This window comes from Danio aesculapii, chromosome 15, assembly GCF_903798145.1.
Source record: "Danio aesculapii chromosome 15, fDanAes4.1, whole genome shotgun sequence".
Lineage (NCBI taxonomy): Eukaryota > Metazoa > Chordata > Actinopteri > Cypriniformes > Danionidae > Danio > Danio aesculapii.
The window spans coordinates 20,364,338-20,508,516 of record NC_079449.1 but is presented as its reverse complement, the minus strand read 5'-3'; the positions used below and the strand labels follow the sequence as shown (position 1 = coordinate 20,508,516).

Here is a 144,179-nt window from a genome sequence, read left to right as displayed (position 1 = left end):
AAACCCAATCACAACACCAGGAGCAACCACAGCTGCTCAGCCCACACCAACTAAAGCTAAAGACCCTGATGCTGAAGTGTGCAGCGGCAGACCCTTTGATGCCTTCATGCAGCTCAAAAATGGCTCTATATATGCATTCAGAGGTAAAGCAGAGACAAGCAAAACAAATATATATAATATTAATTTATACCTCAGGCTTATTTTTAATAATAATCTTGTCCCAGTTTGTCAATCAAAGCATTTTTTTGGCTTTTGAAGTTTGAGTTCTGAAAATACAAAATGTCTGGTAACACTTTACAGTACAAGACACATATATAACATGTACTGTATATGCTAACGTGAAACAACAACACTGAAAAAAACGATGTTTGCTGTTTGTTCAAACAACCTATTTAAAGTGAGCTGAAACAACACAATTGTTGTTGTTTTTTTATTTCTTAATTGTTTTTTGTTTATAATAATTTCACCGCCATGGACCACGCCACACTTTGAGCTAGACTTTATTGTAGGGATGAAGGGGACGGTCAGAAAACAGTGGAATGAAGGGGAAGGGAAGTAAGAGGATAAACAGTGAACAGGTAAGTAGGTTGATGGGGCATCCTACGATGATGCTCAGAGTGGGGGTACCGTATCTGTAATACTTTGGTAGAGTGATTGGACCTAGGAGTGAAGAGAGGGTTATAGGATTGTGAATGGGAAGCGAGGATATAGAGGGAGGGAGGGGGGATTCGAAAGAACAAGAAAAACAGTGCTAGAGGGCTGGTCTGACTTAAATAAGTTTTAGGAAGTAGGTGATTGGTTAAGGAGACACAGTGAGGCGTGGTTCTGCCGCCAAACCTTTACTAACAAGTTAACTCCATTAAATAAATTAAAAAAATAAAATGTTCAATCCACTTAAACTGAAAATTCAACTCTGTGCTTGTTAACATTAGTCAATGCACTGTGAGTTAACATGAACTAACAATGAACAACTGTATTTTTATTAGCTAATATTACCGAAGATGAATAAATATTGTAATAAACATGTTTGTCATTGTTTGTTAATGTTAGTAAATGCATTAACTAACTAACTTCAATACACCGCAATACAGACGTGAACAATACAGTATCGCTTCAGTAATAATCATAACCAGTTATTATGTACTGACATCATTCATCACATATGCGTTATATGGCGGTAGCCTACTATGGCGAGAGAGTAATTAAAATGCTCCAACTACTAAAAAAACAGGTGACTGTGCACAATTAACTGCTTGTGAGTTTGCTGAACAGTCTTTCACTGACAGGGAAGTGGGTACATCAGAACCCAGCTCTCTCTCTCACTACTATGGCCCCTTTGACGTGCTGGCGTTTTGGCTGTTACAACAATAAGGTTACTTGTGATTGAGTGCGTGACCAATCATAGGCGTTTAAGAACTCTCTCAACAATGCTCAAAAAGCTAGCGGGATCATATTAACATTGGTTTATTTGCTATAAATGCTCATGTGGTTCTGTGCATGTATTTGAGTTTAGTTTGATACATTCAAAAAGAGTGTTTTCTTTGAGCAGGTAAAATTAAAGGTACAGTATATACCTTTTATAAATTAAGGTATACTGTAAGTAAGACTGGTTGTTTTAAAGGACAAAATTGTATAACAAAAAATAAGTAAATATAAATATATTTATACATTATAAATTTTAATACAAGAGTTATTGTGTTGCTAAGTAAAATATCAAATTGTGTATGTAAAGCATCGTCAATGCACCGTGATGCACCGAGATATCAAATTGAACTGAATTGATGGCATGATAATAACCCGAACCGTGAAACAAGTGTCGGTTCACACCCCTATTAACTAACATATGTGTCACGTATTGGAAAGTGTTACCAGATATTTTCAAAGTGTCTCTTTTTTTGGACTTATTTAGGACTCTTTTAATGAAAATAAAACCTTAAAATCAATACAAACTGAAATTGAAATTGTACTGACTCAATATTTGTTCTTATATTTATGTTGTTTACACACTTTTTTGCTCATTTAAAATGATATTTATTTATGTCGCCAGGAGAATATTTTTTTGAGCTAGATGAGAAATCCGTATTACCGGGTTACCCAAAGCTCATCGAAGACATCTGGGGAATAAAAGGTCCAATCGATGCTGCTTTCACTCGCATAAACTGCCAAGGAAAAACATATATCTTCAAGGTATGGATGACTTCAGATTTATATCTATAATGCAGACAAATTACAATCTTTATACATTAATTAATGAAGTGTCATCAAAAATATCAGAAATGGAAAACCTATAGTGTTATATTTAATTTTATTGTTGGGAATTATTTAATTTGCTTCACTTCAAGATTGTAAATGATTACATATAATATTATATTTAGCATTTCTGTGTGGCGTTTGCATGTTCTCCCCATGTTTGCGTGGGTTTCCTCCGGGTGCTCCGGGTGCTCCGGTTTCCCCTACAAGTCCAAAGACATGTGGTGCAGGTGAATTGGCTAGGCTAAATTGTCCGTAGTCTATGTGTGTAAATAAGTGGGGTTTATTCATAAACTAATTTCGAGAGGATCACATGCTTATGATTTATCACAGCCGGTCACGTATTAAGCTAATCAGTATGATCCAATCATATGAGCCATAAGCTACTATAAATAACCACAGTTTTCAGTCCACTTTATCTTCGTTTGGAAGAAACCACCCTTCCTCCTCATTCTCCTCCTTCACTATAGATCGGGCGGCACGGAGGCCCAGTGGTTAGCACTGTTAGCCCCACAGCAAGAACACTGCCAGCCCTGGTCCTGCCAGGTCGGTAGGTGTTTCTGTGAGGAGTTCGTATATTCTCCCTGTGTCCGCGTGGGTTTTACCCGGGTTCTCCGGTTTCCTCCCACCATCCAAATATATACATCATGCATAACAATCAAGCATTTGTCTAGCCCCCTTTTTTCCTCACGTGTACCCTTAGTTTCTGCAGACGGGGAGTTCTGAGATCCACCGAGCTCAGGCTCCCCTCTCGCTTTGCAAACGGGATGAAGCCCCGGGCTCGAGGATCCCTTGAGCTCGGAGCTCTCTCCCGGGACAGCATGCCAAACAAAGCTTTTGATGAATCATCAGCTAAGTGTGAACTCTTGAAGTGTATATGGATGTTTCCCAGTGATGGGTTGCAGCTGGAGGGGCATCCGTTGCGTAAAACATATGCTGGATAAGTTGGCGGTTTGTTCCACTGTGGTGACCCCAGATAAATAAAGGCACTAAGCCGAAAAGAAAATGAATGAATGAATAATATTATATCATCCTCAGGGTAATAAATACTGGAGATTTGATGATGGTGTATTAGATGAAGACTTCCCACGAGACATATCTGTGGGATTTGAGAAGATACCGGATCATCTGGACGCTGCCTTTGCCACTCCTGCACACAGCCATCATGGCAAAGAGAAGGTTTATTTTTTTAAGGGTCAGTACTGACTTTCAAGAATGAATTGAATTAAAATGTGCATTGGTGAATTTTACTTATCAAACCGTACATTCCTGCTTTATAGGAGATCAGTATTACCATTACGAGTTCAAGCACCAGCCATCCCATGAGGAATGCATTCAGATGTCACTGAGATCTCCCTCGATGCTCTTCAGAAGATACACCGATATATACTACGACCGATGGGTTGAGCATTTCAACCAGCTTTTTGGTGGAGGTAAATTTCTGACCCTGGGCCACAAAACCAGTCATAAGTGTCCCTTTTTTAGATTTTGATTTATATGTCATCTGAAATCAAAATAAATAAGCTTTGCATTGTTGTATCTATGTTTTTTAGGACAATATTTGGCTAGGATATAACTATTTGAAAATCTGGAATCTGGGGTTAAAAAATATTGAGTAAATTGCCTTTAATTGATCAAAAAAGTTTTGATATATTTATGAAATAAATATATCAAGGAAAGTTACAAAATGTCTTCATGGAACATGATCTTTACTTAATATTCAATGATTTTTGGCATCAAAAAAAATTATTACTTTGACCCATAAAGGGTATTCCAGTGCAACATATGCCTTAAGATAAGATACGGTTTTGTGGTCAGGGGTCACATTTTAGCATGCTATCAATATTATAAGCCTGGGAAGTGGTTCTATTATGCTTCCTTTAGTGTGTAATTTTGCTGTTTAAGCATGTAAAATATCTGTAAAGTTACAAGATAGGGCTGTATTACATAATTGAAGAATAATGAGGTCTGAATTCTGAATCAGGAGAAAAAATATTCAACATTGGCAGATATGAAATGTGCAATTCTGACTTTTCTATTCACAATTAACAGGGGAAAATGTCTGGGACCACATCAAATTGTCCTTCAGTCACAAAATGGCATTTTTCAACCTAATATAGTTTTTAAATAATTCATCACCCCCACCCCCACTTAAAAAAAAAACACTCCAAAAAGTTAATGATATAAATATCACTTTAGTCAGAAAGGGTAGTTGACAAATAGGCAGTAAAATGTTTTTGTAAAACATTGTTTTTGAAGAAAAAAAGTATATACAGTTGAAGTCAGAATTATTAGCCCCCTTGAATATTTAGCCCCTGTTTACTGTTTATTTTTTTCCCCAATTTCTGTTTAACGGAAGATTCTTTCAACACATTTCTAAACAAATAAAAGTTTTAATAACTCAATAACTGATTTCTTTTATCTTTGCCATGATGACAGTAAATAATATTTGACTAAATATTTAAGATTCAAGACACTTCTATACAGCTTAAAGTGACATTTAAAGGATTAACTAGGTTAATTAGGTTAAGTAGGCAGGTTAGGGTAAATAGGCAAGTTATTGTATAACGATGGTTTGTTCTGTAGACTATCGAAAAAAATATATAGCTTATAGGGGCTAATAATTTTGACCTTAAAATGTTTTTAAAAAAAATTAAAACTGCCTTTATTCAAGCAAAAATAAAACAAATCGACTTTCTCCAGAAGAAAAAATATTATCAGACATACTGTGAAAATTTTCTTGCTCTGTTAAACATCATTTGGGAAACATTTATTTCCCAGTGATGGGTTGCAGCTGGAAAGGCATCCGCTGAGTAAAAAACATATGCTGGATAAGTTGGCGGTTCATTCCGCTGTTGCGACCCCTGATAAATAAGGGAATAAGCCAAAGGAAAATGAATGATTGAATGAATGAATTGTGCTTGAGAAAGACTTGCCATTGGAGAGTTTTGAGATTTGGCTCACTGCATTTTAAATTATGAATGTACTAATTATATTAATTTTTTGCCACGTGTGACAATAGTTTTGATGGAGTCCAAACTCAAATAATTACATAAGATGTATTTGAAGTCGCTAATACCACACAGAAATGCTAATGAGTGGTGTGTTTGAACACCCTTGCTCTTTTTGACTGATTAATTCACACATGGTTTGTAAACATATATTACTTCCATTCCTCCAGCCCGGAGTCATCACGGCCATCACTTCATCAACAGAGACTGGATTGGCATCAAATCTCCAGTAGATGCTGTGCTAGTCGGCAGACTCTACATCACTCCGAGATGGCAAAACAGAAGGCGCCAGGACAGAAATCGGCAGGACTGGGACCAGCAGCAGGGTCAGCAATACGGGCAGCAGTGGGACCAGCGTTATGGGCAGCAGTGGGGCTCCAGGCGCAGACAGAACAGGTCACCCTACTGGGAGAGCATGGCTGAAAGGGGCATCAGCATTGGGCAGGAGTTCAGTCAGAGGCAGGACAGGTGGCGAGACCAAGACAGACGCAGAGACTATTATGACAGACAAAGTGACTACGATTATGACTACAGATACAAACCTACTGAAGACATCGTCTACAACATACTGCGCAGGAGTCAGCCTTTACAGAGTGTCTATTTCTTCAAAGGAGGTAATGAAAATAAATGAAAATATTATATTATATTATATTATATTATATTATATTATATTATATTATATTATATTATCATATATTATATTATATTATATTATACTATATTATTTTATATTATATTATATTATATTATATTATATTACATTATATTACGTTATACATTATATTATATTATATTATATTATATTATATTATATTATATTATATTATATTATATTATATTATATTATATTATATTATATTACATTATACTATATTATTTTATATTATATTATATTATATTATATTACGTTACATTATATTATATTACATTATATTACGTTATACATTATATTATATTATATTATATTATATTATATTATATTATATTATATTATATTATTTTATATTATATTATATTATATTATATTATATTATATTATATTATTTTATATTATATTATATTATATTATATTATATTATATTACATTATACTATATTATATTATATTATATTATATTACTTTATATTATATTATTATATTATATTATATTACATTATACTATATTATTTTATATTATATTATATTATATTATATTATATTATCATATATTATTTTATATTATATTATATTATATTACGTTACATTATATTATATTACATTATATTACGTTATACATTATATTATATTATATTATATTATATTATATTATATTATATTATATTATATTATATTATATTATATTACATTATATTATATTACATTATATTATATTACATTATATTATATTATATTATATTATATTATATTATATTATATTATATTATATTATATTATATTATATTATATTATATTATATTATATTATTTTATATTATATTATATTATTATATTATATTATATTACATTATACTATATTATTTTATATTATATTATATTATATTATATTATATTATCATATATTATTTTATATTATATTATATTATATTATATTATATTATATTATATTATATTATATTATATTATATTATATTATTTTATATTATATTATATTATATTATATTATATTATATTATATTATATTATATTATATTATATTATTTTATATTATATTATATTATTATATTATATTATATTACATTATACTATATTATTTTATATTATATTATATTATATTATATTATATTATATTATATTATATTATTTTATATTATATTATATTATATTATATTATATTACGTTACATTATATTATATTACATTATATTACGTTATACATTATATTATATTATATTATATTATATTATATTATATTATATTATATTATATTATATTATATTATATTATATTATATTACATTATACTATATTATTTTATATTATATTATATTATATTACGTTACATTATATTATATTACATTATATTACGTTATACATTATATTATATTATATTATATTATATTATATTATATTATATTATATTATATTATATTATATTATATTATATTATATATTATATTATATTACATTATACTATATTATTTTATATTATATTATATTATATTATATTATATTACGTTACATTATATTATATTACATTATATTACGTTATACATTATATTATATTATATTATATTATATTATATTATATTATTTTATATTATATTATTATATTATATTATATTACATTATACTATATTATATTACATTATACTATATTATTTTATATTATATTATATTATGTTACATTATATTATATTACATTATATATTATATTATTTTATATTATATTATATTATGTTATCAGTAAAATAGTCACAAATTATTAATGGAATTATTTAATCAAAATGAATCTGATATTTAATTTTGTTTAATGACTGACTGCATGATTTTAAATGTATATTACAATATAATATGTTAGTCTACACTGTAGTTGTGCATTTATATAATATTTGGTGTTAAAATTGTATTATATTCTTTCAAGTAAGAACTGAAAATGATCATTTATTTCAGATATCATTTTTATTCTACTCTATTTAATTATATTCAGATGACATTTTCTTTTTTTTTTTGTACAGATAAGTATTACAGAGTGAATCTCCAAACGAAGCGTGTTGACTATGCCAACCCTCCATACCCAAGACCTATCGGAAAATACTGGCTTGGCTGCAAAGACACGCCCGGAGCAGAAAAACGATGAGTCCATCTATAAAACACTGCCATTTAATAATATTTATCATACAAAAAAATAACCTCCTTTATAGAATATCTGTGCTGGTTTTGACACTAATAGAAAGACACTGTTCATAATGTTTTACAGGCCGTAGTAACTAATCTGAGTTATATTCTTACTCATGCTCAGTTGACATCATGTATATTTTATTCAAAGTATAACAGCTTAAATGAACTAATACATGGATTTGATCATATTAGAATTGGACTAATATGAAAATAAAAGAACATTTGTATTCCTCAATAAACAATGCCTTCGAAAGTCCTCTTGAGTTTACAGTATTAACAGAAATTGCTTTTGGTTTTTGGCTTTTATCTTCATCGACACAGTTAAAGAAGTTTCTTGTGGTTTTTACTGCCAACAACCAATGTCATGAACATTTCCAGTCAGTGTTTTGACACACGTTATCTGTTTATTGTGGTTTCATGCTATATTCTTAGTCTACTGCCAATAGCAGGCAGTTTTATAAGGCAAAGTTTATCTACATAACCTCATATTACATGTTCAGAGTCATGCTGCCAAGAACAACTGCTCTCTAGGGATGCATGTAAAGACTGATCCTCATTTATCATGCATAGAGAGGCCAAAAACCAAAACATGCCATTGCACAGGAACATATACAGCCTTAAGACAAAAGACACAGGAAGTACCTGTCAGATTATTCCAAGCCAGATGTATTTAAATATATATATATATATATATATTATTATGGAAATTATTTCATGCATAATTGCTGTGGGGTTCTTATCATGGCTCAGTATTGATTTACACCACTGTAAAATGCATTAAAAACAGTGATAATGTGAAATATGATTTACTGCAATTGGAATTTTAATTTGAATGCATTTTAAAATGTAAATTGTACCTCTGATGGCAAAGAAAACATCTGTATCATTACTCATGTTTTCAGTGTGACAGGATCCTTTAGAAATCATTCTGACATGCTGATTGGGTGCACAGAAAAACTATTTCTTAATATCATTACTGTTGAAAACATCTGAGCTGCTTAAAATGTTCACTGAAAGGTTCTTTGGGGAACCAAAAATGTTTCCAAAAATGACTCTTTTATAATATTTATGTTTTAATAAGCAGATTTAAAGTGTTAATTTAATAAGTTAAAGTAAAAAAAATAAATCTTACTATCCTCAACGCTCTGGTTATCGGTGTATGAAAACATCAGTAATATCTGGTACATGAGAGAAAAATCTCAATAACATATTGAAAAAAAATCTTTTCTTTCTTTTTTAAATAGCTGTTTCAATTTAATGGACATGACATGAAAGAGCAAAACGTCTTATTTTTAAGCAGTCATGTTTACTTATATAGTTTAAACATACAGTACAAATCAAAGGGAAATAATGCCCTTTTAAGAGTGTGTTCACAGATTTCTCTCTTTATAGGCACAATATTACTCGTTTACCTACAGATGGCAGAAACTTGTCTCTGAAACTTGTAGTAGATCTTGATTTGTGCATCTTTTTTGCCTTTACACAATTTAGTTCTCAAATTATAAAATGTCATCACATGCATGCACACAGAGTGATTGCATTTAACAAAAAGCACTGTTTAGGAGAAGTTCTGTTGCTAAATATACAGTAGAATCAGAATTATGAGGCCCCCCTGAATTATTAGCCCGCTTAACAGAAATAAGTTTCATTCATTCATTTTCTTTTCGGCTTGGACCCTTTATTAATCTGGGGTCGCCACAGTTGAATAAACCGCCAACTTATCCAGCATATGTTTTACACAGCGGATGCCCTTCCAGTTGCAACCCATCGCTGGGAAATATCCATACACACTCATTCAATTTAGCCAACCCAATTCACCTGTACCGCATGTCTTTGGATTTGTAGGGGAAACCAGAGCACCTGGAGGAAACCCACACAAACACTGTGAGAACATGCAAACACAGAAAAGCCACCTGACCCAGCTGAGGCTCAAACCAGCGACCTTCTTGCTGTAAGGCGAACGTGCTACCCACTGCGCCACCATGCAGCCCCGAAAATAAGTTTTTCATAACATAACAATTTTAACAACTAATTTGTAGTAACTGATTTATTTTATCTTTGCCATGACAGTACATAATATTTGACTAGATATTTGTAAGATACTAGTATTTAGCTTGAAGTGCAATTTAAAGGCTTAACTAGGTTAATTAGGCAGGTTAGGGTAATTAGGCAAGTTATTGTATAACGATGGTTTGTTCCGTAAACAATAAAAAAAATAGAGCTTGAAGGGGCTAATAATTTGGACCTTAAAATGTTTTTTAAAAATTACAAACTTCTCCAGAAGAAAAACTATTATAGGAAATACTGTGAAAATTTCTTTCCTCTGTTAAACATCATTTAGGAAACATTTGAAAAAGAAAAGAAAATTCACAGGAGGGGAAATAATTTTGACTTCAACTCTATATTATAAACCCAGGACTAAAAGTATTATTCTCATTATTAGTTTGAAATCTATCGAACCAAAACAACTAAATTGTGAACACACGCTTAAAACCATAAAATTTAGCAGTGTTATCAATGCTTTAAATAAACATTCTCATAATTGGGCTCATTTTCTGCTTGGTCCATAACTGTGTCATTAATAATAATCTCTGAAGAGGTGGAGACCGTGTCAGGCAGAGCCACAGTCTCATAAGTATGCTCAGTCTGTATGCCAGTCTCCTCACTGTCCTGTTCCACCTCTAAACTATGAAGCGGATCACTCTCAGGAACGCTTTTTAAAATGGAGGACAGTGGCCTCTTGGGGGCACTGTTCTCCTGAGGAGAGTCTGTTGCCCCAACTGTGCACGGAGAGCTGAGAGAGCTGTGCTTTTTACGACTAGGCTTCCTCATGACCACTTCTGATCGGCCTGACTCGTTCGCTTGCTCCCACGCGCTGGCTCGGGCTCCTAGTTTCCTCCGTGGAGGCTTAACAATCGCTTGGGCCTTCCCTTTAGCAGCTTCGTCTTTTTGCCTCTGGAGGCTTCCTAGTCTGCGCAGCATGGCCTGAACTGGCCCTTCTGAAGGAGGCTCTTGCTTGACCATTTTGGAGGTCTTACCTACAGTAACGTATACTGTTGTTAACTTCTCTGAATCTGCGTCCTGGCCCCCATCAGATGATTGGATGTTCTTTTTGGGGTTAGAAAGAGTGCGTCGTCTTCCACCAGGTACAGCGAGGTGAGTTCTCTGCAGGCCCGAAATATATCTTTCCGAATCATTTTGTGGTATTTCAGAGGAAGCTGTTTGCTCAGCAGAGATGTTTTCCTCATCGTTGTTTTCTTCTTTCTCTGTTTCTGTTTCGTTATTCTGGTTTCCCTGTCCTCCTTGCAGTGCGGAGATCATCAGGACGCCCCAGGGTTTGGGTTTTCGAGCAGTCCCTTGCAGATCTTGGGTTGAACTGCGACGCTCTTTTGGGCTGAACTTTGTACCCTCTGCGAATGAAACCGAAGGACGTTTGGATTTGGCGATGCTGGAGGTACGAGGGATGCCAAAAGCTTGTGACATGTCCTCGCTGCTGAAGGTTGACGGGTCAGGGAAGAAGTTACACTTGGAGTTAAGCTCCTGAAGCTCTCCGCCGGCCTCAGTAAGAACATCTGTGACAGGAGGATGTTGAAACATGAATCATTGTGTTAGAATGTAGTACTGGACTGAAGCAGTTTCAATTTACTAGAAATTCATCTAGCTGCTTTGACACAATCTACATTGTAAAAGTTCTATATAAATAGATTAAATGAATTGAATACTGCTCTTCTCTGCTACCTGACAAAAGTCTTGTTGTCTATCCAAATTTTAGAAATAACAAATAATAACTTGACTTCTAGTTGATCGTTTCGTATCAGAAGTGGCTAATATAAAGGCAAAGTCCTCTAGATTACGGTTATTTTACCAAAATAAAATCTGCTCATGCTTTGATTTTTAATTAGGACAGTAAGGTCTGACTTTGTTTAAACAAAAATCTTGTCACTTAACAGAAATAATGTACAGTATAGAATATAAATTCATGGTGCAGTGGAAAACGTTCCATTAGTATTGTGCATGACTCCCATGAGCTTGGGCGACTGCATCCACACATCTCTGCAATGACTCAAATAACTTATTAATAAAGTCATCTGGAATGGCAATGAAAGCGTTCTTGCAGGACTCCCAGAGTTCATTAAGATTCTTTGGATTTATCTTTAATGCCTCCTTCATCTTACCCCAGACATGCTCAATAATGTTTATACTTGGTGAATGGGCTGGCCAATCCTGGAGCACCTTGACCTTCTTTGCTTTCAGGAACTTTGATGTGGAGGTTGAAGTATGAGAAGGAGCGCTATCCTGCTAAAGAATTTGCCCTCTCCTGTGGTTTGTAATGTAATGGGCTGCACAAATGTCTTGATACCTCAGGCTGTTGATGTTGCCATCCACTCTGCAGATATCTCACAAGCCCCCCATACTGAATGTAACCCCAAACCATGATTTTTCGTACACCAAACTTGACTGATTTCTATGAAAATCTGGGGTCCATGCGGGTTCCAATAGGTCTTCTGCAGTATTTGTAATGATTGGGATGTAGTTTAGATGATTCATCAGAAAAATCTCCCTTCTGCCACTTTTCCAAATGACCAACTAGAAGTCAAGTTGTTATTTGTTGCTCTTACAACTGGGATCGACGACAAGACTTTTGTCAGGTAGCGTATATGGCCACATTATGTGTGCTTCAAAAACTATGCCTTAGTTCTACATATTTGTATGAATTATATAAAGCCCATTAGACATTAATGTCAACATTTTTTTCATTAAATACAAAGTAATGCCTATGTAAAAAAATGTTATCATAAAAATTTTCTTTCCAAGTCCCCTAGAGTTAAACAGTTTTACCATTTTACCATAAGAGTTTTACCATTTTAAAATCCTTTCAGTCGATTTCCGGGTCTGGTAGGAGCACTTTTATCTTAGCTTAGCATAAATGTAACTAGACAGTAGTATCTTGTTTAAAAAATTCCAAGAAAAGTTTTGATCATTTTCCTATTTAAAGCTTGTTACATTGTGTACTAAAACCAACAGAAAATGAAAAGTTGCTCTTGTCATATACTCGTCGTATAAAGAATCAAGATACTTTGCTGCCATACCATGACTGCAGCAGGCACAATGGTATTTTACAGTGCTGGTAACTAGTTACCTAGCTAGGGGCTATTTCAGATGGTTCATAATATCATTGCATAAAAATCAACTGTTTAACTCTAGGTGACTTGACTCTGGACTATTTCCCCCATTTAAATACAGCCATTATAGCTCATGATTATTCCTAAAAAGGACACCCAATGCAAAACTCTTTCTGCAGCCATAAAAGAATAAAAATAGTGACAGTGAAATTAAAAATACTGAGTTAAACTGCTTTACCTTCCCTGGGTGGTTCACAGTAAACAGCTTCTCCATCCTCATCAGTTTCGAATGAATCTGTTACCCAGCCGGATGATGGCTGCTCGATGAAGCTGTGGTTAAATGTGAGCTCAGGATCATGATGCGAGACTGAAAACACACCGGAGAACATTTAAAGTCCACTTTATGTTCACCAAAACATAATCCCACTTAGATATACTTTATTTCTCAGCGACAACTACATTTTAGTAGAAACACGTTAACTTACCAGTAACCCTGGGCAAACCAGATGACCAAAGAGTGATGCAAGGCATTGCTGAACCCATGTTGGCCAACACAGTATAAACATGGTGCTTCATACGGACTGCAGGACTGCCATCCCCAACCGTGACCCTGAAGGACAGAATTGGAATCATAGTGGGTACATTTACATGGACATGAATATTCTAATTAGTAACCTTATTCAGAATAAGACAATATTATGATTGAGGTGTTTCCATGAGTTGCTTTTAGAATATTACTTTCATTTTCCAATTTTAGTACATTTAGAGCCAGATTTTCTAACGCAAATTTTATGGGAAGGCACTATTTAGATGAATCACGCAATGGAATTTGCTACCAAGTTTGCGCTCCTCAAATTGGGTATTAGCATCACGATTTAATGGCTAAAAAAGTGCTCTAAAATTAATTGACCCTGTTTAGTAAATCTGGCCTTTAGCGTTATAACACATAGACCGTAGACCAGAGATGCCCAAACTAGGACCTGAAGGCCAAAGTTGGCCCATGGTAACCGTTGATTTGGCCTGACAACCAATAAGAGAATTTATCCAGCATATGTTTTACACAGCGGATGCCTTTCCAGCTGCAACCCAGAACTTGGAAACATCCATTCGCACCACCCGCATTTCTTTGGACTGTGGAGGAAACCAGAGCACCTGGAGAAAGCCCACGCAAACACAGGGAGAACATGCAAACTCCACACAGAAATGCCAACTGACCCAGCTGGCACTCAAACCAGTGACCTTCTTGCTGTGAGGCAACAGTGCTAACCACTGAGCCACCATGTCACCCATTAAAGTATTTTTTCTATATATTTTAAATATTATTAAATTAGGAAGTTAGCATGGCAACTTTAATGCAATACAGTTTGGTATATTTAGCTTCAGCCCACCACCCTCAATCAAGTTTTATCTTTGGCCCTTCATAATAAAAAGTTTGGGCACCCCTGCTATAGACAATAGACAAGGGGTCACCAAACTTATTCCTGGAGGGCCGGTGTCCTGCAGATTTTAGCTCCAACTCTAATCAAACACACCTGAACAAGCTAATCAAGATCTTACTAGGTATACTTGAAACATCCAGGCAGGTGTGTTGATGCAAGCTGGAGCTAAACCCTGCAGGGACATCGGCCCTCCAGGACCGAGATTGGTGACCTCTACCATAGACTATAGTACATTATGACACTTCATTACATCCCCCCACAACACCATCAAGCTTTCCCTGCAGAATTACACATCAACAAAGTTCTTCTTCAGTGCCATATACAGTTTTGGGTGCTTCATTTTAAATATTATGAAGTTATCATGTGCAGTAAATTATTTGTCATGCTATACATGCAAACACAACTGATACAAATTCTTGCTCAAAGCTTTAGACTTTTGTTTGATGTCAAAGTGTCCACTCCAGTGTCTGAATTCTGTTGCAAAATGTGGGGCAAAGTCTGACAAGATGGTAATAGTGTGAATAAAGTCCACGTCAACTCCATATTTCAGTATGTTGATGTATTTCATATATGGAATATTGAGTTGGGGGCTTTCCTTTAGCACAAATAATTCCCTCAAACCAACTAACAGTCCGAGGGGCATCGTTAAGAAAATTGTGGTTGAAACCCTCAAACTGATGTCCGCAGAGAAGGACCGCCAATCCAAATGTAGAAGCAAATGCTCAGACTTTGATTAACAATATATGTCGTGAATAAACTTGCACAGATTGCTCACTTAAAGAATATCAATGTGCGCTAGCAAAATAAAAACTGTGTTTACTTCGAGTATGACTTGAATAGCTGGATTAAGGTAATCAAAAATCAGTTTAAATGATGAATTCTTGATCAGAGTATTGTCTTAATTGTGTTCCTATCAGAATGTTGTTGTACTGTAGATGCAAATATACTGATTGTTGCATGATATAAGATTACAAATAACATATTCATACCTATCCTTTCCTTTGACTGGCCTCCCACAACAGCAGCAGCAGAACAACAAGGCGAGTATTAATATGCAGAGAGGAATCAAAAGCCCTGCTAAAAGACCTGCTCTGCTACCTAGTAGAAAAACACACAAAGAAGGGATGAAGGGGGATGTGGATACCAGCTGTGAAAACCAAATATTGTGTTTGTACATACTGTTTGGACAAGCCCCTGTGGCTGGATGGCAGGCTTGATTTCCACAATCACATGTGGAGGAGCAGTTGATGCCATAAAGGTTAAGAGGACATGTGCTGTTACAGCTACAACAGAGATTGACAAGTGAGAGACGCTCATTTGAATCTTACAACAAGTTGAAAACATCCTATAAATACCATTGTACCCTCACCTCTCACCCTGAAAGCCAGGAAGACAAATGCAACTTCCTGTCACATGGTCGCAGTGGCCGTGATTGCAAGTTTTACAGAGGAAGCGACAGCCATCTCCGTATCTACCATCTGTGCAGGGTTTGTCACATCTGCGGAGAGAAAGAAGAAGACCAAAATCGTTAGTCAACTGAAAGATCACATTGTTCAAAATAAATTAGATTGGATTCTGCACATAAAGAAAAGTGACTATGTATCGTAGCCACAAATATTTGACATGCTCAACTAATGTTTAAACTGAACTGCAATGTAGATAACAATGTTGGTTCTGTTTGTTTCAAAATCTCTTGTTTTGATACTGTTTCGTTGTTCAATCCCAAATAACTGGGTACATTTCATTTATAAACTAATAGCCAGCTGATGAGAGTCATTTAGTAATGAATGAGACTTAAAAGAACCAGCTCAAGAGAGTCATTTGTTTGTGAACCTGACTACACAGTTCACCATGCATGATTGATTCACCAAAAAAGATGGATCATTAGAAACATTTTGTTGTGACTCAGACTAGACTGCTTGGCTGATTCACTAAAAGGAACTGGTTCAATAGAGTCATTTGTTCTTGAATCAAACTGCACTAGTTTTTTTTAATTCACAAAAAAAGGAGCTTATAAGAGCCACTTGGTTGTAAATCAGACCAAACTGGACTATTAATTCCTTAAAAAGAATCAGCACATACGAGTCACTTGTTCATGAATTATACATGTTTTTAATCTCACGAAAATGGTTTAAAGGTGTCACCGAGTCATGAATCAGACAACACAGGTCCATTGATTCACTAAATAGAACAGGCTGATCACAGTTAATGGTTCCTGAATACACTTGTCACACATTAAATATTTGATTCATTGAAAAAAGACAGCATATAGGAGCGACTTAGTGATGAATCAGACCATATTACTTAAGCTGCAGTCACACTGCACTTTCCTCCCTATAGACGTACATTCATAAGCACGTGAATGCGTCAGACCGGAAACACAAGCTTGTGCAATAAGTTTCGCAGTTCGCTGCTTTGCAAAGTTCAAGCTTGATAAACTCTGACCTGCGAAATCGCATCACTTGACTGCGTGAGACCAATCAAAGACCAAACATGACCTCTCTGGACAGAAATTTAAAACATGGACCAATCGCTGGCTTTTTTTAATGTCTAATCATCTTGTTTAATCCCACCCCTTTTTGCAGCACTTGTATGACAGAATTTTGCATGCACAAACTCTAGTGTGATTTTCACTAAAAAGTATTCAAGAGTTCACACTTAGATATTGCTTAATATTATTAACAGATTTGGCATGCTGTCCTGACGGAGAACCCTGAGCTCAGAGATAACTGAGCCCAGGGCTCCCACGTGGTCAATGGGCATGTAAGGGGATACGAGATCAGGTAGTTCTCGAGAGCTCCCCATGATAAAGGAGAATAAGGGGTGCATTAGATAAGGGAGTTAGGCGAGACGGGCTATTTATTGTGAGTTTGGAATAATCTTTATTAATGATTGCAGATGGCAGACCAGCAGCGATCAATCATATCTTGTGCTCCTCTCGAAATTAGTTTGTGAAACTTCATTTAGCTCATTTGTTTGTGAATCAGACTACACTGGTCAAACTTTTTATTTTAATCACTAAAAACACACAGCTTATAAGAGTCATTTGGTCATCAACCAGTATGTTAGACAACAGAATGTTTTCTTTAAGAGCTGAACTCCAGTAAATGTACCTTGGTCCAGTCCAGCCAGGATTACATTGCAAACATGCTCCAGTTTCCGGATCACATGGGTCCATGTTTCGACAATACGGACAAACTTCTTGGCAGCGATGGCCATAATAACCCGCAGGACAGCGTTGATCACAGCGAGTGCCATTCCATCCTGGTTCACAGGCATCACACAGGCCATCCAACTTAGAGCAAGGCCTGCCTCCTTCACAATGTCCACAGCTGCACTCACACATACATAAGAGGACACAGAAATTATCAACGAACATTGTACTGAATAATGAAAGCTTTAAATAATGAATAAATGCTCAAATGTACATAATGACATGAATTTATAATGTCCTGCTATATCTGAACAAATATACAGTTCAAAAGTTTGGGGTGAGATTACCCAGACTCATTCTTCAGTGTCAAACAATTCTTTAAAAATCTGTTATGCTGATTTGGCAATACATGATAAATGTTGAAAACTTGAACCTTTGATGCTTTTTTCATGAATCATTGAAAATGGACAAATCCAATGTTGGTTTTATTTTTATTTTTTTTACTGAATTTCAAACTGCTGAGTTTGGCCCTATTTGACCCACTGTTGGGTTAAAACAAACAGCTTTTGTGTTTATGTGTGTGTTTTTTTATTGAAATCTTTGGTAAAATTATATATATATACTGTAACTTTAGATATACTTAATGTGTCCTTGATAAATACTAAAGTACTAGTTGTAAAAAAATTTTCATTCATTCATTTCATTTTTGACTTAGTTCCTAAATTAATCTGGGGTCGCCACAGCAGAATGAACCGCCAACTTATCCAGCATATGTTTTACACAGCAGATGACCTTCCAGCCGCAACCCAGCACGGGGAAACACCATACATTCATTCATTCACACACATACACTATAGCCAATTTAGCTGTAAGGCGATTACGCTACTCACTACGCCACCGTGATGGCCAAAAGTACTAATTTCTTTAACAATAAAAATGTATTGAAAACACTTGTTCAGCTTAATATTTCTGTAAAAATACATTAAGCTACACCATTTACATCTTTTAAAATGGCTTTACTGGTTTTTGATACATTTCATGCATCCTAGCTGAATAAAAGTATTTATTTTTTTCACAGAAAAAAAGTATAAATAATATTAAAAACAACTTTGATTCTTTATTTTTTATAAACTAATACATTTTGTTTCATCTTTTTGTTATTGTTATTTCATAATGAAAATTTAAATCTGTTTGGTTCCTTCCAAAGGGACTCTATATCGAGATCCTCAGGGAAGGATTTGAAAAAAGTATGGTATATGTCAGATGTAATCTGATGGGCTTTCTTTAACACCTGGATTTCAAAGAAATAGGATAACCCTGGCACTTTTACCCCTAATACTTTACTGCAGGTAAACCTTAGACAGTGAGTTCTTCTGTTTTACTTTTAAAGAAGCAAACCAACAAATCAATAAAAAGGTTCAAATGGATTCTATATAGGCCTTATAAAATGCCACTATCTGAGTCCTATCAATATTAAACTTTGCTCATTTTCACAGACAATAAAGTCTTTGTTGGCCTGTCCTACATAGTCTTTCAGTATTTTCATTAAAATTTTTCTTATTATCAATACTAGTACCTTTCGACTAATACGATCTGGTGGTTCTCAACCACAGTACCTAGAACTACTTTCTGCTTCCACTGCAGATCAATGCACATCTCCCTTGTTTTCTCTGTGTTCAGACGTTGACCAGCCTCTCGACACCAATTTGTAAAATACTCAACAACATGTCTCTGTTCCCCCTCCTCGCCAGACACAAACTTACAATAACGGTGTCCCTCGCAAACTTAAGAATGTACCAACTACGACACTCATATGTGTATAGGATGTAAAGTAGAGGAGAAAGAACACAACTTTGTTTTGTTATATTAGACTTTTCTTTAAATCGCTTTTAATAAAGACATACTTGATGAATTAAAGTATAAATTAAATGATTAAATAAATAAAAAGTGACCCCAAATGTTTGATTATACAAATTAATAGAATAGCTCTCCCATAATCTGCTCTTCTGATGTTTTAATCCAGATGTGACCAACTGTGCTCCTGGAGATCTACCGTCCTGCAGACTTCAGTTGCAACCCATATAAAACACACCTGCCTTTAATTATTGGGTGCTGTTCTGATTAATTGGTTCAGGTGTGTTTGATCAGGGTTGGAGCTGAACTCAGCAGGAAGGTAGATCTCCAGGAGCAGGGTTGAGCATCCCAGTTTTAATCCTACCTCTCCCCTCACCTGTTCTTACAGCCTCTGCCATATTTTCCACTGTCACAAAGCTCATTGCAGAAAGGCTCTTTGTAACCTGGGTAGCACAAACAGCTGCCAGTTTGCACATCACAGTCAGCATAGTTAAGATTGCAAATGCAGCGGCGGTCACAGGACAGGCCCCACCAGCCATGCAGGCACTGGCATGTCCCAGTGCGCTGCTGACAAGGGGACACATAGCAGTTGCATGGCAGGCTGCACTTTTGGCCCCAATAGCCCTCAATGCAAATGCAGCGGCCTGTGGCTTGGTCACAGGTGGAGGTAGCGAGGTGGCACTGACAGGCTTTGGAGCAAGTGGACGTCCACCAGCCCTCCTCACAGGTGCAGTTTCCATAGACAGGGTCACATTTGCCATGGCGGCCACATTTACAGCTGTTCTGGCACAAGCTGCCCCAGCGGTTGGGCAGGCATGAGCATACACCAGTGACTGGATCACAGAGACCATGAGGGTGGCAGGGACAGAACTCACGACAGTCTGGCCCCCAAAACTCAGGAGGACAAGCTGTGGAAAAAGCATATTCAGATTTGTTACAATAATGCAATGCTATTGGATTGCCAGCAATGCCAACATATAAACTTTTGTCAAACAATTAATCACACTTGAAAATAAAGTTTGTATTTACATAATATATGTGTTGAATTTTCGGGTTCTGCATTTTATTTGTGAAAATAATCTGTAAAGTTACTAATAAACAGTCATTTAAAAAAACTGTAAAATGCATACAGGCTAGTTACATTGGCCATTGTGCTTTTGTTTAAACCTGGCAACCCTGAGGCTGATTCTGATGCTTTTTTTCTATTTATTTAATTTTTTTATTAACAATGCTTGAACAATAACAGTAAGGCATTAACACTTTTAAAAATTACACAAAAGACTGAGATAACAATCAATTTACGTTCACAGTCTTTCCATCCTCATTAACAAAACAACATATATATATATATATATATATATATATATATATATATATATATATATATATATATATATATAGATAGATAGATAGATATATAGATAGATAGATAGATAGATAGATAGATAGATAGATAGATAGATAGATAGATAGATAAAAGATGAATATAAATTTCTTGCTTTTTGGCTTTTCATCTCTCTTATTGTCTTCAAATAGTTTACATTCCTCTTTAAACACGACTAACCTTGGAGGAATTTTGAAAAATTTGCATTTATAAATATGAAATTTTAATAATAACAACAAATTATTAATTATATAAAATACATTTTTATCCTGAAGTATTATGCCAAACTTGATAATTTCCCATGAGAAGATGAAGATAAGTCTTACAGATATTTTCTGTTTCAGATTCTGATGCTTGACGGTTGGAACTATTTTTTGTTTGGCGGAGGAAGAACGGACAAGGAGTAACTGACAATATGTGCCAAATGTAAGTAATTCTGTGATATATTTATGCCTAACGTTATATAAAGTAATATCAGACTTGTACAATTCCTGCTTTTTTCGTGTAATATTTTTTTATCTTTAAATTGTAAAACGCCGTTCTACAACCAGAAACTGAGGTGATGTTAACGTTACTCACGAGTTTTGCACTGGTAACCGTAAAATCCAGCTTTACATCGACAGAGTCCAGGGTAAACACACACTTCATCCTGAAGACAGCCTCTTTCTCCCTCACAGAGAGCTGAGAAAACAAAAAAAGAAGGATAATCCGGATCTATACGCTACAGAAAACTGTAAGTTAACATTACCCGAAACGACTATTTCTCAAAACTGCTAACATCAGCAGGCCCACAGGAAATAATACTATGACCTTGATTCATTAATGAAACAACACATCAGGATATTTTGTATTAAATGTACAGATGATAGCATGAATACTCACGGACAGTGCATTCATCACCGCTCTGGCCCCATCCAGAACAACATATTGCAGAAGAATCCCTGAGTCATAAAATAGAGCAGATTAATCTTTTGATTAAAACATAAATAAGTTTATTTAGAGGTTACAGAGAAAAAAAAATAGGTGTAAAACATCAGAAACTCTCAGGTAAGACAAAATACCAAGGACATCTCTTTAATAACTGAACTCGTTGAAAAGCAATTTAAGAATCTTTCTTCTCAGACAAAAAAAAGAAGAGATTTCAACAAAGAAAGTCTATGAGTTCAATATCATAAAAACATTTCACATCAAGTTCCCTTAAAAATATCTTGACGTTGGGATCCACATTTGTTTTTATGGGTCTATACCTTTATTGAATGTCATACAAGCGACATATTTGCTTTTATCTTTTTCTTTAAGAATTTGAAGATACTTCAACATAACAGCAGTACCTGACACTGAGGCAGACGTTCTTCCCGGTCGGAGAGAGTCTCTGAGCTGAGCACTGGACACACATGAGCATCAGTCCAAATGAGGTCAGAAAGGTGTCCATTCCCTCCGGACTGACCAAAACCTGTGCCACCTTCTCCCACCACAGCACCAGTACAGGTTAGTTCTGTATTAGTGAAACAGAAATGATCCAGTCGAGTTTCTTTAGCAAAATGGGCTCTCTGAATCCCTTTGTTTCCTCTACAAGTTTCCTGAGGAAGAAAAGCCAGCTTCCTCTAATTCAACAAGCCACTGGTTGTTTAAAGACAAAATCAAGGCTCAAAGTTTTGAGGGAGGAGTTGGGTGCTTAATGGTCAGAGTGCATGCCAACAGTATTACAGTACAACAGTAAAATAATGTTATAGATCCCTTTTTTCAGAACATCAAAAAATCACAAACACACAAATGTCACAGCATCTCAGAATTTTATTTAAGGTTGATATAGTTTTTTTTAACAGTGATTTTTACAAAAATAAAATACACAACCAAAAGGTCAGTACAGGCCTCATTTACTCATACCTCATAACTTTAATTTCCAAAAGTACAAGGATAAATGCATGAGTCACAGACACCAAAGGAATATGGAATTTAACTACAGGCCATAACTGGTATCCATTATCTCTGATTTCCTTCCTAGGAAACACAGACTTCCTTTCAATCAGGGAACACCTTAAGACTCATACTGAGTAGATTCATGCTTCTTTTTTTAATAAAGCAGCAATGCTACACACCATATCCCATCAGTTAAATTGCTGAAATGGGCAAAATGCCAACTTATTAAAGGGATAGTTCACCAAAAATGAACATAAAAATAGAAAGTAAAAAAAAAACATGTGAAATCTGACTGTCAACACACTAAGTTTGACTCAAGGTGGTAGTTTTCTACATGTTTTTATGTGTGATTATGCTGAGGCAGCAATATTTTTGGAAGGCAATACAATGTCTGAATTTTTCAATCACAATATTCTTAATGAATAAACATTACATCTCATGTTTATGTACATATATCCCAACGTATCATTGTGTCACATAAATATATTTAAAAATATATTTTATTGGCTGTCCTGTGTTATAAAGCACTGAAATGGCCAATATGTGTGTGTTGACAATACAATTTCACACTCTTTGTTTGAAGTCGGCATGAAACAGAAGTTAAGATTTTTTGATATTTTGTGATGTACATCCAATTGAAACGGTCCTGAGATTTGACAAAATGGAGGGTCATGCATGATTTCATCCTTTAGGAACCGATTGGATCTTTTGTATTGTATTGAATCATTGGAAGATGGGTGTTGCTAACGAAATAAAAGAAAATTAACGAATGAACGAAAGCAGGGCTGAAACAAGACATGCCCTAATAGCCCCACCCTAAAGAAATTCCATGTGACCAGAAGTGAACAAAACTCATCTCGTGGGGTGAGGGAAGGATAAAGTATTTGATTAAAGATTATCAGGGCAAATTATTCATTCATTATACACTCATTATTCATTCCCTTATCTATCAGGGGTCGCCACAGCAGAATGAACCACCAACTATTCTGACATATGTTTTATGCAGCAGATGCCTTTTCAGCCGCAACCCAATACTGGGAAACACCCATACACTCTCTCAGTCATATACACACTTATACAGTAGTGGCAATTTTTTTTACCAAATTCAACTAAAGGGCATGTCTTTGGACTTGTGGGGGGAAAATGCAAATTCCACAAAGAAATCCCAACTGGCCCAGCCGGGACTTGAACCAGCAATCTTCTTGCTGTAAGGTGACAGTGCAAACCACTGAGCCACTGTGCCGCATAGAGCAAATTCATTTTTACTAAATAATGAAGTGCACAGATGTGTCATTTATAACAAGCACTTCTATATACAAATGAAAATTTCATGCCGACTTTAAAGACCTTTGGTCCTGATTGGCATCTACCCATCCAGATCTAAACAGGGTAAGTAAATGGTCACAGAATTTTCATTTATGGGTAAACTATTCCTTCAACAGATCAGACAATAAGCATTTAATTTAACATCTAAGTACTACATCTTTTGTCATTTTGTAATGCATTGTTTTGGGGGTTTTTAACATCAGGTTCACATAATCCAAGAAATGTAATCAGAAATGACATTGCTAAAAATGAACAAAACCACATGTTGAGGCAAATATTAAAATATATTTATATTTAAAACCATGCTTAAATTCTTAAAATACATACAAAATGAATGATTTTTAGGGACAGTCAACATTCTATAGGAAAATAGACTTGAATACAAAATACTCTAATGCCCTCTAGTGACGTACATAAAAGGGTCAGTGTGATTATCTCAGATAATAATGGCAATACAATGTCAGTATCTTTGGTTAAAATTCATATTAAATATACTCTCTATAAAAATAGCTGATAGCTGCTCTGTTCTCTGTTGCTTCCATGCACACATATATAACATAATGCCAGGTGTATTATGATTATCAAAAACACTGCACTTGCATTTTTTTAAGTGCACCAGTCATTTATGCATCACCAAATGAAATTACAAGAATAAAGATTGTTTTCAAACCCTCACACCATCCCTACCAAAATAATCTCCCACTAAACAGCTTTTTACAGGTAGCCACATCCCATGCTCATGCCACAGCTTGAGCTAGAAACACATTTAGGTCAGTAAATCGTCATTGAAAGTGCTGCAAAACCATTGCTTTTGAAAGTGCCACTCTTTGGAAAACCAACCAGATATCTTTCTTACAGTTGTCTTTGCATATTACTGGGATAGGAGAATGAGGATTTGCACACATTTACATGTATTATCCAAAGTGAGGGCACACTTCACCTTTCATAAGGTTTGGGGTCAATAAGATTTTTTTTAAAATGCATGTATACATAAAATGAATCAATAGTGACATTTATAATGTTACAAAATGGTCTACTGTATATAAATGCTGTTTTTAAACGTTATAATCATCACATTTTAAAATCATCAAAAATCATTGAATCTTATAGATAATGTTTAACATATTTCCACACAAATATTAAACATAATTACTGTTTCTTAAGCATGAACTCGCGATTTTAAAATGTTTTCTGAAGGATAACTAAAGACTGAAGAAATGTTCAGATTCAGCTTTTCCTCAGTTTTAAAAAAAAGAAATTGTATTATATTAAAATAGAAAACAGTTATATATTAAATTGTTACATTTTCACATAATTACTATTTTTTACTGCATTAATGCCCAAATAAATGCAGCCACACTAAACATTAATGACTTTTATGAAAGACATTAAAAAAATCTTACCAACCCCAAACTTTTGATGTGTGTTAAAGGCTGATTTATACTTCTATACTTTTATACGTCAAGCACACGCCTATGCTTCGGCGCAACCTCTCAAAAAATGTGGCAGGCTCTGTGACTGGTCGGCTTGGTAGCGCTGACGAGTGTGGGCGGGACCGAGAGCTGTGCGAACCTGTTGGAGCGAGTGTTTACAAGTGTCAAGTCCTGTGAAGTAGCTCCAGATGAAAAGTTTTGTTTTGTGTTTACCTCATAATTAAAGCTGTTGCACATCCTCCGGTTCCCGCCTCAAAATGAGTGAGTTTGAGCTACTTGTACATGAAGGTAGCGTTCAGAAAAAACAAAACATCAGCGAAGAAACTCAACACAGGAACTTTTTATGTTAAAAGAACATAAAAACCTCACAAGCTAGCATTTCAGAAGAGTTATTGCAGAGCAACACAAACAGCGCGCAAAAATATAATTGCAGAACTACGCGCAAGCCATGCGCTGTGAGTCATGCCAATCACTTGACGCAGAAGTATAAACCAGGCTTTATGTGTGACCATCAGCCACGACTCTAACTATTGGTTAAATTAACAAAAGTGCCCACATTTTTTATACTATGAATAAAAATGGCAATACGCATCAAAATACCATTTTCATAACCAAATACATAGCAATTGTTTTTCTCAATACAATCGTCAATCCATTCCTTTGTCTGAAGCCTAAAAGAACATATTTGAAACTTCTCTTTCGCAGATGATGAGTAATAGATGGATGCTCCTCAAGAGGAGCTGAGGGTTTCTGTCTCCTCCTCGACTCCCTGCTCATCCGGATCAATGATTTCCCATGTGGAGCTGGATGCCGGAAGGCTGGATGACGGGGAAACGGAGTTCCTGGTGAGACTGGACCGCGTGAGGAAACCAAATCTAAAGGTTTGAGTGAGAGGAGATAAGAGAGCTCTAAATCACTGAGATAAAACTGACACAACAGGAGATTTCAGAGCTATTTTTGAAATCGTTCAGTAGCTAGCTGGCATGCTAGCTTACTAAGGTTGCTAAGCCGAAGAGTGAAATGTGATTAAGAGATTAGGGTTTTCCTAAGAACATGTAGTATGAATGCTGCTAAAAGCCTGAAGATACAGCTGATATGTCTGAGTATATCACATGTGATGCACAAACAAGAGAGTTTTAAAAAAATGCATGACCTCTCAATGAGTATATTGTTCATTATGCATAGCTAGAATTCACCGGCTTTCATACTTGATGTCCCATGCTTTACAATGTGCATTTAAAGGTTCACTAAGCAATATTTGAAAAAGACACACTTGAAGCCAGTCAGCAGTAAGGGGCGTGTCTCGTAATGGTAGCAGGGATATCAAAAAAGGGCAAGGTCCTTTTTGGTAATAGGCGTGTTTGTTTTAGTGCTTTTAAATATCAACAGTGTTTGTCAAAACTCACTTAGTGCACCTTTAATATGCATGTTTAGCAAGCCCAACCTGCCCTTCAAGCCACACTGCAAAAGTGTCTGTCAGATAACCTAAAATATTGTGAACCAAAAATATAAATGCCTAAAAGTCAGGTAACATAAAAATATGAATGTGTGAGTAATCCAGTTCTCACTGAATGTAGGTAATTTATTTTGGTGCATTTAAACAATACAGATTTATTAAGCAGATATATTTATTAAACTAATATTTTAGTCACCATCTTTAGAAATAGAAAGGTACAGGGTGTCCGCTGGGTCTTAAAACATATTAAAATGTCTTAAATTTCAAAAACTACATTTTAGGCCTTAAAAGGTTTTAAATTCTGAACTATCGGGTTGTAGGTCTTAAATAATTTTAAATAGGTCTTAATTTTGCTTTGTCCAAGTAAAACTACTCAGTTGGGCCGACAACCATCCAATCACCAATACATCTCAATAAAACCTTATTTCTTATATTTAGGTTTTTTATTGCAGAGATAGAATTCACAACAGCTGTTAGACATTTTAACAGCAAATTCTACAAATTAGATTCCTAATCAGGAAAGAAAACTAAAAAAAATTACACGATTCCTCAACCCTCTTTCTAAAATTAGTTTAGAAAAGTCTAAAATTTTATTCTTAATGGTCTTAAAAGGGTCTTAAAAGTCTTAAATTTGATTTGCTGAATCCTGCAGAAACCCTGAAGATAATACATTTAAATTCATGCTAATAATTGCAAAAAAATGACTAAATTTCAAATGACTAAACTACTAAATTTCAGCACTGTGTGTATGATATATATATATATATATATATATATATATATATATATATATATATATATATATATATATATATATATATATATATATATATCATACACACAGTTGAAGTCAAAATTCAAAGCGGGGCTAATAATTCTGACTTCAACTGTATATATTTATTCATTCATTCATTTTCTTTTCGGCTTAGTCCCTTTATTAATCTGGGGTCATCACAGCGGAATGAACCACCAACTTATCCAGCACGTTTTTACGCAGCCCTTCCAGCCATAACCCATCTCTGGGAAACATCCACACACTTTGGACAGTTTAGCCTACCCAATTCACCTGTACTGCATATCTTTGGACTGTGGGGGAACCCACGCGAACGCAGGGAGAACATGCAAACACTCCACACAGAGACGCCAACTGACCCAGCCGAGGCTCGAACCAGCGACCTTCTTGCTGTGAGGCGACAGCACTACCTACGGCGCCACTGCGTTGCCCAAGTGTGTGTGTGTGTGTGTGTGTGTGTGTGTGTGTGTGTGTGTGTGTGTGTGTGTGTGTGTGTGTGTGTGTGTGTGTGTGTGTGTGTGTGTGTGTGTGTGTGTGTGTGTGTGTGTGTGTGTGTGTGTGTGTGTGTGTGTGTGTGTGTGTGTGTGTGTGTGTGTGTATATATATATATATATATATATATATAGACGTATATTGTAGGGGTGTCAAAATTAATTGTTTCTACGGTGCACCGCGATGCGGACACGGAAAATTCGGTATCGGTTCAGTAATAGATCATAACCGGTTATTACCTACTGCATCATTTATATCATACGCGCTATATTACGGTAGCTTACTATGGCGAGGGAGGCAATCGCGAGTAATCAAAATGCTCAAACGCAGAAACTCTGCACAATTCACTGCGTGTGAGTTTGCTGGTCTTTCACTGACACGGTTACAGCAGAAGCCCTATTTCACTGCTGTGGAGAAATGAAAGTAAACTCCATTTCTGCCTCTCTTTCTCTCTCTGTATCTCACTCATTGCGGACATTTGACCTGCAGGCGTGAGGTAACTTTTCCTCTCCTCTCGGTTGTTACAGCAATACTTCTGGACACGAGTGCTAGTCTGCAGAGCGAGTTTTTTCCTGCACGTCTGTCATGGATCAGCTGTGATCGCCGCAGCCGTTTATCAGTGTCACTCATCGATGAACAGCGCCAGAGTGTTAGAGCCAACCGCAGCCCTTTCTGTCGATTGCGTGACCAATCATAGGGGTGCAAGAACTCGTTTGACAAAGCTCAGAAAGTAAGCGGGATATTTACGTTTGTTTATTTGCTATAAATGCTCACGTCGATCTGTACATGTACTTTAGTTTTTAAAGATACAGTTCATATATCTGACAAAAAGTTCATAAAGTTCATATATAAGGACAAAACTGTATTACAAATAATATTTAAATATATTTCTAAATTTTAATACAAGAATGGTTGTGCTGTGAAGTAAAATCATATTGTGTATGGAAAGCATCATCAATGCACTGTGATGCACCGAGATATCGAATTGAACCAAATCGATGGCATAATAATCATAACCGAACTGAACCGTGAGACCAGTATTCTTTGCATAACATGCAGCACTAAATGCATTAAAAAGTAAATTGCAGAATAATTATTATATTATAAAACATTAATCAAATAACATTATGAACAACCACAAGTGCATATGAAGCATAAATTTTACTATTACTAAAATTGACTACTTAAACTTAACAGCATAAAAGTCAATAGTAAACAACACCATTAGACTTCATTTATGCTGTTGCTCAAAAACAAATCTGAAACTATAAAAACAAACTAAATCTTTACCTTCAAAGGGTTTCTGCAGGTTTCAGCAAGCTAAATTTAAGACATTTTTAAGACCATTATGAATTAAATTTTAGACTCATACAGGGCTAAACGCTAGGGAGTTTTTCAACTAGCCCAGTAGGAAAAGATGTTTATTTGCCCTATCAAACATTTTTTGATTAATTTAATAAATGTTTATAATATTTTAGTTAATTCTGAGCAAAATATTTTAAATGTTGTGTCAAAACAAGCAAGCTCTATTTGTACACATACACTTTTTTCTGTAGTAGTAGTTGTGCATACAAATAAATGTATGCACAACAATCTGTCCAGGTCAGCTTCCTCAGTAGTAAATACATGGAGAACTTTTAAACAAATGTTATTGTAGGGCAAATAATTAAACCATAGTGGTAAATAGAGTTAAATATTACATTCTTAAATAAAAGGTTGAGATAGATTGTTGGTTATTGGATGGGTGTATGCCAGATTGGGTAGCTATACATGATAAAGGAAAATTAAGACCTGTTTAAAAAGGATTCACAATATTTCAGTAGATTTGGGACTTTTTAAGGCCTAATATTTAGTTTTTGAGATCTAAGACTTTTTAAGAACCCAGAGACACCATGATTCATAATGTATTTATCTGCAGTAGACTGAAGGCTAATCCCATAAACCTAATTCTGCTGAGACCAGTTTTCGGTGACCTAGGTTAGCATTTAAGTACAGAAATGAGTTCTTGAAGTATGTCTATAAGGTTTTAGCATGAATGCATCACTCACAGGTTTCTGATACGTGACTCTTGCGGTCTGCTGTCAGTGCTGTCTGTATCAATGTCTTCATTTCCACTCCTCTCAAACAAAGGCCCGTCTGTCTCATCTCTGCATGACGGTGAAAGAAACACAGTCAAACACAATGGTAATCATGTTGACATTTATTACCAGAATGTTTGTGTCGCATACTTACGTGCTACATTCGCTAACAGGTATGCCGAGCATTTTAGACTTGATGACGGTTCTCTGCTTTTTTATAGCTGAGCGCACAGCATCGAGTAAAAACCCTGGACATCTCTCATCATTCAGGATTTCCCTGAGGAAACACAGATAAGCGTGTGTTCAGATTGTGATATTGTTTGCAATAATTGGACTGTTCAATGAATAAATGTAGTACAGTAGCACATGTGCGATTACAGTTTTACATGTGTATGAGCCTGTTTACACACAATGAGATTTACTGAGATATACTTTTACTCCAAATTCACTTCTTAACACAGGGTTCCCACGCTTTCATGAACAGCAGATTCAAGGACTTTCAAGCTATTTTTAAAGCACCATTTTAAATCAAGCACCTTTATACAGTGCATGCGGAAAGTATTCATAGTGCTTAATTTTTTCCACATTTTTTTGTTACAACCTTATTCCAAAATGGATTAAATCCATTAATTTCCTAAAAATTCTACACACAATGGCCCTTAATGACAATGTGAAATTTTTTTTTAGAAATTGTTGCAAATTTATCAAAAATAAAAAACCTGAAAAATCTTTGTTGATGCAAATTGGCAGCAATTACAGCAATTACTCAAGTCTTTTTAAATATGATGCCACAAGCTTGGCACACCTGTCTTTGGGAATTTTTGCCCATTCCTCTTTGCAGTACCTCTCAAGCCCTATCAGGTTGGATGGGAAGCAACGGTGTACAGTCATTTTCAGATCTCTCCAGAGATGTTCAATAGGATTTAGGTCTGGGCTCTGGCTGGGGCACTCAAGGACATTCACTGAGTTGTTGTGAAGCCACTCCATTGATATTTTGGCAGTGTGCTTTGGGTCATGCTCTGGGTTCCAAACATCTTCCACTTACGGATGATGCAGGCCCCTAAGGCTGTGCGATTTGAGGAAAATATCTAATTGCAATTTTTTTTGGTCGCTCGCTAACTTTCAGTATGAATGAAAAAGTAATTATTATTATCATATAATTATTATTATATATCATATGATATCATATATGATTATGTGAATGCTTATACAATGTATTTTTAAGATGGAAATTTGGAAAGATAATACTTCTAAATATTCAGGGGTTTTTATCATCACTGTTATTGTTATCGCACCAAATACCAGAAAAGAATTTGATAGGGTTTTATGTGATGTAGTCCATATCTGCCATTCCTATTGCTGAACTATGTGAAACAGATGTCTCACCTTTGGTAATATGCAAGCTCCTCTTTCACCAGAAAGAGATTGGCCTTCAGCTCATTCCTCTCAAAAAGCATGTCTCGTACTTCCTGCTTAGTAAAACACGGCCGGTTTGGATCCTTCAAGTCAATGATCATCTTATCTGTAAGGTCAATGGCTGAACTGCTCTGAAGGAGGCAAAGGTGGAGAAATATGAGTACGTGATTCAAGCACCATAAATGTCTAACTGAGCTGTTATAATAAAATTATGCAAGATAAAAACAAAAGACACAATTTGCACGTTCTTATTATTAATCCTTTAATTAATCACAAAATGTGTAGTACGCACAGTGCAGCCTAAACAAGAGGTGTGATTTCATAAGAAACATTTAGCATTTATCATTAATAATATTTTGATATATAAATTAATATATTTAAATGTAAAATAATTCTGACCACAGTTATGTACACAACTGTTTAGTGCTTTAAAAATCCTCTTAGTCTGCAAACTTAACCTTTTTCAGTTGAGCTAAAACGTTTATTTGATTTTTGAATTGAAGTCTTATCTATTAAGGATAACAATGAAAGTTAAGTGTTAATTAAGATCAATTTAAAAAGAAAATATTTATAAATAATTCTACAGATCTAGTAAAGTGCATTAAATCCTTTTAATTTGGACTTATACACAGGCATATAATATAAAAAATATAATAATTTTAACTTATTCTTTTCTATTTATTTTTCTCTATTCTTCTCTTTTTTTTATTTCTGAATCTGAACCATCTCTGTTAATTAAGAAGCTAGTAAACAGGGTCAGAAATTAACACATGTAGCAAAAAATTCAAGATTAGAGATCAAAAAATACCTCAAAATCATAAAAATAATATCACAATTAAAGACAAATTAAAGTTAAATCTACAAAGAATGAAAGGTTCAATTTGTGATATTACATTTAGACATATGCAAGTTACATCAGATATTATTTTGATTTATTTTAACTGCTTAAATTGAAGTATTTGACTGTAGTATAGACAAAACTTATACAATTAGTAAGGTAGTTATAAAAACTGCCCTCACAATGTTTACAAAAAAAGCCCCAAGAAATCACATCCAATATTGCCCCTAATAAAAAATAATAATTTCTGACCCTGCTAGAAATGCGAAAAAGATTCTGACATGGATTTAATGTCAAAATGCAATCAAGCATCAAAAGCCTGTAAGCTGAAGGGAGTTGTGCACAAACATGTCCGTTCCACTGCTGTGAGGGCAAGCATGACCTATATATGCCTCATCCAACCAACCAAAGCGGAAATTAGTGTGCAACATAATAATACTTCAACCCCTCAAAGGGAACGTAGAAGCTTCAGTGAGATTAAACCTTTAGGAAACAGACATACACACGTTCCCTCGTATAAACTAAAAGCAGCTTATTATTAAAAATTGTGACTAACCGTTTCAGCAACAGTATGTACACTGGATCTTTCCAGTTGTGAGTTCAGACGCTGTATCTCTTTCTGTTTTTCGCACAGGTCGGCCTCCATGTCAGCTTTTCTCTCCACTGCGCTCTTCATCTGTGTATGTATGATGTTCTGCTTGTGTCTGAGCTCTGCGTTTATCTTCATTAGTCGCTCCTGCTGCTCCTGGAGCTGAACAACAAAATGCAGACACACTTCTTCTCACTGAATATCATTTACGAATGCTAACAATCCAAAAAAAAAGTTCACTTGTTAGTTTATAGATCTTCTGTTAATTTTCGATGCGACTTTTATCTGTGTGGCACCAGTCTGGCCAGTTTCATACCCAAGGCAAAGCAAACACAACATAATAGGGGAAACTCTGAACTGTAGTGTATGTGACCACACGTATGTGCCTCTAATGCAATTCACCAGCAAATAATTGGCAGCCACAACTGCTGTCGTGCCGCTTGTTTATTTTGTGTCAGTTGCTGCGACACACTGTTGACATTGTGTCCTAAATTCAACATGAAAAACCTTGATGTGGTAAAAAGCTAAAGTAGGTTTGATGAAGAGAAAAGGTCTGTTTCACTGTAGGGGAAAATCCTTGTTACTATTGTTGTATTGTTTGCATTTTGAAAAGAAATCTCAAATAGATTTTTGAGTATTGTATCTTTAAGGCCTTGACACACATGCAAATTAGAAGAACAAACTGGGGTGACATCTTTTTGAACAAAATCAGCCCAAATTTGTTTTGAGTTTGATACAGTCTGCTAAATGTCTTTAATTTGTATTTATATGAAAGTCTCCCACATTTCTTCAGTTTAGTCTGTCCATGTGGAAAAGACTAAACATGGGAGAGCTGAGTTGTAGTACAAATTGTTGAGATGCACTGATATAGAAACTTTGGTCAAAATCGATAAATAATTCATTCATTCATTCATTTTAGCTCAGTGCCCCCATCAATCTGGGGTCACCACAGCGGAATGAACCACCAACTTATCCAGCATATGTTTTACGCAGCGGATGCCCTTCCAGCTGCAACCCAACACTGGGAAACATCCATACACACTCGTTCACAGACATACACTACAACCAATTTATCTTACTCAATTCACCTGTACTGCATGCTGTACTGAACAGAACATGCAAACTCCACACAGAAATGCCAACTGACCAAGCCAGGGCTCAAACCAGCAACCTTCTTGCTGTGAGGCGATTGTGCTACCCACTGTGCCACCATTGATAAATGATAATTCTACAATTTTCAAGCAAATAACAAATCATTAATCGTCATTAATCGTCCACTTAAGAGATTTGTTCAAAATGCTGATTCATTCAGTGACGAAACAAATTATGCTTTTGTAGGAGACTCATTTAATTTTTCTTACATTTTTCATAGACAGCAGCAAAGCTTTTTTTCTGAACCATTAGTATATAACATACTATTTTATTTAGTTGTCAACTCTGAATTATGTAAGCAAACTGGCAACCTTTACTGTAAACAAACATATTGCACTTTTTATGAACTGTAGCTGTACCATGAGTATTATGAGCAGTGATTCCTGTAGGACTTTTTCCAGCTGTGGCGGCAGACCTTTTACACAGATCTACCAACTACCTATTCTGTTATTTCAATGACAAATGTCGTGAGCGCAGTATTACAAGTCAAGGTCACATTTATGTAATACGAGTATGCGAATCTCTTTGCTTGCGCGCCGATCTCCAATGTTTGTGCACAAAACTTCTTACCTCAAATATACGGTGCTCAAGTGCAGATTTTCTTGTGCGCTCTCAAAAAACCATGAAGTGCAATTTAATGCGTTTATGTAACAAGTATGTCTCTAACATTTATTAGATTTGCTAAGAATATTTATGAATGTCTCCAATAGACCTACAGAGCAGCATTAATGTGTCCTGAAGTAAAGTGAAACGGCTATAAACTCCAGCAAGATAAAGTCATTGTATGCAGAGCCATAGACTTTTATCTATAAAGTATAATTATGGAAACTGTGTTCATTGAAACTGAAAGCTACGCTGTGTTTGTTAGTCAGTCAGAATGTCACCTTAAAGGGTTAAACAAATAACGCACAGCACTACTGCGATTACAGAATAGTTTGCGCTTTTATAATTCACTTACCTTTTATTGCATTTTGGTGTGATTATAACCCGCCATTAAAAAAACAACAACGACTGAATGTTTTAAATGAGAAGCTGTTAATGTAGCCGTCGTAAGATGAATTTTGGTGTGGTGCCTCGCCATGGAAGAATGAATGTTGCGGAAACCATGATGAGGCATTCAGTGGTTTTTTTGGCACTTTTGGCAGATTTTTTCTAATTTTATCTAATAAACGAATACAAATAATCATCTGAGTTCTGTCATTTTATTATAACACTTCTAACCCAAAGAGCCATAGTTCAAACCCTGGTGAGAGTGATTGATAATTTGCAGGTTCATTTGAGCAGCTCAGTTTATTTACCGCTTCCACCTCCTTGGACATGCTGGAAATCTCCTGAACCTTCGCTCTTAACTCATCACGCTGCTTATCCACTACTTCCTTCAGCTTGAGCATCACCTCTCGCTCCTGCCGCTGTGTGCGGTCTAGAAAAAAGAAATGTATGGTCACATTTTAAAACAATGCATAGAGCAGTGATGTTCTAGAAATGGGGAGGCCAAATTTTTCTAATGAATGGCCAAAAGCCATCTTTGATTGAGGCTAGTGAGCTGAAGGTAAAAATAGTTGCCATGGGTAATTTCTTAATTTATTTAATAATATTTAAAAAATAACTAAAAAACACTGATTTATATTAACTAATACAGTATAATTCTTTAACATATAATAATGAACGTATTACTGTAAATCTCATTTATCTCTTTTATAACAGAATGGAGTTACACTAGTTTTTGCCTTGATTTGCTCACAGATGTCTTCTGCATAGTCCTCTATCTGTCGAGTGACATTGTTTACATTTTTAAAAATCTGATTCATTTACAACATTTCATTGTAACACTTCATTTCAGTTAGCTTTTTTTTGTAGCTCACTAATAAAAAAAAAGGTTACGTCAAATTTGTAATGACCCCCAACCCTCATTCGCCCCAACCCTCTAACATCTTTCTCAATCTCTGTTGGCACCAATAGCCTAGTGGTTAAGTGCGCCGACATATAGTACCATGGTGCTCACGGTGACCCAAGTTCGATTCCAGGCTCGAGGTCCTTTGCTGACCCCTCTCTCTGCTGCCAACTATTTTCTGTCAATTTTTTGCACTATTCTATCCATTAAAGGTTAAAACCCCCTAAAAAATAAATAAATGCATTTCCCTAACATTACCTGCTTCAGGATTTTGTCAGCTTCTATGGGCGAAGCATTCCTGACTGCTGACTTAACAGTAATAAATGAGGGAAAATAACCACACCCTTGAAGGAGATTAACTGAATGTTATTCAGCCCAAACTGAAAATATGAGCTCATCTGCTCTAAGAAACATCTAAAATAAGGAGCGAGACAACAACCCAATTGGGGAATCCCCTGACTTTGCTTTGTACAAGCACCAACACTGTGGACTTTATACTGTACACAACAATTATAATAAATTAAATTGGTGCTATAAGGAAAGGCAATGGGCCTTTAACAATTATAAACCAATACAAGACTTTGGATAATAATTACCCTTACAAATAACAGATTATAACAGTTTTAATAACAGATTTTATAACATTTTACAGAAAAAATGTCTGATTTAAAACAATTATATTTCTGAATTCTAGATCCTATTGTGAATGGTTCATATATGATTGGTTCATTGCTAAAACCTCAGAATGTAACCAAAATGTCATAACTAGATCTTTAAAGGAAAACATCAGACTTTTTTGGTCTCTGGGATGTGCGTAACAATACCAAAGAAATGTCTATTGTTACTTTGGTTTCGTTATGACTATAATATATGAGTATAATTTATGAAACATTTCGTTTGCATTCCAGAAAGTGTACTTAATCTATTATTACAATGTAAATGATCATTTAAATGATCTTAATTAAATTAGATTTTAATTTGACAGTACTATTTGTATATATTCTTTAACGCTTATGTGCTTCTCATGTCATTTTACCTTCTTTTGAGTGAGTGCATTGTATGCGAGTCAGAAGCTCTTGGTTTTCTTCTTTTAGCTGATGCACCTGGGACTGTAACACTTCTAGGTTGTTCTTCAGTTTCTTCTCCGTCAGATGCCAGTCCTGAAGAAAGACAAAGCAAAACGTTGCAAAAAAGAATAAAAATCCTTTCAAACCACAAACACGTGAAGTGAGACTCACCAGATGTCAGCCTGACATTAGTTTCAAAAGCCCAACAATTTACCAGATCACTTGAGAACACAATGGTTTGTAAATCTATTTATGCATAATTGATGCAGGACAGTCCCTGCGCATTACATAAACAACCCCAAGCAGACAAATTATTATTAGAGAGGATGTACAGTATTTTCATTTTATTTTTACGAATGAGGTGTCCAATAGAGTGCTGCAGCTGTGACATCAAAACATAACTAATTTACTTCTGGTTTCTTCAAGATTTTCCTAAGTGTTATTTAAATAGGGGGTTTTCATTTTACAAGCTCTGTGAAAAGCACAACTTACCACTACTTGGATGTTTCGTTGTACGAAATAAACTACTGACAATATACACTTACTGGCCACTTCATTAGGTACACCTTACTAGTGCCGGGTTGGACCCCCTTTTGCCTTTCAGAACTGCCTTAATCCTTCGTGGCATAGATTCAATAAGGTACTGGAAATATTCCTCATTTTGTAGTACCAAAAAGAGAGATTTTGGTCTATATTGACTTGATAGCATCATACAGTTGCTGCAGATTTGTCGGCTGCACATCTATGATGCGAATCTCCCATTCCACTACATCCCAGACATTCTCTATAAGATTGAGCTCTGGTGACTGTGGAGGCCATTTGAGTACAGTGAAATATTGTCATGTTCAAGAAACCAGTCTGAAATGATTCACACTTTATGACATGGCACGTTATTTGCTGGAAGTAGCCATCAGAAAATGGGTACACTGTGGTCATAAAGGGATGGACATAGTCAGCAACAATACTCAGGTAGGCTGTGGCGTTGACACAATGCTCAATTGGTACTAATGGGCCCAAAGTGTGCCAAGAAAATATCCCTCACACCATTACACCACCACTACCAGCCTGAATCATTGATACAAGGCAGGATGAATCCATGCTTTCATGTTGTTGAAGCCAAATTCTGACCCTACCATCCGAATGTCGCAACAGAAATCGAGACTCATCAGACCAGGCAACGTTTTTCCAATCTTCTATTGTCCAATTTTGGTGAGCCTGTGCCAATTGTAGCCTCAGTTTCCTGTTCTTAGCTGACTTGAGTGGCACCTGGTGTCATCTTTTGCTGCTGTTGCCCATCTGCCTCAAGTTTGGATGTGTTGTGCATTCAGAGATGCTCTTCTGCATACCTCAGTTGTAACGAGTGGTTATTTGAGTTACTGTTGTCTTTCCATCAACTGGAACCAGTCTGGTCATTCTCCTCTGACCTCTGGCATCATCAAGGCATTTGCACCCACAGAATTGCCGCTCACTGGATATTTTCTACAGATATTACTACAGATGGTTGTGCGTGAAAATCCTAGTAGATCAGTAGTTTCTAAAAATACTCAGACCAGCCCGTCAGGCACCAAAAACCATGCCACATTCAGACACCTAAATCACTTTTCTTCCCCATTCTGATGCTCGATCTGAACTGCAGCAGATCGTCTTGACCATGTCTACATGTTTAAATCCATTAAGTTGCTGCCATGTGATTGGCTAATTAGAAATTTGTGTTAACGAGCAGTTGGACAGGCATACCTAATAAAGTAGCCGGCGAGTGTATTTGCATATTTAAAAATATTTATATTCGTTTATTTAATAAAGTTTTTTTAGAGAGTTATCAAAAAATATATATCCCTAATGTTTAAACAATTTGTTCACATTGTGTGTAATATCCTACCTTTTTATTAATAATTTCATGCCTAGATTTATGATGATCAACTGCATTGTAATAACATGAGCGTAATAGAAATAATAAAACCAAACATGTTTGTCTTGAGAGCATCAGAGACACGTGCTGTAAAGGATCCGCAGTTCATTTGTATTTAAAGGCACATGAAAACAGCATGTTTACTATCACTCAAAAATGCGCATCTGCAGGACCTGTGGAGTAGTTTGAGCTAAACTTCAGACAGTTTACATTCATTCATTCTCTTTTCGGCTTAGTCCCTTTATTAATCAGGGGTCGCCACAACGGAATGAACCGCCAACTTATCCAGCATATGTTTTTTGCTGTGAGGCGAACGTGCTACCCACTGCACCACCGTGCACCACCATCTTTTATGTCTTTTCATTTTACTTTGCTTCAAATCAAAGTTTGTAATTTGATTCAACTTGTAGGTATTTGTTTTCATTCACTTATATTAATTATTAATACTTTATTAGAAATACCAGTAAAAGTATCTGCCCTGATGGGAAAAAAAGTGGGCAGGTACTAATGTATTGTAATAATATTAATGGATAACATTTTATTTTTAATCGTCATCCTGTTACACGTTCCATGTACTTACTAGTCATTACTAGGGGCGGACTTAGTAATTTGGGGGCCCTAAGCAATTCCAGGTATGGGGCCCTAGCACTGAAATTCAAAACACTCTCTTTCTCTACAGATTTTCTTTTCTCTCAGTAGATTTGTTGTAAATAAATGGCATGTTTAAATATATATTTTAAGTGAAACCTTTATCTTCCTAATGTAAAATTAAATACAATAAATTCACAAATATAAAACAAGTTTACCTGCTTACCTGGCTTATTGGTTAGGTCCAACTTGGTCGTTACAAACAATTATTTAAGCATAATTACATAGATCTAACCCTTACCATATAGTAAGATCGTGTAATTAATCAATATAACTCAGTAGTTAAATGAACAGTTACACTGTAAGAAGGACATCTTAAAATAAAGTGTAACCAAATAATGTTATTATTATTAAATATTACGAGGACACGAAGTAAAAGATAACAGGCATACATATGAAAAGGAAGGAGATATAATTTTGATATATTGGCTACAACATTCACATAATGGATCGGCGAACAAATCGTTTTAATGAACGGATTAACTGTCAAAACGAAATCATTAAACCCCATCACTTATTTGATGAGGGGCAGGGCAGGCCGGAAGTGACCTCTATTGGCATTTTCTGTAATGATCGAAATGTAATTCGAGTCAAAAAAGCACTCATCCGAAAGTGGCTATATTAATAGACTGTTTTAACAGAGTCTCGCTAGTCTTGTTACACGAACAGTGTTGACATGTCGACCATGTTGTGTGTTCTTCTCACCCGACTCTCTGCGCTGTTGCTGGTCTCTTCGCATTCCTTCACATGCCGTTTCTTCTGCTGCTGTAACTGTAAAGTCTCGAACGCTTTTAATAATTCCTCTTCTTTACATTTATGAGACTGGTTTCTCGCTGCAAAACTCTCCAGGAGCTCCAGCACTTTCACTATGTGAGACACCAGACCTTCCACACTCGACTTGCCATAGCTGTCGATCAGCTTCTCCACTTCTGCTCCCACCACTTTCGCGATTTCATACACATCATCCACCGTCATAGAGGAAAATGTCCTGTTGAAACACGAATGTGTCTTCTTCACTATATCGTTTTGGTTTTCTTCGACGGCTATCACGCAAGTCTCCATAGTGCACTTGAGCTGAACTTGAATTCAAACAGCGAGAATAGACAATTATCAGTCTGATCTAAACATCCTTCTAGTTGCGATTCAGCCCGAACGTTGTGTCGTTTCACTTTTAAACGCTTGCATATTCGCTCCGGGTTGTTTTATAAATACATCTTTTGTTGATACGCTCCAATAAGCACGACTGAGTTATAAAACCCGACATATCTCTTTGCGTTGGGAAAACTTGCATGTCATAACTTGATGATCCACGCACGCGTCACGAACATGCGGGCGAATTATGGCCGTGCTTGTTTGCATTGTGATCTTTTATTGAAAGTAGCTGAATAGATCTTAACTGAGATGGTTGTCCCTCCTTCTTTTCTGACCAATGCAACTAGAGAGCTATAACGCAGCATATATGGCAAGCCATTTTAATATTAAAAGTACTCAAGATAGTTTAAACTTTACATATAAATATTTGTTAGATACTTGTACTTCTAATAGCAATAAGTCTCTATTCCTGGTCAACTAGTTTATCTATAGTGGGCTGCCTGCTCTAAGTAGCATCTATCCCAGTTGTAACACTTATTTGGTACTACTGCTTTTAATGTAATTTCTACCGAAAAAAAAACCCATCTTAAACCAGCCTAGGCTGGTTGGCTGGTTTTAGAGGGGTTTGGGCCATTTCCAGGCTGGTCTTAGCTGGTCAGGCTGGAAAAATGACCAGCTGGTCAAGCTGGTTTTAGCTGGTCATTTTCCAGCCTGACCAGCTAAGACCAGGCTGGTTGGCCAAAACCCCTCTAAAACCAGGCTGGTCGACCAGCTAAAACCAGCCTAGGCTGGTTTAAGCTGTTTTTTCAGCAGGGATAAACAGATTATTATTAGTTATTAAAGAAAACAAATACACCATATGGCATACTGTAATAAATAGCTACTAGTATCTATTAAGTAACCACACAGTAAACTGATAATTTTTTAGTTTTGGTAAATAACTCAGTATTTATGCAACTCTACAGTAATATAATTGCTTTAAAGCTTGCCTGTGCATATTTTTGAGATCATGCAAATGGAAGCACATCACTATTAAGTGTATCAAACGAAGCTGTATAAGTGCTAGATAACTGCAATAAATAAATATTTAGGTTTTTTTTTCGTCATTGGCAACATTGCATTGCCACAAACACACAGAAGAACAATGGCAGGTTCAAATTAGCTTAAAGGGGTGGTCCACTACGATATATGTTAAACTTTAGTTTATGTGTAATGTAGATTTGTGAACATAACATCTCTGATTGTAATATGCTCAAAGTTCAGTGCAAAGGGAGACATTGGCTTTTACAGAGTTAGCTTGGCAAAGCCTACAGCAAACAAATTTGGGGACTACAAAAAATACATCCGGGTTAATGAGATCATAAACCCTGCAGGTTACGCACATTCACCAAGCGCAGCATTGTGGTGTGGCCAGAGGCGCTGTAATCTTACAGCAGAGAAAGTTAAAATTCCATCCAAACATTGCTATTTCCACAGAGCTTGTCCTGTTTCTGTATTTGGGTTTCCAAAGGGCATGACACTCAGAGAGAAGTGCTTACAATTTAATTTTAATTATGTTCCAGAGAATAATCAAAAAATATATAGCTAGCATTTGACTAAGGAGAACTTCCAGAATCTCTCCCAGTTCAGTGCTGGATTCGGCTAAAAACTCCTCCAATCAACGAAGCTGTGGATTGTGAGCCAAGACCTGTAAGTGTTTTTATTTGTTAAAATAGATCAAGTACATGCACCGTTTCTAGCGTTAATGGTATGTTGTAGCGAGGACGTAAACAATGGGAAATGCTGTTTTGCACCACTAACAATTTAGCTACAAATTCATATTCATCAGTCAAACCCCTGTAAACACCCACAATCTTCAGTAGCGCGTGTAGTGTCTCATTATGCGGATGTTTTCCTTGCATTCTACCTCTCAAATAACAAACTCACGAAAGATATGAGAACGTTTTATATTACTTGCACATGCTTATTCCGAATACATGTGAAAGACAGTTGTCAGATTTTAGAGATCAGACGTGAGGTTCATCTGTGTGCTGTTCATTTTGTCTGATTCAGCTACTGTTTACACAGCGCCAAAGCATGGGCTTGTAGGGGCGTGACGTGGTAACGAGAGTCGATTCGCGAATCACAGCACATTATGTTAGCTGACCAATTAAAACTTCTTGAGGGCAGGCCTTTCAGGAACTAGGAAATATGTCAGTCACTTTCATGTTACCCGAGTAGCTGTATATAAAATCAAAGATGTATGAAAAAAAATTGAATTTTTTTAAACCAGAGAGGGATGAGCACACATTGCTTTGCATCTTATAGACACAACCAAGCCTTAAAATACACTTTGGACCACCCCATTAAATTCAGTTTTTTCCACCAAACCTGATGAGTCAAAGTACTGTCATTTAATCAGTTAATATTATGTTTAACATTTAAATGTTAAAGCAACTTGCCATATCATATTGAGGGCTGAGCTGTTCAGTGTACTGTAACATATGCATGCAGATTGGATTCCTCTGAAAGCATAGTGTCCTTGCTCTTTAGATAATAAAGCTACTGTTAATTTAGTAAACAAAGCAATAATTCACTCTACAAAACAAACCGGATTGAGATCGAGATTAAATTCTTATAAAAGTGGTAATCTTTATTTAAACCCAAACTAGTGTACATAACAGATGCACAACATAGCTACAGGGAAGAGACAAATTATTCCGGATTCATAAAAAACACACAATGTACTACAAACAACTCCGAAAAAGGGTACAGATATTTTTAGACGAAAAATTCATTCATCTCACATCAACAGACAAAGCACAACAATGTGCTTTCAGACTTGTGCATAATCAAGTCAAATGACAAGCAATTATGATAAAGCAAAAAATAAAAAAAACAGATGACATGCTTTGAGTTTCCAAGCATTTACATTACTGCTAACAGTATAGAGGGACAAAACACAACAAAAGCATTGCTTTAGCCTGTGGGTGCTTTTACTTTAAATAGTCTCTGTTTGTACTTATGCATACATATCCTCACGGTCAGCATTGTAGATTTCGCCCTCTTGCAGAGAAGCAAAATTGAGGAAGTGAGACGGTCTGTGAACTTCATGGTAGAACTCTTTCGGATTGGCCAACTGCAGGTCATACTTCATGTTGGGGTCATGGCGAACACCTAGAACAAGGAAAGAGAATTTAGCAAAAGTTCATTGCTGTATCTGCAATTTACAAATGTGTAAATCACTTCAATATGTATCAAATATAAATCTATGCTCACCCATGAAGTTGTAGTTCCAGGAGACTTGGCCAGGCACCATGAAGAAGCCAAGAAAACGGTCAGACAAAAGCATCTGAACCCTTTCATAGTGAGAAGGCAAGTAACCTTTGGGGTTATTACCCTTATCTGTGTTTTGTCGACCCCACTCATATCCACTGGGAGTCAGCTTGTAGGCTGTCAGTGTGCAGGAACCTGGGGTGAAGCTAGACAAGCAAAACCATTAGGATTAAGTCTCACATGCAATACATTGTATGCAATACAGTACATTATAATTGGGAAATTAGGAACGCAGCCACAGTGTGTTAATGTGTTTAATCTATACCTGCAAGTGATAATGATAGTCTTCTCGCCATCCCAGGATGGGTTGTCAGCCATGACCTTTGCATGGGTGGTGACATCCTGAGGAGAAAGCTGGGGCGATTCATTAGGCTGTGTATGGATCCATCCAAGAGGCTCCATTTCCTATGAAAGATAAGGACAGCATTTGAAGGGTTTGACAAGGCTGGGAGGACACAGACAGCTGATAACACCAAATTAGATGTGCAAATACACCAAATGCGCATGTGTAAATTCCTGACCTTCAAGTACTCATGTTGTGGCAGTTGGTTGGGCAGGTGAACGGTCTGATGTGTACCCCACTGTGGCACCATCACAATACAGCGGATCTCCTTCACCTGAGGGTTATCTGGAGGGCTGGTTCCATACAGATAACCTGCAATCTACAGGGGGGAAAATATACAAGCAAAAATAGGTCAAGTAAGAAACCGGATAACACAATATAGGTTTTATTTTAAAATCAAAATGTTGTATTGTGTTCAACAAGTCATAACAGGAATAAAGTTCTTGTAAATTAACAATGCAATTCAAATCAATCTCACTAAATTCTTATAAAAACTTTGTGTGCAGATTATTACGTTGAAATAGATGTGTTTCAATATTACACAAATTATATAACAACATTGTTACTCTCATAAATTGCCATAATTTGACTTAAGCAAAGTGAAAATTCTCTTAAGATTTCTATCGACAGGTTAGCATGACCACGCTAAAATTAAAGCAAAAATATCTAAGACGAAACATTTTAATAAGACTGTCAGTCTAACCTGAGCACGCAAATCTGAGATGCAGATGAACTTCTTCAAAACATTCTTGGGCAGGATGTAAGTGTAGCCTGTTTCTTTGATGTCATCCGATGACACATAGATGTGGTTGGTACGCAAGTGCAAGTTTGCAGCAGAGATCGCCCTGTGAGATGAAGAAAACTGTTTAACAATGGACTTTAGCTGTGCTTTATTGACTTAAAAGACAAGAAACATTTCCGCACCTAACTCTCCATTCAGTTTTGGAAGAGAAGGTCTGCGTCTCGTAGTTGCTGGTGGTGGAGGTGATGATCTCATCTCCGTGTTTGTTGACTGTGCGAGTCTGAGTGGCCGTAAGCTGAGACTGTTCCTTGGTCTGCTTCTCGATCTCAGCGATCTGCTGTCTCTGCTGAGATGGAGCAGAGATTTCCATTCCCAGGATGATGTCCCTGATTTCAGACTGAGTCAAAGATGCCACATTCACGCTGTGGAGAAGATCGAAAATTTACAATCTTAAACATTCCAAAGCAGATATACATTTTTGTATGTACTTGAAAATCTGTATTTCTTACTTGTTCTTCTTGCCATAATCAGCCAGGATGAGATCTTTGAGCTGCACCTCCACTTTGATCCACTCCTCATCTGTCAGAGTGGGCCAGATGTGGTGGGGCTCGGTGATGGTGGTCTTGTCAGGCTTCAGGATAACTTTGGCACGGTCATTGTTGACATGAAGTGCTCTCAGGATCAAAATCAAACGAGAGAACGCCTAGGCAACAAAAACAGATTTTGGTTTAAGATATCATAGAATTAGTGTAAACCTTAGAAGCAACAAATTTTGCTTCGAAGCTTATATTTATTAAATAGCTTAAATTTATTAAGTTTATAGAATAAAAGCTGGATTTACAGTGTAAGAGGAGATGGTCTTGAGCCAGTCGTCATACAGATTGAACAGGACCATCTGAGGCTCTGTTGCCTTCAAAATTAGGTCTCCAAACTTCTCCACTTTCAAACAGGCCTGGAAGGGGAGCTGGAGCTCAGAGCCTTTGATTACAATGTTGGGGAAGTCAAGCAAATGCACCTGGAGAAAACAGATTGTTGTTAACCTAAGAGTTAACAGAGCTCCAGCACTCATTTTGGTAGCTAAAGGTGAAGTGCCTTACCTCAAGAGGATCCAACATGCCCTTCCTGGTCACAATAATCTGTTTGGGCTGCTCTTCAACAGGTAGCGATCGGATCAGGGCAGCCACTTCTTCAGCAGTCTTCCACTTAGCCAACTACAAAGGCAGAACCAGTGACCAGTAAAATAAGTGTCACTGACAACACGAAAAGAAAAACAACAACTGTGGAAACAAAATAAGAGTGATAAACGGACCTGTCCAAGACGCTTTTGTCCAGCCCACACAGAAGTGTGAATGATCTTCAGGAAAAGCTGTCCAGTTCTGGGGTTGAAGATGAAAATGGCTCCATTGATTGGTTTGGTGGTCAAGTTACCTTCAAAGGTCTGAAACAGGATACAATTTTGACATTTTACTACATAATCCAAGGACAAAACAATACAAGCCACAAGGAACATCTTCAAAATGTTGACTTGCCTTGTGAATGGTGACTCTGTACACATTGGTGTCATCTACAAACCAGATGATCTGGTTAGAGAAGAGCTCTCCATAGTTCTGGGAAGACAGGTAAGGCTCAGTGGGCTCTGAAGAATAGAGTTGCAGACCCTTGCGGATTCGCTCTCTCAGCACATACAGAGCCGGATTGGCCTTCATTATCTTTGCCATTGCCTGCTGGATTAGGGGCTTGGCTCCGGGGAACCAGTTTCCATAGGCACTGCAGAAAATAATATAAATACTTGAACATCAGTTTTTGGAAACACAAAGGTTGTTCTTGACTGTGACAAATCACATGATCTAAAAATCTGACCTGTGAAGATTGTATGCCAGATCAATGGCAATAAGAACTCCAGTGGGTGATGGGTAAATACTCATGTTGTCAGTGGTGTAGTCCAAGAACTTGGCCCTGGCATATCTCTCAATATCATGAGAGTCATAGTCACCCCATCTGAGTTGGATGTCAATCCAGAATTTCTGTGTGGTGGTGCTGTCCATTACATCCCTGTAGAAAAAAATGCAAGAATCTTAAACGACATCAAGATGTCATTTTCATGTGGGTATTATGGGCTGGCACTATGCATGACATAAATCCACTTGATATAAAAGTTAACATCCATGAAGCTGAGACGTACTTGGAATCTGCTAGAAGTGATGGGCGTGAGACGTTCCACTTGTAGGAGGCAAACAACAGAATGTCAGCACAGGAGGAATTCATCTTGTAAGACTTCCTGGGATGGATTGTCTCTTTTTGGACAGTCTCAATCTCCAAAGCATCCAGTTCTTGGTCAAACACCTACACATGGCAAACAGAAGTTTGTTGATGGCATTCACCAGAACAACTCTGATTGAGTCAATTGTCACCAGTTCAGTGTGTATATAAAAAATAAAAATAAAACATTCACAATCGTACACAGACTGTACAGCTGTATAATATAACTCGGAGTCATGTTTATTGCATACTAATGTAATTAATTTAAATGGTGTATGCGCTTACCTGACAGAGATCCATGACAATGCTCTCATGGATTTTCTGCCACAAGTGAGCTCTGAAGATCTGGATCAGAGAGATCTTGAGGGTTGGGATTTTACCATGCATGAAGATTCCAGTAAGGTCCAACTGCACTTGAAAACCCACATACACCTACAAGAACATCAAGAGAATGCGTGAGTCTAAAATTGAAAAAAAATAACTTTGATTGCTTAGTGTAAATGTAAAGGTTTTTCCAAAAGACATACGTTGGCTCTGTTGATTGTGGGAGACCACCACAAGGTGAACCGTCGATTAGGAATCTGGTTCAGACCAGATCTCTGAGCATTAGTGAGCTTCTTCCATTTCATAGACTCTTCAAAACCACTGGCCTTCTCCCTACAAACGATTGAAATGTTGAGTTAAATCAACCTTAACATTTTTGGAAAAAAAGAAACAATTGAATAAAATGCTTACCAGAAGAGACCCTCCCAGGTAGGGAAATAGGTACCCTTGAACAGTGTGTGCTCAAGAATGCCTTCAACTCCTCCAAGTGCCTGGATCATGTCTGTTCGGTAATTGTTCAAATTCCAGAGTTTTCCATCGTGCCTTTGGTGAGTCCACCAGAATGGATTTTGCTTCAGCACCTGAAACATTCAAAAATATTTAAAATGAATACTACCAAACTGAATGTAACTGAAGTGCCACTGCGTTTACCATGCAATTCACTTTTACCACAAGGAAAGATTTTACCTGGTACTGCTTGAAGTCTGTTCTGACTCTCCAGCCCTTATCATAAGCAAGTGTATGTCTGTCCTTCTGGAAGAGGGTGTTGATACGTGGAATACCTCTGTCCCAGGAGTCCTCCAGATCTTCCAGTGTCAAACGTCTGAGTAGCATCAGAGTTATATAATTATGCCAAGAACAGCACCATCATCTAGATTAAGGTTTGGTTTAGAGGATAGTACCTGTTCTGAGCAATGGCCTCCTGTCGCTTGAGGGCATATTCAGCCCAAACTCTTTGAGAATCAATGAACTCACTCTCCCATGGTTGGATGTAGCGGTACAGATTAGGAATAAGCTGATCCTCTTCGTGACTCATACCAGAGCGGAAATGAGTTATGCCCACATCGGTCTGTTTGGACCACCTGAGCACACACAGAACTATACATCAATTTCCTGAATCTGTGGTTGCAAATTTCCTTAATGGTTCTGAACCTTTTTTGAGTCAGCGGTCCACCTATCCATTATCTAGATTCCTTAGCACCCATCACCAAAAAAAAAAAAAAGCATCTCACTGATTGCAAAATAACCAATTTGATTTGGCCAGTTTAAATATGATTAACATCAGTGTCCCAGAAAGAAATTCAACAGTTACAAATTCAAGCATGAATTAGGTACCTTATGACAAGCAGCAAACAACAAACATTCTTATGAATTTCAAGAGAAAAAGTTGGAGTCCGTTTAGTGATATCATCTTGTTTGGATGCTGCACTAACATTTGCAGCCATCATCAGAAAGCCTAAAGACGACTGATGTAAACAGTCATTGCTGTGAAAATGATACTCCACCTTATCTAATCGCTCCACACGCAAAGCATCAACCAATGTTCTCTGAATGCATACCTGGGGCGGTACCATAGCCATTGTGAAATGCTTCTGTAACTCATCAAGAAAACAGCAATAAAAACCTCAAAGGACTCACCTAAGGTCAGACTGCGGGATCAGCACGTGTCCCATGGAAAGCATTCCCAAGCCACCCAACTCCTTAGGGGTATAAAACACCACAGGAGGGAAACGGCTGGGCATTTTGGAGTTCAGCCCAATCTTGATACGGGTTTGGATCTTATTCTCACACTTTACCAACAGGTCCAGAAGCTCTTGAGTGTTGACCACAGCTTCACGAAAGTAGGTCATCAGACCAATCAGAGCAGTGTTCCACTTGTTCACGATCTGAGAAAAGCAAAATTATCTAAAACTGTGTGCAAAATGAGGATATACAAGTTGCTATCCATTTAAAAACTCAAATTAAAGGTTCACCTTGGTGAAAGTGGTGGACCCAGAAGCCATCAAAATTTGTCGCACTCTGTTGTGGAACCTTTGCATGGACTCATCATCTACACGCAGGAAACACTGTGCTGTCCTTTCTTTTGTTACCTACAAATGAAGCCAAAATTAACCACTATCCTCTCAGAAGGACTAAAAGCCCTGGTAATATTTAACCAAAAATGTTTTTCATTCTTCTTTTAAGGGGAAAAAGTATGAAAAGGCTGAGTGATGGTATACTGGTTTTTGCAGTAGTATTGGTTGTAAATGTCAACAGAGAAGACAATACTACTAATTTGTCATTTTGCTTACCTCATTCTGCAAATTCCAAACACCATCTTTGTGTGTGAACTCCTCATAACTAGTGCGACACTTCGGGAGTATGCGACACTCAAAGCCACACATGTTAAAGAGCAGATTGGGGTTGTCCTTGCTGTACACAGACACAAAACTGTTCTCCCATTGAATTGTGGTCACCGAGCGAGGGAGACGGTTCTTGATGTCCCAGAACACAGCACGACCCCTGTGTGAAAAAGACAATCAATCATAGCACATACATCAGCCTGCGATTTATTAAGGGGCTTAGAAGGACAAAATTCTATGGGACTTACAAGTTGACATCATGTTTCATCAGTCTCATCCTAGCATCTCGAGGCCAACATTTCTTATTGTTGTACCCCACAATGTTCTCATTGTTGGGGTCTGGGTGCTCAGTCAGGTACCTCTGGATCAAATCTCTGGCCTCATCAGCAGAGAACCTACATAAAGCAAAACCAGAAGATTAGAACATATAACTTCAAGAATTAAACTGCACAAAGGAAGATAGGAAATTTCAATTATCTGCACTACTAACCTGAAGAAGATATGAATGCGGTCTATATATCTGCAGTACAGACGGATGGGATGGGCGCTCTCAGTGGCTGTATCCTGGAAGCTAAGGAAATCATTGGGCATCTGAGGAGGTCCAGCCATCTCACTGGCTCTGTGCAGACCCAGCACCAGCAGGTCCATCACAAGTCCATAGTACTGCACAATGAAAGAGGCAAACTGCAGGCCACGAATGATACCGTACGAGTTTGTATGGTTCATGTCCTGTAAAAAGAAACAGACATCTAAATATCAAGCTATGCAATGAAAATAAACTTCTCAAAAGTATAAAGAAAAAGGGGATTTGAGAAATGAACTAATATGTGCAAATAACAGACCTTATAGTTAATGACAACGTTGTTTTTAGCTGTCATGTAATCAGCAATGTTGTGATCAACAATGAGACGCAGAAGCCTGTTCAGCAGCGTCAGATCAATCTTCTCATACATCTTCTCGTAGCGAGACTCAAGCATGACATTACATTCACCCTCTGCAGTCTCCCATACATCTTGCAGGTTGTTGATTCCTGCAACCAGAAATATAAATGCAAAACAGTGAAATTAAAGACAAAATTAGGACTCGGATAATTACAGGCATCAGGCAATAAGTTTTTCTCTTTGGCCCAATTTTTATTTTTTTTTAATTGCTGCATACTAAAAGAACAACTATAAATAGGTCAATCTAGAAACAGTAAATTCCTTCTTCACCTTGGCACCATTTGTACACCAGCAGTGGTGGTGGCTCTGTGTCAGCTGGTTTGATCCAAGGTGGGAAAAGCCTACGTTTGTCTGCCTCGTACCACAGGTACTGATCCAGGTATGCGTCAGTGATCTTTTCCAAAGGTTCAACATCATAAACCGGCACCAAGTGACTGTAAAGGTCCATGAACTCGATGCCAACCTGAAGAAAATAACTACTTTAGTTGAAAGCTAGGACCAGTAACAGGCCACGAGGAATTCAGTGGTTTTATAAAGTCTGCTGAAATTGTGCTTGTGTGCTGACCTCTTTGAAGGCTCTCTGAGTGAGGAGGTGACGTTTGATTCTGGACAGAGCCTCATGAGGGTTGTCATAGGCCTGCTCAATCAGACCCAACTCCTCACGCTGTGACTGGTTCAGCCTAGACTTCACACTGGAATAAAAAACACAAAGAAAAGTCAGAAGAGAAGCAATCATCTAAAACCCAATAGATTCACTCAGATTTGTTTTATGCAACTGGCTTGACCTGTAAGCTTCCTTGAGTCTCTCCAAAGCCAGAATGAGTAGCTTGGTGTCATGCTTGTAGGAGAGAGGAGGGAAGGGAATTGGAGAGAACCGTCGACTCTCCAGCCAGTGCACTGTGGTGGTGTAAATGGCCACGGCCTCCTCAGCTGTGATGTAAGGCCCATCCTACAAGACAAATTATTAATTATTCCATGTTCCTTTATGGGAACAGCAAACTGTTTAAAGTTTTCAAGAACCTCCCAAAAAAATGTACCTTCAGGTAATTGTGCTGTCTCTCCTGCTCTGCTTTTAGGTAGAGTCGAGTGAGTCGTCCCAAGTTTTTCTTGCACACAGTCTTATCCACAGTAGCTCCTCTTCTGATTCTCTCACGGTTGTAGTGAGCTGTGTTGGTCCACCAGTCAGCTTTGGCCTTCACGTAACGGAGAATCATGTTCTCGATGGGAGTTGGAAGCCCAGGAACCTGGAAAATTAAGTAACATTTCCTGAATGATAAACTTTTAAATCTGAAAAAATATTTATAAGCAACAAAAATCAACAAAATTGTACCTTCCAAGGGATGTTGGCCTTCCAGCACCTCCATGACTCACTAAGGTGCTGCAAGATGGTTCTGGCCTTGTTTTGCTTGATACCCTCAGGCATCATATCCAGAATGTCATGCATCACAGCAGCTCTCAGCTCCAGATCAAAGTGAGATTCCACACGCTGTTTGGTCACAGTCTTGGCAACACCCTTAGAGTGTCGACCTAAACAGCAATACACATCAAATTAGTCCTTGAACACCACCTTACAGCATCCTTTGTAAATACAAAGCATATTTTACCCTCAAACTGCCTGGCCAGAAGATTGCCGAGCCACCGCTCCAAAAGAGGGGTGATGCCCCTCATGAAGAACAGCCAGACTCTCCATCCTGGTGCCCAGAACCCACAGCCTGGACCTTTTCCAACAGGGCCCTAAATGATAGGTCACTTAGTTGCAAGGCATAGCATCAATCCGAACAAAGTCACAGAGGACAGAAACAATGTTTTTTTAACTCCATTGAGTGTTACTCACTGTGTTGAAGCGATAGTAGATGAGATGCTTCAGGTCTTTGCACATTCTGATCTGCCTCATGAGCTTGTACTTGTAGCGGTACATGCCAGTCAGTTGACCCACATGGGCAAAGATGTACTGCAAACCATCAGCAAGCTACAGGAAGGCAGACAAGTTTAATAGTGGTCACAAAGCTAACAATAAGCTTCACAGGCTGCATAAAAGTTGTATTTGTTATACCTGGAAAGCATCAACATTTCCAAGCCTGTACTGTACATGACTGTCCACCACGAGCTTGCTCAAGCGCAGAACCTCACGGCACAAGTGAAACGCATTTCCGAATCTAGACTTCTTACGTTCCTTTGTTGTGAGGGTTTTTACAGGCTTCAAGTTGAAGTTGTAGTCCAAGTGCAGGTAGTTCAGGTTCTTTCTGTGAATCAGCAAGTTCAGCATGTTATAGCCCTGCCGGCACACCTGCAGTCCGACTTCTACCCAGTCCAGCTTTGTTGACTGGAAGAATTTGGTGGCCTTGAAAGAGCGGAACAGGTATCTAAAGAAGGGAAAGAAAAATACAACCATTGTTTTATGCATGACAATGCACCCTAATTATTACACCTTGGTGCAAGCTCTGGAAAAGCAGCCTCACCTCTTTTTCTGTGCCTTAGGTGGTCTGTGTTTTAGAGCGTTCAACACATAGTACTTCAGAAGCTTCTGGTAAGACACACGCACCTTCACAGGTTGGCCTGCAGGACAGTGCTCACGATACCTAGTTGCAGAAGAGAGAGCCTATTTATAAAGTTGTAGTCTTTTTGCAGAGTTTCCTAATTCTCAGATAGTATGCAATTCCAGAACAATCATCACAGAACACATTTTTAAAACACTTTAAATGTTTTTAAAAGAAAATGGTGTGATCCTGCAAAAGATCTGAGACATAAGCACACAAAGTCTATGCTTAAACAAAAATATGTTTTGTGAACGGTCTTCTGCAGCATATATTTTAAAAACCAACCAGTTTTTGACCAGAGGAACATCAATGGCTCGTCTGGTTCTTCCAGAGCGGAGATTGAATGGACGAGGTGCCCACAACAATGCAATTCCATTGGCAGTGTTGTCAGTGTAAAGAGGCGTCTCCTTCAGGAATGGCTCCACATATTCAGGAAGTTCAAACTCTTCATCATCATCTGGCAGAGGCTCTTGGCTCTATAGAGAAAACACAACCTTGCAATAATTGTGGATAAAATGCACAGAAGTTTATTTAAACTATTTAATTAATTTCTGACCTTGACTGAGTGCCTATGAGAGATGGGGTTGATTAGAGGGTCGAAGTAGAAGGCAGGCAGATCAGGATCTTCAGTCTTGATGAACACCACATTTGGTGTGTGGTACCTGTATAGACCACCACAAAACATCAGTTCAGTTCAAAACATTAATTTCAAGAGTTTTTGTGAACGATTAAACTGAAGGCAAGATAATGTTTCATACCAGGTAAGGTGCACATGATGTGGCAGATTGTTGTACAAGTAAGGGAATGCAATTTTGTATTCTGTCCTGATTGGCTGTCTGATGATGATCTTGTTGATGTCATTGAACTCATTCCAGTCTTCGTCCCTGAAATGAAAGTCAAGTTAGATCCCTGGAAAACATAAGCAATAGCCAATTATACCAGTTAGGACACAGTACGTACTGGAGGTTAATGTCTCTGACAAGTGGCTCAAATTTAGGTCCTCCTGGAATGGCCATGTTCAAAGCTTTAGAGGTGAAGAAAGCTTTCAAGTCAAACAAGTAAAAGTAATTGTCATCCACCAAGTCTGTCAGCAGCTGATTAGCCAACCGATACAGAGTGGACATCATTGGCAAAGTGAATTGCCAACGTCTGTATGTGGTCCCATTCACGTATCTGTGGAAGGAAAAAAAAAGACAAACCATAAGCAAATGAAGCAAGTAAACATATTTTTTAAATTGTCCCCAACACTCACTTGGTGGTGTCTTTCAGTGGTTGATGCTCATAGAGCCAGTCTGTGACAGAAGAGTCCTCATCAGGGTCCAGCTCCATCTGGATCGCCTCCAGAGGCTCCACATCCAGGATGTTATCTGCATAATCCAAAGGAGGCTCTTCATCATCAAATGGTGGGAAACGCATGCGCTTGAAGTGCCGCCTGTCTCTCTTCTCACGACGCATCATGATCCACATTGTGCTTGTGTAAAGAGAAAGAGTTTCAACATTATTAAACAATAAAAAAACGGAAATAACAATATTGCTACAGCTGCTCCCAAAAAGGGCACCATAAATCTTTCAATCAAAATGTTGATGGTTTCCTTCTCAAATATGACAAGCAAAATAATACATAAAATTAATGTATTTAATTTCCTTAAATTATTTTGTCTTACTTCAGGTAACAGTAATGGAAAGATGTTTTATTTAATTTATTAATTAAATTATAGTACTTATATCACTTCTAAAATTACACTCACAATTTACCACACAACCACGCAGCTCCCCAAGAAAATACTACAAATTAGAATTTTAAATGGCCTTGGCCAACATTTTCCCCCCACAAGTGACATCATCACAGAGCCGCTTACCCCCACTGAGATATGTACACTGGCTCAATAACCCAAGGGATTTCATTCACGAAGGATATAGCGCCTGTGATGTGGTAGAGCACAGGAACATCTCTGATCTGCTCCCAGGGCATTGGCATGTTCTCCAGCAGTTTGAGCACTGCATGGGGCATATACTTCAGGGCCCTGCAGATTAAAAGCAACAATTAATTACATAAAAAAAAAACTTTGATAATCATATAAAAACCAGTTACCACTGTAATAAAGCAAATGTTCTTACCCAAGGTAGACTCTCTTGTCATGACGAAATTTCCTGTTCGTCATGTCACCATGATCCCTGATGATTTTGCGCACATGCTCAGGTGGCATGTCCTCTTTCTGAGCATCCACAAAGCCAAATTTCCTCTTCTCAGAGTAGCGTTTGGCCTGCAGCTGCTGCCATTTCCGAGCTACAACAAAGAGATTCCATGTAAAATAAGTAAACAAACTTTGAGTACAAATTGCATGCTGTTTCAAACTTCGTGAACGCACCTTTCTCTTGCAGTTTCTCCTCAGTCATATAATCTGGCACTGGAGCAACAGCAGGAGGAGGTGGAGGAACACCTGGAGGCATTGGTCCAGGAAGACCTCTGTAGGGGAAAGGAGCTGCCATGGCAGCGACTACTGCAAGCAGAAACAATAATTCATAAAATATATGAAATATATATAGGTTAGACTACAAAACATGAGTAACGTACAGAAAACAGACAAAAACATACTGTTTCTATACAAGTCCTTACAAGCCTACAACAACAACAAAACCTATATTAAAATTCAGTAGAGATCTGCAAGCATAACCTAACAAAATGCTAATTTAATCGTTTTAAAAGAAACAGAAATGTGTAAGTACGATAAACTATCTTTAAAGTACATAATCACATCAACGAACTTATGTTACCCCACTAACGCTAACTCGGCTATCGCGCCTGAACTGTTTTCTTACCATGGAGAATTATTCTAGAGACTATTTATTTAAAGAAGACAACCGCCAGGTAGACTTTTACACATTCTGCACCTCAAGTAACAATATTTAAGATTTGTGTGTATGTATGCAGTATGATTCGTTTCTTTGGCCTCCATAACGCATTAGTTAGCATGTTAGCTTAGCTTACCGAATATTATACAAGTAAATCGTTTCCGCAAACAAACAGTGGCAAATCTTAGGTGATACTTTAAAAAATTGCAAACAAAGCATGCACGGGTTTAGACTTAAAGAATGAAATAACTTACAGTTAAAAGAAGTTTCTCGCCAGTGACTGTAGTTGTGTGGTGGTTTTGAGCTCAGCGGAATGGCGTACTATGCACGTTGTGCGTAGAGTCTTTCCATTCTCCAATGCGCTTACGTATCTGAACTATTCTAGCTCAACGGAAATGATGACAATCTACGACTTCGAACGTAAGAAAATGCGTAAGTCCCAACTTCCGGATATGACACCGGATTTGAAAAGTCTCGTCCTTTTTTTTTTTTTTTATTAACATTAGTAACAGGGGATACATAAAACATTAATTTGCACTAATATTGTGTGACCAGAATGCAAATGATACATATTCATTGTAAAGCTAGTTACACAAATGTTACAAACGATAAGAAAATGAAAGAAAGGATAAGAAAGAAAAAATCAATGCATAAAAGAAAAACAAATATTTAAAGGAAAAAAAATATGTATACACATCAAAAGAAATAAAATAAATACCTCAAACCATAATAAATTATTAGGAGTGTTACATGGGCATACCAAAAGGGATCTGATTACTTAAAAGTTATGATTATAATGATAATATTCTGTTTTTCAGCAGTTCACTTGTTTTGGCAGTTTTCTTATTTAATGATGGCAGACAGATTCATAATAAAGTTTCAAGTCAAACAAAATGTTCTAAAATTAGGCAAACACTGAATAACTACATTTGTGAAAATGGAAAAGACCACAAGTTAAAAATTTCAACACACTGCCCATTTCCTTACAACCTGACTCCCAAATCAAAAACAATAAATTAATTGTCTTAAAATCAAAAAGGTTTTGTAAGCTGAGAAAACAATCCAAGATATTTCTGTCCAAAAATTTTCTACAAAATTGCATTTTTAAAAATAAATGCGCTATTATTCCAGATTAGAATTACAGAATGTGCATGGTATTAAATTTAAATAGTAAAGAATTACAGAGATAGTAATTATGAAGGATTTTAAAATAAAGTTCTTTCATCTTATTAGGTACTAGAAACTTATTGATACCAGGCCAAATTTTATGGATAGAACCGGGTAATTTAATTTCCACTTATAAAATGCTTTAGTGTACAAGCTAGACTTATTAACAAAATTTATTCTAAAAATGATTACATTTAATATTAGTAATTTCCACACCTCCAATAATTAATTTAGGCATTTCACATTTTAAGTCTGTATAAGCATAAGTTCTAGTCAAATGTAATAGTTTTTGTAGAAAAAGATTGTATAACCCAATCATATACTCTGGGCAAAATGTACTTTCATAAATTGCAGAAAACTCAGAGTAAAGTCATTCATTCATTTTCTTTTCGGCTTAGTCCCTTTATTAATCTGGGGTCGCCACAGCAGAATGAACCGCCAACTTATCCAGCATATGTTTTATACAGCGGATGCATTTCCAGCCGCAACCCATCACTGGGAAACCCTTACACACTTATTTGCACACATACATACACTATGGACAATTTAGCCTACGCAATTCACCTGTACTGCATGTCATTGGACTGTGGGGGAAACTGAAGCACCCTGAGGAAACCCACGCGAATGCAGGGAGAACATGCAAATTCCTCACAGAAACGCCAACTGACCCAGCCGAGGCTCGAACCAGAGACCTTCTTGCTGTAAAGCGACAACACTAGCTATTGCGCCACTGCGTTGCACCAAAGAATAAATGTTACTGTCCTTTTTAATAAATCTAAAATAAAAACTATTCCTCTGTCCACCCATTCATTGATAAAATGAGAATTTTTACTCCGCAGCACATTCTGATTATTCCATATTATAGATTTGTGAGGAGAAAAAGTGTGGCAGAATGCAAGCTCACCTGCTTCCAAAGCTTGTTTGTGAAAATTAGCAAGTTTGATAGGGAGTTTGTTACAGCTAAAATCACAAGCTCTCTCGTTGTACTTCTAAAAGCCACCTTTTCCCCCATTCTTTTTAATTTTATTTACTGCATTAGTCTTAATTAGTCTCTTGGTCTCATTTGTAAGTAGCATTGGATAAAAGCGTCTGCCAAATGGTTAAATAATATGTAATGTTACTGTAGAGTTGTAACATTCTTTAAATATTCCTTTTATTTAATTTATTTTTTCACATATCTGAAACTTAATGCAGACAAGTGGTCATAAGGTTAATTCACTTTAAAGAAAATAGATAATATTCATTCATTCATTCATTCATTTTCTTTTCGGCTTAGTCCCTTTATTAATCCAGGGTCGCCACAGTGGAATGAACCGCCAACTTATACAGCACTTTTTTACGCAGCGGATGCCCTTCCAGCCACAACCCATCTCTGGGAAAAAATAGATAATATGTATATAAATAATATACTTTTTCTTTAGATAGATAGATGGATGGATGGACGGACGGACGGACGAACAGAGAGATAGATAGATGGATGGATGGATGGATGGATGGATGGATGGATGGATAGATGGATGGATGCATGGATAGATAGATAGATAGATAGATATAGATAGATAGATAGATAGATAGATAGATAGATAGATAGATAGATAGATAGATAGATAGATAGATAGATAGATAGATAGATAGATAGATAGATAGATAGATAGTTATAGAAATAACTTCATCAATTTTTCAACAGTTTTAGTATGGCATTTTCCATTATATTGAATCTGAAGATGCATCACGTTCCCAGTAGGTGGTGCTGTTGTATGTATCTACTATTGACATCAAAACGCAACCAATGATTATTAATGCCTGCTTCTTAAAAATAAGTAGAAAACATACGTTATAGTGTTCTTGTGGTTTGATTATTTTAGGAAATAATCCCTAACATGTAGTGTTTTGCACACTTTATAATATTTCCTGTTTAATTTGATTATTAATTAATTGGTTAATTTATTGAGCAAAATTAAGACTATTATACATCTTTATCATGATTTTAGGAGAGAAAAATGCTAAAAGAGTTAATTAATTAGGAATAGTAGTTAAATGTATTGTTTATAAAGTAAAAAGAAACCATTCGTGAGAAATTCTGCTGGACAGTTGCAAAATAATTAGAGCGAGACATAGGAAATAGGATGAAATATGTGATGCTTCCTTTTTCTTTTAAAATAGTTGTTCCACTTATTTTCAAGAGTTATTTTAAAGGTCCTCTTACGTAACTGTTGCAGTTCTTTTTACCAAGTGAGTATGAACACCCAAAGTTAAGTTTGCCCTGCGCTTCACTTATTCTCACCCACCACACCTCAAACGAGTCCACGATTTCCCTTTTTTACAAACAGGATATCATTAATCCAGCATTCAGTCTCAGTCTAAACCATCTGCAGTTGATCTGTGTTTGCATGATCTTTAATTCCCTGTCATTTTTTTTTTGCTCTTATGCTGACCATCTGTTGTGCTCCCAGCACACTTTATACAACCAAGACAACCAAAGCATTAAACTGTCATCAGATAAAACCTTTCTATGTCAGCTTTATGCAACTCACTAAATCCTTTGCTGACAGGGATCTGTGTCTTTACCCAAATATAGATCATACTGTGCTCCGGGATGCCAAGGCCACTCTTTCCTGTTGATGCCCAGAAATCGTGAATGTCTCAACTAAAGTCACAGGTCAGAGGATGTGAGTCTCTGTCATTTCCCCTTGTGGCAATCACAGTTTCAGGGAGTCGTGTATTGTGATTTCAAAGCACTTAAGATGTACTATAAACTTGTAGGCAGATTTATTTCTAAGAGGAACTCTCCAGCAAACACGCAGTCTTCCCATAGCACTAGTATATGGTTCCTTCTTGATTATTATTTTTTTCGTTTTCAATTCCCTACTTTTAAAAATAATAACAATCATACGTTTTACCATGATTTAGAGAAGACTCCCAAATGTCATTAAGGGGAACAACAGTACTATAAACACTTTATATACACTCAACAATAGCAATATACAATAGTAATAATAATAAATAGTAATAAAAAATCTGGTTTTCAACCCAAATTTTGGGAAAATATGGAGTAAACCAAAAGTTGGGTTCAATTTGGCATATAAATTTTAATTTAATTTAAAAACATACAAAATTTACACTAGAAAACCCAAAAAGTTAAGGTAACTCAAACCATTTGAGGAAACCGATTGCTACAAAGCATTTAAGTTCAAAAACTAATGCAGATGAGTACTGTGACTTAACTTAATCTTTTTGACTAAACGAAGCAATTTGAGCACAGCAAAACCCAATAAATGAAGAGAACTCAAACCAATGGAGTACTGTAAAACTCAATAAGTTAAGGTTACTTAAACCGTTTGAGGAAACCGATTGCAACAAACCATTTGAGTAAAAAAAACCTAATCTATATGAGTACTGTGAACTTCATTTAAGTTGAAGTAATTTGGTATTTAATTAACTCATAACCGTTCAAAACTCTTTTCAAATGAGTAGAATTAACTTTCAGTCAATTTTGAGTTAACTACACTCATTTCATTTGATAAAGTTGACAGTTGGGTTTTACGGTGTATTAAAAATACTAATATAATTGCCAAAATCTTCATACTTCACCTTCTTTCAAACCACTTTACTCATTAATTCATTCATTTTCTTTTCGGCTTAGTCTCTTTCGGCGACCCATCACTGGGAAACATCCATACACACTCATTTACAAACATACATACGGACAATTTAGCTTACCCAATTCACCTATAACACATGTCTTTGCACTTTGGAGGAAACTGGAGCACCTGGAGGAAACCCATGCGATCAAGGTGAGAACATGCAAACTCCACACTGATATGCAGACTGACCCAGCCAACGCTCAAACCAGCAACCTTCTTGCTGTGAGGCGATTGTGCTACCCACTGCGCTACCGTGATGCCCCTACTCAATAATTAATAATATTAAATTTTTGTATGATCTTTTATTGTTTTAACGTTTTTATCAAGTACAGGTCAGATTTTTGTTTCATTTTTACATAAATATATCTGTCACACTGAATTCAATTATTCAATTCAATTTTTCAATTCATCTTTATTTCTATAGCGCTTTTACAATGTGGATTGTGTCAAAGCAGCTTAACATAGAAGTTCTAATAAACTGAAACTGTGTCAGTCCAGTTTTCAGAGTTCAGTTTAGTTCAGTTCAGTGTGGTTTCATTTTCACTGCTGAAAGTCCAAACACTGAAGAGCAAATCCGTCGATGCGCAGCTCTACAAGTCCCAAACTAAGCAAGCCAGTGGAGAGGAACAAACTTCACCAAGTGACAAAAGTGAAGGAAAAAATCTCGAGAGAAACCAGACTCAGTTGGGCACAACCATTTCTCCTCTAGCCAAACTTCTTGTGCAAAGCTGCAGTCGGGGGCTGGAGAACAATGGATGACTATCAATGACTATGAAACATTATTTAACCCTATTCTATGTATCTGAAATCAATTTAATTTGATACAGACAAAACATCTCCTCTTTGACACATATATTATAAATATAGAATAATATATATATATATATATATATATATATATATATATATATATATATATATATATATATATATATATATATATATATATATATATATATATATATATATATATATATATATATATATATATATATATATATATATATATATGGGTGTGTGTGTGTGTGTGTGTGTGTGTGTCAAAAAGGAAATGTTTTGCTGTCTTAATTAGCGTAATGATTATGAAGCTACTACTGCTACTACTATAATTATTGCGTTAATATTAAATTGATATTTATAGGCCTACATATATGTAGAGACATAAGATATATCCTCAGTGTAGGAGTTACAAATAAAATTATTTATATGTAGTGATGGCAATTTTAAATAAAGAGACTCTTACTGATCAAGAGACAGATATTATGTATAAGACACTTCTATACAGCTTAAAGTGACATTTAAAGGCTTAACTAGGTTAATTAGGGTAACTAGGCAGGATAGAGTAATTAGGCAAGTTATTGTATATTGATGGTTTGTTCTGTAGACTATGGAAAAAATATATAGCTTACAGGGGCTAATAATTTTGACCTTAAAATGTTTTTTTTTTTTTATTAAAAACTGCTTCTATTCTAGCCAAAATAAAACAAATAAGTTTGGGTACATTCTCCAGAATAAAATATTATCAGACATTCTGTGAAAATTTCACTGCTCTGTTTAAAAAAAAATAAAATAAAAACGGGGGCTAATAAGCTAATAGGGCTGCACGATATTGGAAAAAATCTAACATTGCAATTTTTTTTATTTTGCGATATGAATACAATCCTACTAGATGAGTTGAATAATTTTCTGGAAAGAATTTATCATTTTATATTGATTGGGATGATTCTGTGGAGGAGTGAATTAATATAAGAAATAATCTACAATCTCTTTTATTGTTTTCTGAGGAGTCGAACTGTATCAGGTATACAGTGAGTAAAGAATCAAATATAAAATAATTCTACATAGTCTTCGTTTTATAAACTATTCAAAAAAAATAATCGTAAGGTTCATATAGTACAATTTCTTATGTCTGAATGCTTTTAAAACTCTCACGCAGTCACAGGCCTCAAAAACACTTTTAAAATGATGAATTATAATCCAGACCCAACATTGCGTATCCTCACAATATGCAATAGTATCTGGATGCAGCCTTTATGATGCAAGCTGAGATTGCATCACTCAGCGATGCAATGCCAGACACAATGCAGTCAAATGGAGTGAGTGACGTCACTGTGATGGCGGGTAGGGTTAGTGGTGGGGTTAGGTGAGCCTATTAAAAAGCATTGGATGCAGCTCAGATTCCACTGCATCAAGTCTGCAGCCACACCCCTCTCACGATGTCACTATTGTAAATGATCACATTGCGATATCGATGCTAAAATGATATATAATTATATTCCATATATATATAATTCTGTTTGTTTATCTATTTTATATCAATTATCAATGAATTAACAGTTAATGTGTGCGTGACCCTAAAAAAATGCAGAGGTCTACGTGTGTGGCTAAAGGTCAGCTGATTGTTTATGTCAAAATATTACAACCAGTCAGTAAACCTATAATAAGATACATCCAACCCACCATACCTCCCTTCTTTCCCCCAAAAATGATATTTCCTTTAACCTGTCATCATCAAAACTCGCTCTTTTTTATGCATCAGTAACGTGTATCTGCTTCAAGTGTGTGCAGGGGAAATGGAGTGAGGAAAGCTCCTCCGGTGTTTACCAGGGAATGTCGAGGACAGGATGCTAAAGCCAAGAGGAAGCCCTGACGGCAGACTCTCAGGGCAGCTCAGTGTCCGGACACTTTCATTAGAGACCAGACCTGGACATCATTTACACATCTAACAGTCTAAACTGACTCTCTTTTTGGCAAGGGGTAAATACGACAACACCACACAGCCTGGTTTGCTTCATCTTTCTGTCAGTGATAATCCATGTCCTCCCTCTTTCTCTTCTATCCAACAGAGCAGAAGCCCCGGTGAGGCGGATTGAAGTGCCTCTTCATTCACAGGCTGCTGTGAGGAACGCCACTCGTACAAAGTCAAAGAAACACATCATGATGGAGCTGAAGATCCAGCTCATTCCCACAGGAGAAATCATTCTACCTCCGGGGAAAAATGGAGAGTTTTACTGTCAAAGCTGCACAAAGGTAAGTGACTTTTAGACTGCTGAAATGAGAAAATTCTTTATTATGTCAGAATGGGATTTAAAACTCATTCATGAAGACAAGTACACTAACAAGTTCATAACAAATTGCTTACTGTCGGGATATTTTGTGTTGATCATAACTGTGCATGCCCTAAAATGAGAGCTTTTTAGTATTTTCCATGATGTAAGCAAGATCTATATTGTCAGCAAATGTTTGTTTATAATAAAAGCAACCATTGCAAAATGAAATTGCATGGTTTTGACTGGCTTTGAATGAGCCCACATGAAAAAGTACTACAGTAATTTAAAGTAAATACTAGTGTTTTGAACCATACTGTTGTAAAGTGTATTATACTGTGTGTATATATATATATATATATATATGAGGAGTTTAGATGCAAAAAACTCTAAATGCCGATCAATATTTTCTTCTAAAATTACCAATTTTCTCCGACTATTGAGTGTAGACTAATAAATTTGACTTTTATAGTGACAAATAAGTTCTTTTCAATGCCTTTAAAGTGAAATACTTGAACATAAACAGGGGGCTGAGAATTTTTTTACATGGCATTTAGAGATTTTTCATCTGAACTCTTCATATATGACACTATTTACAACTCGTTGTTATTGAATGCTACAGCATGCTGTTGTATTAACTATAGTGAACTGAGAAACAGTAATGAATATTGTACAACAGTATATATATATATATATATATATATATATATATATATATATATATATATTACTACAGTAAACCGGTGTATTGTAGTATAATATACCCCTAGTTGTAGAGAACTTAGTGTATTGGGTACATTCTAAAAAAATATGCGCAGTGTTGGGTCAAATAGGGATAAACTCAGAACTGGGTTATGTTTTTTTTAATTAAACTTTGAGTTCCATATTTGACCCAACACTGTGTTAAAACAACTCAGCATTTTATTGTGTTTCACCACAGTAAGTATAGAATTACCCCAACAGATTTATTCTAACACTATAGAATTTACTATAAATTACTTTAGTATTATGTGGGAATGTTAAGTTTTCTCGTATTTTCAATACACTTAGGACTGTTTTGTTATAAAATGTCAAATGGCTTTTGATATGGAGAATATAGTCAGTATTTTGTATCTGTGTGATGTTTTTCCTTCGAACACATCTTAATGTTGAGAAATTGGTCTGGATCGCTCCAGCACACTCCAAGGAATGTAGGGTGTATACTAGAATCTGTCTGTGTGTGCATGGAAAATGACCATTAACTCTGACAGAAGTTTAAATGTTTCTTATGGATTGCATAAAAGTTCCAAAGGAAACGCTCTGGTTGACTGTGAGTGTTACACCCGCTTCATTCAAAAATGCTCCATTTTTCTTCTTTTAGTCGACTTGTTTTCTTTAGTTTGAAGAGCTTTCTCCTTGGTTCATTTAGTCTAGTGTAACACTGGAATCTTGTTGATAAGAATCTGTTTTGCGTGTCTTTTCTAGTTTGAGAACCACTTGAGTTTAGTATCCATTAAATAGAGGTCGGAATGTAATTCAACTTGGATGAGGAAATGACACAGAAAATTCCGGAACAGCATACTTTTCCTGACTTTCTGGCAAGGTCATGTCACCCTCGCTGGCTATGTTTGAGCTTGAGAGGGAGGTACATTAAAGAGAACGTTCACCTAAAAATGTAAATTCTGTCATCATTTACTCACTCTCCACTTGCTCCAAAGTTTTATGAGTGCCTTTCTTGTGTTGAACACAAAGTAAGATATTTTGAAGAATGTTGATTGGCATTAACTAATTTTGTCAATATTGAAAGGCAGTGGTTACCGGTTTTCAAAAAATTCCTTAAAATATAATATTTTTTGTGTGAACTACCCCTTAAATAAAAAAAAAATGCTGTACTATTATTAAATAAGTGATAAAGGCAGGAACAGTAAGCGTTATGCCCATTTCCACTCGACCGGTGACAGGAGACATGGACACTCCCTTTAGTACAGCCTGTCTGTCCGACATTGCCTTGTCAACAGGATACAACCTTTCCTCTCTGTTCAGCCGGTCGGCACAAATGTGCTTAATGTCGGTCTAGGGTTTGGTGGAGAGCAGAATCGATCACTCCACCCTCTGGCTACAGCAGGACACTGCACTTCACATGCACTATATCAGCCATCAGGTCACCTTGACATGGGGGATTGTCTTTCAGCAGTGTTTACGCTGAGTTGATACGCTGGAATGTTTAGACGTGGCTTTCCTTTCACTGTGTGTGTGTAGACTGAAAGAAAAGAGAGATGCTCTGAATGAATGGCAGTGAATCTGTCATTGGCATTCAGAGATTTACCTTCTGAATAGCATAAAAAGGGATTTATTCATTCATTTACCTTCAGCTTAGTCCCTTATTTATCAGGGGTCACCACAGTGGAATGAACCGGCAACTATTCCAGTATATGATTTACACAGCGGATGCCCTTTCAGCTCCAACCCATTAACCATTCACACACTACGGCCAATTTAGTTTATTCAATTCACCTATACCTCATGTCTGTGGGCAAACCCGAGCACCCGGAGGAAAACCACGCAAACATAGGAGAACATGCCACATCCACAAATAACAACTGGGACTCGAACCAGCTACCTTCTTGCTATGAGGTGACAGTGCTAACCACTGAACCATCATGTCGCCCCAATTAAAGGAATAGTTCAGCCAAAATGAAGAAAACCTGCAATTAAAAACCTGTAACCCCTGACTTCCATAGTAGGAAAAACAAATACTATGGACGTCAATGGTTACAGGTTTTCAGCTTTCTTCAAAATATCTTTTTTGTGTTCAACAGTCAAAGAAAAAGTCAAACAGGTTTTGAACAAATAAAAGTCTGTAAATGATGAAATAATTTTCAGTTTTGGGTGAATTATCTCTTTAAAATCATGCAATAAATTTGAGAGAATTGTTGATTTGGGCTTAATAATGCCAATTACATGAGCATCAAAATACAGTATTTCATTCATTTCATTTTCTTTTCGTTTAGTCCCTTTATTAATTAGAGGTCGCCACAGCGGAATGAACTGCCAACTTATGCAACATATGTTTTACGCAGCGGATGCCTTTGCAACCAATCACTGAGAAACACCCATACACACACATACACTAACATCCTCACACACACATACACTACGGACAATTTAGCTTACCCAATTTACCTATAGCGCATGTCTTCGGACTTGTGGGGGAAACCGGAGCACCCGGGGGAAAAGCTAAATCCAGCAAAAAATAGTGCTTAAAAAGTAGATAATATCATAATTAAATAGAAAATGAGGCTAATAACTGCAAAAAGGTCCATATTTTAAGAAAAAAAGAACCACCCATCTCACCAGGCTGGCTATACGGACCTAATAGAGAAACGTAGAAAATCAATAAAAAAACAATATTATATCAATTACACATAAATAACACTGCAATCTATCCCAGGGTGCCGTTGACTGTGTTGTTTTATTCTTTATCCTCAGTAGAGGGCGTTATAACGCTTATATGCTCAGTTTCGAGTAACGCCTACTTTATCTCAAATGTCCATCATGGCTCAAGATTGATGCATTTGTCGAAATACAAAGTTATTATTCACAAAAACCACACATGCAGACAAGCACATGCAATCTGAATAAGCGATTAGCCATACTAATGAGAGGAAATTATAAGCCGTGCTCCTATTTTTGTATTTAAATATTACATATCATGCTTCTGAATGGAATAAACAGGCAATCTTAATTTTAAAAATCGCTTGATTTTCCACTCAAAGCTCCCAATGTTTTTTACTGCACTGTATTGAAAGTCCCAGAAATACACATTATTATATTAGTCGTGAACTTCCTGGTCGAGGGAGAGAGAGAGCGAGAGAGAGAGAAGAGAGGGCGGCTGCCGGTTGGTAGTGGTAATATATCTCTAACATTCGCTTCAATACAGTTCCGAGTGTCCTTTGGCATGACGTTAGTTACTTTAACCAGAGCATGACTCTCTGTTTATTTACACTTAAATCTCCTGTACTCTGCATCTGCCAGCGCGACGTAAAAGCGGATTTTTAGTGCCATACAGGGCTAAATATTAAGTTCAGTGGGATTCACACAGGAGAGAAAAGTGCAGATTACAGCTGAAGTGAGAGAAGAAGTTTCCCATCACCGCCGTGTTTCTCTTATGCAGTATTACGGTTGTTTTGGACGTTGCGGGATTTGAAGTTGGCGTGCTTTAATCAAGGTAAGTGGTAGACGCGCCATTCATTTCAGCCAGAATCAAAGCACGATGTCAGTTTACGTTTCATGACGTATGGGTTTTGAATTCACACGTGTAGTGTCTGTCTGTGTTTCGAAACGATTTGTTTCTTGCACATTTGCTGTGTTCAGTAGATGAATGAGTGAATCGTTTGAAACGGTTCATAAAATCGGTGTAAATGATTCTTTCGAGAATCGGAGAGAATCGGTCAGAGCAGTTCTCTTCCTGTACATATCCGATTCGTAATGAACCGAGCTTTAAAAATGAACTGAAATAACGACAGTTATTTGTTAAAAAGCGCATATATTTACAATAATATGTATTATTATTATTATTATTATTATTATTATTATTATTATTATTATTATTATTATTATTGTTATTATTATTGTTATTATTATTATTATTATTATAAAAACTAACGTAATACATGTAATTGTCTTAACGTATCTGTGTTAAAGCGGCTCTTAACATTTTTCGGACTGCCAGTCTAATTCTGAATTTTGTCCACACTTGAGTAGAGTCTGTTTTGCGAGTGTGAACAGAAAAAAGTTACTACTTTTACAAATGGAAATCCATTTCAGATATCCCATTAAACCAAAGAACAAGCTGTGGTTTCTGTAGCTGAACCATAGTAACCACAAATTAACCATGTTTTGCCACATTATAGTCTTAGTTTAATCATTTAACCATAGTTTAAGCATGTTTAGCAAAACATATTATACAAATAATAATAAATGTACCATATTGTTAGCACTTTAGAACCATAGCACTTTAATAAATAAACCATGTCCAATTTTAATAAGGACATTTATATCAAACTTCAGTCTGTACACATAAATTGTCTAAACAAGCTTTAACTGTTCAGAATTCCAAAACTGGCATTTTTAATATTATTGTTTTTCACTAAGACGCTAGTACGCTCTATGTCTAGACAGCATTTTAGGGCATCAGGTGTATGTCAGCTCTCTAGGGTTTGAAACGCAGCAACTGTCATTTGTTTATGACCACTTAGATCACCTCCTACTTCACTCTGTTATTCATGAAAATACTACCCTAACCTGTTCCCATTTGATTCAAATGCATGATGGTAATACAAACAAACCTCTATATCCAAAGCTTTTGTTAGGGAGTGATTTGGGCGGCTTCATACCACATTCTTTTCAGGACTCTCTAATGGGCATAGGGAGTTGAAGAAGACCAAATGCTAATCATTTGTCATGCCAAAATAACCTCCCTTAGACTAATTACATTAGCTCCTCCACTGGGAACATACTCCGCATCACCTCAGAGGTCAATCTTGTAAAATTGTGTTGAATGCGTTGTTTTTACAATACTCCATGTATAAGAGGATGTTGCTTTCACCTGTGTGGCCGAGCAGCACTGTGCTGATGACATCTTAAGGTCACTGACAGGTCGTGTCCTCAAGTGTCCTCATGCACGTTCCCCTCTTGCATGTCATTCCTGTTTTCATGTGTCGAAAAACCTGGCGAAGACGAGCCTGTCAAGTTTAATGAATTGCTTGCAGAGTTGCAGTGGGAGATCTGTTTTATTGCGCAACACTGGATTGATGGTGTAACTAGTATAATTGACAACATTTAGGAGCTGACAGTTGCTTGGGCTTCTATAAATGGTTGAATAATGCAATAAACATGCTAGATTAGAGGTGTGTGTGCGCTGTGTTCCAAGAAATGTGTGTTTTTCATTTCTAGTGGTAGTGTTGCAAAAGATTAGTCTTGTTAATCTTAAAGTATACTTCAGTTTTTATGTTAATAATAGAGTACTGTACCTGTCCAGCCTGATTTTTTTCTAACCAGGCATACAATATAAGTGCAGCACACATATGTGCTTTGAATTGTTTTAGAACCACTTCATGTGTTCACAAAGTTTCAACAGCAAACCAAGCCTTTCTTTTGCTGTCAGATAAGAATCATTAGATATGGAACAAAAGAACAGTAAACATCTGATCACGCCCATGTTAATGAGTGCATTAATGAGGGCAATGGTAATGTGTTTTACAAGTACATTTAAATGAGTGGAAAGTAGGGTTGGGACATTTTTCGATGTTGGTTTTCATGCGCATTTTGTCAGTCAAGCCGGTTCTAGTAAACCTTCAACACATGCTTTCAGATGGAGCAGCGTTTACTACACAGCGCCATAATTTACTGAAAAATTGGTTTCAAAATGGAAATTGATTTAATCAAAAAATAAAGACATTGAGATAATCTCTCTGTGATGTTTACAGTGTTTGCACAGCTTCTCAATGAACTATGGCTCTATGTGCTCCTGAAAATTTATATCCCGTCCAGGAGCCTAAAAAACTGATTTACTCAGACTTGTAATTGATACTTTTGTGACTTTGTCTAAGGGAAATACTTTGGGATAGGGCATATTTTCGGAGCAGTTTTGGTTAGTGGACAACTTTGTACTTAAACTATTTTCCAGCTTCCCCAGACAATTGAGCCGTGAGCCATGTAAGTGTACAGTGTGTGTTTCATTTTCCATCGTACCAAAAGCACATAGTCATACTTTGTGTTGGACAAAAAACACTTGCTGTATCGACTGTTGAGACTACTTGTTTAGTCTGTTTCTTAATCTCCCAATTATTCTCCGTTCATTTTGTTTATGGAGATGATGAGATTGTGGAGGAATATTTGGTTTGGAGTGGGAGAGCTGGTGACGTGTGTGGCTGTGCAAACCCAGCCCTTCCTTCATTGCTGGTCTGTCAGCTGTCAACGTGTCCCAGAGAGATCTCAGAGGGGATACACCTGCATCTCAGATACTCAGAACAGGAAGTGTTCAGGGTTAACCAACTGCTTGCTTTGAGCTGAAGTTCTGCGTTTAGTTGACTAAAATTAGTCAATTGTATGACCTTACACTATTTACTTCATAATGCACTTTTTGTCTGTGTAATCTTATCTTTCATCAAATATTCAACTCCCACACTACTTTTTGATCATTTTGAACATCCTGTTTTGATGTTTTGATTGCATTGCCGAAGCAAAATAGTTTTGTGAACATCTTTGATGTTTTATCTCCACATTGATAGGTCTTTCTTCAGTAGACAGTCATTCACCCATGTAATTGTGTAGTATGAAATGTTTGCATGTGGAGTATGAGTGGTGGTAGCATTAGCTATGTTTCCATCCACCTATTTTTATGTACATTTTGGATATGCGCATAAAAATACGGTTGATGGAAATGCCAAGATGCGCATAAATTTAAAAAATGAGCAACATAAACTTTTTGTTCGATAAGAAAAAATGCGCCTAAACTACAATTAAAACATTTTTACCAAACAAATTCCAGTATGCATTAAAAAAAGGGTGATTTTTGTTAAAAGATATATGATGGTAAAAATGTGTGTGAATGGAAAAACCAGCAGGCTAAGCACATTATAAAACATCTAAAATGTTGTTTTGGTCATTCTAAAACGCCTTAACCATTTCAGTATTGATTTTATTCTATTATTAATTATCTCCAGACCGTCTGTGCTCTGCGTCTCACACCTTCAGATGCCACCATGCATTAATTGCGTGTGAGCATACTTTCTTCTGAGGTGCAAGTCATTTATTAAATAAAGAAAAGATTGACGCAGCTTCTCCTACCGCAGTAAAGTACGTTTTACGCTGCTTTATTCGCACATCTGTTATGCTATAATCCAGTTTTGCGCATAAATTTTATTCGCATCTTTGGATGGAAACATAGCTACTGATAGCTTATTTGTTTACTGAATGAACAACTAAGCAGCTTTTAATCTAGATTTAGTGCGAGAACTGAAAAGTGTTGGAGGTGGAAAGAACAGGGGATAAGAAAGAGACTGTGGACTTGTGTGAGTAAATGTCTTTATGCCCTGTGGTGAGTCATGAGCTCATTGTAGGATCTGCAGTTTTTCTTAATTTAGCTGTGGCTTTTCCACTTGAAGTTTCCCATTGAAGGCCCTGCCCTTGTACTCCGTTCTGCTCCATATCAGGGAAAGAATGCAAAGGCCAGAACAAAAACTTTTATCTATAGCTCTGAAAATGCACGGTTCATTTTAATGGTATTTCAAGATTCTTGTTCATAATGGCCATTAAAATTACTGCAATTGCACTGTGGTTCAGGTACTTTGATGTATAGTTGTGAAAAAACTTTGGAAAATTTGGGATGAGCAACATTTTTCATTTCTTTTAGAAGTGAAAGATAAAAGCATTTCAGTCACTTATTAAAAATGTATAATGTCTTAGTATTTTTTGGCCACTGCATATCATAATATTAAAAGATTTGAAGCTTTGTTGTACTTTTGGTTCTTAAACAGACTACAAGGAGAAGTAAGAGATATTTTCATTGCATAGACCGTCATTCAAATGTTTTCACTTATTCTCGTCGAATGAGCAATGAGTCATTTGAGATTGCAGATGTGTTTACCCGCTCCTATTATGTGACTTGCGCTGACTGTGTGTTTTGGGAGCTTAAGATCCTGGTTCACGGAGTGACACACATGCACGGACTACTGATTAACCTGATGGTGTGATATATTCTGTAATCCATCTGCGATCCTTTCACTGGGGCTTACAATCTTCAGTGATTGACAAGGACGGACATTGGAGCTGAGGGATTATTATAACACAAGCCAAGGTTGCATTCCTTGTTCCAGAGGTGCAATTTGAGATGAGTTTACAGCGGTGATTGCTTCTTTTCACTGTACATCCATATTACTTTTCATCCATTGTGTTCCCACATTTGAACACAGCAAACAGTTTTTTCCTTCCTAAGCACTGATGACCTGGTGCCCTTAAAGCATGAGAATGAAAGCCATTCTATGGGTTATCTTGTGCATGGTACCATTCTTCACATGCTTATGTCTTGTTATCCTCTCAGGATAAATCAATGTTTCAGAGCTGGTCTTTATCAAACCTTTGAAGTGATCACTTTATGAGCTCCCTTTGCTTCTCACGATCACATTGAGATCTGTAAGGCATGGGTTAACCTTTAACCAGGCTCTCTCTCCTGCATGAAGATAAGTCATGCAATCTAGGCCAGGTGTGGCCTTAACCCAAACCACAGAAATATGCATATGGTGCCTGAATGTTCCAGAATTGTTATCCATTTTTGACGAATCTATTGTCTCCATGATGGAAGTGGTTGGAAAATCAATAAAGGATCTCCCTATACAATATCTACTCTGTCATAGTGTTGTTTCAAAAAAAGCAATGTTGTTGCTACATTTGAAGCAGGTGCTGTTTTTCATTTGAGCGTCATAACTAAGGCCTTATGGTTTCAGTGATTTGGAAAACATGGATTGAATTGCGGAATCCAGTCCTAAATATGTCATTGTCTATAAACTGAAATAGGGCTGTTTATATGAGATGATATATATCATATGGACAAAATAAAAAGTCTATCCTTTCTTATTATGCTCTATCGTTTATTTTGTGGTGTCACAAAATACAGTTTTTATGGTAATATTTTTTTTATAATTTATGAGCGCAATATCCATAGCGGGGGTGCAGACAGAAACATCAATAACAGCATCTTGAGAAAGTTCCAATCTTGAAAGTAGTGTTTGCATTTTATTTAGCAAGATTTGAAAAAATAGGTTGGACCTGGTAAGTGTTTTATATTTTAGAAATATTTATTTAATATTTCTACATTTTTATCAAACATTTGCCCTGAAGTTCTAAATAAAGTAAGAAATATGATCACATATGAAAGAGTAAATGTTTGAGTATATACTATAAAATGTAACAAAGAAATTATCTTTTACATGTGGTCAGTATCTATACACTACTTGTTCAAACTACCTGTTGAAAATCGGCTGAAACAACACAAATATGGAGATTTTTTTTCAGGGAAACTTAATTGTTTTACATTAAATCTACTTAAAGTCCACTCGAACCGGAAGCTGTGACCATTATTTTTATTATATTAAATTACAAAACAGTGGGTGAGGCTTGTTTTTTCTACTGCAAGCTGATCGGATGTATTAAAGTAGGGATTTCATTCAGAAAGATTGGGAAAAGGGTTTGGGAAGAGTTATTGCAACCTAACAGACTCCTCCTCCACACCATTTCTGTTTGTTGTCAAAACTGACAGTTGGAGCAGCGTGATTAGATATGTTAGCCACGCCCAATTCCTAAGATATACATAATCTCACAATTTAACTAAAAAAAAAAATACAGGAAGTGCATTTTCAAATTTCAATTAAAGATCAGAAGGGCAAACAATTTTTTTCTCTTAATAACATGCACAGATGAATTGTTCACCACAAAACTAGCAATGTGAGCTAACAAAATCATATGGTTAGTTTTGATTTCATGGGGAGATTAAATTGGTTACATTCACTTAATGGATTAGTGTTCTGACAACGTGAATGAATTGTGTGGAACCCTACATTTTTAACAGTGTATAAAACATTAATTCATTGAATTTACAACAATAGTATTATATTGTAATCAAAATAGTTGTCAGGATATATATTGTGATATGTATTTTTTTTTCAGAGCCCAGCCCTACTGCAGAATGTCATAGAATTTGGTAAAATTATAAACAAATAAGTCAAAAGTAGGGCTGTAAACTCGTATACAATTTTCTATAAAAAGTCGAAGCGCATCTGTTCTGTTAGTGTTAATGAAGAAGTGTGTGAAACTGGACACGGCACACCTTTTAAAATGCTCAGCTGGTATTTGCAGTCATTGTTTGTTTATAATTTATAATAATTTATTCTTAGAGTTAAGAGTCACAGTTTGTAGGCGTTTGTGCCTTATTATTGAGGGCTTCTTTAGGAATTTTATCACATGTTGATAGTATCGCAAACGCAGTAGATTGTGGGAAGTCTAGTCCTGGCATGTTTCAGAGCAGTCAACATCAGATTTCGATTTACCATGCCTACTATACACCTCATTAAAGCACCTCATTTCCCAGACATGGCAGTTGTTACCAGACATGGAGTGACTCAAAGTAAAAACAAGTGATTTGCTAGGGAAGATATGCAGCCATAAGCTCTTCCAGACAATGAAGGATGTTTATTTTCACATATTTCTTTATTGGAAAAGAATGGATGAATGATGTTTTTTGTATTTGATTTATTGTCGTAGATATTGAGGACATCGCAGTTGTCTTAATTTTTAATCATGTTTTAACTCAAGTTAATACATGCAGTTTATTCATTAGGGCTGAGCGATTAATCGAAAAGTAATCTAAATTGACATTCAGAACCTATAATTGATCTAATTTTTCCTGGACGATTTTTTTCAATTACTTTTCCTACCATGTGTGGAGTCATGTGGTCCCGCTCTGTTAAGGCTGAATTATACTTATTATATCGTGATTTATACTTATTATATTATTCTGATATTGTACTTCTGCCAAGGGCATGTGTACAGTCTAGCGTAGTTTTTGAATACCTCAAGAACCTCTTGAGAAAATGTACTTGCACGTCACAACGATGCTTGACGCAAGCTTTGTGATTGGTCGGTTTGGTAGCGGTGACGACGATGTGCAGCACGGAGAGCCACGTTTTAGGCAATGTGTGTTTTAATTGCAGTTGTTCAGCATTGATGTTCAATAAATAATCATAGATAGCAGATAGTGTGTGTTTCCTTCAATTATTTTAAGATCAAGTAATACACCCTTCAATCAAAAATCTCTCACTTGTGATATGTGAGCATATTTACTGTACAAAACTTGTCAGTGAACTATGAGGGCAAAAACATAAAATAAATAAATAAAGTAATCATTCATGAATCGTAATTGAGTTAAAATGGTCAAATAATCGAGATTTTGATTTTAGGCCAAATCGCCCAGCCCTATTATTTATTTATTTATTTTTTTCAATGAAATTGTTCTTTTTTTTAATTTAGTATGTATTATTCAGCAAAAGTGGCAGTACAAGATATTTACGAAAGATTTCTTTTTAAAATAAGTGGAATTTTTAAAAACATTTGTATATACATCAGCATTTCTTGGAAAAAGTTGTGACCCAAAATATTATGATGTGCTTTTTTTTTTGTTTTTTTTTTGTTTGTTTTTTTTACCTTTTCACTTTAGTTTTGATTTTAAACATCAATAAATATTTCTTGAGGAGCAAATAACTACATTATGACTTCTGAAGTAACCCAAGTGAGCCTAGGGTAATGGAAAATTCAGTTTTTCAGTTACAGAAACAACATTGTATTTATAATATATTAAAATAGACCCAAGTTATTTTGAAGGTCTAATCAATTTCATTGTATTACTTTTATACTGTGTTTTTAATGGTATAAATCCAACCTTGGTGAGCATTAGAAACTTGAACCATAAACCTTAGAACAGAGATGCCCAAACTACAGTGCAAAAAAGCGATTACTTAAAACAAGTGAGTAAACCCATTCCTTTAAAAATTACATGTTGATTTTACTTAAAAAATGTGAGTATTTAAGTTGTAATTTAGAACTGTTAAGTAATGCATGGTTTACTTACTTAAAGATTTGAAGGCAATGAGTTTACTCACTTTTTTAACTAATAGCTTTTTACAGTGTAGGGTCTGGGAACTAAAAATGGCCCATGGTAACTTTTGATTTTGCCCACCATCCCATCTAAGAAGAGAGAATGATGGGGATGGTTTCGAGATTCATCAATTCAAATTTAACATTATCCTTTTTGTTTGTTTGTTTTATTGGTAACGCCCCATTCACACGGGGCATCAGCATCAATGCTTCCCATTCACTTTGAATAGATGAGGTCAGGTGTTGCCGAACTGCATTGTGGATCCGTCGGCGCCTTCGTGGCATTGCTGGCTGTAGAATTAGGGATTTTTTTTCCTTTTTAAGTGCCAACGGATGTGTCAGCCAATCAGATTGCTTTATGCAAATACACCAGCTCAGACAGTATTTGATTGCGGACTAAGTTCATTGGCTGACGCTGCTATGACGAAAAAGTCTCTTTAAAGCAAGTCATTTCAGTCGGCGGCCATCTTTGAAACACCTCTCGGGCAGTATGCTCTGGATTCTGTCTGAATAGGGAAACATCAAATTCTTCAAACTGCTTTCCAAGCTTACCGTTGAATTTCATATTAGGAATCACCAATAAAATTAAACAACTGTCTATTTAGTTTCATTTCTAAACATCCAAATCACACAAAATCTGCAGAAATGCATATCTGGTCCGAGCCCCTCCCCGGGAGTATTGTCAGTCTGTAGTGATCGCTGACTGGATCCTGTACTAGTAGGCGGGCCTTTATTCACCATATTGACCAATACTTTCCCCATTAAAAAGATTGACATGTCTTGTGTATTCTATAGTCTTTGTTTGACGATCACTTCAGACATGCCCTCTGTCAAGCATTGATGCTGAAGCCCCATGTGAATCAGGCGTGAAAAAGCTAACTAAAAATAAATGTTTTAATTAAATGGTGTAAATTAATCAGATTTAGGTTAAATGTACATACTATCATCTGAAAATCAAGAGACTTTTGTGAGCATATCAAGTCAAAGGCAGGTTCTGCTTGATTGTATTCAACATTGAACGCCACTGTGTTATAAATATGACTGTTTTTATTGCTATAAGTTATCATTTAAAAAGTTATACTGCGTTAGTTAACACAATTTAAAGTAAGGTTTTCTATTTATTATTTCTATAATTATTTTTTTATTAAGAAATGATAGTAACTTTAATGTAAAATAGTTTGGTATATTTAACATCGGCCCGCGACTCTCAATGATTAGTTTTACATGAAAAAGTTTGTGCACCCCTGCTCTAGATCAATAATGTCCTGTCAACGATGCTAAACTTGGTTTGTCTAATGCAAAAATAGCAAATCCCTCTGCTCCTGAGTACTTAATTGGACAGAATGACTCGAGTGCCCTATTATGAGTATGTCTTTAAACTCTCCTATTGGGTCAGCAGTAACACTGGCCTAAGGTTGTTAGTCCTTTTGCCCTTCCCTAAGGAAATTGCTGGTATCTCATAATTATGGCTGTAATGTGTGGAATGAATGGGTGTGGCGACTCTGGGCCTTTTGCTTGAAACTGTTATGTTTACGCAGCAACCAAGTGTCTGGTCAGCTGCTGACCATTATGCCAAATGGTCTGCAACTGAACATTGTGTTTGTGTGCATTGTGTGTTCGCCTCAGCCTATGACTTGCATTTGAGCTATGCAGGATAATGAAATGAGGTTGCCATGCTTAGTCATAGCTGAGATGTTGTAAGAGGATGTTGTAATAGCCCGTCTTGTCCCTTCAGCGTGTTCCTTTGGGAGCAAAAGATTTTCACAATGCAATTCCAAACGGTTTGCTTCGTTTCATGACTCCAGTTTTGTTCTTCGGGATTAGGTTTCAACATGACACTCTTATGAACCCACAAAAGTACATTCTTTAAGTTATTTATGGGCTGTTGCATTGATTGATTAATGCAAGCTGCAGACTAGACAATATTAGTGTAGTTTTGGCTTGATTGGTCTAACATACATTGTAAAAAATATCTGTTAATTTACAGTTTCTGTATTTTGAGAAGTGTTTTTTACATATTTTATTTATGGTTGTGACTTGAATTATGAGACATTGATCTCTACTCTGTCGACTTTTGATGTTAAAAATTCAACTCTACAGTTTAACAAAGTGACTTTTATTGATGTTTTAGTAGTTTGAAATAATATATAAAGAAATAAGTTTGTAAAATAACTGAAAATGTACTGCCAGTTTATTATAAGGTTTTGTACTGTAATATAAAACACCAATCAATAATATATTACTATTAAAAATGTTAATAAAAGTCACTTTTTCGACCTTTTTCAAGGTTAAAAGTTGTTGGAAGCAAGATCAAGGTCCCACAATGCAATTCAAAAGCAAAACTAAACGGGGAAAATAAAAAATACAAACAACTGCTTATTTATGGAATTTTTTTGACTTTGTAGGTTATCATGGGGATTCATAAATGACAAAGGATGATTGGACACAACCAATGTCGCATCTGGGACATCTCGGTTGCTATTTTTGGGGGGTTGCTATGTTTTTTAACAAAACATGCCTCTTGAGAAGCCATTCATGTTTTGTACTCTTGGTTACAGAAGTCAGTCACTAGTTTCACCTTTTCAGTGACATAATCACACACAATGTTATTGGTGGCAAGTGATGATAGATTGAGAAGTAGTGTGTTCTCTGATTTGTTTCTTATGTGTGAGACATCAAGAATTTAGAGGTCAAACTTCCATAATCTGACACAGAGCAATTCCAGCGTTATGGATGTGACATTTGCTGTAAAAACCCAAAAGATAAATGCACAGAGAAAGTATACTTTAACATTATATTGAAACATTGGTTTTGGGTATTTTCCAAAACAACTGACCGTAGCGTTATGGAATCAGAAAAATATGAATCTGTAAACATTTTTATATTTTAAATGAAAATAAACATGTCATGGATATGAACAAAAAAGTATGTTTTACAGTATACAGATTTTACAGTATACAAAATACTTTGTTGAAATCCTGTGAATTATACCGCACAAGCAAAAGAAATAATGCTAATCAAAAGAATATGAATGGGCTCTCTGTAAAGCAAAAAGTATTGATTTTTATTTTATTTTACAGTTTTGCATTTGTGAGGGAAAAGCTTTGTTTTGGATGTCACACCTCTCCGTTATGCATGCGACAGATAATAGATTGGCACTTGTGTGATTTTTGTAAATTAATTATAATTGGTTGAAAACACTGACAGAGACTTTGAGTATTTGTACTGTAAAATACAAGCATACAAAAAACTTAGAAAGGGTTTCACTATTTTATTTTTCATGGCAAGGTTGACATTTGCACAGAATAGCTCCACAGTAACTATCCTAAACATAAAAATATCACGTAGTCTGAACCTGGCATAAATCATGCTTTCTTGTGTACACAGTGATGTCCAGGTTGTGCATCATTTAGCACTGCACTAAGAGTGGCTTAAAATTCAAATTCAATGAATTTGAATTGATGTAACAAAGATAAATTTGCATTGCAATGTCATTGAATAAAAAAATAAATCTATTGATATTTTTCTAAGGTTTGAATGTTTCTTGAGTGTCTTTAACTCCAGCAGAGTTAGCTTTAGAGAACTATTGAACTTTATAACGAGTGATTGTTTATATCGCATTCCTTTTGAGCATAGGACAGTTTGAGGTGAGAGGGGCAACTGTGGGCTGCCAGACTCTGAAATCTGCAACTGTTCTTTGTGTTTTGTAAGAAACAGTCTGATTGTTGCCAATCATGTTCACTGAAGAAGCGTAAAGCAACGAAAACAGGAAGGTCCATCATCTGTATTTTGGCAGACTCTTCAAGGATTGTTATGCAGTCCATTTCCAGTGGATGTGGTGTTGAAAATGAAATATCAACATCTCTAATTGACCTCTGTATTCAGCTGCCTTGACTTATCAGTAGAGGAAGAGATCTCAGATCATTATTAGTATTAACAGATAGTCAATGCTATAAACAAAACAGAGCAGTGAAATCAAATTTTTAAACTTGTTACAATGCATGAGATAAGAATAGGGATGAAAACCTCTAAAAACTAGTATTGTTGATTTGAGGCGAAAAGAGAAAACAGTCAAGCATATGAGCTTAAATTATGTCCTTAAATTGTAAATATGATTGCCAAAATGTGATCTGGTAGTCATACAGAACAAAAAATTGAAAGTCCAAAGTAGATGAAAAAATTAAATAATAGCCTTTATTGACATGGCTATTTAAAAAAAAAACAGCACTATTGTGCACCGCACCTACACATTTTGGCAAAACTTGCCTTCATTAGAGACAGTCTTTCATTGTTCACATTAAAGTGTGGTGATTCATAAATTTAAAATAATATAATATAAATTCACAATAAAATATAATAATAATAATAATAATAATAAACACCACTAGCATTAAAAAATGTGTTTATTTTAGTTTAATTAGGAAAAATACTGTAGAAAAAATTACTAAAAATTAATAATTAAAGAAGAAATTACTGTTTATTTTGACAACAAAGAAAACAGTAGAATTTCTGACTCTTTTTATTGGACAATGAAGCAAAGGAAGCAGCTTGATAGAGGTCAGAGAAAGAAAAATGAAGGGAGGAGGTGGCTGTGTCATCACTGTTTCATTCTCCATCCGCTCAACGTTGGATAGAGGCTGGAACCCTTGTGGGAACCCCCTGTCCCACGCTCACAAGCATAACCTGCCCTTATAAGGCATTGTGGGTATTCTAAGATCTCAGAGGAGGAGACTTGAGGCCATTGCATTGCCAACCCAGCTGCTCTATATGAAAGTAATGGGAGATCCAGCTGGCCTTCAACAGCGCCGCTGTGCTGCTCTTCAGACCAGGCCTGGAAAAAAAGAAGGGCCGCTTGGGGGTTGGGTACAGGGCTTTTGCATGAGTCGGATGTTTGGAGTTCCTCTGACGAGTAGAGTCTTGTCTGCTTGTCCCTCATTTAAACTTTTTTGGCAAGAAAAATGAAGGCAATAGTGAAGTAACGCTTGTCACTTGCCTCCCTCTTTCCCTATAGCCTGCTTTAGAAGTGGGCGGGTCAGTGGTGGCCCCACCCCTAAATATGTTGCTCCACTCACTATAGCAATAAAGAGAGCTAGAAAAGTGTGTAGGCAATACGATGATAACCAGTTTCAATGTGTACCATGGTTTGGAAAAGTCAAGGTTTTAAAACTGCAATTTTCTGTTAATTCAATACCACTCCCATGTGTATACAGTGTTTTTTATGACCAATTTAATTAGTTTTTTAGGGCAACAGTATCTCCACAATAAAAGATACTGGTCAGCCCAAATTCAGCAAACATCTAAAAAAACGAATTGCTTATAAACCAGCATAGAAGCATGCTATAGACTTGAACCGTGCAGTGGTTTACTTTATATCCAAAGAAAAGAAAGACATCCAACGATGGCTTTTCAAGTTGTCAGGAAATCATTTGAAATGAATGAAGACAGCAGGAGTTAATGATTTATCTTAATTATTTAGCCTGACATGTTTAGGCCCAATCCCAATTTTATTTTTGTACCCCTACCCCTTTAAGGATTAAGGGGAAGGGCTTCAAAATTTACCCCTAAGAATTGGGACAGCACTACAGCACCTGCACACACCATCATATGTCATCGCGATCTCTTGCTTCAGGTGAGATCAGACGATCACGACTGCTGTAGTTGTTCCAGTTGTGCTATTTTGTGGTATTTATCTTGAGGAAATCACTGAAGGCATATATTATGTTATCATAACGATCTAATGTGGCAATAAGATCGTAACTGTACTGTGCATTTACACAGTGGCCATATTCATCTATTTAAACACACACAAAAAAAACATTAACATTATAGCAGACACCGTAAAAAGCCTATTCCGCTGCCACTAGACATTATTGACAGGGTATTTGAGTGTCATCATCAAGTGTCAGAATGTTGTGGGACTGCTGTACAGGAGTTATTATTAGAGATTATAGACCGCGAAATTTTGCTGTTTTTTTTTTGCATTTTTTAAAAAAACGCATGACGGTAAAACATGAACGCCGTTATGAATATGTTAAAACATGTTTGTTTGTCCTAAAAATTCATAATAATCGCAACAAAAGATACTAATTTGTGGATCTCCTTACATCCGGGTGTAACTATCCTGCCGCTGTGGCTGGTGCATTCTGGGAAATTTTCTTACCCCTTGGTTTCGTGTGTTCGTGTCCTGAAAAATCTTCATTCAAAGGGCTATTCACCACTTCCCCTTAGCCCTACGCCTTCAAGCTAAAGAGAATTGGGACACCACTACCCCTTGGCGTGCACGCGCAAAATGAGGGGTAGGGGTAAGGGGAAGGGCTAAGGGGTAGAATTGGGATTGGGCCTTACTGTGCAAAAATATTATTAAATGTTACTTTAAATAGAATATATTGTGTTTAATGGGAAAAAATGTTGTTGTTTTTTACGCAGACATTTAAAAAGAGCTTATTTTAGAGCAGTAGTCATAATACTGTGATACTGTGATATTTTTATTCAAGGTTATCATACCATCAAAATGTTATACTGGACCATGCCTAATGTGTGTGATATTCTTGCCCTGGAGATTTCATATATCTGTTATGCCTCATTCACACTTGCAGCAACTTTTTAGCTTTCTGTCGCTCTGGATGGTGATTAAAACTGTTAGAGGCCCATCACACTGAACGCACTTTATGTATTGAGAGGTGCCTTTTTTGAATGATTTACTAACAGCCGCAAGTGTTTTGCGCCCAGCTAAGCAGTGTGCAAACCCCTCACGGCTGTTAGTAAACGATTCCAAAAAGGTGCCTTTAATGCAAAAAGCACATTCTGTGTGATGGGCCCCTTTGTGTTGTCAAAACGACTAGGGAGACTTTTGAAGGTAGAGGAGAGACTAGCGGTTATTGTTTTGAGTTATCCGGTGCTGTATGACTCTCAAATCTTGAATATCACAATATTATTAAATATTAAAATTACACCAATATCAACAGCAACACTTGCGCACAATGGGTAATTAAAATGCGCACAATAAAAGCTGATTCAGTCATTGCCTAGCGACATAAAAAGCGCACGTTTTTGGAACGTAAAGTTCGGTGTGATCGGCTCCCTAGTGTGCTTTCCCACCTTGAGGTTGCTTAGGTAATGTTTATGGTGATCTTGACAGAGAGCGAATGAGTTTATGTGCCACTAAAAGTAAACATTGCTCAAAAAAACACTAAATATGAATGGAAAGCTTAATTACAAAGATGATCAAGAAAAAAGTGTGTTCTCTATCATTGCGGCTATTTATCTGCTACAAACTAGGGCTGTGCGATTTGTCCTGAAATCAAAATCTTGATTATTTTAACACGATTACAGTGAATGAACAATTATTCTATGATTTTTTTATTGTAATAGACAATATGCTGCCTCAAGACATCTCTGCCGCAGCTTCCAATCATCGTCAATGTAGTGCAAGCGTGTGATGTAGTTAATTTTTTTAAGAAGTGCGTGCGTATGCGACCATGTGAAGGCTGCGCCTGATCATACCTGTGCATTCGACGCAGAAGTATAAATCAGCCTTGACAGAGTGGGGTCACATGTAGAAGGGAAAATAATTGAAAAAAATTGACCTGGAAAATTTTGATTTGTCACATTGCTCAACACGTCCATCTTCTTGCCAATAGTCACTGTCGCCCCCATAAGACGGATATCAGCTTGTCGCTTTGCCACAGCAAGTTGCTCGTAGTGTGAATGCAGCTTTATACCTAATATAAAATATGAAGTAGATAAAATCAGCCAAAATATTAGGAAAAAAAGCAACTAATACTTACTAGTTTAGAATAAAGAATCCAAGGCTTTTCTTATAGGCATTTGTAGATATAATGTGCCATAGACTCAAGCCCAGTGGTGTTTTTAAGTTTAACCTTCCTTTTTCCCCAAAACACATAATTTTAGAGCCTCTAGGTTGTGTGGAAATGTGTTTAGTCTTGTTTAGTGGAGCGAGCTGACACTCACACCACCACGCGAGGCACTGTATGACTCAAAAATACCTAGATGAAGAAAGGATGAGAGGAAACGAAAGAGATTAATGTAGCTTCACTCTCACTAGCAGTCAACATACAACTTCCTGACTCGCACGTTGCCACAGTGACCTTGTTTAGTTATATCACAACATCGATTACTACATTGTGGTGAGATGGTGATGGGTTTCCCCCATCTTTACCTCCGGCTCAGTCTTTCTCTTGCTGTCCCCAGTCCTGTGCTGACTGTTTAACACCCACATTACATTCTTCAGTTCTGACATCACACACACTCTCAGCTTTCCCTCTGTTTTTTTTTTCACCTCCTCCATACACCTCCCTCCCTCCTTCATGTAATCAAATATCATGTGTCATGGGCGTCCCATAAGTCTCTTGTTTCCTAAGGTTTGTTTTCTCTGTATGTCTCTGCTTCCCTCTGCAGGTCTTATAACGTGTCCTTTTTTAAAGTTTACTCTCTCGTTCCCATCCTCCAATTCCCATGATGCTTTGGGCCTTTTCCCAGTATTTTCTCACCACTCCCATTGCTTGAGGCTCTGACACATCAGTAAACAGTGAAAGGCTTATTGTTGCTTTGTTGTATTTTCTCTGCGACCACATTATCAAGCTCAGACTTATTAGGTTAGCAAACCCAAAAGTATCATCCTTGTGTCATTTCAAACATGTGTGATTTAATTGAATTTCTGAAGATTATTCTGGTAGTTTTTGTCAATATGAGTCAAATGTGAATGGAAACTCTGGCCTAAAATGGTAAAAGTACCACGAATATGTCTCATATGACTCGTGCGCAATATCTCACATATTCTAAAGTCATTCGATAACTTTGTGTTAGAAAAAGAAGCACAATTTACATTGTTATTTAGGCCCCGTTTTACACTAAATCGTTTTAGTTTTAAAGGGCGTAAGTTTTGCTACGGTTATGCCTTCCGTCCACACTACCCCGGAGTTTTCAAGCCCTAAAAAACAGAGTGTTTTAGAAATGCTGAAGAGGCCATTTTAGTTTTAAAATGCTGCTGCTCAGTGTCAGTATGAATGGGGGAAAACTGAGATATCTGAAAACGGCATGGCTGCAGACATTCACCTATCTGATTGTGGCTTTTTCCTCAATATTAAGTAGCCTACACAAAATCTTTTCCTTGTGAGTTCAGACTTCGCAAGTTTGACATGGAAATCAAACTCCTGAAGACATGAGTAAATCTTTCAAAGGGAACGCTATACTTTATAACCTCATTCACATCACCATGGCTACATCTTAACAATAAAATGAAAACATGATATGAGGAACTGCCTATTTTCATTTTGATATTAGCAACTTAACAGACACGAAGAATGTTGGGGCATTGTGTGGCTACATATTTACAATACTGTCATCTTCACTGTATGCATATTTAAAACAAAAATGAAATCCATAACATAACTGCCTCCTTCCATTTTAAGTGGAAAATACAAAACATACCCTCTCTTTTGCTGAATATCAGTTTTAATAATCAATAATGGCCATTATAAAAGCATAACATACAATTAGTTTATACAATATAGTAAATAAAGGCAAGCAATTAGTCAATATGCTGAATCAGTGTACATGGTTACATAAATGAATATATTAACTTATCCTTGTGCTCAGCCAAAACAGGTTACCTGATAGATTCAAAAGACCGAAGAGCCATTAGATGGAGACAAGATAAATTAAATATCATGTTTGACAACTGTAGTGAGATGAAATCCAGCGGTAGATTCTTGATGAACTGTCTGACGAGCACTGCTCTCACCTGAGAAGGTGTGCTCAAAGCACCCACTGACTACTTGGAGCTCAGACTTCCGCATACGCTGCAGCGCATGCCAGAGTGTGTGTGTGTGTGTGGGGTCACGTGATGTGCGTTTTCAGCGGTGTAGTGTGGATGTGGATAGTTTTAAAACTAATAAGTGTTAGTGTAAATGTGGCCTTATTTATAGATCAAGCTAATCATTAATCACCACCCTATTACATCTAATCAATGGTTTCAGAGCAAATCAGTTCATAAACAAATAATGAGGGTACGCTGCCTGGCATGCATTGAGGGTATTTGTCTGACATGCACAATGTTGTGTTTTAACCATTTTTGTTTATTTGTGTGCAAACACAGATTTGTGTGTATGACACTGATGTTGTCTATTGACCTTATTCTTCAATGCGGAAGTGCGCTCGTTTTTATGATTGTTTTAGAACTTCTGATTCAGTTGCCTGTGGGAGAAATCACTAGGAAGAATAAACAGCAAAAAATGGTCAAACTACTTGCCCTACAAACAAGTGTGTTCATAACAATACAGTCAAAGCAGAATAATATAATAATATGAAAATATCAGTTTGCAACATCAAGCAGCGTAACAAGCTGTTTTTAACGTCTAAAAATGAATGAAAGTGAATGAGACCGGAAGTCTTGAGCCAAAAAGATTCAAATGGCTGCAGCCGCTCATACGCAGAGAATAAGGTGAATACATAAAATTAAAAAACACATTAAGGTTGTTCTGTTTTCAGTCTCGAAGATGAAGGGGGAAAAAAGAACACATAAAAAAGCCAACAACAGCATTCTAGAAGGGAAGAGTTCCTCCATCAGCTGGCAGGGAGAAGAAGTGTGTTTTACCAGATCAGAACAGGGTTTTTGAAGTTCATTTTAATCTGCATTTCTTCTAACCACAGCACTGGCCAATAGAATCATATAGTTGAACAATAACACGCCAGTCAAGGTTTATAACTTTGATCTTCAACCCCTCTGCACTGTCCTCTGCTCGACACAACAGTTTCTACAAATAGACCTGTCCTGGTGTGAGAGTATAAATAGGCTTGTGACAGAGTAGGCGGAGAAAAGAAGGGAGGGGCAGAGAGAGAGAGAGAGAGAGGAGGTGGAAACAGATGAGTAAGTACATAGATCAAATATTTTCATAAGTCTTTTACACACAATTTGAAATAAAATCCTTCTCGCCCATTATTGTGTCCCAACAGGATCCAATTCCATATTAATGATGTGGACAGATGATTGTGGTTTGGAACAAAAGGGTTTACATTTTTTTGCATGGGTTAATTAACTTTTCCAAAGCACTGACAGGAGATTCAGAGAAGGCGAACATAGAGAAGTCCAGTGACTGAACTAGGACTCATCTCTAAGTGGCTGTCAGCAGTGGGTGGAACATTCGCCATGCAGAATCCTCAGACGTTTATATTACAAAACAAAAAAATAGGCAGATGATGTGTACTGTACTGGCAGCACATCTATATATGTTTTATTTGTATGATATTGTACAAATTTTTCTAGAATTCTGAAAATACAATAAATAACTAATCAGTTAAGTGATGTTTACACTTCTTTTGGTGGCAGTAAGATTTGATCTGTTTATTTTAAGGTTCTAAAACTTTTATTAAAAAATATAAAACAGATACCTCTTAACTGAGTTTTTACAACTTTTTTTGTGCTCTCCGAATATATATATTTATTTGGGTTATTCTGGCAACTGAGGTCTGGGTCAAATGTGGAATAAACAAACTTCATGTTTTGACCAAGCTGATTCTGTTAACAATTCGTCCCAACATGCTGAGTTGCTTTATTTAACTACAGTGGGTAAAATAAGTGTTGAACACATCCTGATTTTTCCTGACTGTTGAGCTGTTGACATGAAATTGACGAAATTGTAAAAACCCAAACAATCCAAACACACACGCAAAACAAAGCAAATTCAGATGTGTCATTTCAATGGAATGACACAAGGAGAAGGGACTGAGATACTCAAATGAAATGAAATGAAAGGCTTTTTTGGTAATGATAGCTTCAAGACACTACATTTATGGAGAAAATACACAGGCATTGCTTAGATGTGATATCCTTTTTTTTCCTCCAGACTTAAACAGGGTCTAAAAATCTTGACCATTCTGTGGGTCTCGTCTATCACATCTGATTTTTAGTTCTTATTTTCTATTGCATTCAGGTCAGGTCATTGTCTTGGCCATTTTAGCAGCTTTATTTTCTTTTTCTAAAACCAGCTGAGAGTTTCCTCTGCTGTGTTTAGGATCATTGTCTTGCTGAAATGTTCATCTTCATCATTCTGGTAATGTAGGTGTTAGACTGAAGCAGCTAATATTAATTCACACTGACTGTGAGATTTCAGATGCTGTCTGGGCTTTCCATGTCTTTTTACACCTCCCCATGTGTTCAATACTTCTTTCTTGTCATTTCATTTTAATACATACAACTTAATTTCTAAGCTTATATATTTAGTTTTCTTTGTATGTATGGATTACTAACAGATATCTGGTGACAATATCAAGTGAACAGCACATTTATAAATATGTTTTCTGAGAAAAATGGTGACTTGTTCAATACTCTTACCCACTGTATACAATTAAACAATCACTATATTATTTGCTTAAAAGGAAGGGAAAACTGGTTGGAAATTAAACAATCAAACACAAACAGTTTCTGGAGACAGTTTCACTCAAAGCCCAACACTCTGGTAAGATAACAAAATGGCTCAACCCAGCAGTCTTGTAAAAAAATGACCCAGCATTTTTGAGATTGTGTATAATGGACTATAAATTTGCATGTGAAGGAATTTGTTCTGTAGATTGAGCGATAAAGAAAGAGGAAGTGAAGGGCAGGGACCTTTAAAGTGGCCAATATGAGTATAATAGGGGTGAGAGCACGACAGGCATGCAGGAAAAAAAAAAAAACAAGAGTTTCCATTACTGATTTCCCACGGATGTCATTTGACCACTTTAAGGAATAGAGCGCCCCATATAACAAACAAAATCCTCACAGTGTTTGTTTCTCAGCCAGAAGGCCATGTGAGGATGTGCGAGTCCTGCTCTTACAGTGACCTGTCTGTGTGCAAACATAATGAATAAGGCTTTATACCATCTTTTAAAGGAACAGTTCACTGGAGAATGAGCTCTGTCATTATTTACACAACAAACTTATTTATACAAAGACAAAGCTACCTATTGGTTTGCATATAAAACATGGTCAACACAATAAGTATCTGAAAAAATATGAGTGAATAAAGAACTCCAATTATTAAAAAGTCATATTTTGGTTTTGGGGTGTCCAACAACCGGCTGATATGCGTGCAAGGTCACAAACAACTCTTTCATTTGTCTCATAATATGCATTTATTTTACCTAATTATCCCAACGACTCCCATATGATTCGTTCAGCGACTCATTTATTCTCAAACCCCTCCTTAGCGTGAAGCTAATCTGTGCTGATTGGTCCGATGACCCAGTCTGTTGTGATTGGTCGACTGGGTTCAGCGTAAGACAGAGAGAAGCACACAGAGTATGTAAGAGCCAAGTGCAGGAATGCAATAAAGCAGTGCAGTTAAACACTAGCATATTACTCTACTTTTAAACCTAACCCCAAGTGATAACAATGACATGATTCAGTATTAATCCACACAGTGGAAAAAGTTTAACTATTTAAAAAATTTACTGCGCCGCATGTGTGAGGAACAGCTGATGGTGGCCATAGCAAAGACAAACGGCAGAGGATCGCGAGTTCAGAAACCCATTTAAATCAGTAAAGGAAGAAGAGTACATCACGCTTTTAACGTGGTTTTGGACACAATATGTGAATAGCCCCATGAAGGATTAACCTGAGAAATACAGTACAGGCACTGATTTATAACAGATAAGTGAAAACAAGTCCTGTAGAGCGATTACAACTTATAACACACAATTAAATACATATTTAGCAAACTATACAAAACGAGGAAACAATTTTAATTACACTTACATGTTATAATCCAGAGGAAGAAGAAACTGGTCCATATAAACTGTAACAGTTACTGACAAAGTCTCTGTTAAAGTCTGACAAAGTCCCATACATAATAGTCTCTGCGAATCAGTCACTTCATATTTGGTTATGTACCGTATCGACGTCGACACGTTCAAGCCAAAGATCCGAACCTAACTCGATTCATTTATTCGACTCTGAGTCGACTCTTTCATTAAAGAATCAATAGTTTTAAACATGCTGCATTTTCAGATTTAAACCTCAGCTGAATGTTTCCATTCACTTAGAGCTGTGTTACATACTGCATGGAAGGTCATTTTCAAAAACCCATAATAGGGGCTCTTTAAATAAGTTCAAATTCTGACCGTCAAATTAGTTATAATAATTATTTAATTTATTTAATTGATTACAATTTTAAATAGATGATGTGTGTTTTTATTTATAATTTATTTTAAGAATTGTATACGTGTATGTGAGTGTGTGCAAGAGTGTGTGGGTGTTTTCCAGTGTTGGGTTGCGGCTGGAAGGTGATCCGCTGCGTAAAACGTGCTGGATAAGTTGGCGATTCATTCGGCTGTGGTGACCCCTGATTAATAAAGGGACTAAGCTGAAAAAGAAAATGAATGAATGAATTGTATACATACATTTTTGTTTATTTATTGATTCACTCGCTCATAAATGTATTTGCATATTTAATAATGTTTTCATTAAATCGGCAATAACAATTTATTGCATTCCTAATTGCTACATTTTCTTATTAATTATTATTATGAATGTATGGTGGCGACATGGTGGCTCAGTGGTTAGCACTGTCGGCTCACAGCAAGAAGGTCGCTGGTTCAAGCCCCGCCTGGGCCAGTTGGCATATCTGTGTGGAGTTTGCATGATCTCCCTGTGTTTGCGTGGGTTTCCTCCTCAGTCCAAAGACATGGACTATAGGTGAATTGAAAAAACTAAATTGGCTGAGGTGTATGAGTGTGGATGAGTGTGCATCAGCTGTGTAAAACATATGCTGGATAAGTTGGTCGGTTCATTCTGCTGTGGTGACCCCTGATAAATAAAGGGTCTAAGCCGAAGGAAAATGAGTGAATGAATGAATGAATGAATGAATAGGATGCCATTTATTTTGAGTGCTACAAGTATCATTCATTCACGTGTGTATTGAATTGGAGAAACAATGTAAACATTCTGCAAACATTCTCTTTTTTTATGCTAAATTTTTAAATAGATTGTTATATTGTCTTAAGGTTAAAAAAATAGTTCAAATGACCTGTTTCATTCCTTGTATTTCTCTATTAGGAAACCTTTAGCTCATCTTTGGCTCAGATTTAAGTAAAGTAAGGTGGAGCACTAACAATTTGTATTATTACCTGAGATTAAAGGATAACAGTGAGACAGCTTTTGAAAGAGAGATCAAAGTGACTCTGATCAAACAACAGGATGATTTAGAAACCACTGTTTGTTTATCCGGTTTCTTAGACAACCATTGTAATCCATTGACTGCGGTTGTGTATCATAAATTCATAAAGATCTCACTAGTACACTCCTATAGATAGAAAGCCGTGTGCACAATGCATACAAAGTTACAATGACATACTTGTGACTTTCCCTGCTCGACCTGTAGTGTCAATGTGTCCCAGAGAGAGAAGGAAAGAGCAACTCACACCGTCTGGAAAATATTACTCAGATTCCAGCAGGCGGGGTTTCTGATTATGTTGGCATAAGTGGAAATGGGAGAGAGCGAGAACAAGAGATTGATAGGCCTGATGGAATAGGGGAGGATTTATGCCTATGCAATGCGGAACTCCTATATTTTGCAATCTATATTTAATCCAGAACATTTCTGCATTTCTTTGTGCTCTTGGAGTGTCCACCAGAGGGCGCTGCTCTGTTTTTGGGTCAATGCTTGCAGTGACCTTGGGTTAGGTTTTACCTGTGTACTGCTGACTTTACAAGTGTGTGTGTGCGTGTGTGTGTGTGTGCGTGTGTGTGTGCGTGTGTGTGTGTGTGTGTGTGTGTGTATAAGCAATTTGTCATGTTCATATTGGGTGGAGAGACCAAAATGGGTGTGTTGTCATTCATTAACCCTTTGTCCAGCACCAGAAAGACTTTATATGGTCCTCTAATGAGAGGTTTCGTAAGACTTTGACACACTTTTCTCAACTTGCATTTCTTCTCTAGTTTAATCTTTCTCTCTACATTAACTTGATAAGCATGTATACAGCCACCAAGAGAGTGATCTGTGCACTTTGTAGCACACTTGGCCCATTTTTTTATTTAGTATTTTCAAGGGTAACAAACAGAGCCAAGCTCATCAATCTTATCTTCTTGATGGATCCATATCTGAAATCTCCCTCAAATCTGCTTTAGCTTGCTGGGAAAAGAGGAGGAAAATTTGCTTGGCATAATCACTAGCTGCAATTCATCCAGCATGCAATGAGAGTTACGGAGATTTCCGGAATTCCAAATCCCAGATTCCTCAAGTCTGTCAGTACAAGACATGGTTTTTGATATAGTTTCTTACACATTTTTTGTTAACCCTTGTGTGCTGCTGGGCGTGTGATGTTTTCATCACCTTTGAGGTGATTTTGAGTCTTAATTTGGCCACACATTCTCTGTGTTTCAGCTAATGGAATGAGTTTTGGTGACAAATCTTATTGTGACACATATTTTGGGAAAATGTTTTGAAAATGTTCAAAAACTCAATACGCTTAAATTTGCTACCCTTCTGTTAAGTTCATGACTGTTTTTTTGTCTCATTCACTTCAATTATAACCACATTTTTTGATTGCAAAGGCCTGACACCATATTGTTATGTATTCTTTATTGTTGGTGGTTTTCCCTGTTGGATAGAGGTAACAAGTGTATTTTTTTAATGTTGATCAAGTTGCAGTGCAAAAAGGATTAATTTATGGCTTTAGAGTAGGGCTGCATGATTCTGGCTAGAATGAGAATCACGATTTTCTCACGGTTCTGTAGATGTAAAATAAAGGTTAATATGAGTAGGCTATTATTATTGTTATTTCTCAAACATATGATAGAACAACAATAATAATATTAGGCCTATGTGTATGTCTACTGTTGGTTAAAACGTTAAATTCTGTATAGACTTGGAATGGTGGACTTGAACAGACTTTAAATATGTCCTGGTTGTTAATTGACAGTAATGATGTCAAAATACTAATAACTATTCATAATTCTAAAGTTGAATTATTATTTTCGAGACATATGCTTGTCATTTGTCATTGACAACATTATTAGATTGTTTTTACACTGGTATCAATATCAGATTTCTTCTTGCATTATATTCAACATTATGTAGGCTGAAGTAGTTATACAGACCCAGTAAACATTTATTTTCACGCACATTACTTTGTGTTCGCTATGAAAGAAAAACATATTAAATGCTTGTCATAATCATAACTTTAAAATCCGTTATAATCGTTTAAATGATTTTCACTTTCACTGCAGAGTGTGCTGCCGCCACAACAAACATACATGCAAATTATACTTCCAGTGCAGCTCCCAATCAATCGCTCTGTGCAACAAACTGAACATTATGTACAGCTTTATTACCTGTTATTCACAGCCTATGCAGGTTCTGTTAACTAAAGTAGAGTACATTGGCGGACACTCGCGTGTCCTCTTCGTAGTAAACAAATAGTGCATCAGCTCATGTTTGATTTACATCACGTTAAGTGAAGACAGAAATATTTTTGGGTCAATTATACCTTATAAATACAGTACATTACACTTATATGTAGTGCACTGTAAAAAATGCTGGGTTCCACACAATTGCTTCGTTACCCCAACACAAATCGATTAACTTTAATTGTTTTTTACAAATTTAAGTGGATTGAACATAAAATAATTAAGTTGTCCCAAAAAAATCCTTAAGAATTGTGTTGACTCAGCACATTTTAAATATGTTGTTTGAACAAGTAGCAAAAGCTTTTTTTTTAGTGTATAGTGAGTGCGTGTGTGTGCATGTGTGTGTGAGAGAAAGATCTTTGTGCACTTACCTTGATACATCTGAGAAAACTCTCAAGACGTAGTAAACATAGTAAGTGTATTTATATACACACAGACACACACACACACACACACACACACACACACACACACACACACACACACACACACACACACACACACACACACACACACACACACTATAATTGGCTGTTTTACTCCATACAAAAGACAGAAACTTTTTTGCACAGGCCGTTCTAAAGAGTTAATGGTGCTAACTGATGATCAACAGTAAAAAATGACAAATTTGACCTTTTCCCAGAAAGGAAAACCACCAACAAACAAGAATGCGTGAATATGTGGTGTCATGGCTTTGCAATCAAAAAGTGTGGTTCTAATGGAAGTCAATGGGGCAAAACAGCCACCAACAGTTTGAACAAAACACAAGGGTCATAAAGAGGTACAGGTTGGTTTTCAGGACAGGCACATGCAGTGCTACTATAGGGGGGTGCAAGGTTTTAGCTTTTGATGTAAATCCCATTGCAGGAGGACAGAGCAAACGAGTGGAGGAAGGCAGAGAGAAGGGGGAGTGTGTCACTTTTCAGAAGGACTGACTCGTGCCTCCGTAGGCAGCGAGGGGGGGAGAGAGAGAGAGAGAGGGTGAGAGAGACTTGGGGAAGGAGAAAAAAGTTAAAGCTAAAGAAATGGCAGCTGGGACGCTCCCACACATGGTGCAGAAGAAGTTAAAGTAACAAACTCGGCACACTTTCTCAAACCAGAGCCGCTGTGTTGGAAATATTAATAATTCATATACGTGCAGCAACAAGCTGGGAAGAACGGGAAGATGAAGTATCGTGGCATGGTAAGAACCACAGCATGCTCCATACTAAACTAAAGCAGCTGGGAGATTTCTGCAATGTCAGTGGAGGGCTTACGAAAGTGAAATATGGGGTACTGGTCTAAACTCCTCAATATATTTTGTGGGTTTAGAGATTATGTAATGATTGGAAGGTAGAATCAGAGTCTGTCTATCTGTCTGTTTGTCTCTATCTATCTATCTATCTATCTATCTATCTATCTATCTATCTATCTATCTATCTATCTATCTATCTATCTATCTATCTATCTATCTATCTATCTATCTATCTATCTATCTATCTATCTATCTATCTATCTATCTATCTATCTATCTATCTATCTATCTATCTATCTATCTATCTATCTATCTATCTCTCTATCTCTCTATCTATGCAGATATTTGCTGTATAAGCATTGCTACGATTTAAGCTTTGAAACATTAAATATATTTTTTAAGAATAGGATTTTTATATATTTTCCCTTGTAAACTGAAATTATGGACAATTTGTTGAGTAGGTTATTGTTTATAAGGATTCTCTGATCCTTCATTTCTGAGTTTTTATGTTTAAAGGTACAGTTCACACACAGTTTCAATTTGCTGTTAATTTATTCTATCTAAGGTCATGCGAGATGTAAAGTAGGGCTGTACAATATTGGGAAAAAAACTGACATTGCGATATTTTCATTCAATTTGATATATATTGTGATATAAATGCAATTTCAGCAGATGACTTAAATAGCTGGTAAATAATTCATAATTTTAGTGGAGCATATCTGCATAAGATATCATTTTAAAAAATGACAAGCAAAGTTAAAGGCAACAGACAAAAGATGCAAATAAACAATGATTTAGGATTTTCTGGGGAGTCAAACAGTATTCAGTAATAGAAATGAAATAATCACTGTAAACATTCCTCAGTATTTTACACAAATTAGCTGTCACCCCTTATAATACCTCAACGGGAAGACCAATAGCCGAAAAACTTCATATTTGGATGAACCTTAAAATCTTAAAACCTAAAAATAAAACCATAACAGTTCATTCATTTTGTTTATTGAAGTTAATGCTGACTGACGTTAAAAAAACAACCATTATTCTTAAAACTGTAAAGACATTTTAAAGTAAAATAAAATATTCAAACTATTAATATTAACTACAGCCGTTAAATAAAAAAATAACACTGGCTCATGCATCATTAAGTAGTGATATTAATTGTGAAAAAACACTTTTTCCTCTGAAAAGAAAGATTTGCTGTTTGTCGATCCCATCATGTCCTTATCCTCTCTTGAGACCCTCTTTCATGCCGGACATTCTGACCATCAGTTTCTTGATGTGTTTATGCCATAGTGTTGTCTCGCAGTGAAGCAATCTCTGGCTTTGACCCAGCAGCAGTCACTGTTGAATTCCAGACGAGAAGGGGAGTGAGAGTCAGAGAGAGATAATGAAACTGGCGTCTGTCATCAGGCCATTCCACCCTGCTACATTTCTTCCCATCTCTGTCATTCACGACCTTCCTCTGAAAGCTAACAGAAACTTCAAGAACAAGGCCTCAGTATGCGAATGCTGGGCTTTCCGAGGCCTGTACGCTTTTACCTATGCAGTGATGATACGCTATCATTTGAGTGTCATTTGCAGAGCATCATTTAACATTCAAATAAACAGACCTTGCAGTCAGCACCACTTCAGATGTGATCAGGTTTCAGTTTTGGGGCACATTATGTCATAAGCAGGTAACCGATGAATGTGTGACATTAGATTTATGGCATCTGGCGCAGTTTCATTCGAGATTCCACTGAGTTGCTAAACCGCTGCATTGCTCACAGGTAGATCCACATCTCAGGAAATGAAGTTCATAGTGACATGTTTGTCTGAACAACTCAGTGCTGAGATATTAGGTTGGTTCATAGCATTGTATGCATATTTGATCGTGTGCAGTGCTGCAAATAAACCAAACTGCAGTCCAGTAAGCAGTTTACAGTTCTTCCGACTCATGCTCTTCAAATGCCCTCTGGTCATGAATGCATTGCATTGTCCGGCATGCTGGAATGAAGGAGAACTGCTCACTTTATATCTTCTACATGTCAAAAGGAGTGTGTGTATGTGTGTTTTACCATGTGCGCATATAATGCAAGACTCTTCACCTGTTTAGACAGAGCCGGTCACACCTGTCTGTTGACTTTCTCCACCAGCTGACTTTCCACAGCCCCTTTAGCATAAGGACAGCCGTGCAGTCAGCAGATCGGCGTGAATTACAATGCCACCCATGGAATTTCTCGCCATCTGGGTGGCGGTAATTAAGAAAGCATTGTAAGACATTTGCTGTGAAGATTGCTAATAGATGTGGCCTAATTAAAGGCATAGTGTCATTTTCACTGGTATTTGCAACAAATGAAGACGTGGATTGATAAGGGTAGAATCATGGGAGTTGTGGTCTTCATTGCGTTCAATGGGACTTCGGACTTGCAGAAATCGTGTTCATGGTTGAACTAAATGCAGAACTTATCATGGTAGTATGAAGCAGGGCATGGGCCAGTATGGCCTTGGATAAAAATATAACGGTATCAAGGTATTGTGATAACTGCTCTAAAATATTTATTTTTTAAATGTCTGGAAAAAAACCAACACATTTTTCCCCTTTGAAAACAATATATTTTATTTTTCGAAAGATTAAAAGTATTTAGGAGCAGTAAACATGTCAGGCTAAATAATTAAACTTAATAATTGACTTCTGCTGTCTTCATTAGTTTTAAAAACACAGATTTCTTTACATTTTAAAATGGCATCTTTGTATATCTTTTCTGCTGGAGATACTGTTGTTCTAAAAAAGTAAATAAAAATTTTTTACACACACCTTGGGGATGGTATTACAGAAAATGTTTGCAGTTTTAAAGCTTTTTCAAACCGTGGTATACCCTGAAAACGGTTATCGTCCCATGTTTAGAATGTAATGCTGATCGAAATCAAAGTGAAATAAGATTGTTAATGAGAGACGAATGCGATTCAGCTGAGCTTTTATTATGCCAGAGTTGACCATCGTGATCACGGGGTAGAATCAACGGCATTTTATGATACTGGATACATTTTAGGGTTTTGTTCTGTTAAAGTTATAATCTGTGAAGTCTAATAAAACCCACAACACATTAAAAAGCATCTTTAGTGTTTCCCTATTTTCGGAAGTCAAGAGTGTTTAATGCAAGTCACATAGCAGGGATATTTGATTGCATTTTTTAAAAATGTATTTAAATTTTGCTTAACAATGCAAATTTAAAAATGCAAATTAAGAGAAAAAATAAAAGAAACAATCACAACGACACAAAAAACAAATTGAAATATTGTATGTGCATGTCATATTTAAATTATGTACTCTGTTGTAATAGATACATTATACCTTGATTGCGTTTTTAGCACTTTAGCACAGTGTTTCATTGCCTTTTTCATGACTATGCTTTATTAGTGGCATGCAAAGTAGATGCTAAAAAGTCACATTTGTTTTAGAGAAGTGCTAAAAATGTATCCCCCTCTCCCTGACCATCTGCATGCATCTATGCTTCAGGAGTCTGATCTTTTCACACTTCTTTTTAAAAACAAAACAAACAAAAAAAGAAAAGCAAGAAACCACTTGTTGCGTCTCACACGTGTCATGGTTAGTGTTTAATGTTGTGGGAAGCCTCCTTGATTTATTGGTGTTTCTTCAGCTTTGGGCACTTTTGTGTTTGTACATATTTTAGCAGTTTAGTAAGCTGTATTAAACACATTTTGCTCTCTTTATTTGCATCTTCCAATTCTGTCAGAAGTTTTTTTTTCTAGCTTCTTGAGCCGTTTTATGACAGTGTCATTTCCTTTAAAAGCATTGGGTATGGAAATGACTTGTTAACCTTTTCAAATTACTACTAACTTGGCAGTTATGTAAATAGTTGGTTTTGGTGGTTGCAAAGTCATACTTTGTCTAAAAAGAAAGAAATTATTTTCACACAATGAATATTACATTGAATAATATATATATTTTTTGTTTTATTATCTCACAAACAATATAATGTCTATATAATAATACAGTTATTATTATTATTATTATTATTAGAAATAATAAAAAAATTATAATAATTCAATAATAATAATTATTATTATTATAATATACATTTCCTTTTTGTTTAATTATTTCACAAATAGCATAATGTCTGTATACTAGAGTTATTATTAATAATAATAATAATAATAATAATAATAATAATAATAATACAATAATAAGAATTATTATAATATTAATTTCCCTTTTCTTTCATTATTTCACAAATATCATAATGTCTAATGTCTAATGTCTAATATTAGAGTTATTAGTATTATTATTATTATTATTATTATTATTTTATTATTATTATTAATAATAATAACAATAATAATACAATAATAATAATCATAATATTAATTTCCTTTTTGTTTTATTATTTCACAAATAATATAATGTCTATATATTAATACAGTTATTACTATTATTATTATTGTGAAAAATAATTATGTTATTATTAAAAAATACTATACATAAAATATTATATAGTATGCTATTTGTTTTATTTAGAGTTTAATAGCCCTATATATTTTGGGATTGCTTGTCAAGCCTAAGACTTAAATATACCAACAAAATATAGCAAAAATAAACCATGTTGTAAGGTATGCAAGTAGATTAATAGTTCCTTGGACTTTAAACGTCTTGTTTAAATAGAGCTTTAGTAAAAATAGCGCACTTACAGACATATTTCAATGTTTAAATCAGCCCCAGAAATAATCTGCATGTGTATGACTCTCGACCGCACACTGAGAGAAAACCGAAAGTAACCCAAACATATAGAACAGTACTTTAAATGTGCAGTAGGTGGGGGTCAAAACCACAAGTGGCTATATGCGACTGCAAAAAAATGATAGTGATTCAAAAATATGCTTTGTTGGGCAGAGTCTTGTTATATTTTTGATGTCAGTTGCGGGCCGGAGAGTCACAGACTCACAAACAAAGTTACATTTTTAGATGCAAAATTGTATTTTTTACCAACTAAAATAGTTCCTAACAAAGATGGATCTGAGCATTTGTGCATCTAAGAGCAACACCTTTATGCATTTATCATTGTTTGAAGTTTGGTTCTGTAGCGGTGCTCTCCAGGACAATCTGTGAGTCTCCACCCCGTGTTCTTTCCGGAGGTAGGAAAGAAGAGAGAGGTAACAAGTGAGCCAAATGACTCAATCAGGATGGAAATAGTTGGTAACCTCCAAAAGCTTGAAGTCATAAGCAAGCGGGCAAGATTTACTTTTCTTCTCCATCGTTCCCGGTGAGAAGGGAAGGAGGCGCCCATGCCTTTCTCTGGATAACATGGAATGTGCCCTTTATCCTCTGCCTTCATTAATTATGAAAATAAAATGCACAGTACTACATTCTCCTCTCGAACTCCCTGAATTGTTAACAAGACAGAATCATCGATGTCTCCTTAATGAAATGAAGTACTGGAATGTTTGATTTGCTCGATCTCTCTTTTGGAAAAATCAATCTGTGTAATCATAGCTCTGCTCCCTATCTGTCTGTTTCCTAAGACTGCTAATGTCTTCATGCAATGTGAGAAGTGCTGACGAAAGCAGCTTGACTCGGCAGATCTCACCGAAAGAGCTCTGCTAACAAGAAACAGGCTAATCGGTAGGATGTTGCAAGGTCAAGCAAGAGCCATTTATTGTTCAATTCTTCCTTTGTACGTACAAACTGCTTCATGCTTTTTAAAAAAGGTTAGAGTGAAAATATTTACCCATGGTTCTGGCTGGAGTGTTTCAGTCCTTTTGTTTTGAGAGCAGGATTTGGAAAAAGTGAGCACATGGTGAAGGCGCATATACCAGTATGCTTGGGGAAGGGGACCAAGGGTGGGTGCAGGAAAGCAAATTCATAAAGCCCCCAGAAGAACAATGCTGTAATGGAGCCTGTTTCTGGAGAAAGTGAAATGGGAAGGAGATTTGGGGGAAAGAAGTTTTGCTTTCTAGTTATGGCGTATTTATTGTTCTAATGAATGGCTATTTTCATCTACATTTAAGGGTGTGTTGTATTTGTTGTCTGCGATATTATCGTAATTGTAGTTTTAACGGTGTGTGAGATGACGTTATTAAGTTTGTCAATCACTTTGGAAAAACAAACAAACATTGAATCCAAAACTGTGATGATTGTCTGAATTTAACATCTGTTGCACTGGAAATATAAAAGATTCATTGCATTTACTCATTTTTTAAGGTTAGTGGTTGCAATCAATTTATATGACCTGAATTGAAACAAATAAAATTTATAAATGTTTATTAACTTTATTTGTTTGTTTAAATTCAGCCCATATAAATCGTTTGCAACCACTAACCTTATAAAATTGAGTAAATCTAATGAATCTTGTGTAGAATGCAGTTATAATGGCACTGTAATTCCAGTTATGAAAGCTAAATTATCCCATATAAGGGTTTTGATTTTATATATATATATATATATATATATATATATATATATATATATATATATATATATATATATATATATATATATATATATATATATATATATATATATATATATATATATATATATATATAAGGGATCAAGTGCATTCAGGGGGTTGTTATTGCAACATATAATGCCTGAAAGGCTTATCGGCAGAAGCACAGGCTGTTTTGTTGGATAAGTCTGAAGGCACTCTTTTCCGCGTATTAACATCCTGCTGCTTGCCACCAAACACAAAAATCAGACACAAAACATTGTTATGAGCCATAATAGTTACTTCGATGCAAAGCTGACCAAAACAAAAACGTTTGAAGGAGCATACACTAATCTACATATTATTCACAAGCTGGTGCTAAACAGTCAAAAAACACAGCATGAGAGACAAGCATAAGGATGTGAACGTATTCACTTACAGTTAGGCATGGGACGATAACCGGTTTCGAGATTTACTGCAGTTTGGAAAAGTCAAGGTATTAGCAAAAAATGTTTTGTTATACCATTTCTAAGGTATATGTAAAGGGTTTCAGTGTTTTTTTTTTGAATGCATTGTAAACAAATCTGTGTTTTGAACCTAATAAAGATAATTGAAGTCAATAGTATTTTAATTATGTAGCTCAACATGTGTACTGTTCCAAAATATTATAAATGTTTCCTGTAATATATCGTGTTAAATGGGGGGGAAAGTTGTAGTTTTTCACTAAGACATTTAAAAAGAAATTATTTTAGTGCAATAAACACAGTACCGTGAATCCGTGATTTATTTATTTTTTTATCCAAGGTTATCATACCATCAGAAACTTATACCGACCCATGCCTACTTGCAGTCAGATGATTTGAAATACTCGGATGAGTCTGTGGTGTTAGTTTCATTGGTTGTTATCTGTAAATAACATACCTTGAAATGTCTCAAAATACATACTCCATAAAAGCAAAAAAACTTGACTTGTTAGTTATTTGTAGCAAGGCTCGTCCTTTTTAAACAATTGCCTGAAATCAATATTCTCAACAGCGCCATATGGCTATAACTTTTGCACTTGCTTTTTACTTAAATTTGGGTTCGCATATGTGGTGTGACTCATGTCTAATGTATTTCTCTGGTTGAGTGTAAAACCAAAATTGTCCCATACTTTTTATTAATTTGATCTATTTTGAATTGTGCGCTGCAGTTCACGCTGCTAAAATGGCCACTCAATCAAGTGATACAGCACACTGTAAAACAATCCGTTATTCTATGTTTTTTTCCAGCAGCTGGGGTGCCGGAAAAAAGCATAAAATACCAGACGTTATATTACATAAATTTCCTTAAATTTATGTAATATAATTTCCTTAAATGCCTGCAATTTAATGGCCATTATTTTACTTTTTTTTTTATTTTTTTATCGGCACCCCAGCTGTGACAGTAGCAGTATTTATATGACAACCTTTGTTGTCATTTAATGCTTACTTTATTGATTATTTTGTTTAATTTTAAAACATGTTTATGAAAACATGATTTAAAAAACTGATTTATTTATATTTTAATTTCCGCAGCTGTTGGTACACCGGTCGAACCACTTTTCCGAATTTTCATTGCCAGTAGCCAATCGTGTATATGTATATGTATATACGTTTGGTTTCTAATAATTCAACTGACATCAGTATTTTTTTCTTCTAATTTGCACCCCCAAAAATGTACAGGTAGAATACGGCTTATTTTATCATTGATTCTAATATGCAAAAAATAATACTAATCTGTTCAAAAGACAAATATTTAATCAAAGTAAAAGCAGATCTGCATTATATAAGAGTCTCAGTGTAAGTACAGTAGCTGCAGTACAAATGATCTGTCAATGGGCTGGACATGTTATTCTTTGGTTGGCCAGCAAATGATGTCATGGTCTGTCTGGCCGGCATGTTTAGTTTTGATTATGACTCCACCACCGATTATTAACTGTCAGCTCTGTGTCACGGCAGAACAATAAACGCATGAAATACGAGACAAACGAGTAGATGCAATTAGAACAAGATTAAGAAAAGTGTGCAATATGTTCACTGCAAACTTTCCTGATTTGATTATCAAATTTGAGCTCTGGGATTGAGCGACTACATGCTTATTTGTTTGATTTGAATATACACACCAGCATTCAAAAGGCTCTAAAAATTGTTAGAAGTGAAAGAATTATCTGATGCTTATTAAGGCTTTATATTTATTTTTTATCCTAAAAACATTTATATATTAAAAACCGGAAATGTTATTTGAATGTAATTGTTAGGTGTTTAGTTTTTAGGATTATTTGATTGGCAGAAATATTTGATTCACTTTATGCATCCTTGCTGAATAAAATCGATAGTTTATTAAAATATTTTTACTAAAACCATCAGTAGTGTTAAGCATAACATTTACAAAAATTTTCTTTGTATATTTGACAGACTTAAAGTGAATGGGGCATATTAGGAAACAACTGGATATTAGGGATGTTTGGTCTATTCCAGACATTAAATCAGGGAATTTAATATTTTTTTGTTCAAGTCATGGAATATCCAGGATTTCTGTTTGTCATTTAAACATTTTGCTTCCCATAATCATGTAATTTTTCTATACTGTGCTTTTCTCCCATAATTTCTTGTGTTTTGCCAGTTGTAATGTTTAGTCTATTTTTCAATGGCATTTTATTCTTTTCCCACTTGTGAACCCGCAGTTAATGCCACACTCATGATTGTACCTGTTAAAATACTGTCTGCGGCAGTGTTTTATCTGCTTAGAGCTCAACCAGTTCCCCCTGGGAGAAATTTCTAATTATTGTGGCCTAAAATGACTGAATGATTATGTGGTGGCATTCTCAAAACTTGAGGCAAAATTTCTTTTGTCAATTTGCTGCTAAAACATTTGTTATTTACGAGATTGCCTGTATCACTGTCTCTCCGCTCCACCTATAGCTGGTGTGTTGTAAGCGCACTGGCGCTGTTGTCCTGGGACTGCAGTCGCGTCATCCAATTGGATGCTGCACACTGGTGGTTGTGTGGAGAGAACCTCTTCATGATTGTGAAGCGCTTTAGGTGTATCGCCATACACGATGCTCTATATGAATACACATATTCCATTACATTATTTATATAAAGAGAACATTTAAAACCAACAGAGAAAGCATTTACCTTTTAACCACATATATAAAGCCTATTACATCACATGAATGAAGATCACATTTAACAAAACCGTTAAAGTCTGTTGAACAATAGCATTGCATGTGAACAAAACTTCAAAATGCAGCGATCAATACAACGAATGTAGCACAGCGCCATGTCTATGACAGCTGAGGTATTGCACACCCGATTTATAATGTTATTGGTTCGATGACAACATTAGGTTGATATCTTTAAATCGATAAGTTATGCCTTTTTCTCCTGGTTGAATCACTTGATATGGCTTGCTCCTGACAGTTGCTTTATGCATTTATTTTCAGGCAATAGATTTTATTTGTATATAAAAGTTGGCTATAGAAATGAATAGGAATAGTTGATTATTTAAGTTTAAGTGTATTTATTGGCTAATATGTTGTCTATTGACCCTCAAATTTAAAAAGTTACTGGGTATCAGTATTAGTCAAAAAATCCACATCGGTGCACTTTCTGTAGGCAAATATCATTCATTCATTTTCTTTTCAACTTAGTCCCTTTATTAATCTGGGGTCATCACAGCAGAATGAACTGGCAACTTATCCAGCACACGTTCTACACAGCGGATGCCCTTCCAGCTGCAACCCATCACTGGGAAACTCACCTATAGCACATGTCTTTGGACTTGTGGGGGAAACCGGAGCACCCGGAGAAAACCCACGTGAACACGGGGAGAACATGCAAACTCCACACAGAAATGCCAACTGACCCAGCCGAGGCTCGAACCAGTGACCTTCTTGCTGTAAGGCGATCGTGCTACCCACTGCACGACCGCACCACCTAGGCAAATATAATTTTATTTAATATAAAACAATGCAGATGGCACAGAAGAAAATTTGCTTTTTCTTGGCTAGCCAAAATTTGTAGGACATCGGGTGCAATTTTTAAAAAAATTGCTTGATTTCGTGTTAAATTCTGCAATTTCAGAATTGCTTAATTCTGGAGGGACTGCATGCTCAACACAACAGGTCATGTAAATTCAGCTTTTCAGTCAGTGAAAGTCAGGGAATTTGACATTTGGCTAACAGTGGTGTTCCTAATGTTCCTCTCTGAACATTTAGCATGGCTTTTTTTCCTGCCAAATTTGTCAAATTTGCTTTTGCCCTGGATGACAGCAGCCCACAAAACACTGGAGTTCTTAAATTGCTCGTAATTAAGTACCACATTTCATATTTATTGCAAAAAAAAAAAAAAAAAAACATTTGTTTTTTTACAGATTGCATAAAACCACATTTAAACAAACCCAGCCTAAAAGTAGTTTGAGTCTGAGGATTGGTCAGTGCAGCTCAGTTGGTGCATTCACCAGGCTGACGGATTGTGAATGAAGTCACTTCCTGGCACTACACTTGTCGACTGTTCTCGGATATATTTTTCTTTCTGCTTGTTTTTTTTTTTTTTCTGTCTCTTTCACCATTAGCCTCTCTCTCTCTCTCTCTCTCTCTCTCTCTCTCTCTGTACTGTTGTAGTTGGTGTACATCACCTTAATTAAAGTGCTTTCTCAGGTGTGCTGTATCTGTCTCTCTCTGTCTCTGCCTCCAGGGGACGGCCGCTGCTGTGTCAATAGCAAAACAACAGCCGTGGCAGCTGGTGCGTTCACACAATGTGACTGTGTGTATTTCAATGCATAATCACGCATTTGTTCAACTGAGTGTGGTTGTGTGTGTGTGTGTGAGTGGGTGTAAGTGGGTTTTTGTGTTTCAAGATAGGGAAGCATCATCCATAGTCCACTTTGATCAAGATTGCAGACATTAGATGACCTGCTATAACTTTTTTTAATGCTAAAGAGCATCCTAGGATAAGGATTGACTGCTAACGTTGATTCGGCACCATGGATTTGTCAAATCTTGAGGATCTAATGAAAAAAACCCAGACCTCCATTGTGGAGAAGGGTTTTGCATTAAAAAATACAGATGCGGTGGTGAATGTGAGTATGATTGGGTTTCTGTTTCCAGCACTCTTGAGGTTGGGTGGAGTTTGCACTCATGCATAGTGGTTTATGTGTGAAAACTAGTGGTTTGGAGCTTCTTGTTTCGCTTTTTAAAGGTGATGTTGTCAAGATAATGATAAAAAACAAACTTGTATCCTTGTAAATAGTGTGATGACATGGAGCAATGATTGGATTAAATGCTAATGTTGTAATCAATTGAACACGTCATGTATACCATGGTATTTAATGTTTATCATATATGCACCAGTGTCTAATGTATTTTAAATACCTTTTAGAGAAGTGCAGTATTAAATATTGTGTTATTAAAAAGACAAAATTAATATAAATAAATATAATTAATGACTGTACAGTACTGTATACAGTATGGGAGATGCATTTTCATTTTAAAGTTGAGTTGAGATTGCATTTAACCGTGTTATTTAATTTATCAAAAAGATTAAATATAAGGGTAAAAGTTAGGTGGTTGAGCATGTAACATTAAATATTAATAATTGCTCATAAATTGAAAAGGCAAATGTAATGACGAGTATATTGCTAAGCTTGAAATTCTTTTTTGAAAGAAGTGCCTTATGGTCAACAAGGCTGCATTTATTTGATTAAAAACACAATAAAAGAGTAATATTGTGAGCTTTAGGGATGTCCAGATCCAATCACGTGATCCGAAATCAGGCCCAATCATGCAGTTTCAGACTCAATCAGAATCGGACGCTACCTTCTGATCAAGACTCGAAAAAAAAAAAAAATAATAATAATAATATATATATATATATATATATATATATATATATATATATATATATATATATATATATATATATATATATATATATATATATATATATATTATTTTTTATTGCATCTATAGTTATGCGGTGGCACAGAGTTAGACCTCCTTCTTGACTTCACACAGCAACCCATGCTGCATGACATCACTTTGTTGCAGAGATGGTGTTGATTAAATGCCGGCAAAGTAGAACATGGAAGCAGCTTGAAGCAGAAACCACGAGTTTGTCTGTGGTCTGGAGGTATTATAAAGTTGATGACGACAACATTGCCATAGCAAACTGTGAGATATGTAAACTTAGGATTGCCTGTCGGGTATTTTAAGTTGAGGTGCTATTTGTTTTAATATTAGAATTTTTATATATTTACTGTTGCACTAAAGTCCAAAAGTGAAGAATTGATGTTATTTATTACTTGATTGCTCAAGCTACCTCACAGAAGTGCTCTGTTTGTTAACAGAGTTGTTGAAAGTTAAAATAAGGTGAATTAAATAAAACATAAGGAACATCCTGGATATGTTTCTTTGCTCTTCTTTATTATTTTTTTATGTATTGTAGAAGTATTAGATCGGGTTACGGTATCGGTAGATACTTAAAACCAAATGACTCGGACTTTGACTCGAGGGCAAAAAGACCTGATCGGGACATCCCTAGTGAGCATTATTTTACAATTAAAATGGCCGTTTTCTACCATGAATATATTTTAAAATATAATCTATCCTGTTAAAGCAAAGCAAATTTTTCAACAGCTATTCCTTTACATGATACTTCAGAAACGGCATTTATTGAAAGTTTTACAGAGATGTTGAATGCTTGTTTCTTATTGGTTGCTAATATGTGCAGGGAATCACACTGCTGAAGTTGTTCCAGACAGATTTTTGACTGCATTACAGTTCTATATCGCCAAACCATTTCAGTAATTTCAGCTCCAAACCTAACTGCTAACAACCTATATGCACAAAGACAAGCAATTAAGTTCAAATGAATAAAAATAACAAACTCTCCGGTATTCAGACAAACACACACACACACACACACACACACACACACACACACGCACACACGCACACACACTTTATGCAACTTTATTAAAAAAAATTGTTTAGCAACTGAAATGCTTTTCTAAGGTACAATGTAGTAACAACTGTTATTGAAGCAGTTAAACATTATTGCTATTAGTGTAGATGCTGCTGCCGAACACTTATGAGATTCTCTCCAGTAATTCTCTCTCTCTCTCTCTCTCTCTCTCTCTCCTTCATGTTCACTCTCGCTCATTTTCTCAGCTGAGGAAGCAGACAGACACTGTTGGTAAAAGGCATTATCAGCAGACCTCAAAACTTGTACAATACCTCCTATGGAAATTAAACCAATCATTAATTCCTGTAATAAAATCATATGTCATGCAGAGTGGGATTTTCAGACATACTTAATGCTATTAGGCCATTCCAGAATGACACACAAGTTTTCAATATTAGAAGAAGATTCAGAAAATTGTTCTTTCCATCAAATCCCTCTAGCACTCACCCTTGTTTAATTACATTGCACTGGTTTGTAACATAGTGAGAAAGCTTTTGCACTATTGAAGCCATTTTTTTTAAACCACATTAAACCAAATATATTTTTTAATTAAATAAATTATTAAAATCTGTAATTATACCACAAACTTTTCTCCACTATAGAAAAAAAATACGAATATATAAACACGTTACTACTATCTCTATTTATCTACGATCTCTAGTTACTACTATTTCTATAGCACTTTTACAGTGTAGATTGTGTCAAAAAGCTTAACATATATAAAGTTCTAGTAAATTGAAACTGCTTCAGTCCAGTTTTCACGGTTAAACTTCAGTGTAATGTAAAAGTCACTGCTGAAAGCCAAAACACTGAAGAGCAAATCCAACAATGTGCAGCACCATAGATGGTGGCATAATGTTCCCAATGTTTATAGCAATACTTTAATATAAAAGTTGTACGTTTTTGAGCTTTGTCTTCAAATGACCATGACTGTGTGTTGTGAAATGGGAGGGGTTCTGCTGCAATGCTTGAGTTTATTCTCAAGGCTCCACGAGGGCCTTGATGAACTGCTTGCTTTGCAGTGTTTATATATCACCTCTCGCTGCTCTGCGTCTGGAGGGTGGATGTGTGACTCTGTATCTCATTTCTGCTCTCTCTCTCTCTCTGTCAGGCTGTGGGCAGTGACGGAATCCGGGTCATGATGGAGAGCGCCCTGACAGCCAGGGACCGGGTGGGTGTGCAGGATTTTGTCCTGCTGGAGAACCACACCAGCGAGGTGGCGTTCATCGAAAACCTCCGCAAACGCTTCAAGGAGAACCTTATTTATGTAAGAGCTGCTGTCTCTCTTCTGTTCACTCAAACTTTAAACTTTATTCATTCATCAAGCAAGTCATTTTAAATCTGTTTAACTTTGCTTTTTTTGGTAGTACATAAAATAAGTTTTGTTGGGATGGTTTACCCCAAAACATTTATATACTCACTATTTACCACTCTCGTATGGTTCCAAACTATTTCTTTCCTCTGTTGAACACAAAAGAAGGAAACTGGTTGTCATTTAGATTCATAGTAAGAGATGAATACTAATAGCCAGGACTTGACATTAACACCCGCCAAATGCGGGTAGATTTCAGCTGTGGTGGGTTAGACAGACACTCCCACTAGCAACTTTGGCTTGTTGAAAATAATTTATAAATAGTAGTTTTCTTAAAAGCAGGGTTCGACAATAAGGATGGCCCATTATTTGTGCAAATGTGGTGATTTTAGAATCGAGAAGCAGCATGACTGACAAAACTAATTGTGTTTGCACAAGCAAAAGAAATCAGGTGAACACCAAATGAGAGGATGATCACTGTTAAAACACTGTTAAAAAGTGTGCGAGCTCCCGTTTATTTGCGCGAAGCAACCGTGCCTAGAGGAAACGCAACTGATATGATCGGTTCTCTTTGAAATAGACTAGACAAAAAGCAATGATCGTGCACCCACATTCCTGCTGATTTCAAGAGCTCTAGATTTTATATATACTGTTATTTATTTATATATATATATATATATATATATATATATATATATATATATATATATATATATATATATATATATATATATATATACCTTTTTATATTCCTTTATATTCTATTTATATTCCTTATATTCCCCCGTTTATTTTTCCCCAATTTCTGTTTAACAGAGAGAAGATTTTTTTCAACACATTTCTAAACATAATAGTTTTAATGACTCATTTTTAATAACTGATTTATTTTATCTTTGCCATGATGACAGTAAATAATATTTGACTAAATATTTTTCAAGACACTTCTGTACAGCCTAAAGCAGGCATGTCCAAACTCAGTCCTGGAGGGCCGGTGTCCTGCAAAGTTTAGTTCCAACCCCAATCAGACACACCTGGGCTAGCTAATCAAGCACGCACTAGGCTTTCTAGAAATATCCTTGCAGGTGTGTTGAGGCAGGTTGGAGCTAAAATCTGCAGGACACTGGCCCTCCAGGACAGAGTTTGGACACCCCTGGCCTAAAGTGACATTTAAAGGCTTAACTAGGTTAATTGGGTTAACTAGGCAGGTTAGGGTAATTAGGCAAGTTATTGTATAATGATGGTTTGTTCTGTAGACTATTGAAAAAAATATAACTTAAAGGGGCTAATAATTTTGTCCTTAAAATGTTTTTTAAAAAATTAAAAACTGCTTTTATTCCAGCCGAAATAAAACAAACAAGACTTTCACCAGAAGAAAAAATATTATCAGACATACTGTGAAAATTTTCTTGCTCTGTTAAACATAATTTGGGAAATATTAAAAATAAAAATAAAAACTCAAAAGGGGGCTAATAATTCTGACTTCAAGTATATATATCCTTTCGTAAGCAGCAACGGTTGCTGCTTTTGCTTTAATTTTCTTTGAACAGATTATTAACAGGGCTAACATTAATCGTGTGCGCGTGATCATCCTTTCATTATCACACATGGTATGTTTTTTTCATCTGCTTTTTTTGTTTAATTATTTTTGTTAATATGGTTTAATTATATACTTTTTTATAAATGTATTGCTTTAATATGAGATTAACTCCCCATTTATTTGTAGTTTACTGGTGATCTGGGACCTTTAGCTAGGACAGACTACTGTGTATATTTTAGATACATGACAATAGCTCTTTTTTAAATGTCTTTTTTTTTTTAAATAAAAGTTTTGTTGAATTAAAAAGCACATGTATACAGCTATATTTTTCTTGTTTTGACACATTATTTAAATTTTGTGTCCAAGAAACAATTATTTATTTACTTTTGGTGTGGTCAGAGATAAATTTGGTAAATCCTTCATATTGAGCCATGAAAAGTCATTTGAAATAAAAACTAGTTTCAATGCAACACAACCCATTTGCTCATGCACATTGAGCAAGATCATACACAAGACAGACAAGAAGTGAAATGAATGAGGAGGCATTGGGACATAACACAAAATCTAAATCGAGTAATTTTAACTTCTCAAAGTCAAATTTATGCATATAAAATATATTTTCCCAGCAACAAAATTGTGGCTAGTGAAAATGGCGAGTGGCTAGTAATATTGGAAAGCTACTAGCCACAGTGGCCAGTGATCAAAAAAGTTCATGTCAAGTCTTGCTAATAGCTAACAGTTTTCAACAATCTTCAAAATATATTTTGTATTTAACAGAAAAAAGACTCAAACAGGTTTGAAACAAGTGCAAAGTCAGTAACTTATGACAGAGTTGTAATTTTTTGGGTGAATTAATTTGGGTGCTTAACATTAGGCAAAAAGCCCAAATTTATTTGATTTAATTAATTGATGTTCTACAAAAGAAAGAAAGATAAAAGTTAGTAATGATGTGATTGAGTATATGAAAACACAAAGCAACTGTGTATATAAAGACACAAAGACACATCCCTCCAAAGCTTAAATCCTAGAATGTTAATTTGATTATTACTGCATTTCTTTTTCAGACATACATCGGTTCAGTGCTGGTGTCTGTGAATCCCTACAAAGATCTAGAGATCTACACTAAACAGCACATGGAGCGATACAGGGGTGTCAATTTCTATGAAGTATCACCTCACATGTAAGCCATCTTTATTACCCACGGTTCTGCTCTCTTCCAGAGAATGGCTATTCCTAAAAACTACAATGGGTTTCTCAATCATCAAGCTTGTGGTAGTTGTAATCTTTCTTTAGCATAAAATACAGCTTTCAAATGCACAATTGAGGTTTGACTAATAGGTAATGTAAAATGAAATGTGAACGCTAAAGGGGTGGTCCACTACGATATCATATTTTAAACTTTAGTTGATGTGTAGTGTAGCTGTGTGAACATAAACAACATCTCTGAATATAATACGCTCAAAGTTCAATGCAAAGAGAGACAATCTCTCGCAGTTCAGTGCTGGATTCAGCTAAAAACTCCTCCAACCATAGTAGACAAAGCTGTGGATTGTAAGCCTCAACCTGTAAGTATTTTTATTTGTTAATTGTTATTGATCTATTACATGCACAGTTTCTAGCGTTAACGGTATGTTGTAGCGAGGATGTACACTACAGCAAACCAGCCCTGCAGTGTCTCTGTATGCGGACGCTTTCCCTGCGTTCTACAGCTCAAATAACGAACCCGCAAAAGATATGAGAACGTTTTATATTACTTACACATGCTTATTCCAAATATATGTGAAAGACACTTGTCAGATTGTATTTTAGAGAGCAGGCGTGAGGTTAAGCTGTGTCCTCTTTTGTCTTCTTTTGTCTGTTTCAGGCACAAACTAGTACAGCTAACAGCTACACTGACTGACAGTGTTTACAGCATAAAAGCGCGTGCTTGTATGGGGCGTGGCGCTTTTTTGATGGGGCGTGGAGCCGATCCGCGAATCACAGCACATTATGTTAGCTGACCAATCAGAGCTTCTTGGGGGCAGGCCTTTAGGAGGAACTTGGAAATATCATGTTAGGAGAGTAGCTGTATATAATCAAATAAAAAAAAAATAACATTAAGCATGAGCACACATTGCTTTGCATCTTATAAACACAACCAAGCCTTATAATACACCGTGGACCACCCCTTTAAAAAATTAATACAGTGATTTTTATATAATAATTTAAAAAAGTTGTAATATTTTATAATATGTTAAAAATTAATGTTTAATTTATATTTAAATTACTGTAATTCTCCTTTGAATTGCGAATTAAGTGAATATGTAGCATTATTTATGAATAAGAATGCTTTATGAAAAAAATTTGTAATTCTTGGCAATAAATATATTTTACCTATTTTTTTTTTTGTTTTATTGCTTTGATTGAATGAAGTTAAAATCCTGTAAAAATAACAAAACATGACCTATATTTAATTTAATTAAACCAAAACATCCATGTGAAGCCAATAGCTCAAAACCCGATATGCTTCCAGGTTTTAGGTCAACAAAATGAGCATTTTTGTTAATTATTCATGATTAAAAATGTATATAAAACGTATTTTTGAATTTTTTCTATTTGTATCACTGCCAAATATGCTAAATGACCTGATGGTTCCTCCTTTTTCTTCTCTGAGTGAAGAGGAAATTCCTTTTTATTTATTATTGTTTGTGTGTAGTGCTTTATAGCAGTAGTAGTTTATTATTTCCATTTGTATTATTATATGTAATATTATTTATAATAATTATTTATTATTATTATATATCTATTATTATAACTTAGTATTTTCTGTTTGTAATATTATTAGTTATAGTAGTGTATTATTATTTCAGTGTAAAATCAAAACTAGCAAACATTTTAATAAAATATTAAGCAGTAATATTAATTATTGATTATTATTATTATTATTATTAAATATTTTACAGTTTTAATGCGTTTTAATTTATGGACTTCAAGCTGATGCTTTCTTTTTGACTTCTGTGAGTGAAGAGGAAATTCCTTTTGAGTCTTTATGAGGAATGTTAAGGACTATAAGTTTTGCTACAGTCATAATGTTCATAGACTCTTATCTGTAAGGTTTAAATGTGGGAGCTTACAGCTATCAGAAGTCATATAAAGTTGCATTAGGATGACCGCACGCCCACTGTAGCACGGATCTCATCTCACACTGATAGCAGATGTGTAAAAGTGATGAAAGTGTTATCTTAGCTCTCATACAGGCTGAAAAAACACAGACCGTCTCTGGTGTGACCCTGGTCTTTCCTCAAGAAAATGATTGTCAGCTTCATTTGCACTCTGCGCTTTTCCACTGTTTGCACAACACTTTACTGACAGCTGAACATCCATTTAACTCCTCCTAAGGAATGTGTTATTTTAATGATCTCAGAAAGCAAATCTTAGGCAACTTTGCACATACTTTATAGAGAGAGAGATTATGAGAAAAATTAAGGTTACATTTTAATTAAATGAAATGTACTGCTAATTAAATATACATTTATACTATTAAAATACATTTTGATTTAATAATAAGTCAGAAAAAGTCATACCAATTTTTATTATTGTAATTAAATTGCACTGATAGAATTAACTAAAGCTTAAAATGTAATTTTTAATTAGTACTTGAATAAATAATGCAATTTTTTATCGGTTTAGTCCCTTTATTAATCAGGGGTTGCCACTCCCACAGCGGAATTAACCGCCATGATGCATTTTAAAGTAATTTAAATATGCATTTTTACTCTTTAAAGACATTTAATTTGTGTGACCTATACGTGACTTTTCTTGTTATGTATTATTATTGTGTTTAGTGCTGTTACATTTATTACCAGTAGTGGTTTATTATTTACATTTGTATTGTATTGTTTTATTCTAACCTCTTTTTTTGTGTGTGTATGTGTGGGTCTAATAGTATTATAATTGTTAGTGGTAGTAGTAGCAACACACTCAAAAAATACTTTTGCTGCTTGTTTAAACTACTTATTTAAAATAAGTTAAAACAGCACAATTCTCAAATTTTGGGGGGACAACTTCATTGTTTTAGGTCCAATTCAAATAAATTTTTTAAAATGGTTGAGTTAACTTAATCGATTTGTGTTGGGAAAACATGAAGGAATTGTGTGAAACCCAACATTTTTTACAGTGTAGTATTATTATTTCAGTGTAAAATCAAAACTAGCAGACATTTTAATAAAATATTAAGTAAACAATAATATTACTTTTTGATTATGATTATTAAATATTTGCTTACAGTTTTAATGCATTTTAATGTATGGAATTCAAGCTCATTTAATTATTACAATTAAAAATGATTAATTTTATATATATATATATATATATATATATATATATATATATATATATATATATATATATATATATATATATATATATATATATATATATATATATATATATAAATATATTTATATATAAATATAAATATTTTTAATAATTAAACATTTCTAATATACATCTTTTTTATATAAATAAAAGTATTATTATTATTAAATATATCCTTATAATTTTAATGTGTTTTAATTTATGGAATTCAAGCTAATTAAAATATAAAAATGTAATATTGATTATTAGAATAAAAATGTTAAATAATTAAACATTTCTAATATGCATATTTTAATCTAAATATCAATATTATTTGTGTGATTATTATTATTATTAAATATTTGTTTACAGTTTTAATGCATTTTAATGTATGGAATTCGAGCTAATTTAAATATTACAATTAAATATAATTAATTATTAAAATATATTTTTAACAATTAAACATTTCTAATATACATATTTTAATCTAAAGATCAATATTATTTTCGTGATTATTATAATTATTATAATTAAATATTTGCTTACATTTTTTATGTATTATTGTATGGAATTCAAGCTAATTTAATTGTTACAATTAAATATTATTAATTATTAAAATATATATTTTTAATGATCAAACATTTCTAATATGTATATTTATTCTAAAGATCAATATTATTTTCGTGATATTATTGTTAAATATTTGCTTACCTTTTTCATGCGTTTTAATGTATGAAATTCGAGCTAATTTAATTATTACAATTAAATAGTATTATTATTATTAAAATTAAATTTATTTTAAATAATTAAACATTTCTAAAATGCATATTTTAATCTAAATATCAATAGTATTTTCATGATTATTATTATTATTAAGTATTTGTTTACAGTTTTAATGTGTTTTATTTATGGAATTCAAGCTAATATAATTATTAAAATTAAATATTAATTATCAAAATATATTTTTTTATTAGTACACATTTCTAATATGCATATTTTAAAATTAAAAATCTATATTATTTTTATGTGTCTGCTTCAGTAATTTACAGAAGTACATAATCTTACTTAAAATCATTCTAATTTGTGAATTGTGCTTTGTTAAATGAAATATACAATCAAGTATTTGTGATCATAACCTATTTCCTATAACCCTATACAGTTACGCAGTGGCTGATAATGCATATCGCTCCATGCGGACTGAGAGACGGGACCAGTGCATTCTCATCTCGGGTGAAAGCGGTGCCGGCAAGACCGAAGCCTCCAAGAAGGTTCTTCAGTACTATGCTGTCACCTGTCCTGCCAGTGAACATGTGCAGACTGTCAAAGATCGCTTGCTACAATCCAACCCTGTGCTGGAGGTACACATGCACTCAGCACTTCTAATCCAATGTGTTTCATGGCATACAATTTTACTAATCTCCAAGTGCCAGCATGTAGTGGAGAGATCAGCACAGGCTGTAATTCCTGCCCTGGGCTGCTGTCATTGCACAAAATACTCCAAATGACTCCCAGCGATGCCAAGAAAAAAAGCAGAGTTTATTCTGAGCAGTTGGTAGTCCAGCTAAACCTCTCCAGTAATTACAAGCCAGAGTTATTATCTGAACGATAAGATTGGAACATACATGAAGACGTCTAAAAATGGGAAGGCCAAAGGAAGTGGCGCAGACGGCTAGTTCTACCAGATGTTTTGCAGATGTGCTGGAAACTGGCAGTGTGTGCACATCTAGAGTGTCTTTTTTTCTGTGCCATTCTGAATTGTTCTATTCATACATTTTCCATCATTGTTTGTTTTCTCAGGCCTTTGGAAATGCAAAAACTTTACGAAATGACAATTCCAGTCGCTTTGGGAAATACATGGACATTCAGTTTGACTTCAAGGTGAGTTTAATCATGTTTAAAAGGATAGTTCACAAAAATAGGAATATTTGCTGGTAATTTAAGGTGATCTTAGGCTTTTTATTTATCAGTACAGTATGATTTGGCAAGGCTCAGATTGCTTCAGTTCGGTTTTGCTTGGCTCTGTTTGTATTTCCACTGCAGTTTAATACTGAAGTGGGTGGGATTATTGCTATAGTTGCACCGCCTACTGCTGTGACTTCCTGAAAAACATTTTTATTCCGAGTTGTCCATTTACAAATGAGAGCCATTTCAGGTGTCTTTTTCTTGCAGTAGTATAAAAAAAACGTTTGAACCAACAATACAACAGTGGCTGCTGATGACTTTTTGAATAAAGCAGGTTTGGTGTCTTGTGTGGTAGTGATGATTCTCTCTGACCACATTTTGCTAAAGGTACCATTTGCTAGGAATCCCATCCGAGATGGTACAGACATTGTTTTGACTCTCAAAGTGCAGATTTCAGTTAAAAATCTTATTTCATGTTATACTGAGGAAAATGTCCCCTATATATTGGATGGCCAGGGGCGGATTTAACCAATAAGTTAGATAACCGGCTGCTTAGGGCCCCAGGAAATGCGTGAGCCCCCAATAAATACCTAGAAGTGTAAATTATACCTATACATTATAAATAACATAAATAAATAATTGTCTGTCATATTTTGTATAGTGAGGGTCTAACAAATAAAATGGTAATGTAATTACTGCATCTGGGAAAATTTGTCTCCCACCCCCATCATGGAGCATTCCAGCAGTCAAATCGGGTACAGATTTAGTCTTAAAGATTGCATTAAGATAAAACATAGAAAAAAAGATAAGAAAAAGCTGCAAAATAAGTAAATAAATAAAAGTACAAAGGGGCATTTTAGGACTATTGGCCCCCATGGCTGGAATTGCTAAGAGCCCCCAAATCACTAAATCAACCCCTGTGGATGACCTGAGGGTGAGTGAACTGTACATTTTCATTTTGGGGTGAACTATCAAGTTTACAGTATTTTAATTGTTGTTCATTTTGTTTTGGGGGTCTCCTATAATAGGTTTACAATAGGTGACACTTTCATTTTCTCATAAAATACATTGCTTTTCTGTCATTGTGTGAAACAGCTATGCAAATTTATTACACACCCGAATTTACACAGGAAGACTAACATGATTAGACAGCAGCGTTCAGAATAACTTCTTTCTTTGGGAGGACAAGAACTCCATTTATTGTGCGCTTTTACATCCACAATCAGTTATTATAACAGTACAATACAAAAGCATTATTGTTGTTATCAACTGAAACTCACATCTCAACTGCTGTGATCCACTTTCTGTCGATGCACCTTTACCCCTACAATGCTGTTCTTGGTTTGGGGATTTGTCTGCATCCGCTTGTGTGTTTTTGTGCTTGTGCTTGTGTGTTGAATTATTCGTGCTTGCATGCGTGTCAGAAACCCGGTATTATCCCCTCTGCTTCTTCCTTTGGGTGTCCCCGTTGGCAGGGTGCTCCAGTCGGGGGTCACATCCTGAACTACCTGCTGGAGAAATCCCGCGTCGTGCACCAAAGCAACGGCGAGAGGAACTTCCATATCTTCTATCAGCTCATCGAAGGAGGAGAGGATGATCTGCTGAGGAGACTGGGCCTGGAGAGAAATGCCCAACAGTACCAGTATCTGGTCAAGGTGAGAGACTGACCTCGCTTGATGATACAGCAGATGTCTGTAGAGAAACAAAAGCTGGCTTTCAAGAAAAAATCTGTGGTTTTGTAGCTATCACACGTGCTCCAGGTTACACGCATTTACTGCAAAAAATGCTTTTATTACATAGAGATTTGCTTGGGTGCCACAGGGGTGCAGTGGATAGCAAGATCACCTCACAAGAAAAAGGTCGCTGGTTCGAGTCTCGGCTGGGTCAGTTAGTTTTTCAGTGTGGAGTTTGCATGTTCTCCCCGTGTTCGTGTAGGTTGCCTTCGGGTGTTCCCGTTTCCCACACAGTCCAAAGATATGCATTATAGGTGAATTGCGTATGATGGGTTGCAGCTGGAAGGGCATCGGCTAAGTAAAACATATGCTGGATAAGTTGGCGGTTCATTCCGCAGTAGCGACCCCAGATTAATAAAGGGACTAAGCCGAAAAGAAAATGAATGAATGAATGAGTTTTGCTTACCCTAATATAATCTGCCAATAGGCTAAGCAAAATAAGCTTGTTTTTTGTTTTGAGACAAGATTTAAAAACATGGTTAGTCTTGTATCACTGAGGACATTTTATAGCATTTGAAGTTTTGATCATTTTGTTGGCTTTTTATTTTTTATTTTAGCTATGGTTATTTTTTTTATGCTGTTAGTTAACAAATAACCCTGGATTTTTAACCCTGAAACTTTGTAAAATGTAATAACGTTTTAACATAGGATGTATTCGTATGGAGAAAAAAAAAACTCACCTAATTTTGACAGATTATTATTTCATAAAACAAAACAACATTTTTGCTTGTCTAGAAAATGCTTCTTAATTTAAGAATTTTTAGATATCTGGACTAGAAGCAAGACAAAAAAATTGAAGTTAGAAAAGCATTTTTTGCAGTTTTGTGTCATGCTGGTAGAAGAGACTTGGGTTCAGATCTGGCCCTTGTTTTGTCTCAATCCATGTCCACATCTCCTGCTTGGTTTATATTGTCCTTTCACAAATTATGAAAGCCAGTTTCCATCTTAGAGTGAAAATATAAATAGGGAACTGTGACTTTGTGTCTCCTGTTTGTGACTGTTTATGTATTACAATAAGTTTTTTCATATTTAACAGTAAAACATAAATGAGATTGATTTTGATTCCGGAGTGGCAGCTTTATAATTGTGACCTTATAATCCTTATATGATTAGTCTCATTGCAATTTCATATTTTGCAATCTTACTTTTGCAATTATGACTTTAAGAATCCTTTTACGAGGTATATTGTGAGTTTATATTTTGTGCAGGTGATAATAAGGAGAATAATAAGGAGAATATGAAAAGAAGAACGTACAGTACGTCCAGTCAGTTGTTATTGCAAAGGTGATAAGGTACAGACATGAAGCAGATTGATGTTGTATTACATTGAAGGAGGTGTTTTTTGCAATAAATAGACCTGCTGTATTTACAAGAACTTGATTTACAAGATCCTAAGCCGTTTCAATTTATTAGAACTTCATCTATGTTAAGCTGCTGTTACACACTCTACAAAGTAAAAGAGCTATAGAAATAAAGATGAATTGAATTTAATTTTTACTACTTTCCATATGAATAAATATTTTAATGCAAAATACTGATTAATGTTTAATATTTTGATGGATATTTCGCACTAGATGATGCACATGTTCAGAGTCGGACTGGATTGATATTTAGAGGTTACAACACAGTTATAATTACACAAATTTTCACCACATAAATAATTACAGTATGAGGACAAGAGATATTGAAGTGAGATGAAACTGTGTGTTATCCAGCTCTGCTGTTGACGTACACCTCAGAATGTTACCAGTCAGAACGTAGCATTCTAGAGAGCCATGTAATAATCATATATAATTAAAATACATAAAAGACGGATCCATAATTGAAATGTGTGTTAATGTTCATTTTAATAGTTACACTTACAATCAAAGGTTTGGCAATGTTTCTGTTCTCTTACTATCACAGAGGCTGCATTTATTTGATTTAAAGTTAAATTGTTAGTATTGTGAAATATGTTATTGATAGTAAAGCAGAATTTTACTAATTGACTTAAATTATCTTATAAGTTGCAATAACCCTTGCTTGTGTTTCTTGTACAGTAAAGAAATGCAAATGGAGAAAATCCCTTGTAACTTTAATGTGGATTTTTGCTTTATATCTCAGTTGCGCCTTTCTTACAATCGCATCTTTTTGTTTATATTTCATATCTTACAAAAGCCATTTTTTCAATATTTCCTTTTGTGATTTCACAGTTGCTACTTGATGTTGCCACCTTCATTCTTTGTATTTGTAACTTTTTCAGAATGTGACTTGGACCAAAAAAACACTCATAAGTATCATCTGAAAGTTGTATAAATATATTATTGATGTATACTTTGTTAGGATAGAACAATATTTGAGATACAACTATTTAAATACCTGGTATCTGAGGGTTCAAAATAATCTAAATACTGAGAATATTTACTTTAAAGTTGTCTAAATAAAGTGCTTAGCAATTCACATTACTAAACTAAACTGAATTTTGATATATTTACTGTAGGAAATTTACAAAATTAAGTAAATCCCTTTCATTTTTAGATGCACTGTACTATTTAGTAATATTAACTACTTAATATTCTAATGATTCTTGGCATAAAAGTAAAATAAAATTTTATTTTGACCCATACAATGTATTTTGAGCTATTGCCAAAAATACATTGGCAAAAAGCTAGCTGTGCAACAGAAGTAGCTTGAGTTTCATCATCAAGGGTCACATTTCACATTTTAAACCTTATTTAAAGTCAGCCATTTTTTTTTACTTTTTACCCTAAGGCAGGTATTCATAATCAACACAGATATCTATATAAAAAAGCAATATGTCACCACATGCGTTTATGTTAGACTTGCGTATGAGTATTCATCATAAACGGCATCATCAATTTTCCGACAACTATGTAGGAATGTCCCGCTGTTGCTTCCCCTCGCTCCCCTGGTGTTTAATAGAGGAAGTCAAGAGCAGCCCCTCCTCCCTCGGTTTCCTCTGCTGTGATGACTGATCGTGTGTGTGTGTGTGTGTGTGTGTGTGTGTGTGTCTTTTTCAGGGTAACTGTCCCAAAGTGAGCTCAATAAATGACCGCAATGACTGGAAGACAGTGAGGAAAGCCTTGAGCGTCATTGGCTTTACTGATGATGAAGTGGAGGTATGACTGACCAACTGGCCAATCACAACACACATTGTGAAGAATGAGTCAATGTTTTCCTCCAAGAAACAGAAAGACTCTCTTTATATTTGCAAACAGTGCTTATTTTTTAAATGTGTTGTCTGAAATTGCACTTTATAAGCACTGCAGGTCATTTTGACTATTACAAGTTTGCTAAACTTTATTTTTTAATATGCAAATGATGAAATAGTTCATTAAATAAACTTATCTTGTGTTTGTTTGTTGTTGTTGTTTTTATTTAATTCATTACACATGATTTTTTTATTGTTTTTGGTATGAAAATAGCCTTTGTTGCTGGCAAATTAAAATAGGGAATGATCCATGTGATGATGGTTTGATCAAATTTGACCTAATTTCTTACATTTCTTGCACAAAACTCAGAATTATTTTCGTTTATTTGACACAGGATCAAAGTCAAATGATGCTACTGTGTGGATTTTAGGAAGAAAGGAGAATAAATACTCATTTTGAGATAAATGAACCCTCAAAAACTATTGTAATTGAAAAGCTATGAACTGATAAATTGAAAGTTCATGTAAAAAGTCAAATTGAAATTGATGAAAGTAAAATTGAACACATAATTACACATATTTTGGAAGGTTTCATGACAAAAAAAACCTTCATAATCACCCAAAAATCTCTAAATTGACGTAAAACTGCATAAAAAAACAATCTCGTGCATTTAATTTGTGATTTTACCTCTCATTTGCACCCCTCTCTCTTTCTCTCCACAGGAGCTTTTGAACATTATTGCCAGTGTGCTACACTTGGGGAATGTCCAGTATGGAGGAGAGGACAGCGGCAGTGCCTACATCACTACAGACACACAGATTAAATACTTAGCCAGGGTAACAGGACGGCTTATTTATATCACTGGGCCACAGCCACATGTGCATGACTTCTGTGCTTATTTAAAACCTCCTACCATCTGTCTTTTTTCTGAAAATACATGCTTTTTTTGACACTTTTCTGTTTGTTTGTGATATTGCAGTTGTTAGGTGTGGATGGCACCGTTCTTAAAGAGGCTCTAACACATAAAAAGATCATTGCCAAAGGAGAAGAGGTATGCTTGCGATGTTTACAGTGAAAATGTTAAGCCGAAATATCTTTAAAGTAGGTTAAAATGAAATTGGGGTCCTTGAAGGATCCATAACATGTTAAAAAAGATTTATATACACATAGATTTGCATTACATTATTCATATGAGTACACTACCTGACAAAAGTCTTGTCGCCTATCCAAGTTTTAGGAATAACAAATAATAACTTGACTTCTAGTTGATCATTTGGTATCAGAAGTGCCTTATATAAAGGCGAAGGCCTCTAGATTACGCTTATTTTACCTAAATAAAATATGATCATGCCTTGATTTTTAGAGATTTAATTAGGACAGTAAGGTCTGACTTTGCTGAGGCAAAATTCTTGTCACTTAACAGAAATAATGTACAGTATAGAATATAAAGTCATGGTGCAGTGGAAAAAGAATTAATATTGTGTATGACTCCCATGAGCTTGACTGACTGCATCCATACATCTCTGCAATGACTCAAATAACTTATTAAAAAAATCATCTGGAATGGCAAAGAAAGCATTTTGCAGGACTCCCAGAGTTCATCAAGACTGTTTGGATTCTTCTTCAATGCCTCCTTCTTCATCTTACCCCAGACATGCTCAATAATGTTCATACCAGGTGACTGGGCTGGCCAATCCTGGAGCACCTTGACCTACTTTGCTTTCAGGAACTTTGATGTGGAGGCTGAAGTATGAGAAGGAGCGCTATCCTGCTGAAGAACTTGGCCTCTCCTGTAGTTGGCCACTCTCCAGATCTCCTGCACGCCCCCATACTGAATGAAACCCCAAACCATGATTTTTTCTTCACCAAACTTCACTGATTTCTGTGAGAATCTTGGATCCATTGGGAAGCTGTTGAACAGATGATTCATCTGAAAAACCTTCTGCCACTTTTCCAAATGATCAACTAGAAGTCAAGTTATTATTTGTTGCTCTTAGAAAACAGAATATAATTTTGAGGTGAGCAACATTGGGGAAACCAATATTTTTTTGCTTCAAAATGTGTTAATTATTTGTATGAAACATGTTAAATGACATACATTTAAATAGAATAATAAATTGAAAGTAGTGTTTTTATTATAATAAATTAGAAAAAAAATGATAACAATATAATATGGACAGTTGACATGTAAACATTTGTGTTTACAACAACTTATAATTGTAATAAAGGAGTTTTAAAAAAGTATCAAATATAATAAAATATATAAATTAAAAAGAAAGTTTTTTTGTGTACTGTTGCCCAGTAGGGCAGTAAAATATATTATGTGTGTACAATGTAAAAACTGACCTGAATATTTCCCATAATCCCACTGTGTGTGTTTGTGTTGCAGCTGATGAGTCCTTTAAATCAAGAGCAGGCCGCTTCGGCGCGGGATGCTTTATCTAAAGCCATATACGGGCGGACTTTTTCTTGGCTGGTCAACAAAATTAACGACTCTCTGGCCTTCAAGGTATGAACTCGTTCTGTCGTTAAATTCACAGTCAGCACTATGACAGAGAGGCTAGTTGCAAAATATAAATGTATAGCGCCCTCACATGGAGAATACATGTAAATGACGCACCATGTGATTACTGCAGTTTTCCTATGGCTGTTTTTGGAACACAGTTTGGTCATATCATGTCTGTGTATGTTTAGTCTGAATGTCTTGCTTGCAGCTGTTGAATGTTTCTGTGCTTTTACTGCATTGCAGGATGAGTCATTCAGCAGTAAGAACGCTTCTGTCATTGGCCTGCTGGACATTTATGGTTTTGAGGTCTTTCAGAACAACAGGTAAAGAAAATCAGGGTTGTTATACACTGAGGAAATTGCATTGTGTTGAATTTTTTTCAGATTTTGTTGGCTTTCTTTTTAAATTTTAGTTATGATTAGTTTAGTTTTAATTTTTTTTTATTTTTATTTAGAAATTTTTTTAATGAGCGAAATTGTTTTTTGTTGTATGTTAACAAATAACCCTGGATTATTAACCCTGAACATTTTTCAATTTAATAACGTTATAACATTGGATGTATTCATTTATATTGCTTTAAATATTCCTATATTGATTTAAGCATTTAAAATAATTAAATTCAATTAAACTAAATTCAATTCAAGGTTATTTGTATAGCGCTTTTTACAATTATTATTGTTTCAAAGCAGCTTTATAAAAGGTGCACATTATTGCATTACAATCAAATTATGTTACAATTAAATATAAGTTATTATATACAGATGTCATTAACCTGCAATTTTATAGCATAGGTGATGTCTGTGTGTACATGTTTCATGAAGTGTCTTTGTGTAATAAGTTTTCATTTCTGTTGTCTGTGCTTTGAGATTTATTAGGGTTGTATTGTTGCATTGCGTCAAATAATCACATTCATTATTAAGTAATACAATTACTTTCAGACAAACTCATTTAAATACAACTAATTATTTACATTTTTAGTTATGCAATTCAGTATGCACATAATGTCTAATGAATGTCTGGCTGACAAAAGCAAAGCTGTAGGTAAAAAAAAAAGTTCAATTCAATTTAAATGAAAGAATTAATGCTTAATGTTATAAATGAAAATATTTACAGTTGACATTTTATTTAGTTTTGATTCATTTTGTTGGCCATCAGTTTAATTATTTTATAAATCTATTAATTTTATTTATATTTGTTTATCAATTTGTTTTGTTTAGTTTTAGTTAGTTTAGTATTTAATAAGTTTAATAATAATTTTTTTGTTAAATTATTTCACGTGACAAAAATAACTTTGTTATTATTTAACAAATTAATATATAATAATTAAAATTAATGATCACTATCAGTATTTAATATTAAATTAAGTAGTTTAAATAATAAAATGGCATAAAAATGAATCTATAATACAAGTTAAAATAAATGTTTTAACATTTAGAAATGTAAATATTATTGTAATTATTTTAAATACTATATATAATGTTTTAAATTATATATCTATAACTCAATTCTTCAAACCACTTGCTCTTTGAAGAATTATAACATTTATTTAATAGTACATTTTTATATAATAAAGTTTAATGCATGTCTGTGTGTAAAGTGTATATGTCTGTGCTTGGATTATAATTTAATAATGTTGTATACATTTTCTAAAAATAAAACAAAATTTCAATATTTATTGAATTACTTTTAAATCCGGACAAAATAGTTTGATAATGATATTTTTGTGTGTAATTGGGCAAAATGTTTGTTTGTAATCGTCAAAGATATCTCACCCTGCCTCTCTTTGCCTGTCTGTAAAGTTTTGAGCAGTTTTGCATCAACTATTGTAATGAGAAGCTGCAGCAGCTCTTCATCGAACTGACCTTGAAGTCAGAGCAGGAGGAATACGAAGCCGAGGGAATCACGGTGAGGCTTTCCTGACACACAGATGTCTTTTACACATATATATGACTCACACGTGCAGTGCTGGAATGGGCTCTTACCCACCGGCGCTCGGTGGGTGCATTATGGACAGTGTGTTGTGGGCTTTATTCTGTGCTGTTAGTATGGTAATGCTGACCTCTCACACTGCAGATAAAACATTTTGACGCATGCAGAGTTAAAGAAAGGCCGTTTGTGGCCATGACTCAATGGTGGGCTGGGAATGCTTGGGATTTGCATTGCTTGAATTTTATAGCAAAAGCAACATCACAAATCTTGAATGTTTTCCACTAATTTTGAATGCATTAATGCTCATGTTTTTGTGTTTTTCCAGTGGGAGCCTGTGCAATATTTTAACAACAAGATCATTTGTGATCTTGTGGAGGAAAAGTTTAAAGGAATCATTTCCATCTTGGTGAGAATTCCCTTTATAAACATCCATTAACAACATCTTAGTCTTAGCTTAAACTGAAAAATATTGAACTTTTTTCCCCTGTAGGATGAAGAGTGTCTCCGGCCTGGAGATGCCAGTGACATCACCTTCCTGGAGAAGCTTGAGAACACTGTCGGAGGCCACGCCCACTTCCTGACGTCAGTAGCATTTTGTCATTGTAATATTGTACTTAAAATCCTATATTGAGTATCTAAAAATCAATGATATATTTCAGGCACAAGCTGGCTGATGGAAAAACCCGTAAAGTTATGGGTCGTGAGGAGTTCAGACTGATCCACTACGCAGGAGAAGTCAACTACAATGTGAAGGGTCAGTTATTGAACAGAGGGCAGGGGAAAGTGAAGAGACTGAAAGAGAGTGTGTGCCGCTGAACAACAGCGAGCTCTTATGCCCACAGAGATTTCCCAGGCCGAGCGCTGACTGACGTCATTGTGTATTTTCCAACTTCTAGGCTTCCTGGACAAGAACAATGATCTCCTTTTCAGAAACCTGAAGCAGGTGAGGGAACAAAAAATTATTATAGAAAAATAGACAGCATTTGTGCTGAAATTGCCATGATTAATTGTGTAACTGTGTCTGTATGTTTAGGTCATGTGTATGTCTGAAAACAAAATACTCAATCAGTGTTTTGACAGAGAAGAGCTGTCAGACAAGAAACGACCAGAGACGGTACATGTCTATCTATCTATCCGTCCATTCGTCTATCTATCTATCTATCTATCTATCTATCTATCTATCTATCTATCTATCTATCTATCTATCTATCTATCTATCTATCTATCTATCTATCTATCTGTCTATCTGTCTGTCTGTCTGTCTGTCTGTCTGTCATCTACTGTATCCTTCCATCCATCCGTCTATCATTCTATCTATCGTTCATTTGTTCATTCTGTCTATCGTTCATTCTATTGTTTTTTTCTCTCTATAGTTCTGTGTATCTATCAATAGATTGCGTCTATCAATCATTCTATCTGTTGTTCTCCCTATGTCTGTTCTTTTTCCCATCCATTCATATATCTGTCATTCTCCATCCATCCATCTATCCATTGTTCTATGTACTGTTCCATCAATCATTCCATCCATCTGTCCACCCATCCATCATTGTATGTATTGTTTATCTATCTGTCTTATAATTCCATCCATCCAATGTTCTATCTAACCATCCATCCAACCATTTATCAGTCCACCCACCCATTGTATCTATTGTTCCATTCATTCGATAACATCGATCCATCCATCCGTTATTCTATAATTCCATCCATTATTAGATCATTCCATCCATCCATCCATCCATCCATCCATTTATCAGTCCACCCACCAATTGAATCTATTGTTCCATTCATTCGAGAATATATATCCATCCATCCATCTATAATTCCATCCATTATTAGATCATTCCATCCATCCATCCATCCATTGATCCATTTATCAGTCCACCCACCCATTGTATCTATTGTTTCATTCATTCAAAAATATCTATCCATCCATCCATCCATCCATCCATCCATCTAAAATTCCATCTATTATTACATCATTCCATCCAGATAGAGATGTTCTCTCTATCATTCTATCAATCGTTCATCTATCCATCCATCCATCCATCCATCATTGTGTCAATTTAGCTGTTTATCTGTCTATGTTGTTCTATGTATAACATCTATAAATATTACTGTTAATCATTCCGTTTTCCAGTAGTATCAGTATTGTGAATCAGTGCGAAGTTCATTGTCTCATGTATTCATAAAGCTCAGCATCTTGGCCTGAGTCCGTGGCATTAAGAATCTCTGCCACCCACATTATAAGGAATGCCCTGGCTCTGTGGCTCCCCCCATGACCGAACACAACCCTGAAGTCCCCCATTCCATTGCAGTGCCCACACTGCAGAGCTCGATTGGTTGAGTGTGGGTGGGCTGCTGTTTAGTTGTTTGCTTGCATTGTTGACCACTGGCTTCTCCCACATTGTCACTGCCTGACTGGACTCTCACACTGCCACTCGTGTTCTCTCACTCACTGCCCGTCTCTCTATTTTCTTGTACCTTCGCACCGTTCATTTGCTGCGACCAGGCAGCAACCCAGTTCAAGAACAGCCTGGCGAAGTTGATGGAAATCCTGATGTCTAAGGAACCATCTTACGTGCGCTGCATCAAGCCTAATGATGCCAAGCAAGCAGGTTTGTGATCAATGTTCTCTACTCTTTTTACAGTTTTATTGCTGTCACTTTTTTGCTCTCATTCCTTTTAGGTATTTGCAGTATTATCATGTTATTTAAGACAATATTGTAGTACTTTGATGTAGGGTTGCACCGTTCACCGGTACTATGGTAGTATAGGGATACTATGGTTCCAAAATACAGTGCCGCTGTAGTTTGTTAATGGTAGTATTGTCATTATTGGTCTGTTTACAATAGATAATGTTGCATGTGGAAAAGTCCCTAAAATGCTCACATGTTTGAGAAACATTTTATTTTAATAGTCTGTGGAGTGCTTTAAGGAGCCAAAACAGAATTTGTACCTTTTATGGTAGTCTATTGTACGTTTTCTAATGCTTCAGTTTGAACGCACATCTGAATAGGTTCATTTCTGTTCCTGTAAATATGATTTAGTAGCTACAACAACTGTGACAATCTCTTAAAAAGAAGGACTCAAAGTAAAATTTTGAATTACTTCGGATTGTTACCTGATAAGACTAAAAACTTTTGACCACTTCATACAGCCTAGTTGTGTTGGAAAAATTCTCTTTTATAACAAATTTCATTTGGTATAATTTGTATCTTTATTTTAATGTATTTTTTGTTGGTCGGTTATCTACAAAATAAACAAAAAGAATTAATAAATTTTAGGTGAAGTGACGTGCAAATAATACTTTTACAATAATAAGGGAATCATGTAGGCCTATTATAACTAGCCTTTAAAATGTAGTATTTCTGACAATTTTCTTTATAATTTGAGTTATGAATTACAGTATCGCAATACTACTTGGTATTGTTATACCTCAGCTGGTATAGTGTCGTAAGATGAATTAATGGTATCACGACAACCCTAATTTGATGTAATGCATTGTTCTGAAGTATTGGCATATTTATATATACAGTGTTTATTTGGTTCTCTAAGGTATTACTATGACTGTATGATTTGTTGTCAGGCTTAATCAACCTTTAAAAACAACAGAAGATGAAAAATGTTAATTCAATTAAAATGATTAAATTATTAAATTAGAATACATATTTAAAATATATATAACAACAAATGATATACAGTGCTCAGCATTAATGAGTACTCCCTTTTTGAAAATGAAATGAAATGAATTTTTATCCATTTCTTAGTACATGTAGGTAATATATTTTGGGGGATTTGAACAAAACATTTATTAAACAGATATATTTATTAAAGTTATATTTTAGTCACAAAATATCTTTAAAAATGGAAAGATAGTACATTGAAATTGATGTAAAATATTGCAAAAAATATTACAAACTACAAAATTTTATATATATATTTTTGTTTCTCTAGATTTTTGCTGCTTTTTAAATAAATTTAGATTAAATTAAATATTTTTCCCTAACATATACATTTTTGGGCCATTATGATAAGTGATTTTGTTAGATTAGCTCCAGATTTGGCTTCAGTACTGACTAATCTAATGTATATGCACAAATATAATATTGTAAAGCGTCCTATAGATAATATTCATTTATATGAGTTAAAAAAAAAAAATAAATAAATAAAAAAAATATATATATATTATAAATATATAAATACATAAAAAAAATAATGCAAAATCATTTTATTTTTAAGACCAAAGTTTATTAGTGCCATTTTTTCTTCACAATATGTGGTGCAATGGTTTCATTGTTCACACTGCAGTCATTCGTTCCTTGTCTCTTATTGTCTCTTACTAAATAAGATTCTTTGTTTTGCCATCATCTTTTGTTGATAATTGTTGGTGTCTTTTGTTCGTTATTCAGCTCTTATCCTCAACAGTAGAAAATTGCAATGGATTTACACCTGCATTACATGTATATTCTATATTATTAAACTGAAATACTTCTCTCTACAGGGCGTTTTGATGAAGTCCTCATTAGACACCAAGTAAAATATCTTGGTCTGATGGAAAACCTTCGGGTTAGGAGAGCTGGCTTTGCATACCGGCGTCGCTACGAGACCTTCCTACAGAGGTTGGTATCTACATACTGAAAAAACATCAATCTAGACTAGTTTGGACTAATAAAACATAACTCATAATGACCCACAATCTGCTTTAATGGTCATTCATGCTGTCCTGAAGAAATTAAGCTGATTTAGGCAATTTTATTTCCAACATGCCTCTCACTTAACAGGCATTTATTAGTAAACTATGGTAAATTTGACACTTTCTAATCCTCTTTTAAAAGCTCTGTACTTCCTGTGGACTGCAGTGGTAAATAAGGTCAAAGGGAACTAACAGTGTCAAAAACAATGGTTCCTGTTTCTGCTTCACATGTGGGTATATTAGTGGGTAATGTTGGTGTTTTCCTCTTTCAGGTATAAATCTTTGTGTCCTGACACCTGGCCAAACTGGGACGGCCGTCAAGTGGATGGCGTGTCCACACTTGTCAAGCACCTCGGCTACAAGCCCGAGGAGTACAAACTGGGCAGGTTGGTTACACAGATAAAATATCTCAACCTCTTTAATGCTATTAAAATCTGTGTGTTTCACAAAAAGGCCTGAAGAATTATTGTGTTGTGTTATAAAACAGTTAGGTCTTTTTCAACTAAAACCATAATGTATATGATTATCAACTTGAATGTAAAATGTGTTTAATATATACATATAAATGCATATATTTAAAATTTCTATTATATTTTCAGTATTTATGAGAAATCTTATTGTAACATATCATTGTAGGAAATTTATAATGTATAATTTGGAAATCGGTGACCCCTGATTAATAAAGGGACTAAGCCGAAAAGAAAACAAATGAATGAATAATTTGAAAGTTCCCAATAATAACCACTTTGGAACGAATGGCATTTGTATTAATTCCTTTGAATATATAATCATGATTAATATCATAATTGGCATATTTATGACACCTAAAGGTGCTTTGTACATAACTAAATAGCCTAAACATTTATATGTAACTTTTTAAATGTTTGTATCTCTTAAAAATCTTTCAAAAATTTATTGTTAATCGATCAAGTATTTTTCAGAGTAGTTTGCTAATCAAACTAATTACTCTTTTGTTGGATATTATTTGTTGGGTAGCTAAATAATCCTGGGGTTATTTTGCCAGTAAACAATAGCTGAATGGAACCATTTTATCCACAAAATTAAATTGGTTTATTATCTATTAATACGTTTTCTGCATCTACTCGTCAATGTCAATTTTATTTATATAGCACTATTAAACATAACCAGAGGTTGACCAACGTGCAGCGCAATACACATCACAACAAAGAAAAATATAAAATTATAGCTAAAACTGACAATTTTCATTAATAAAATGCCAAATCAAAGAGGTACGTTTTCAACCTAGATTTAAAAACAATACAGAGGGGCAGAGCATTCCACAACCTAGGACCAGCTACTGCGAAAGCATGGTCACCTCTGCATTTCAGCCTCGACTTAGATATGCATAATCTCTGGTTAGATGACCGAAGAGACAGACCAGGCTGATGCTCAATCAACATGTCTGACAGATAAGAAGGTGCCAGGCCATTTCAAGATTTAAAAGCCATGAAAAGAATTTTAAAAGTGAACAGGCAATCAGTGCAAAGAGCGTAAGACTGGTGTAATGTAGTCATGTTTCTTGGTACCTGTTAAAAGCCTTGCAGCATCATTTTGAACTAATTGTAAATGGGATAAGGTTTTAGTCAGGTTTTGGTCAATAGTCCAATCTAGTGGTTAAAAAAGCATGGATTATTTTTCTAAATGTTTTCTAGATAGAATAGATTTAACTGTTTTTAAGTGTCGAAGCTGAATGAAGCAGGATTTAACCACTGCATTTATTTGTTTGTCAAAGCTCAAGCCATCATCCAGAATAACACCCAGATTTTTTTACCCAGGTCTTCGTAGAAAAACTAGATTTTTCAAGATTAACTACAGGTGCTCTATGAGAGTTTGACGGGCTAAACAGAATTATTTCAGTCTTACTCTCATTAAAATCTAGAAAGTTCAAAGACAACCAGGCTTTCACATCCGACAAGCATAACATAAGAGTCTCTAGCCCACTTGAATTTGGTTTTAAAGGTAGGTAGATTTGGGTGTCGTCCACATGACAGTGAAAAAACAGACCACGTTTTCTAAAAACAGCCCAGAGGAAGCATATATAAGGAGAAAAGAATAGTGGCTAAAATAGATCCCCGGGGAACACCACATGACAAAGGTGTTCCCGCAGATGAATATCAAAACAGGCCTGAATGCTTTACTAGGGTTAATGTGTTAACATTAGTATTATTTCTATAGATTCAAAAATGATGGAGACAACTTTCAATGTTTTTTTTAAAGGACCAAAATCTTCATCCGCTTCCCCAAGACCTTGTTTGCAACTGAAGATGCATTAGAAGTCAGGAAACACAGTCTTGGTATGAGCTGTTTTCATAAATAAAAATCATATCCACTGGGTGGTCTGCCTAATGTTAACCTTCAACAAACTGTCCTTCAGCCACCCAACTTCAGTCATCCTGGAAGGGCTACAGCCAAAAAACCAAATACCAAAAAATGCGGCACTCAGCTATCTGGATCCAAGCCTGGTGGAGAGGAATTCTGGCCCGCAGGGCAGCAAAGCGCAGGAGAGAGGCTGCCGACACCATGCGCAGGTCTGTGTGATACAGGACAGCCATTCCTAAAGGGGACCTATTATGCTCTTTTTTTTTTTTACAAGATGTCCCTGGAGAGTGTATTTGAAGTTTTAGCTCAAAATACCACACAAAGCATTTAAAACTCTTTGAAACTGCTCCTTTTAGACTTTGATTACTTTAAATTCAAATGAGATGGTGCTCCCAGTCCTCTTTTCAAAAGAGGGCAGAGCTACAAACACCTACTGTATGTGTCACCATAGTGGCAGATTTAAAACTCGGATGGCAGATGGCAGATAAAACTAATGGCAGATGGCTGCTTCTCACTCAGGGCTGTCTATGCTAATGACCAAGAGATTATCACTAATGGGAGGGCTTTCCCCCTCTGATGATATGTACAAAGAGAGTATATTAATCAAAGTGTTTCTGCAGACTGTTTTTTTATGAAGTGTGATTATAAAAATAGAATTAATTAATTTTGACCAATAGAAGCTGGCTATATAGATGCTGGCTGTGTTTAACCCCCTTATAAAAGTGATTTTTGTATAATAAGTCCCCTTTACAATCAGTGTTTATTAATGTTTCATTGTTATTTTTACCCACACAGCTCAAATAAAATGCTCACTGATCATTATTAGAAATGTTCATGGCAGTTTTATTAAATCTATTTTCACTGATCGGACTTTAATCATATCGTATCGAAAGCTTGTATATATAATTGAAGTGGAACATCTGAATTGAAACAGAGCCTGATCAGTATAGTCAGTATATTCTCTTATTCTGTCCAGTAAGAGAGCTTATTCTCACTGCAGCTTTTGTTTTTAACACACGTTCGCTATTACAGGTTCATTAAAGGCTTCATCTACCGCCACCAGGCACGATGCCCAGAGAATGAGTACTTCCTGGACTACGTTCGCTACTCGTTCCTAATGAAGTTGCACAGGTGCCTGCCTAAAACAGTTCTGGATAAGAGCTGGCCAACGCCACCTCCAGCATTGGTCGAGGTGAGATCTCAGTCATCAGTCATGCTTCCCTCTAGATCTGAGCTGAGAGATTGAGCCGTCTTTTCTCTCACAGGCTTCAGCGCAGCTCCGCAAACTCTGCATGCAGAACATGGTGTGGAAGTACTGCAAGACCATCAACCCAGAATGGAAGCATCAGGTTTGACATATTATGAGATATTTGATTGATTTATCAAATAAAACTTTTCTTAAAATAATTTAATTTTGCTTTTTCTAATTCATTATTTTATTATTATTATTATTATTATTATTATTATTATTATTATTATTATTATTATTGTTATATTATATAATTTATAATAAATAATAAACTTTCCAATTATAAATTTATCTTGAACCCATAATTTGTTTTAACATTTTGCCTATTATTTAATTTAATTTAATTTAATTTTTTAATTATTTAATTTAATTTAATTTGTTGAGCTTCTGGAATTTTTTTATTTCAAATTTGCAATGTATTTATTATAGTTAATTATTTATATTATTATTATTAATATTCTTTGTCGTCTTCTTCTTCTTATTATTATTATTATTAGTTTGTATATATATTGTGTGATATTTTTATTCACTTGATTGTTGGACCCATTGGAAGTGTCAATTCAGAATGGAGAAACATTTTATTTTATTATTAATTAATAAAAAATAAGTTTTTTTATTATTTACGCAATACCTTCATTATTGGCTCCTGCATATTAAGCTCTAACATGAAATGTAAGCAATCGGTCTCATTTTGCATATTTAAATTGTATTAATTACAAATTATTCATATTTTGTTTTATTCTTTAACTTTTTTATATTTATTCATTCATTCAATTATAGCTATCTAGCTATTGGACATTTAAGTAAACTTAACTTTGTGTTTATTTTGTTATTAATATTGACCAAATTTAGTTTAGTTTATTATTTTTAATTAATTATTCCGACTACTGCTAATTTAGCATTATTATCTGTTGTTTCAGATGGAACAGAAGATGGTCGCGAGTGAAATCTTTAAGGACAAGAAGGACAACTACCCTCAAAGCGTCCCAAAACTTTTCGTGAACACAAGGCTCAGTGAGTTTTCAGTCACTTTTATTAAGCTCAATTTACAGATGCATTGTATATTCTAAATGTACCTTTACATGTTCAAAAGACGGTGAGGACATCAATCCTAAAGTGCTGCAGGCTCTAGGAAACGAGAAGATGAAGGTCAGTTGAATTCTGAACAGACTATTTTGGAAAGCTTTCTTTAATGTGGTTCAAAAAGCCATGATTTTATATAATTGATTGTGATGTATTGCATATTAGCCTACTTCGTTTCTTCAGATGACAAAACAAAAATCCCAAAATGTGAAGCATGTGATCATAGACAGTATGTGAGTCTGCTAAAGTAATCTATCCTTCATCCCTCCTTCCCTGTAGTATGCTGTTCCAGTCACTAAGTATGACCGAAAAGGATATAAAGCACGCAACCGACAGCTCCTGCTCATGTCCGACAGTGCCGTCATTGTGGAGGAAGCCAAACTCAAACAGCGGATCGACTACAACTCACTGAACGGTGAGGAGGAGGAGGGATAGAGCTTAAAGCTAAATAGTTATTTAACCTAAAAACTATGTTTAGGATTTATGTGAACATTTTGCAATGAAAGATTGTTTGCGTCAAACCTTGTGGCACTTGTAGTAATCACTCTTTCAGATTAAAAATTGTTGGGACAAGATGGTGTTTTTTTTTTTTTTATAATAATTTTTTTAGGGTTTTTCCATCTTTATTATGATAGGAAAGTAGAGATTTCAGACAGGAAAGTATTGGGAGTAGAAAGAGGGGAAGGATTGGCAAAGGACCTCGAGCCAGGAATCAAACTCGGGTCGCCATGAGCACGTCGGTGCTATATGTTGGCACACATTACCACTAGGTTATTGGCGCCGACACAAGATGGTGTTTTAATTAGGCAATGTTATTTACTTATGTTTGCAGTAGTCCATTTACTGTTATTTGTGCCTTCATTTAATGTCCAGAAAAGCATGTCTTGTAGAAATTCATATTTTGATTGTAGTCTCCAAAGCTTGTGAAAACAAAAATATATAGCATCTGTTAATTTATATTAGGTTATTTATTAAGAAAAGTATTTGTACTGTAGGCCTATATGACATGGGCCTGTTGGTTAGAACAGTGTGCAGTGGTTTGAATGTGTCAAATTGTGAAAGTAGACTTAAAAAAAAGAATAATAATAATAAATAAACAATATCCTACTTATTATTATAATTAAGTACTTTTTTTTTTCAATTCTTAATAAATGCCCTACTGTAAATTACAACCATTAACGATTTATATATGAGAGTAGAATACGTGTTTGCTTTTGTAAATGGTTTTATGTTTTAGAATAGAATATGGAGTATTCTTAATGATATTTGTAAAGGAAACATTAGCCCTGTATGTACAGTTCACATATATTTCAATTGATATGGAAAACGCGTGCATGTTTTTACCAAAACTAATATTGGATTTTATTTAAATGTGAGTGTGTGTAAAACAATATAATTTGCACAAAAATTATAGGGTTTTTCTCTAAAGAAGTTGTTACTCCACCCCCTTTTAAATGTCATTATAGATGTTTTATGTTAAAACTAACATGGTTCAAATGATGGATCTATGACAAAGCAACTACGGTTTTGGAAAACACTTGTCACTACAATGTTCTTTCCCAAACGTTGCATCATACTATGATAGTTCAGCGGCGAGGTATGCCATGGTTTGGGAAACACTCTACAGGTTAGTTTAACCAGGCAAGTCATTGGACAGCATTGGTTTGTTTTCTAGCCAGTTCGAAAAAAAATATTTCCTAAGGGGGCTAATAATATTGACCTTAGCAGTTAATTTAATATATATATATATACACTTTAAATGTGTGTGTATGTATATATATATATATATATATATATATATATATATATATATATATATATATATATATATATATATATATATATATATATATATTTTTTTTTTTTTTTTTATATATATATATTTTTTTAATTATTATTATTTTTATTCAAGCCAAACAAACAGAAATAAGACTTTCTACAGAAGTAAAATATATAGTAAGAGCAAATACTTAGAAATTGGCATTTTCTTTCAAAGAATTCTCAAGTGATGTTTAACAGAGCAATGACTGCATGTGAGGGTTTGCACTACCAAAGCTGCCCGATTAAACATACTTTCAACTACTTATACTTTCAGTCTACAAACTCAAAAGATTTTAGACTTTATTTACACCTGTGTTTATTTCGGTTTACTTGTGATTAGATTGACAGAATATCATTTGTAAACTGAGCCTAAGATGTTACAACAACACCTGCCAAAGCTCTAGTGTGAAAACAGCAATAGAAAAAAAGTGCTATCCAACCAAAAAGTGACAATGTTCACTTCTGTTTTGTCTGTAGGGATTTCTGTCAGCTCACTGAGCGACGGCATGTTCGTTTTTCATGTTGCATCTGATGACAATAAGCAGAAGGCAAGTCTAAACTTCAGTTATTTGCTATTTATTTTCTTAAAAGAGCTGTTAATATGTGACCTGTTTTGCTGTCTACAGGGTGATGTGGTGCTTCAGAATGAGCATGTCATTGAGACGTTAACCAAAGTGGCTATCTGTGCTGACAAGATCAACAGAATTAACATCAACCAGGGGAGGTGAGTTCAATATCAAAGATTAAGTCAGATTAAAGAGTTAGGGATGCACCATATTTTAGATAGAAACCTTTGATTTTTGGCCTGAAATAGTTTTGAAGGGCTAAAATTTAACAAAACCGAGATTTTTATTTATTTATTTATTTATTTATTTATTTATTTATTTATTTATGTATTTATTTTTGCCAGTGTGACCAGTGTTGCCAGATTGGGCTGTTTTGAATTTGATTGATTGCATGGGTAAAAAATAGCATATGTGATGCGGGTTGACAGAATTTGGGCGGTTTTGAAACGTTAATTTTATATGCAAATTATTTAACAAAACGTAACAGTGCTAGTACTCCATTCGGTCAGTAGTTACCAGTGCATAGCGCACACTGCATGGGCCCACCCACAAGAGGAGGTGAAAGAAAGTTGTATCAAAATATGACTGTCTTTCGTATGCACACGCGTCACGCAGTGCCAGCAGTCAGGGCCGGCTCTTGGCATAGGCAGTATAGGCAAATGCTACGGGCGCCGTACATCCAGGGGGCACCAGAAATGAGGGAAGAAAAAAAAAAGTGTAACTTCACTATTCCTAAAACTATTTGGGATTATGACTTCAGAAAAGAATAAGCTCACATTAATTTAATCGCATAGTGCAAAACCTAAGTATTAATATTATTAATAATAATTATAAAACAGCCTACTCGCCAACGACGCCCCCTCTTCCGAATAACTAGACTTTACCTGCTACACAGTGTTCATCTTTTAAAACAGATCCCGGATGAGCCCCCATTTAAATGTTATGACTAAAGTTTAGCTCTAGGGGTTAAAGAGGTAACATTTTGATGTGACTCAGTTTGTAGAGAGTTGCTTTTGTAACAAAATTCAAACTAAAAACCTCCATGACATAGGCTAAACAAACAAGTAACACGATATCTTTCCGCAAACATATGTTATGTGCAATACATCAACTAAAGAGATAACATTTTGATTTGACCCAGTTTGTATAGAGTAGGTGGCAAAATAGCAAAACGACAACCAAATAATGCAAAAATAAGTGCATTTATTTACAAAAGTGAAAAGAATTCAAACAGCAGAAATAATATGGACAAGTTTAAGTATCTCACAAAAAAAGATTAAATCAACTAATAAAAGAATGCAATATAACAAAAACTCCAAACTGGCTGAAAATGATCCTTTAAACTAACTGATAGAAATATGCTTTGCTTTCTCTGATGAACAGTATAAAGTTCGATGTGGCACAGGGAAAAGAAGGGATCATAGACTTTACAGCTGGCTCAGAGTTGCTGATAGCCAAGGCTAAGAATGGACACCTTTCTGTGGTGAGCAAATACATCTTAATCTATGCTTATCTAAAAATAATTTCAATCAAAATAGTGTGTATAACCACATGTTTGTATTTGTCAGACTGCCCCTCGCCTCAACTCAAGATGATGGACGAATCGTGACCAAGCACTTCCAGATACGCTCCTTAGTTCATCAATCACATGACTATAGGCGGAGCTTCTCTCCACCAATCAGACGCCGGCCAGCCAGCCGCACCAAAGGCCTCTGCTTTCAGTTGTGAAAATCCAGCAAACTTATTTATGTTTTGGGGGATTAATACTGTTATATGAATATATGATTTTATATGTCGAAGCCAAGAAATAACAATATATGTATGTGCATTTTTTTCTGTCTTTATCTAGCTTATTTGGGGGATGTAGATTGATTTGTTTGAGACAGTGACCTCAGCCATGATCACGAGGTAAATCAGGGTTCACAATTAGCTTTGGTCCTATTTATGATTCTTTTTGCTATCCAAACCCACTCAGAACAGTACACATTTGCTTCTGTCACTATGATTTGGGTTATTATTCCTTGGTAACTCAATTAAATGTTCATAGGAAAGGTGTTAATGACTTTTTTGAATAGAAAAGATGACTTTGAGATTCTGTTGAACCTGTTTTACACACTATTTGTGCGACATAATTTCACTCACATGTCTAATAAGTTATTAATATTAGTTGATGTGAGGGATGTAAAATAAGGAGAGCATATGCCAAGTTTAATGAATGTGTTTGTGTGTGATATGTATGAAAAAGCTATGAAAATGATTGGATTTTTTATCCTTTTTCTAGAAAATCAGCCCTATTGTGAGTCGTAATACATTAACTACTTTAAAGGAGCACTCTACTTTTTTGGAAATAGGCTTTTTTGGAAATTTTACAAACCCCCTAGAGCAAAACTCAATTCCTGGAGGGCCACAGCCCTGCACAGTTTAGTTCCAGCCCTGCTTCAACACACTTACCTGTATAGGTTTCAAACAAGACTGAAAGACATAATTAGTTTGATCAGCTGTGTTTCATTAGGGTTGGAACTAAACTGTGCAGGGCTGCGGTCCTCCAGAAATTGAGTTTGACATCCCTGCCCTTGAGTTTTACTTTTTTAGCTTAGCATAAATCATTGAATCGGATTAGACCAGTAGCATCTCGCTCAAAGATTTCAGAAAAGAGTTTAGATCATTTTCCTATTTAAAGCTAAACTCTACTGTAGTTACAGTTATTAAGACCAACGTAAATTGAAAAGTTGCTATGAATTTTTTTGAATGAGATGCTAATGGTCTAATCTGATTCAATGATTTATGCTAAGCTAAGCTAAAGGTGATCCTGCCAGACCCAGAGATAGGCTAAATGGATTACAAAATGGTAAATCTCAACTGTTTAACTCTTTGGGAGGTGGAGAGTTTCTTTAGCTTGAAAATTGAGGTCAGTATAAAAATCTATTTTAAAATTGAGCCTTGTAATGTTAGGATTGGATTTAGAGAGTATCTTTGATAAGAAAAGAAATGGTATGAAATACAGTGATGGCCAATTGATTCTTAAATCATTCAGGCTTTGTGCTCCAAATACTTTGGACGCAATATTCTCTCTTATTAATGCCATTTCCCCAAGTTAGCATTGCTCTAAGCTCACCACGAAGCTTCTATCAGTGGTTAGCATTAATAGTATTGAAGTTGTACATTAACTATTGTGATTCATAATTCATTACCTACTTTAAAGGAGCACTTCTATTTTGGAAACAGGCTCATTTTACAAGCCCTCTAAAGTTAAACAGTTGAGTTTTACTATTTTTGATTTTGTTTAAAGGAGCACTTTTAGCTTAGCTTAGCATAAATCATTGAATCGGATTAGACCAGTAGCATCTCGCTCAAATATTTTTAAAAAGAGATAATATTTTTTTATTAATTCAATGTAAATCCTTCTGTAGTTACATCGTGTATAAGACCAATGTAAATTGAAAAGTTGCTATGAATTTTTTTGAGCCAGATGCTAATGGTCTAATCTGATTCAATGATTTATGCTAAGCTAAGCTAAAGGTGATCCTGCCAGACCCAGAGATAGGCTGAATGGATAACAAAATGGTCAAACTCAACAGTTTAACTTTAGGGGACTTGTAAAATGCTTCAAAAAAGTGGAGAGTTCCTTTAATTTGAAAATTGAGGTCAGTAAAAAAAATTAAATCTCAAAACTGTGCCTCATAATGTTAGGAATGGATTTAGAGAGTATCTTTGATAAGAAAAGAAATGGGATGAAATACAGTGATGGCCAATTGATTCTTAAATCATTCAGGATTTGTGCTCCAAATACACTGGACACAATAATCTCTCTTATTAATGCCTTTTCTCCATGTTAGCATTGCTCTAAATTCACCATAAAGCTTGTGTCAGTTGTTAGCCTTAATAGTATGGAAGTTGTACGTTATCTACAGACAATATGTAATTTGGCTTTATTTTTCTGAGGCAGGTTTGTGCATATGTAGATAAAAGGTAACAAAGCACTACTAAATGCTCAAAACCAAATGTAATATGTCATTTTTGAAACCAAAAGTGAACTGTGTCATTTCAGGCACCTAAAGCTGTTGCTAGCACAGTTATTTGATTTGGCCATTGAGCATGTGCCTATCATCACCAGTGTCATAGTTGAGGATGCTAAAGAAAAGAAAAACACTGTAAGAAAGACACACGGTTGAATAAGGTTAAGTGCCGCATGTATTTAGAGCAAATATCTATTTTTGACATTTATTAAAACAAAGAAATACAATACTACTCATATAAGCTCTTGGCCCGTTAATTGAGATGTAATTCACAGTTTGTGAGTTTTGTTTTATACTTTTTGTGTAAAAAAAAACCTGGAAAAATATATATGACATTTTGAAGCAGACTGACAATGTATCTGAGCATATTAAAGCTGATTAAAAGCAGAGAGTCTGGTTTATGTATAATTTCATTTGATAATGACCATAATTATTATTTGGAACGGAGAGAGTTTAGATCATTTTCCTATTTAAAGCTAAACTCTACTGTAGTTACACTTATTAAGACCAACGTAAATTGAAAAGTTGCTATGAATTTTTTGGAATGAGATGCTAATGGTCTAATCTGATTCAATGATTTATGCTAAGCTAAGCTAAAGGTGATC

The 144,179-nt window shown here is 35.5% G+C and overlaps 5 protein-coding genes across 8 annotated transcripts in view; 2 read left to right on the top strand and 3 right to left on the bottom strand.

Moving 5' to 3' along the window:
- vtna (vitronectin a) overlaps positions 1-8,352 on the top strand; it is an 8,921-nt gene extending 569 nt beyond the window's left edge. Inside the window, exons 3-8 of the mRNA XM_056473796.1 lie at positions 1-143; positions 2,048-2,187; positions 3,289-3,445; positions 3,531-3,683; positions 5,432-5,875; positions 7,934-8,352. The exon at positions 1-143 is cut by the window's left edge and continues 202 nt beyond it. Coding sequence (XP_056329771.1) covers positions 1-143; positions 2,048-2,187; positions 3,289-3,445; positions 3,531-3,683; positions 5,432-5,875; positions 7,934-8,055 — 1,159 coding nt within the window. The 3' untranslated portion in view covers positions 8,056-8,352. The remainder of the gene's footprint in view (positions 144-2,047; positions 2,188-3,288; positions 3,446-3,530; positions 3,684-5,431; positions 5,876-7,933) is intronic.
- An 815-nt stretch (positions 8,353-9,167) lies between these two features.
- On the bottom strand, positions 9,168-22,587 carry scarf1 (scavenger receptor class F, member 1). The gene is made up of 11 exons (XM_056473795.1): positions 22,382-22,587; positions 21,933-21,991; positions 21,630-21,731; positions 20,043-20,574; positions 17,772-17,990; positions 16,028-16,156; positions 15,838-15,941; positions 15,648-15,756; positions 13,705-13,829; positions 13,458-13,586; positions 9,168-11,668 (listed from the first exon to the last, which is right to left on the bottom strand). The coding sequence occupies exons 1-11, from the start codon at positions 22,480-22,482 to the stop codon at positions 10,611-10,613; spliced, it is 2,667 nt and encodes an 888-aa protein (XP_056329770.1). The 5' UTR covers positions 22,483-22,587; the 3' UTR covers positions 9,168-10,610.
- A 239-nt stretch (positions 22,588-22,826) lies between these two features.
- Positions 22,827-41,412, bottom strand: rilp (Rab interacting lysosomal protein). Its single transcript, XM_056473628.1, has 8 exons — positions 40,764-41,412; positions 37,471-37,594; positions 35,842-35,963; positions 33,359-33,553; positions 31,935-32,095; positions 30,703-30,825; positions 30,519-30,617; positions 22,827-26,604 (listed from the first exon to the last, which is right to left on the bottom strand). The coding sequence occupies exons 1-8, from the start codon at positions 41,118-41,120 to the stop codon at positions 26,460-26,462; spliced, it is 1,326 nt and encodes a 441-aa protein (XP_056329603.1). The 5' UTR covers positions 41,121-41,412; the 3' UTR covers positions 22,827-26,459.
- Positions 41,413-43,761: 2,349 nt separating this feature from the next.
- Positions 43,762-57,153, bottom strand: prpf8 (pre-mRNA processing factor 8). Of its 2 annotated transcripts, none has more exons than XM_056474532.1 (42): positions 57,061-57,153; positions 56,323-56,454; positions 56,072-56,240; positions 55,813-55,977; positions 55,206-55,424; positions 54,914-55,126; positions 54,712-54,837; positions 54,510-54,615; positions 54,239-54,429; positions 53,876-53,995; positions 53,470-53,779; positions 53,251-53,385; positions 53,021-53,150; positions 52,747-52,943; positions 52,454-52,660; positions 52,202-52,365; positions 51,982-52,108; positions 51,687-51,879; positions 51,318-51,505; positions 50,966-51,204; positions 50,724-50,870; positions 50,425-50,635; positions 50,107-50,223; positions 49,772-50,019; positions 49,036-49,215; positions 48,821-48,956; positions 48,545-48,714; positions 48,337-48,466; positions 48,095-48,241; positions 47,733-47,893; positions 47,411-47,602; positions 47,080-47,317; positions 46,860-46,988; positions 46,648-46,761; positions 46,392-46,565; positions 46,060-46,253; positions 45,733-45,972; positions 45,512-45,653; positions 44,987-45,127; positions 44,731-44,870; positions 44,409-44,611; positions 43,762-44,306 (listed from the first exon to the last, which is right to left on the bottom strand). In XM_056474532.1, the coding sequence occupies exons 2-42, from the start codon at positions 56,441-56,443 to the stop codon at positions 44,152-44,154; spliced, it is 7,029 nt and encodes a 2,342-aa protein (XP_056330507.1). In that variant the 5' UTR covers positions 56,444-56,454; positions 57,061-57,153; the 3' UTR covers positions 43,762-44,151. The 2 variants fall into 2 exon arrangements, with proteins under 2 accessions (XP_056330507.1, XP_056330508.1); XM_056474533.1 differs by having other exon boundaries at positions 56,323-56,451; positions 57,061-57,080.
- Positions 57,154-64,281: 7,128 nt separating this feature from the next.
- Positions 64,282-143,965, top strand: myo1cb (myosin Ic, paralog b). 3 transcript variants are annotated; one of them, XM_056474383.1, is made up of 32 exons: positions 64,282-64,374; positions 64,464-64,647; positions 110,512-110,667; positions 113,314-113,429; positions 117,744-117,942; positions 118,382-118,462; positions 119,962-120,141; positions 123,240-123,338; positions 124,094-124,207; positions 124,351-124,422; positions 125,761-125,880; positions 126,121-126,200; positions 127,677-127,782; positions 128,132-128,212; positions 128,297-128,388; positions 128,466-128,560; positions 128,703-128,749; positions 128,840-128,920; positions 130,316-130,421; positions 132,308-132,425; positions 132,772-132,885; positions 134,738-134,814; positions 134,895-135,048; positions 135,872-136,031; positions 136,105-136,188; positions 137,009-137,102; positions 137,182-137,237; positions 137,451-137,586; positions 139,470-139,540; positions 139,619-139,716; positions 140,942-141,041; positions 141,127-143,965. In XM_056474383.1, exons 2-32 carry the CDS (start codon positions 64,555-64,557, stop codon positions 141,151-141,153), a joined length of 3,207 nt encoding a protein of 1,068 aa, XP_056330358.1. In that variant the 5' UTR covers positions 64,282-64,374; positions 64,464-64,554; the 3' UTR covers positions 141,154-143,965. The 3 variants fall into 3 exon arrangements, with proteins under 3 accessions (XP_056330358.1, XP_056330360.1, XP_056330359.1); XM_056474385.1 differs by lacking the exons at positions 64,282-64,374; positions 64,464-64,647 and adding an exon at positions 68,542-68,871; XM_056474384.1 differs by lacking the exons at positions 64,282-64,374; positions 64,464-64,647 and adding an exon at positions 95,749-95,938.
- Positions 143,966-144,179: the final 214 nt, after the last annotated feature.

Excerpts from the sequence above, each read along its gene's own strand:
- scarf1 (XM_056473795.1), bottom strand. The coding sequence starts at position 22,482 with ATGGACACCTTTCTGACCTCATTTGGACTGATGCTCATGTGTGTCCAG. Across the intron at positions 21,732-21,932 it reads CGGTGATGAATGCACTGTCC|CTCTCTGTGAGGGAGAAAGA; the intron begins GTGAGTATTCAT and ends TTGTTTTCTCAG. Across the intron at positions 15,757-15,837 it reads CACAGGGGCTTGTCCAAACA|GTAGCAGAGCAGGTCTTTTA; the intron begins GTATGTACAAAC and ends TTTTTCTACTAG.
- rilp (XM_056473628.1), bottom strand. The coding sequence starts at position 41,120 with ATGGAGACTTGCGTGATAGCCGTCGAAGAAAACCAAAACGATATAGTG. Across the intron at positions 30,826-31,934 it reads GAGCTTGCATATTACCAAAG|GGAAATCCTGAATGATGAGA; the intron begins GTGAGACATCTG and ends GTGTTTCCTCAG. Across the intron at positions 26,605-30,518 it reads GAGTCACGTATCAGAAACCT|ATTTGGTTTCCTCACGCGGT; the intron begins GTGAGTGATGCA and ends TCAAACCTTTAG.
- myo1cb (XM_056474383.1), top strand. The coding sequence starts at position 64,555 with ATGATGGAGCTGAAGATCCAGCTCATTCCCACAGGAGAAATCATTCTA. Across the intron at positions 117,943-118,381 it reads AATCCAACCCTGTGCTGGAG|GCCTTTGGAAATGCAAAAAC; the intron begins GTACACATGCAC and ends TTGTTTTCTCAG. Across the intron at positions 120,142-123,239 it reads AGTACCAGTATCTGGTCAAG|GGTAACTGTCCCAAAGTGAG; the intron begins GTGAGAGACTGA and ends TGTCTTTTTCAG.
- prpf8 (XM_056474532.1), bottom strand. The coding sequence starts at position 56,443 with ATGGCAGCTCCTTTCCCCTACAGAGGTCTTCCTGGACCAATGCCTCCA. Across the intron at positions 54,838-54,913 it reads GTCAGAGACATTAACCTCCA|GGACGAAGACTGGAATGAGT; the intron begins GTACGTACTGTG and ends CTTTCATTTCAG. Across the intron at positions 53,151-53,250 it reads TCTACTATCGCTTCAACACA|GGCCCTGTTGGAAAAGGTCC; the intron begins GTGAGTAACACT and ends CCTATCATTTAG.